Here is a 139684-nt window from a genome sequence, read left to right on the forward strand (position 1 = left end):
ATTAGCAGCCCAATAATACAGTTTAAAGTGAGGAAGGCCAAAGCCCCCCTCTATCTTGTACTTACATAAATGCTTCTTTGAAATTCTGGCTGCCTTGTTATCCCATAAAAATGGAGTTACTATTGAATCCAGTTTCTTAAAATAGCTTTGTGGTATGAAATTGGGTAGACATTGGAAGAGGTAAAGAAACCTGGGTAGGACAATCATTTTAATAGCGTTTATACGACCAACCAAAAATCTATATTTTGTTTAATTAAGCTCATATACTTTCATATCCCAATTCACTTTCAATAGCTGATCAAGGTCTCCTGTCACTACAATGCCAAGGCTTGTGAACTTGTCCATCACTGTTCTAAACGGAGTAGATTGCAGAAATTGCATATCCACAGGACGTGATATTGGCATCAACTCACTTTTTTGCCAGTTTATCTTATAGCCAGAGAAGGAGCCAAATGTGTTTATCAAGTTAAGTAAGGGTGGAATAGAAGTTTTAGGCTTGGACAAAAACAAAAGAACATCGTCAGCATATAGGGAAATTTTGTGCTGTGTGTCCTTTATTTTAACAGAAGCTATATCGGCACATGCCCGAATGCGAGTACCAAGGGGTTCCATGGCTACAGCGAAGAGAGCAGGCGAAATAGGGCACCCCTGTCGGCACCCCTTGAACAAGCGGAATGACTGCGACATTTCTTGGTTGGTTTCCACGGACGCCATTGGGTGTGCATAAATAATTCTTATCCAATTAATAAATTCCTTTCCGAACCCGAAGTGCTCCAAAACCGACATCATATACTTCCACTCAATCCAATCAAATGCCTTCTCTGCATCAAGAGCTATTACCACTGCCTCAGCCTTATGATCGTGATACATTACGTTGAAAAGGCGTCTCAAATTGAAGTGTATATGTCGGCCCGGGATTAAACCTGTCTGGTCAGGGTGTATCATGTCAGAAATGTATGTTTTCAATCGGTTTGCCAATAACTTTGTCAACCCCTTGTTTTCTATGGGGAGTAACGACACGGGGCGATAAGACGACATCTCCATGGAATCTCTATCTTTTTTCAACATCAGTGCTGTTGTAGCCTCAGACAGTGTTTGCGGGAGATTGGCACTTTCTTTGGATTGTTTAAACATTCGCAACATAAGTGGAGATAGACTGGCGCAGTACTTCTTATAGAATTCTATTACATATCCATCGGGCCCAGGGGCCTTGCTGTTTGGAAATTGTGCTATCGCTGAGTTAATTTCCTCTAAAGTTATCCCTGCATCGAGTGCAGCAGCTGCCCCTCTGTCTAGTTTAGGAAGTTCACATTCAGCGAGAAAGCGTTCCATAGTTTGTGGATCAGTAGCATCACATTTTGATTGGTATAGCTCTGAGTAAAACTGCGCAAAGCATTTATTAATATCCTGCGGATCTGTTACTATTTTACCCTTATTGTCTTTTATTTTGTGAATAGCTCTAGATGCCTGTACATGCCTTAGCTGTCTTGCTAATAATTTATGTGGTTTGTCACCCAGTTTAAAATAACTTTGTTGCGTTCTAGCCAGTAAAGAGCCCACCCGTTTCGAAAGGATGGTATATTGTATTCATATTTTAACTTTGTGATCTTCTCAAGGACTGTATACGAGGAATTCGTCCTAAAAACGTTCTCCTGTTCCCCTAACTCTCTTTCAATTTCTCTCAGCCTAGTATTGGCGCGTTTCTTCCTCTCTGATGTATAAGAAATAATGCAACCTCTAATCACAGCCTTTAGAGATTCCCAAAGGGTGGAGTCATCAACATCCCCCGTGTCGTTAGTTCCCGAGGAAAAAGGCAATCTGCTTCTTCAAATACTGACAAAAAGCCTCATCTTTCAGCAGGTATGCGTCTAAGCGTCACGGTCGCCCACCTGTCGATATGTTGTCAAATTTCAGCACCATGGACACATGAGAGTGGTCCGTAATTAAAATAGGGTGATAGGTATCCGACTCAGCTGCTGAAATTAGTTTGGAGTCCAACAAAAATAGTCAATTCTGGAATATGATTTATGAACTGATGAAAAGAAAGAATAATCCCTGTCTGTTGAGTGCGTCAGTCTCCAAATATCGACAATGTTAAGGTTTGTCATGTTAAGGTTTGTCATCAATGTATTTAGAGTCCCTTCCAACAATAACACTTGTATCTGAGATATTTGGTATGTCCTTAAATACCCATTGAAAAAATAATGGATCGAAGTTGGGTCCATGTAAATTGACTGGTTTCGAATTCAGTGTACCAGCCACAATAATATACTGACCATTAGGATCTGAAATTGAGGATGAGTAAACAAAAGGAATGTTTTTCCTTATCAGGATTGCTACCCCTCTCGCTTTTGCATCAATGTTAGACTGGTATATCTGACCGATCCAGCCGACTCGCAGCTTGGCCTGAGCGGAGCGTTTAATATGAGTTTCTTGAAGAAACACTATGTCAGCACCCAGTGATTTAAGATGAGAAAAAACCTTAGCTTGTTTCACCTCATGCCCTAAGCCATTACAGTTCCAGCTGACTATCTTTATTCCACCTGGTCTACTCTCTACTCTGTGGTCTACTCTGTGCTCTGTCACTATGTGGCATTTCTTATTTTAGAGCAAATTGTTGCTGTCATACAAAACTCAGAAGAAAAACGTCCCGCCGTGCGGGAGCTTGTCATGCCACCTGTACTAATAATAAACGTGAACATAAAACACAGACTCCATCCCCCTTCCCGTCCCTTTACTGAGTGACTTCCCCAAACAAAGCACTCCTTGGCTAACACACAACCTTAGGGTGTCTAGACATACAGCTTGAACTAACTCGTCTATAGATGCTCCGCATATACGCTAATATTAAATAACACTTAACACTTAACTCTCACGTTATTGGGTGAGTGGCGCTAAAACATGATGTGCCAAACAATGCTATATTAGCCACAACATCTCACCTATCATATAAGTCCCAATTTCTGATCTTCTAATCGAAAAGACATAGGCCGGAAATCCAAACACATTCCCGGCCTGTATTTGGTCATTTAGCCGACTGACACAGCCGTTCTGTATCCTCAGCCAGGGAGCTTGCTTGTCAAGAACAGTTCGGCCTCTTTTGGGTTGTCAAACGTACGTGTTAATCCTTTGACTGTCACCTTAAACCGGGCTGGGAAGAGGAATCCATATCGGTTGTTGGCCGCCCTGCATTTGTTGCGTACCTCATCATACTCTTTCCATTGGTTCCTCACCTCCAAGGTAAGATCTGGGTAGAAAGCCACCCTGGTTCCATTGAAGTTAAGGGGGAACTTTTGACTAGCCAGTTTGAGGATGAGATCCCTGGTCTGGGGATAGTGCAGCCGTACAATGAATGGCCTTGGTGCCCCGCCCTTGGACGGCTTCGTTGCCTGAGATCTGTGTGCGCGGTCGATCAGGATGGCCGTTTTGAAGTGTTCACTCCCTAGCAATGCCTGTATCAGCTCTGAGACAAATTCAGTGGGTTTCCCTTTCTCAGTGTCCTCCTGGATGCCACATATTCGGATGTTCTGGCGTCTTGAATGCGACTTGAGCATTTCCAGTCGGGCTTTCAGGGTTTTGTTGTCATTTTTGAATATTGCGCACTGTTTCTCTATGTCCTGTAGCCTGGCCTCGTGATTGACTGTCGTCTGCTCAATCTCATGGACCCTTCTCTGAGTTGCCTTCACAGTTTCGGCCAAAGTCCCAATACTCTTTGAGATAACAGCCAGCCTTGTGTCCACCTTCTTGCTTTGCGATTTTATGGCAGCCAGTATGTCACTTTGCATAGGCTCTGTGGGGATCTCTTGGAAGCTAGCCTCTTCAGCTAACTCCTCGTGGGTTGGCGACGTTGAAATTGGTTCGTTGTCTATCTCATTCAAATTATCTTGTTTAGAGCTCCCTTTTTTGGTGCCTTTTTTACCTTTGTCATATTTTTTTAAGTTATAGGTCATGAGAGGTTTGTTTCAAAATGGAGCGGAGCTCTAGCAAAACACGTCTACTCCATAGCACGCTCTCTAGCGCCCCCCTTTCACACACTGTTGCTGGTATTTTGGCCCATTCCTCCATGCAGATCTCCTCTAGAGCAGTGGTGTTTTGGGGCTGTTGCTGAGCAACACGAACTTTCAACTCCCTCCAAAGATTTTCTATGAGGTTGAGATCTGGTGACTGGCTAGGCCACTCCAGGATCTTGAAATGCTTCTTACGAAGCCTCTCCTTTGTTGCCCGGGCGGTGTGTTTGGGATCATTGTCATGCTGAAAGACCCAGCCACGTTTCATCTTCAATGCCCTTGCTGATGGAAGGAGGTTTTCACCCAAAATCTCACGATACATGGCCCCATTCATTATTTCCTTTACACGGATCAGTCGTCCTGGTCCCTTTGCAGAAAAACAGCCCCAAAGCATGATGTTTACACCCCCATGCTTCACAGTAGGTATGGTGTTCTTTGGATGCAACTCAGTATTCTTTGTCCTCCAAACACGACGAGTTGACTTTTTTTGGTTTCATCTGACCATATGACATTCTCCCAATCTTCTACTGGATCATCCAAATGCTCTCTAGCAAACTTCAGACGGGCCTGGACATGTGCTGGCTTAAGCAGGGGGACACGTCTGGCACTGCAGGATTTGAGTCCCTGGCGGCGTAGTGTGATACTGATGGTAGGCTTTATTACTTTGGTCCCAGCTCTCTGCAGGTCATTCACTAGGTCCCCCCGTGTGGTTCTGGGATTTTTGCTCACCGTTCTTGTGATCATTTTGACCCCACGGAGATCTTGAGTGGAGCCCCAGATCGAGGGAGGTTATCAGTGGTCTAGTATGTCATCCATTTCCTAATAATTGCTCCCACAGTTGATTCCTTCAAACCAAGCTTCTTACCTATTGCAGATTCAGTCTTCCCAGCCTGGTGCAGGTCTACAATGTTGTTTTTGGTGTCTTTTGACAACTCTTTGGTCTTGGCCATAGTGGAGTTTGGAGTGTGACTGTTTGAGGCTGTGGACAGGTGTATTTTATACTGATAATAAGTTCAAATAGGTGCCATTAATACAGGTAACGAGTGGAGGACAGAGGAGCCTCTTAAAAAAAGAAGTTACAGGTCCGTGAGAGCCAGAAATCTTGCTTGTTTGTAGGTGACCAGATACTTATTTTCCACCATAATTTGCAAATAAATTCATAAAAAATCCTACAATGTGATTTTCTGATTTTTTTTTCTCCTTTTGTCTGTCATAGTTGAAGTGTACCTATGATGAAAATTACAGGCCTCTCTCATCTTTTTAATTGGGAGAACTTGCACAATTGGTGGCTGACTAAATACTTTTTTTGCCCCACTGTATGTAATTCTGTGTGATTAGTTAGGTATTTAGTAAATACATAATTCAACCCAATTTTGTATTGCTGATTCAATTTGTTAGCCAGGGTTTGTGAAGATCAAATCAAATCAAATGTATTTATATAGCCCTTCGTACATCAGCTGATATCTCAAAGGGCTGTACAGAAACCCAGCCTAAAACCCAAAACAGCAAGCAATGCAGAAACCCACCCCAAAAAGCCCAAACAGCAAGCAATGCAGGTGTAGAAGCACGGTGGCTAGGAAAAACTCCCTAGAAAGGCCAAAACCTAGGAAGAAACCTAAAGAGGAACCAGGCTTTGTGGGGTGGCCAGTCCTCTTCTGGCTGTGCCGGGTGTCGTTTATAACAGAACACGGCCAAGCTGTTCAAATTTTCATAAATGACTAGCATGGTCAAATAATGATAATCACAGGCAGAACAGTTGAAACTGGAGCAGCAGTACAGCCAGGTGGACTGGGGACAGCAAGGAGTCATCATGCCAGGTAGTCCTGAGGCAAGGTCCAAGGGCTCATGTCCTCCGAGAGAGAGAAAGAACGAGAGAAAGAGAGAATTAGAGAGAGCATACTTAAATTCACACAGGACACCGGATAGGACAGGAGAAGTACTCCAGATATAACAAACTGACTCTAGCCCCCCGACACATAAACTACTGCAGCATAAATACTGGAGGCTGAGACAGGAGCGGTCAGGAGACACTGTGGCCCCATCCGACGATACCCCAGGACAGGTCCAAACAGGAAGGATATAACCCCACCCACGTTGCCAAAGCACAGCCCCCACACCACTAGAGGGATATCTTCAACCACCAACTTACCATCCTGAGACAAGGCCGAGTATAGCCCACAAAGATCTCCACCACGGCACAACCCAAGGAGGGGCGCCAACCCAGACAGGAAGATCACATCAGTGACTCAACCCACTCAAGTGATGCACCCCTCATAGGGATGGCATGAAAGAGCACCAGTAAGCCAGTGACTCAGCACCTGTAATAGGGTTAGAGGCAGAGAATCCCAGTGGAAAGAGGGGAACCGGCCAGTTAGAGACAGCAAGGTCGGTTCGTTACTCCAGAGCCTTTCCGTTCACCTTCACACTCCTGGGCCAGACTACACTCAATCATATGACCTACTGAAGAGATGAGTCTTCGGTAAAGACATAAAGGTTGAGACCGAGTTTTCGTCTCTCACATGGGTAGGCAGACCATTCCATAAAAAATGGAGCTCTATAGGAGAAAGCCCTGCCTCCAGCTGTTTGCTTAGAAATTCTAGGGACAATTAGGAGGCCTGCGTCTTGTCACCTTAGCGTACGTGTAGGTATGTATGGAAGGACCAAATCAGAGAGATAGGTAGGAGCAAGCCCATGTAATGCTTTGTGGGTAGCAGTAAAACCTTGAAATCAGCCCTTGCCTTGACAGGAAGCCAGTGTAGGGAGGCTAGCACTGGAGTAATGTGATCCAATTTTTTGGTTGAGGTCAGGATTCTAGCAGCCGTATTTAGCACTAACCTAAGTTTATTTAGTGCTTTATCCGGGTAGTCGGAAAGTAGAGCATTGCAGTAGTCTAACCTAGAACTAACAAAAGCATAAATTTTTCTGTATCATTTTTGGACAGAAAGTTTCTGATTTTTGCAATGTTACGTAAATGGAAAAAAGCTGTCCTTGAAACAGTCTTGATATGTTCGTCAAAAGAGAGATCAGGGTCCAGAGTAACGCCGAGGTCCTTCACAGTTTTATTTGAGACGACTGTACATCCATTAAGATTAATTGTCAGATTCAACAGAAGATCTCTTTGTTTCTTGGGACCAAGATCAAGCATCTCTGTTTTGTCCGAGTTTAAAAGTAGAAAGTTTGCAGCCATCCACTTCCTTATATCTGAAAGACAGGCTTCTAGCGAGGGCAATTTGGGGCTTCACCATGTTTCATTGAAATGTACAGCTGTGTGTCATCCGCATAGCAGTGAAAGTTAACAGTAAGTTTTCAAATGACATCCCCAAGAGGGTGGTCCTACAACGGAACCTTGAGGAACACCGAAATTTACCGTTGATTTGTCAGAGGACAAACCATTCACAGATACAAACTGATATCTTTCCGACAGATAAGATCTAAACCAGGCCTGAACTTGTCCGTGTAGACCAATTTGGATTTCCAATCTCTACAAAAGAATGTGGTGATCGATGGTATCAAAAGCAGCACTCAGGTCTAGGAGCACAAGGACAGATGCAGAGCCTCGGTCTGATGCCATTAAAATGTAATTTACCACCTTCACAGGTGCAGTCACAGTGCTATGATGGGGTCTAAAACCAGACTGAAGCATTTCGTATACATTGTTTGTCTTCAGGAAGGCAGTGAGTTGTTGCGCAACAGCCTTTTCTAAAACGTTTGAGAGGAATGGAAGATTCGATATAGGCCGATAGTTTTTTATATTTTCTGGATCAAGGTAAGGCTTTTTCAAGAGAGGCTTACTGCCACTTTCAGTGAGTTTGGTACACATTCGGTGGATAGAGAGCCGTTTATTATGTTCAACATAGGAGGGCCAAACACAGGAAGCAGCTCTTTCAGTAGTTTAGTTGGAATAGGGTCTAGTATGCAGCTTGAAGTTTTAGAGGCCATGATTATTTTCATCATTGTGTGTCAAGAGATATAGTACTAAAACACTTGAGTGTCTCTCTTGATCCTAGGTCCTGGCAGAGTTGTGCAGACTCAGGACAACTGAGTTCTGAAGGAATATGGAGATCTAAAGAGGAGTCTGTAATTTGCTTTCTAATAATCATGATCTTTTCCTCAAAGAAGTTCATGAATTTATTACTGCTGAAGTGAAAGCCATCCTCTCTTGGGGAATGCTGCTTTTTAGTTAGCTTTAAGACAGTATCAAAAAGGAATTTCGGATTGTTCTTATTTTCCTTAATTAAGTTGAAAAAAAAAATAGGATGATCGAGCAGCAGTAAGGTTTCTTCAATACTGCACGGTACTGTCTTTCCAAACTAGTCGGAAGACTTCCAGTTTGGTGTGACGCTATTTACGTTCCAATTTTCTGGAAGCTTGCTTCAGAGCTCGGATATTTTCTGTATACCAGGGAGCTAGTTTCTTATGAGAAATGTTTTTAGTTTTTAGGGGTGCAACTGCATCTAGGGTATTGCGCAAGGTTAAATTGAGTTCCTCAGTTAGGTGGTTAACTGATTTTTGTACTCTGACGTCCTAGGGTAGACAGAGGGAGTCTGGAAGGACATCAAGGAATGCTTGTGTTGTCTGTGAATTTATAGCACAACTTTTGATGTTCCTTGGTTGGGGTCTGAGCAGATTATTTGTTGCAATTGCAAAAGTAATAATAGTGCAGGATTATGAGGAAAAACATTAAGATCCACAACATTTATTCCATGGGACAAAACTAGGTCCAGAGTATGACTGTGACAGTGAGTGGGTCCAGAGACATGTTGGACAAAACCCACTGAGTCGATGATGGCTCCGAAAGCCTTTTGGAGTGGGTCTGTGAACTTTTCCATGTGAATACTAAAGTCACCAAAATTAGAATATTATCTGCTATGACTACGAGGTCCGATAGGAATTCAGGGAACTCAATGAGGAACGCTGTATATGGCCCAGGAGGCCTGTAAACAGTAGCTATAAAAAGTGATTGAGTAGGCTGCATAGATTTCATGACTAGAAGGTCAAAAGACAAAAACGTCTTTTTTTATTTTGTAAATTTAAATTTGCTATTGTAAATGTTAGCAACACCTCCGCCTTTACGAGATGCACAGGGGATATGGTCACTGGTGTAGCCAGGAGGTGTGGCCTCATTTAACACAGTAAATTCATCAGGCTTAAGCCATGTTTCAGTCAGGCCAATCACATCAAGATTATGATCAGTGATTACTTCATTGACTATAATTGCCTTTGAAGTAAGGGATCTAACATTAAGTTGATTATTTTAGAAATGTGAGGTATCACGATCTCTTTCAATGATGACAGGAATGGAGGAGGTCTTTATCCTAGTGAGATTGCTAAGGCGAACACCACCATGTTTAGTTTTGCCCAACCTAGGTCGAGGCACAGACACGGTCTCAATGGGGATAGCTGAGCTGATGACACTGACTGTACTAGTGGCAGACTCCACTATTGCTGGCAGGCTGGCTAACAGCCTGCTGCCTGGCTTGCACCCTATTTCATTGTGGAGCTAGAGGAGTTAGAGCCCTGTCTATGTTGGTGGATAAGATGAGAGCACCCCTCTAGCTAGGATGGAGTCCGTCACTCCTCAGCAGGTCAGGCTTGGTCCTGTTTGTGGGTGAGTCCCAGAAAGACGGCCAATTATCTACAAATTCTATCTTTTGGGAGGGGCAGAAAATAGTTTTCAACCAGCGATTGAGTTGTGAGACTGCTGTAGAGCTCATCACTCCCCTTAACTGGGAGGGGGCCAGAGACAATTACTCGATGCCGACACATCTTTCTAGCTGATTTACACACTGAAGCTATATTGCTCTTGGTGATCTCTGACTGTTTCATCCTAACATTGTTGGTGCCGACGTGGATAACAATATCTCTATACTCTACACTTGTCATTGGTCCATTGGCTCTCAGACCAACTGACGGCTTCTAGGTTAATCAGACTATCCAATGGGCAAAGACTTAAAAAACATGTTCTTGACAAAGGTATTCCACATAACATTGGTATTTATCTATATTATCAGGAAAGGAAGGTGACTTTCTTTAGTGCAGAAGACGGTTCACTCATCTGTACTCTACTCATTCAACACTGTATTCTACACGTAAAAACTTCTCCACAGATACGGTTCTTATGCAACTTGTTGTTAAAATATTTACAGAGCTTAACAACAATGGATACGCTCTAGGCATCTTTTTAGATTTATCCAAAGCGTTTAACACAGTTGATCATTAAAAATGACTTTCTAAATTGCATTATTATGGTTTTCATGATTATACATATAATTGATTATATTGTTATGTTTATGAGAGAGAACAATATATTTTTTCAAACTGCTGTGCATCTACCAGAGCCAAGTTATCATGTGGTGTGCCACAGGGTTGGACAATGTGACCTTTGTAATTCATAATCTATATCATTGGTCTTGCTGTTGTGTCTTTTAACGTACTTCATTTTCTTTTCTGATGATTCCAATTTGATATTTTATCACACAATAATCTTTATTCACAAATTAATGAAGCCAACTCAGGCATGGACACATTTTCCGAATGGTTCAAGATAAACAAATGATCTTTAAATGTAAAAAAAGATCCAACTTTATTGTAGTCACTAATAAGAATAAGAAATATTGAAGAAAAAAAGGGAAAAAAAGAGCCAGAATCTCAATTGGTGGGAATTGAATAGAACAAGTTACAACCACTAGATTCTTCTGAGTTCCAATTGATGAAAAGTCATATGGGAAAGATCATATTGAATTGGTCTGTAGCAGTGTTGAAATATGTTGGTATCATCAGAAAGACTAGTGGTTTGATTCATTAGGCTTGCTTCCTAACTCTATACTATAGTTTAATTTACTCATATCTCATTTACATAATTGATCACATTCCCTGTCTGTCAACAGCTTATCGTGGTATAAAGCTATGTGAATAATTTTCAATTAAGTAATATCAAGAAATGTGGATTAATTTGTATGATCCTTTGCTGTCATCAAACCAGGCATCAACATTGTGTTCCATATTCTTTATTACTGTATTATACATTTTTATTTCAGTAGTTTATTGTTTGTGACATTAAACAAGCATTTGATTTGTGAAGCTGTTGATTTGTGAAAAATACAATATCTTATTGGTATGTGGATGTAGATCTATAGATCTATTGACGACTAGGATTGAGATAAACAACTACATTCTCCTGGCTTTTATGTAGTTGTTTAATAATCATCCCATCTCAAAAAATGTATATCTTTACAATGACCAACAATGCAAGCTAGTTAGCCAGAGACTGGACACAATATATTCACCCTGTGAAGCCTATCCAGTGTAACATCTAGTGTGTCCATATTATCATTACATATATTTCTAACAACATGTTAGTTCAATCCGTCTGGAATATAAAGTCATTCTATGATTTGAACATGACAAAACATTAATTTGACAAATGAATTTGACAAAATGGAATACATTAGTCGATACATCATTATAGCAAATTATATTGTCTCACTTTACAGTAATGAGTATATACAGAATCAAAACAGTTACGTCTAAAACATTAGAAATAATACAGCTATAAAAAAGCTATAAAAAAGGGAAAACCGTTACATCTCTCATCGCTCAGATCAGTGTGGGATAGAAGAAGGAAAAGATTAAAGTAACTCAATCTTCACAAAGTTGATAATTGATAAAGCTAAATAATTGCTCAAACAATGGAAGATAATCCGCATTGCACTCTATGCATCAGCTGTTTTCCCCATCGTCAAAAAAACCCACAGATAGTTTTGGGGTATTAGAGTACTAATAAAACCACAGACAGTTGTGGGGTTTTAGACTACTAATGAAATTGGTGAGCTGTGGAGTAATAGAGTACTAATAAAACCACAGGCAGTAGTAACCAAATATTAAACAAACAATGCTATGGCCTGACAGGATCACTTCTCAGCTTGAAGGGTTATATCTTGTGAGATTTTAAGTTCCTTTTTACAATCAAACAAAGGACCAAAGAATGGATAGAGTTTCTTGGTAAATGTTGCGGTGAAGGAGTGGATGTGGCATCTCTTCTCAACATTGAAAAATACTATATTTCCCCCCTCATAGTCCACTAACACCCCCAGCTTCAAAGGTTTCAGTTCAATGGGAAGGACTTTCGAAGACTGTTCAACTTCTTTCAATACTCCATTATCCAAACGTATGCTCCAGTAGCCATTCTTTGGAATCATTTGGATGTCTGAACCTCTGTTCTCTGGGTCCTGGGCGACTCCAACACTCCACTGAGTCTTCTCCCCCAGGTCAACTTCCCAGTAATGTCTACCTGTATCATATCCCTTCACTCCCAAGACGCAACGTATTTCCTCAAACCTCTTCTCAGTTCTGCTTTCTTTCCGTAGGTCTCCAAACTTAACACACTTGTTTTTGTCAGATACTGTGAGTCTGGGGTGTGCAGTGTCAGGGTCCAGAGTCACATCTACTTTAAACAAGTATATTTTTAATTTCATGCATATTCATACATATTTCATTGTTCAAAGCAGTTCTGACACCTTGACTTTTGAAGTTTGTGTGTGTGTGTGTGTGTGTGTGTGTGTGTGTGTGTGTGTGTGTGTGTGTGTGTGTGTGTGTGTGTGTGTGTGTGTGTGTGTGTGTGTGTGTGTGTGTGTGTGTGTGAATATTAAATTAGTCCTAAAAGTTGAAAGATATTACCTGCATGATGATGCAACATTAAGGTCCAAACTGTTTGGAAAAAGATAAATGATGGTTTTATATATACAGTACCAGTCAAAAGTTTGGACACGCCTACTCATTGAAGGGTTTTTCTTCATTTGTATTATTTTCTACATTGTAGAATAGTGAAGATATCAAAAAATTGAAATAACACATACTGTATGGAATCATGCAGTAACGAAAAAAGTGTTAATCAAAACAAAATATATTTCATATTTGAGATTCTTGAAAGTAGCCACTATTTGCCTTGATAACAGCTCTGCACAATCTTGGCATTCTTTCAACCAGCTTCATGAGGTAGTCACGTGGAATGCATTTCAATTAACAGGTGTGCTTTGAATTTCTTTCCTTCTTAATGCGTTTGAGCCTATCAATTGTGTTGTGACAAGGTAGAGTTGGTATACAGAAGTAAAATACCAAGTCCATGTTATGGCAAGAACAACCCAAATAAGCAAAGAGAAACAAGAGTCCATCATTACTTTAAGACATGAAGGTCAGTCAATCCGGAAAGTCGCAATAACCATCATGCTCAATGATAAAACTCTCTCATGAGGACCGAAACAGGAAAAGAAGACCCAGAGTTACCTCTGCTGCAGAGGATAAGTTCATTAGCATTGCCTCAGAAAGAGGCAATTAACTGCACCTCAGATTGCAACCCAATTAAATGCTTCACAGAGTTCAAGTAACAGACACATCTCAAAATGTACTGTTTAGAAGAGACTGTGTGAATTAGGCCTTTATGATTGAATTTTGGTAAAGAAACCACTACTAAGAATAAATAAGAAGAAAAGACGGGCCAAAAAACACAAGCAATGGACAATAGACTAGTGGAAATCTGTCCTTTTGTCTGAGTCCAAATTTGAGATTTTTGGTTCGAACTGCCGTGTCTTTGTGAGACGCAGAGCAGGTGAATGCTTGATCTCTAAATGTGTTGTTCCCACCATGAAGCATGGAGGAGGAGGTGTGATGGTGTGGGGGTGCTTTGCTGGTGACAGTGTCAGTGATTTATTTAGAATTAAAGGCACACTTATCCAGCATGGCTACCACAGCATTCTGCAGCGATACACCTTCCCATCTGGTTTGTGCTTAGTGGGACTATCACTTGTTTTTCACCACGACAATGATCCAAACCACACCTCCAGTCTGTGTAAGGGCTATTTTACCAAGAAGGAGAGTGATGAAGCACTGCATTAGATGGCCTGGCCTCCATAATCACCCAAACTCAAGCCAATTGAGATGGTTTTGAATGTTTTGGACTGCAGAGTGAAGGAAAATAAGTCAACAAGTGCTCAGCATATGTGGGAACTCCTTCAAGACAGTTCGAAAAGCATTCCAGGTGAAGCTGGTTGAGAGAATGGCAAGAGCGTGCAAAGCTGTCATCAATGCACAAGGTGGCTACTTTGAAGAATTGAACACTTTTTCGGTTACTACATGATTCCATATGTGTTATTCCATAGTTTTGATGTAATCACTATTATTCTACAATACAGAAAATAGACAAAAATAAAGAAAAACCCTTGAATGAGTATGTGTCCAAATGTTTGACTGCTACTGTGTATAAATTCTATGTTAATATGACCATGTAAGTGCCTTAAGCTGTCTACCTGTATTAAGGGTTCTTATTTGTTGACATGTGTTATTACAGTTATTTAGTATGTACTTTTCCCTCCATTGAATGCTAATTGTCAAAAGATTCCTATTTTGTTCTGTACTTTGTGTTTTCTTGCAATACATTTTTTATGTGTTTTTTTTGTTTTATATGTATGAAAGGAGCATAATGTTACCTGCATCCGGAATCTTTCCAGTTATTTCTGTGTGGATGAAAAATGACTGACATCACATACACTTGTTAACACTTGTTAAATCATGAATCAGATTTTAAATGTATAAACAACATAGTGATTAATCAACTATAAATAGCACATGAAGCATACCCATTAACTTGTCCTTTTCATTGAGTTTTGCAAGACACTGGACTTTCTCTGTACAAAGGAGCAACATTGTCAATCAAAGTTTTGCAAAGATTGGGAAAACTTCAGTTTCTATATTTACAGTGATTGACATACCGTTTTCTGTCTCTTTTAACTTTGTCTTCACGTCATCTGTAATGATGAATAAAGAACAAATACAATTGTTTGGAGGAGTTGAGTAGATATACACTATACCAAAATTGAATTATCAAAATTGTAAAAATGTTTTACTTTAACCAAAACATTTGAGTATTTAAATATGATCTTACTCATCGGCTTCAGCTTTTCCTGAAGAGCTGGAGGGAATATTATGTTCTCATAATTACACACATTTGTGCCAAATATCACATTGTATGATGTTATTTCAAGGACATGTGACATGCTCTCCCCTTTTTAAACATAAATCATGTCAAGTCAGTGTAGTCTACACCCATTTTACCTGTTATGTTTTTATTTTGCTGCCTTTAAATTAAATCTAAACATTTAGTTTTAAAAAAACAGCTGTGAATCATTTTCATTAAGATTCTACAAATTTTGCACAATATTGCTCAAGCTCATAAAATTTGGTCGGTAATCATTGATGGACAGCGATATTTAAACTTTTGTCTCTGATTTAAGTCAGGACTGTAACTAGAGCACTCAGGAACACTCAAAATTGTCCCGTAGAAAAAAAATTAAACCCTATCCCAGGGTTAGGCTTTCAGAAGACTGAGGTGGGTTTTCCACTAACTTTTTTCCTGAGCTTTGCTCCTTTCATATTTCCGTTGATTCTAACAAACTCCTTAGTCCTTGCCGGTGACAAGCATACCAATAACATTATGCTGCTACCACAATACTTGAAAATACGAAGGGATCAACAACATTGCATTCTCTCCACATTACTGGCCTGTATGACAAAGTGAAAAGAATGATGCCTGTGTTAAAAAATCCAATGCAAATCCTCCGTTCAGTTCGCAACAAGGCTGTTAAGAAATACTGCAAGACAAAACTAGAGGGTTGGGTCATATCCAATACAACACGAGTGAAACCTTGTCTATTTTCAGGTATTGTGGTGGCAGCATCATGTTATGGGTATGCTTGTCATCGGCAGGGACTGGGGAGTTTGTCAGGATCAAAATAATTATAAAAGGAGCAAATCACACGTAAAAACTTAGAGGAAACCACCCCTCAGTCTTCGGAAAACCTAAGCCTGGAGTTTTCTTTTTCAGCGAGACAATTACATTTTTTAATGCCAAAGAAACACTAGAATGTCTTTCCAAGAATTGTTTGAGTGTTCCTGAGCGGTCAAGTCTCAGTCCTGACTTACATTTGCTTGAAAATCGAAGAAAAGGTTTGAATATTGACATCCAGCAATGATTCCTAATCTAATTTAATGAGCAATTTTGAAAATGATTCACAGCTGTAATGGCTGTTAAAGGTGCTTCCACCAAGTATTAACTCAGGGGGTTGGAGACATATCCAATTATGATACTTCATTTTGTTTTCTTAATTTGGAAAATGTTCTATAACTTTCTTCCACTTCAAAATCTGGAGTAGGTTGTGTAGATTTGAAGGAAAAACAATCAACGTGATCCTTTTTAGATTTAATTTGCAGGCAACAAATGTGAAAAAGTTTAACAGGGTGTAGATTTTTTATGGCCACTGTAAATAAAATGAGAGACAAACCTCTTCTCTGGTGGAGGACATAGAGCATAGATGCAGTGATGCACACCAGTGCCAAAAAAACAGGAATAATAAATGCAGATATGTAAACCCGGTCAGGCATACTGCTGCGGTAGAACTCTTCTGTAACAAGATGGCCTAAGGTCAGTTTAGGGTACCGCTACAGTACAATTTCCTAAATTTACAAGGTTCAACATATGTACTGTAGTGTAACATTACCCAGAATAATGGTCAATACTAGGTTGTGATCGAGTTTTGGCTAGAAAAATGTGTTTATGGTTTCAAGAGATTAAAGCTGATGGTCCCTAGTTTGGGAATCATGACTCATTCTCTGTTTTATACTTGCCGGTTTCTACAGATGTAGTTAGATACGTCAATCCAAGTTTGTAAAATGTTTTCAGAAAACAAAAGTGGTATAATGCTGAGAACTCCACGTCCTACGACCCCAGGACTAGGACACAGATTTACCTGCAGTCCACAACAATGACATTAATATTTCTCATTCATTTGGGATTGTGGCATATACCTAAATGTACATGACAGATGGCTCGGAACAATTGAAATGAGACCACGTTTGAGGTCTGATGATGTCTGACAAACCTTAATGTTGGAGTGATATATCACTTTAACATCTGACTGAAGAGCAACTCTTTCCAGACCCAGTTTTTATTAGGGTATGGCTCTAATTCCACTTGGCCCTACAAAAAACAAAGAGACAACTCTGTGCACAACAGTGTGTTTAGAGTGTGTCTAGTGTGTCTAGAACCCTAGTGTCACGTTCGTTATGAGGATCTGACCAAGGCGCGTACATTCTGGTATGCGTACATTCTTATTTATTTAAAGAATGAACACTGAACAAACTAACAAAACGAAACGTGAAGCTATACACACAAGTGCTGACAGGCAACTGCACATAGACAAGATCCAACAAACACCAACGGGAAATGGCTAGCTAAATATGATCCCCAATCAGAGACAACGATAAACAGCTGTCTCTGATTGGGAACCATATCAAGACTACATAGAATAACAAAAACACCTAGACCTACAAAACCCTAGACATACAAAAACACTAGACAATAGAAAAACCCTAGACAATACAAAAAGTAGCGTACCCACCCTAGTCACACCCTGACCTAACCAAAATATAAAGAAAACAGAGATATCTCAGGTCAGGGCGTGAAAACCTAGTTAAGGTTTGCATTTTTTACACTTGTTGTTGGCTACTTGGGCCTACATCGCAGTTCCTAAACTCACCAGTCATCTGCTGTAATGCTGATTCTAGAATGGTTCCCTTGCCCTTTGACATCACCGCACATGTGACCCCCTCAAGTTGGTCCATCCTTATTCTCATGTGACTGGTTATGGAGTACAGGATACCCCCCTCTTTCTGTTTGGGTCTCTCTGTCTCTGCTGAGGTGATCTCCTTCCCACTGCTGTCCGTCCACAGCATGTGAGGCTCTGGGTACCAGTTCTCTGAGCTGCAGCTGAGCTGGATGAAAACTCTGTGGTGCTTCCTCATGGAGATCCTGGGGACACTGCCCTGCTCTGTTCACAAAGGAAGGAAGTTTATAAATCAGGAAGATATTCCAAAACTGATTTTATGTGGCTCTGTCAAGGACAGTCTCGATTTAAATTTTTGATTTCATTTCACCTTTATTTAACCAGGTAGGCTAGTTGAGAACAAGTTCTCATTTGCAACTGTGACCTGGCCAAGACAAAGCATAGCAAATTGACAAATACAACAACACAGAATTACACATGGAATAAACAAAACAGAGTCAATAATATAGTAGAAAAAAATAAAACAAAAAGTCCATATACAGTGAGTGCAAATGAGGTAAGATAAGGGAGTTAAGGCCATAAATAGTTCATGGTGGCAAAGTAATTACAATATAGCAATTAAACACTGGTGTGATAGATGTGCAGAAGATGAATGTGCAAGTAGAGATACTGGGGTGCAAAGGAGCAAAATAAATTAAATAAATACAGTATGGGGATGAGGTAGATAGATGGGCTGTTTACAGATGGGCTATGTACAGGTGCTGTGATCTGTGAGCTGCTCTGTCAGCTGACACTTAAAGCTAGTGAGGAAGATAGGAGTCTCTAGCTTCAGTGATTTTTGCAGTTCGCTCCAGTCATTGGCAGCAGAGAACTGGAAGGAAAGGCGACCAAAGGAGGAATTGGCTTTGGGGGTGAACAGTGAGATATACCTGCTGGAGCGTGTGCTACGAGTGGGTGCTGCTATGGGACCAGTGAGCTGAGATAAGGCGTGGCTTTACCTAGCAGAGACTTGTAGATAACCTGTAACCAGTGGGTTTGGCGACGAGTATGAAGAGAGGGCCAAACAACGAGAGCATACAGGTCGCAGTGGTGGGTAGTGTATCGGGCTTTGGTGACAAAATGGATGGCACTGTGATAGACTGCATCCAATTTGTTGAGTAGAGTGTTAGAGGCTATTTTATAGATGACATCGCCGAAGTCGAGGATCGGTAGGATAGTCAGTTTTACGAGGTTATGTTTGGCAGCATGAGTGAAGGATGCTTTGTTGTGATATAGGAAGCCGATTCTAGATTTAATTTTGGATTGGAGATGCTTATTATGAGTCGGGAAGGAGAGTTTACAGTCTAACCAGACACCTAGGTATTTGTAGTTGTCCACGCATTCTAAGTCAGAACCATCCAGAGTAGTGATGCTGGATGGGCGGGGAGGTGAGAAGCGTGATTGATTGAATAACATGCATTTCACTTGCATTTAAGAGCAGTTGGAGGCCACGGAAAGAGAGTTGTATGGCATTGAAGCTCGTTTGGAGGTTAGTTAACACACTGTCCAAAGAGGGGCCAGAAGTATACAGAATGGTGTTGTCTGCATAGAGGTGGATCAGAGAATCACCAGCAGCAAGTGCAACATTATTGATGTATACAGATAAGAGAGTTGGCCCGAGAATTGAACCCTGTGGCACCCCCATAGAGACTGCCAGAGGTCCGGACAACAGGCCCTCCGATTTGACACACTGAACTCTATCAGAAAAGTAGTTGGTAAACTAGGTGAGGCAATCATTTGAGAAACCAAGGCTGTCGAGTCTGCCAATAAGAATGTTGTGATTGACAGAGTCGAAAGCCTTGGCCAGGTCAATGAATACGGCTGCACAGTAATGTCTCATATTGATGGTGGTTATGATGTCGTTTAGGACCTTGAGCGTGGCTGAGGTGCACCCATGACCAGCTCTGAAACCAGATTGCATAGCGGAGAAGCTACGGTGGGATTCGAAATGGTCGGTAATCTGTTTGTTAACTTGGCTTTCGAAGACCTTAGAAAGACAGGGTAGGATAGATATAGGTCTGTAGCAGTTTGGGTCTAGAGTGTCACCCCCTTTGAAGAGGGGGATGACCACGGCAGCTTTCCAATCTTTGGGAATCTCAGACGATACGAAATAGAAGTTCAACAGGCTAGTAATAGGGGTTGCAACAATTTCGGCAGATCATTTTAGAAAGAGAGGGTCCAGATTGTCTAGCCCGGCTGATTTGTAGGGTTCCAGATTTTGCAGCTCTTTCAGAACATCAGCTATCTGGATTTGGGTGAAGGAGAAATGGTGGGGGCTTTTGCGGGTTGCTGTGGAGGGTGCCGGGCAGTTGACGGGGGTAGGGGTAGCGAGGTGGAAAGCATGGCCAGCAGTAGAGAAATGCTTATTGAAATTTTCAATTATAGTGGATTTATCGGTGGTGACAGTGTTTCCTAGCTTCAGAGCAGTGGGCAGCTGGGAGGAGGTGTTCTTATTCTCCGTGGACTTTACAGTGTCCCAGAACTTTTTTGAGTTTGTACTACACGATGCAAATTTCTGTTTGAAAAAGCTAGCCTTAGCTTTCCTAACTGCCTGTGTATATTTGTTCCAAACTTCCCTGAGAAGTTGCACATCACGGGGGCTATGCGATGCTAATGCAGAATGCCACAGGATGATTTTGTGCTGGTCAAGGGCAGACAGGTCTGGAGTGAACCAAGGACTACGTATATTCCTAGTTCTAAATGTTTTGAATGGGGCATGCTTATTTAAGATGGTGAGGAAGGCACTTTTAAAGAATAACGAGGCATCCTCTACTGACGGGATGAGGTCAATGTCATTCCAGGATACCCCGGCCAGGTCGATTAGAAATGCCTGCTCACAGAAGTGTTTTAGGGAGCGTTTGACAATGATGAGGGGCGTTCGTTTGGTTGCAGACCCATTACAGATGCAGGCAATGAGGCAGTGATCTCTGAGATCTTGATTGAAAACAGCAGTGGTGTATTTGGGGATGAGTTAGTTAGGATGATATCTATGAGGGTGCCCATGTTTATGGATTTGGGGTGGTACCTGGTAGGTCCATTGATAATTTGTGTGAGATTGAGGGCATCAGGTTTAGATTGTAGGATGGCCGGGGTGTTAAGCATGTCCCAGTTTAGGTCACCAGGTAGCACGAGCTCAGAAGATAGATGGGGCAATCAATTCACATATGGTGTCGAGGGCACAGCTGGGGGCAGAGGGTGTTGCAAGCGGCAACAGTGAGAGACGTGTTTCTGGAAAGGTTTATTTTTAGAAGAAGAAGCTTGAATTGTTTGGGTACGGACTTGGATAGTAATACAGAACTCTGCAGGCTATCTCTGCAGTAGATTGTAACACAGCCCAGTTTGGCAGTTCTATGTTGCCAGAAAATGTTATAGTTAGGGATGGAGATTTCAGGGGTTTTGGTGGTTTTCCTAAACCAGGATTCAGACACAGCTAAGATGTCTGGGTTGGCAGAGTGTGCTAAAGCAGTGAGTAAAACAAACTTAGGGAGTAGGCTTCTAATGTTAACATGCATGAAACCAAGGCTTTTATGGTTACAGAAGTCAACAAATGAGAGCATCTGAGAAGTGGGAGTGGAGCTAGGCCCTGCAGGACCTGGATTAACCTCTATATCGACAGAGGAACAGACGAAAGTGATGTGAGTACTTGGCAGGTAAACATAGGCATTGAGTAATGATGAGAGATATAGTCTCTAGAGACGTTTAAACCAGGTGATGTGATCGCATATGTAGGAGGAGGAACAACATGGTTGGTTAAGGCATATTGAGCAGGGCTAGAGGCTCTACAGTGAAATAAGACAGTAATCACTAACCAGGACAGTAATGGACGAGGCATATTGATATTAGAGAGAGGCATGCGTAGCCAAGTGAACATATCGGTCCAGTGAGTGGTTGGGCTGGCTGGGGACACGGCGATTCAGACAGTTAGCAGGTTGGTGCTAACAAGCTAGCAGTTAGTAGTCCTGGGCTAACAAGCTAGCAGTTAGCAGACCGGGTTAGCAAGCTAGCAGTCAGCAGACCGGGGCTAACAAGTTAGCAGAATGGCTTTTGGGGGATGTCGCGATGGAGGTAAATCTATTTTTGCCTCTTCGTGCGGTGACGTCGATAGACCAGTCGTGGATTAGTAAGGTTCCAAATAGCTCTAGGTAGCTAGCAGGCCACGGTTAGCAGAATTAGCCTTCAGCGGACATCGCGACTAAGGGTCCTGTTGGAATCCTCAGGCAGATTATGTCGGTATTCCAGTCGTAGAGGATCGGCGGGGTTCCGTGCCCCGTACCGGCAGTAGAAGGGGTCCGGATATTGTAGCCCAGGAGTGGGCTTCGGTGTTAGCCCAGGAGCCCAAGCCGGGCTAGCTTCAGGCTAATTGGCGCTTGCTCCGCTAGCCAGGATTAGTCACCTGGAATTGCGGTTAGCTAGTTGCGAAGACCCAGATGAAAATGTTCAGAGATGGAGGTAGGAATCCGGGGATATGGAGAGAAAAAAATAGGTCCGTTATGCTCTGGTTTGAGTCACGAACTGGCGAGAGCTTTCGGAGCTAAAGGTCAGCTGATGACCGCTAGCAGTGGTTTGCTGACTGATAGCTGGTAGGTAGTTAGCTGGCTAGCTTCAGTTGAGGGATTCCAGATCCGAAGTAAATAGAAATACTTTTGGAAAAAAAACAGATCCACTCCACATTGGGTGAGGCGTGTTACAGGAGAGTATTTAGAAGTTGAGGTTTAGGAAAATACTTTTAAAAGATATGTGAAGAAAAATATATAAGGGACACGACAGGACAAAGACGTGTGCCTGCTATGCCATCTTGGATTAATAGATTAATCGATCAGAAGGGTATCAATAGAAAAACCAGATGGTTCCATCATAACTTCTGATTACTGACTAGATTTGATCATCTACTGTTGGCTTCTCTTCTTCAGCATTTTGAAATCAGATCTGTTTAACCAATTCTGTCTAACTTTAGTAATACTTTATTTTGCGGTTGAACTTGACATTGACACCATTGATAATTGGACACTTGTTAGGGTCTTGATAAGATTCTCTTACTTGTAACTTGTAGCACAACGGCTGGTTCCTGGATCCAATCCAAGCGGCTGGCCTGACATTTGTAGCGTCCCTTATCTGACACCTTGACATTCTTCAACAGCAGCGATAAGTTGCCTCTTTCCAGCTCATGGGTGAGTAGACTCACTCTGCCCTTATAGCCCTCCCCCTCTTCCCCCGTTCTGCTCTTATACAAATACAAGGGGTTAGTGAAGTCTCCCTCCTTAAACCACCTGATATCCATGTCAACAGCACTACTTTGAGGAGAGAGATTACAGGGAAGGATGATGTCATCCCCAGCAGAGGCCACTACAGGGTCAGGAGGGACTATGAGGCTGAGGTCTGGAGGGAGAGAAGAGGAGAGGAGAAGGTGTTACAGAAGGTGTTAAGTATGGCATGTGAAGGTCACAAAGTTAAGAGCAGCTCATATTGAGCACAAAGACAGTAACATCTTCACAGTTCCCTTTTACCAGTGCTAAACCAGCAGTGCCCAAAACATAATTGGATTCATTGATAAAGATGAGCAAAAAGACTGTATAAAATAATAATACAAATACTTATCTACAGTCATTTTTCCACAAAGCAGAAAACGCAAACCAGATTTTAAAGTTTGTAATTTCCACTTTGAAGTTTCAGACTTGATTAAGTCCTAACAAAACATGTATCAATCCCTAAAACATTTTTAAATATAATCCACATGGTATAGTAATTCACATTTCCTTTTGCTGCAGGATTTGTCTGCTGTAGCAAACTGGCTCTAAATAAGATCCTAAATATATATATTGTATGCAAAAAAAGGTTATACTAATACATTTTCTCAAAGAAAGAGTAAGTAATACATACAGTATTTTACTATATGACATGTAAGTCGCTCTGGATAAGAGCGTCTGCTAAATGACTTAAATGTAATGTAAATGAAAATAACAGTCTTTGGCAAGTGAAAATCTATAATAAATTGTTGATGGAATTTAACCAAATGATGTGTGTAGTTTTAGTCAGGGAAATTGTAATAAATGGGTAGTTTTAGTCAGAATTAGGGTAAAACAATAAGTATGTATAATATATGTAATATATGTCTTTATAGTATCTTAAACACAGACTGTCTTAGCAGAATTCGGTGCCGACCTGGCTAGGAATTGGTCAGAGCTATTGATTGTTAGTTATTATCATTGGGATAAAAAATTCTCGCGACACAAAGTCTACACAAGGTTCTAATGTTTATTCTACATAAAGCTTTCTTTAAATGTCTCTGCACTGTTCTGTCGAAGACCAAACTCACTGCTTGTGTAAGTTGCAAAAGACCTCTATTTTTGTGTGATATTTCCAAAGCACTGGTTCCAATCCAAGTGCCAATGCCGTTTAGCAAACTCCAGGCAGTGCTATGGTTAGATGACATACAAATAGAGCTCTTTGGTAACGTACAAATCACCATTTATATGCAGAAAATACCTCATCCTTAATGTGAAATATTGTGGTGCATCTTTGAAGTTATGTGGCTATTTTGCTTCCAGTGCTCATGGGGTCCATGTTAAGATCAACGTCATCTTTAACTTTATCAAGTACCAGGACATTTTTGCCAAAAACCTGGTTGTCTCTGCCAGGGATCTGAAACTTGGCCGCAAGTGGATCTTCTAGCAAGACAATAACCCCAAGCACATATCAAATCTACAAAAAAAATGTTATTTGACCACAAAATGAACATTTTGCAATGGCCATCCCAGTTTCCGGACATGAACCCCATTGGTTTGAATTGAAGAGAGCAGTCCATAAGCGCAAACAAATGATCCTTTACAACATAACCACATGAATTTTACATGTCAACATGTGATCTCATGTGATTTAATGTGACGTTACTATGGTAACATGTGACAAAATGTGAGGTAGCCTAGTGGTCAGTTTTGTGCTAGTAAACGAAGGGTTGCTAGATCGAATCCCCGAGCTGACAAGGTAAAACATCTCTCGTTCTGCCCCTGAACAAGGCAGTTAACCCACTGTTCATAGGCTGTCATTGTAAAGAAGAATTTGATCTTAACTTACTTGCCTAGTTAAACAGAGGTTAAATAACATGAAACTACAAATGACAGCACATGTAACAATGTGATCTTGTGAAATAAATGTGATACCATGAAAATACACGTGACAAATGTTTGGCACATGTGAAAACACAGGTGTCAAATATTTTGTTTTTAAAAGGCATACAGTATTTGACATTCATTTGATTGAATCACTTCCAGGTTTATTCCAGGGACTTCCCCCAGATGGTTTTCAGGGCGTCCTTAGAGCATTGTGTCATGGTCCACTGGAGGTTTTGTCTAGGTGCGATGAAAATACATTAAATCTAAAACAAGTTACTATATCTTTACAGCTACGTTAAGGTGTTAATGGACATTAAGCTGCAGTATGCTGATTACTTGGGACAACCTCGCTTGGGACTGACAACCTCTTGGTTGACAACTACCTGAAATTCCTGCTGTGCCACCAGGTCTGTGGACATAAAAAAGATTGGCTATGCATATATTGCAAAGAATACATTTTTGAACTTTGCCTAAAGTGCTGTATATACTAACTTGAAGGTGTTATTTCTATACAATTACATCATGCTTCAGTCTTCTGATTTAAATTATCATAAAACAAATATTGCATTATTTTGTACTGTGACAACACTTATATGGGATTTGAACTTGTAATCTCTTGATCACTAACAACCTGAAATATTTGATTACATGTCCTGCTACACCACCAGGTCTACGAGCCTGAAAGAGACAAGAGCTACAGACTTAGTGGCAAGAAAACAGGTCTGGACTTTGATAAAAGCTGCCCAGAAGCAAGTTAATAATTGTCAAATTATTGCAACCAACATCACATCAATAGAAAACTAGCAGTGCTCAAGGACACTTGACATAGAGGATACATGAATGCATAAGCAATTTGAACTTGCAACCTATTGGTTGAGTGCATCAATGTCTCTGCATTGCCACCACATCCATACTCCTTGTTTGGAATATGTATTAACACTCTCTGAAAGAACAAGTGCATGGTTAGGGTACAGTGTTGTTCCCTGGGGTACAAACAACTCATAGGTAAACTTCACAGGTACACATATGAACTCACATTTTAGTTTATTTTTTATTTATCCGTTATTTTACCAGGTAAGTTGACTGAGAACACGTTCTCATTTGCAATGACCTAGGGAATAGTTACAGGGGAGAGGAGGGGGATGAATGAGCCAATTGTAAACTGGGGATTATTAGGTGACCGTGATGGTTTGAGGGCCAGATTGGGAATTTAGCCAGGACACCGGGGTTAACACCCCTACGATAAGTGCCATGGGATCTTTAATGACCTCAGAGAGTCAGGACACCCGTTTAACATCCCATCCGAAAGACGGCACCCTACACAGGGCAGTGTCCCCAATACACAGGGCAGTGTCCCCAATTAAACATGGTACAGTTCGGTACATTGTAGGTATAATTGGACATTTTTCCACCCAATATTTTAAATGTAAGATGCAACCATCACTGTGCTTTGATAGATGGGGCAATGTACTGTAATGTGGGGATCATTTGCATATTTGGGGGCATGGTCAAATATATGTGTATTTGTGGCAACCGTGTTGTAGCAGTTAAGTGTTTGATGGTTGTGCCAATGCCACTTGAGCACCTTCTTTAAAATAGTCTGTTCTGCAAAGTATGTTGGAGAATGTGTCTGTAATGTATTGCACTGTAAAGAGTTTAGTGTGCATTTTCCAGTAATGTCATGGCAACATGTAGTCAACTTGCAGTCCTTGCCAGTAACCTACTGTGCCTTCACTGACTCTTCTGTTGACAACATGGGTGTCACTTGCTGATTGGCAGCAATCCGTAGCAGTGGCAGCCTATCAGAAGATTGCAGGTGTAGCTTGTTGTGGGCGTGGCTTTCAGTTATGTATTTTTGGTGTCCCATAAGAGGGAATGTCATTCCAGTTTATGTTGTCTTTTTAGTCTTCTTAAACATTAAGCCTTTACAATATTGGTTTAGAAGTGTTGATAAAGGTTTATATAAGTGAATGTGATGTGAAATAGCCATACAATATTTCATTTATAGCTAGTCACCATGTCATTGTTACTGTGAATTGTACAATAACTCACTTGCAGCAAGTTAACAGTAGGTTAACAGCTATGTTTGTGATACCAGAGCTCTGGAACATGTGTCGAAATCGCTAGGCAGTTTATTTTGAAGCAGCGTGCCGAAGGTTGTATCTCTTTATCAGAACCACATGATCAGTGCAAAGCTTTGTTTTGTTGATCAACCACCTGATTGGTTTGGTATTGGTTTTGTTAGAAGACAAAAAGGCTTCACTGAGCACGTGCTATGGCGTGTGCAACATCATCTATAGTAATTTGGCTATTCTAAATTATTTTCACCAGCAGATCCCACTAGTGTACATCAAAGCCTTGTGTAATGACCCTATTTTCAACACAATTGGCTGGAAATTCTCGAAGCTTCATTTCCACATCACTATTTAAAAGTAAGTTATTAAAAATGTAACTTCAACTTTCTGTGAATCAGCTGCCAAAATGCTACTGGGAACATACTGCAATCTCTTAAAAGTACAATTCTTGCTGTCACACCCTGATCAGTTACACCTGTCCTCGTTATTGTCTCCACCCCCTCCAGGTGTCACTTGTTTTCTCCAGTGTATTTATCCCTGTGTTTCCTGTCTCTCTGTGCTAGTTCGTCTTATATGTTTCCAAGTCAACCAGCAGTTTTCCCGTTCTATTACTTTTTGCTATCTCCTTTTTCTAGTCCTCCCGGTTTTGACCCTTGCCTGTTTCTGGACTCTGTACCCGCCTGCCTGACCATTCTGCCTGCCTTGACCACGAGACTGTCTGCCACTCTGTACCTCCTGGACTCTGATCTGGTTTTGACCTTTAGCCTGTCCACGACCATTCTCTTGCCTACCCCTTTGGATTAATAAACATTGTAAGACTCCAACCATCTGCCTCCTGTGTCTGCATTTGGGTCTCACCTTGTGCCGTGATACTTGCTTGACAGAACTGACAATGTCAAAAGATGTGCCACATAATGATAAACAATTTAAACTGGTACAACATTTCCACTAATGGTTGGATCAAATACAACATATTTTAGAACATGCCCCCACATATGCTAATGAGTCCCTGACTGCACAATGTCCCCAAAGTGCAGTAATGAGTACACCTTACATTGAATATATTGGGTACATTGTTTACCATTATATTAGATTATCCGCACATGTACCATAAAAGATACCAACCAGTACCATGTTTGTTCCTATGTGCACCTCTGTAGGTACTTTTTGTACTGTAACAACATTGTACTATAACCATACTTTTATTTTTGAGATTCAGATTCAGTGTTTAATAGTCACATGTACAGGGTTGCAGGTGTGATTGCAGGGTACAGTGAAATTATTAGGTGCCAAACTGCAACATCGGGACATTTTAAAAATGGTAATAAAAAAAAACAATACACATAGAAATTGCACTATATTCATAATAATAAAAGTTAATATGTTAGCAAGCTACCAATTTACCAAGCACCGCTTAGACATTAACGCACACCAGATCGAAAGTTAATATCCCGAAAGTATTTATGCACTTAAAGTCAAGTGTCCCTGTTGGTGTTGTCAAATAATTGCACTATTTTTGACTTGAATCTGTGCAACTCTTAGCAGTGCAGAAATGTATTCTTGACAATAAATATGAGGCCAATTTCAGTCATGGCCACAGACCTGGTGGCGCAGCAGGAAATTCAGTTTGCTGGAAATCCCAGTACTTCCATGGCCTGCATACTCACCAGACATGTCAGCCATTGAGCATGTTTGTGATGCTCTGGATTGATGTGAACAACAGCGTGTTCCAGTTCCAGCCAATATCCAGCTACTTCACACAGCCATTGAGGAGGAGTTGGGCAACATTCTACAGGCCACAATCAACAGCCTGATCAACTCTATGTGAAGGAGATGTGTAACGCTTTATGAGGCACATGGTGGTCATACCAAATACTGACTTGTTTTTTGATCCATGCCCCTGCCTTTTCTTAAAGGTATATGTAACCAACAGATGCATATCTGTCTTTCCAGTCATGTGAAATCCATAGACTAGGGCCTAATTAATTTTTTTCAATTGACTGATTTTCTTACATGAACTGTAACTCAGTAAAACTTTTGAAATTGTTACATGTTGCGTTTATATTTTTGTTCAGTGTCGTTGTGGCACCCGGAGGTCCACTACAGAGGACATTTCTTGATAAGCTCTTACTCTTCCTTATCTATTATTTATTGTGAAAAAACATATTACAGTCCTGACAACTCACTTAACTACTCCTGAGATATTCATTTACTAGAAACAATTTGAATATCAAACTAACTAAAAATTATAATTAATATTTACACACACTTATTTTCAAATGTCCATAAAATGTGTTAATTTTGAAGGCAGCCATTTCTTTAAGAACCAGGAAGATAAAGTTGTCAAGTTCACACCCCCACACATGTGATATCATTGAAAAACCCACATTGTCCTCCCAAATGGACAACAGGACATAATACAGTGGTTTGTGTGGTCTCAGAGATACGGACCAAGAACTGATGTCTACTCGAGAGAACAAAAATGCATTGATGGGTCTCAGCAGGCTAATGAGGGTTTTCTGTATAATATTCTAACGTTGGTGGGGCATATTACTCCGTTTCAATGTTACTCCTGTATCACTATGATAAATTTAATAGTTTTCCTCATGTGTATTTTTAACAAAGCTGACTATCACTTTGAAGTCCAAAGTGTATGAATACAGGTGAAATCAATTATGAATACAGACATGGTGGTGTAGCAGGAAGATTGGAATGACTGTGAACCAAACGCTTTTGAGTTAAAATCTCAGGTGAGGACAAAATGTATATTTACTGTATAAATAAAAATATACACAATTTGAGTCAAATACACGAGGTGAAATTATGTGTTTTTTCTCTAAGGGACATCAAGGATCTGGAAAGATCATGGTTGGAGGAATGGTCGAAGATTCTTCTATATCTGTTCTCCAATCTCATAGAACATCTTACAAAAAGGCTTGTGGTGTTATCCTCACAAGGGGAGGGTGCCTGGGTTTTGGAGACAGAGGATCCAATCATTTTGACCCCTATCTTCTTGATAGGGGTCAGAACAACCTCAATTCATTGGGATATGGACTCTGCAAGGTGTCGAAAGCATTCCACAGGGATGCTGGCCAATGTTGAATCCAGTGCTTCCCACAGTTGTATCAAGTTTGCTGGATGTCCTTTGTGTGGTGGACCATTCTTGATACACACAGGAAACTGTTGCGCTTGAAAAACCCAGCAGAGTTGCAGTTCTTGACACAAACCACCTACTACCATAGCCTGTTCAAATGCACTTAAATCTTTTGACTTGCCCATTCGCACTCTGAATGGCACACACACAAACCATTTCTCAATGGTTTAAAAATCCTTCTTTAACCTGTCTCCTCTCCTTCATCCACACTGATTGAAGTGGATTTAACTTATGACATCAATAAGGGATCATAGCTTTCACCTGGATTCATCTGGTCAGTCTATGTTTTAATGTTTTGTACACTCAGTGCTTTATGATTTAAACATTAAGCACACAATATAGCTCAGTATTTGTATGATTTATTTTAGAGTCTTTTTTGTTCATCTTTATTAAGGGATGCAATCATTCTGTACCCCATTGGAGGCTTTTTCTTCAATCAAAAAGTTATTTTTGGCCATATCAAAGAAATTCAGATAACTTCATATTTTTTTTGTTTTCAAATTTGTAATGTCACTATATATTTTGCATACATGGCCCTCGTTGGAATTTAACCCACAACTCTGGCATTGCAAGCACCATGTTCTATCAACTGAGCCACATGGGACCACAAAACATCACAATCAATGCAAACCCTAAACTGAGCTTCACTTTCAAGCATTATGTAAAGATTTTTTTTTAAATCCAATTTACAAATCAACAACAGACATAATATTCTGTTGTGTATGTTGTCAGAAACAGCAAAATAATTTGATTTATTTTCAATGGTTTACCCCAAGTTCACCTTTGCATAATAATCAGAACTTTTCAGTATGTTGCACTTAGCACCATTGTCATCCTTGACCATTAAAACATAGGTGAAGACATCACCTTTTATTAGTTCACTTCAGCAGATATAAAGGAAGATAAATTGTCAGGTGATGGCGGAATAGCAAAATGGCTGCCACAGGAGGTGTTTTGTCACCCTTTCTGAAAATTCTCAGGGCCCCAAACTTTACAAGTGTACCAAGATTCATGCTTTTATGAAAAAGTTAACATTGTTTTTACATATGCCTGGACTGATACAGTATATGCTTGTAATATGTATTACCTGCAACAGATGAAGTGGCATCGAAGACGACGAGGAAAGTTAGCAAACAGACTTTTTGAATCAAAGGTTCCATTACGCGTCTGTCAGGGAAACAAACCATGTTCTGTTAATCATTGCATTTGCCAAGTCATAACATAATATATCCAGTAGCATTAAAGCATTGGTTTGTTTTTAATTCGCAGTCCCATCTGAGTAATGTTTGCTGACAAAAAATAAGTAATAATTCAAATATTGTGTTTACATTTATGACAGTTGAAGCACAGAAACAAACAGAAGTGAAGCAATGTGTTTTAGTTCAATGCCAAGACGAAAGGTATGGTCAAAATATACAATGGAAATATGTAACGGGACATAAAAAATCCACCTTTACATTTTCATTATACACGCCAACTTTTTTTGAAAAAGAAAATACCTATTAATAAAATGTTTTAGCCATTATTTCACTAGAGCCTCTTACCTGACTGCTGGTCCTAGGAAAGTATACCGGAGTGTCAGTTGTAGATATAAGAACACTTTCATTTTCCATCAATGACTGTATTACACACCCACTTGGACATTTAGGAGGGAAAACACATTTCAAAAGATAGAATATAGTATGGTTTTCACTTACTGTGAAAGCTGTCTTAACATGTACATATGTATTAATATTCTTTAGATGAATTTATCAGGTATGTTAAAGTATAACGTCTGCATACTGTAGCTCCCAGATGTATGGTACACAAGCCCCCTCTACAGGCTGCTGTAGGGGTAATGTGAGAGCAGTTCATGGTCAGTTTCTCTAATACACCAGTTTGTTACAATATGTGGTTATCCTGCTGTGAATGTTATAATTGTTAGTTAAACATGAAGCCAGGTTAAAATGTATTTTGACAATTAATCTAGTGTCTGTTAGTGGAATATTTTATTATGTATATTTTTTAATTCCAACAAGCCAAAGTATATATAGGTGGTTATTTATCATTAAACTCATTGTCATAAATTGCTCGAGAGAAAACAAAACGTTTTTCATAATATATACAGTACCAGTAAAAAGTTTGGACACACCTAATCATTCTAGGATTCTATTCTTTATTTTTACTATTTTCTACGTTCTAGAATAATAGTGAAGACATCCAAACTTTGAAATAACACATATGGAATCATATAGTAAGCAACAACAAAAAACTTGAATGAGTTGGGCGTGTCCAAGCTTTTGACTGGTTCTGTGTATATACACTGAACAATAATATAAACACAACATTCAACAATTTGAAATAATTTATTGTTACAGTTCTTATAAGGAAGTCACTCAATTGAAATAAATTAACAAGGCCTTAAGCTATGGATTTCATATGGCTGGGAAAACAGATATGCATCTGTTGGTCACAAACACCAACAACAATAAAACAGTAGGGACGTGGATCAGAAAACCAGTCAGTAACTGGTGTGAACACCATTTGCGTCATGCAGCACAACACAACACATTCGCATCTCCTTCAAGTTGATCAGGCAGTTGATTGTGGCCTGTGGAATGTTTTCCCATTTCTCTTCAATGGCTGTGCAAAGTTGCTGTATATATCCTCGGGGACTGGAAAACACTGTCGTACACGTCGATCCAGAGCATCCCAAACATGCTCCAATCTGTGATATGTCTGTTGAGTATGCAGGCCGTGGAAGAACTGGGACATTTTCAGCTTTCAGGAATTGTGTACAAATCCTTCCAATATGGGGCTGTGCATTATCATGCTGAAACATGAGGTGATGGCGGCGGATGAATGGCATGATAAATGGACCTCAGAATCTCGTCTCGGTATCTCTGTGCACTCAAATTGCTATCAATAAAATGCAATTGTGTTTGTTGTCCGTAGCTTATGGCTGCCCATTCCAAAACCCCACCGCCACCATGGGGCACGCACACACACAATGCCATACATGCTGTCTGCCATCTGTCCGGGGTTCATCAGTGAAGGGAACACTTCTCCATCGTGCCAGTGGCCGTAGAATGTGAGTATTTGCCCACTGAAGGCAGTTACGATGCCGAACTGCAGTCAGGTGAAGACCCTGGTGAGGATGACGAGTATGCAAATAAGTTTGCCAATTGCACGTTCCCTCCAAATTGGGACAATTGTGGCATTGTGTTGTGTGACAAAACTGCACATTTTACCGCGGCCTTTTATTGTCCCCAGCACAAGGTGCAACTGTGTAATGATCATGCTTTTTAATCAGCTTCTTGATATGCCACACCTGTCAGGTGGATGGATTATCTTGGTAAAGGAGAAATGCTCACCAACAGGGATATAAACAAATGTGTGCACAAAATTTGAGAGCAATAAGCTTTGTGAATATCTAACATTTCTGGCATATTTTATTTCAGCTCATTAAACATGGGACCAACGCTTTACATGTTACGTTTATATTTTTGTTCAGTATATGTACAACTATATACAGTTGATGCCAAATATATTAGTACTATATTAGCATTTCTCTTAAATAATTCCCTGTTTCTTCTAAAAAACTATTTATGTGTAAATTGAAATATACATTTGGTCTTCAGAAATAATTATTGGATTTTTAGCATTTCAGAACCAATTGAGGTTTTTGAAACTTAAGTTTATAATTTTTATTTATAATAGGAAAATTATTAACCCCCAAGACTCCACACAGATTTTGGCCAAGATAACTGCTGACAAACACTTCTTGTAGCCATCAAGGAGCTTGCAGCATCCTTCTACTGGACATTTGGATCACTCTTCAGCCACAAACTGCTCCAATTCTGCAATGTTTAAGGATTGCTCTCAACCATCTGCTGTTTTCAGATCTTATCATAGGTTTTTTAGATTGGATTCAACTGCGACCATTCCAGAACAGATGGTTACAAGAAGCATTTGTCACCAGTTATCTCAGGTGAGGGCTGTGCAACCAAGTATAACATGATGACCACACCACCCACGTTGCTTGTGCGAGCGTTGCAAAATAAATGTACACACGTTATTCACTAATTTCATCCAAACTGCTTGCGCTCGTCAAGAGCGTCTACATAGCCAGGCGCTAACGCAGAACATGGTTTTATTTTTAATGCATGATGCTCTGCAAGCCCCGCCTCTCTCATCTGCTCATTGGTTTTTATGCGCATATACCCACGTGGGTGATCGAAAGATGAACTGAGGTCCCTACTCCAGTCCAGTTGGTGGCCGTAATGAACCTTAACATTGGTTGCCAACCGCCATTTAAAATCTACAGAGGAAGAAGACTGAAGGAGGATAGATTACTAGAAACAAACTACTTTTCCCTTTTTATCTGTGGATTAATTGTTGGGGTAGAGAAAAAATTATTTTGTGTGACTCAAAATGGCTGAAAATTTAAATATTACAGTTAATGTTCTGTTGGTAGGATAATCATAATCGTAGGTCATCAATTTTATTTTCCAATGATTGCATGTTAGCCAGTAGAATGGATGACAGTGGGAAATTATTCACTCGCCTATGGATTCTCAGAGGCAGCCTGACCGTTTTTATTTTCTTGATGCAAATGACAGGGATTTGGGCATGTTCCCAGGAAAGCTTCTTCCAGTTCGTGGTGAGTAATTGTTGTTCTGATGCCCAGAAGTTATTTTCGATCATAACAGATGGTAGCAGAAACATTATACACACAGTAAGTAAAAAAATAAGTTATAAACAACGCAAAAAAACTAACAAAGTTAGTAGGTTAGGCGCATGTAAAATGTCAGCCATCCTCTGATAGGCGCCAGTAGAGCTCTGAGACAGGATTGTGCCTCGGCACAGATCTGGAGAAGGTTACCAAAACATTCTGCATTATTGAAGGTCCCCAAGAAAACAGTGGCCTCCATTTTTAAATGGAATAAGTGTGGAAGCACCAAGACTTCCTAGAGCTGGCCTCCCTGCCAAACTGAGCAATCGGGGGAGAAGGGCCTTCGTCAGGGAGGTGACCAAGAACCTGTTGGTTACTCTAATAGAGATCCAGAGTTCCTCTGTGGAGACTGGAGAACCTTCCAGAAGAACAACCATCTCTGCAACACTCCACCAATCAGCCCTTTATAGTAGAGTGGCCAGACGGAAGCGACTCCTCAGTAAGGCACGACAGCCCACTTGGAATTTGCCAAAAGGCACCTAAAGGGCAATGACCATGAAAAACAAGATTCTCTGGTCTGATGAAACCAATATTAAACTCTTTCGCCTGAATGCCAAGCGTCACGCCTGGAGGAAACCTGATACCTTTCCTACGTTGAAGCACGGTGGTGGCAGCATCATGCTGTGGGGATGGTTTTCAGCTGCAGGGACTGGAGCTGAAACGATGGAAGGGAAATATGAACAGGGAAAAGTACAGAGATTCTTGATGACAACCTGCTCCAGAGAGCTCAGGACCTCAGACTGGGGCGAAGGTTCATCTTCCAACAGGACAACAACCCTAAGCACACAGCCAAGACAATGGAGGAGTGGCTTCGGGACAAGTCTATGAATGTCCTTGAGTGGCCCAGCCAGAGCCCGGACTTAAACCAGATTGAACATCTCTGGAGAGACCTGAAAATAGCTGTGCAGCGATGTTCCCCTCCAAAGCTGGTAGAGCTTGGAAGGATCTGAATAGCGAAAAGCACTTTTATTAGTAAATGTGATCTAGCAGTATGAACCATGTATGCTGTCTACATTGCTTATAATTGATTTAAGTCAACATCTAAGTATTGTTATTTTTATGGCAGTATTGTTTTTAAAAACCCAATAATGTTGTGGGTCCATCAGACCTGCGAACATTGGGTGAATAACAAAAACATTACCACCACACGTTAAAAACTGAAAAATTGTCTCCACCAACAAGAGTGGTGTGAACAGTTTGTGTCATGGACGAATGGGTCCTGAGGTGTTTTTTTTACTATGCCAAAAAATGAAAATATCCATCTTGAGCTTTGCAACATGGGACATTTGTGTGACTGGACCGCTGACGTAGTACCACACAGCTTTAGATTAATAATACAGTATCCGGATAGCTCGCTTTTGGTTAAACAGTAACTAGCTGAAATGAAGGGATTACTTATCTCCAGCTTTTGGTTGACCACTTCATATGACCACTTCCTAGCATTAAGCAAAAGTATAAGATATCAGAGGATGAAGTGATTAAACTCTGTATGTGAAAACAGGTTGTATCTCTCCCAAACTGAAATGTATAAAAATTCAACACTATAAATCAGGTCATGAAAACATTAGCACAACTGCTCGCTGTATGGTGTTTGGGTCATTGTGGACTTTGTGCACAGCTATAATGGTGCTGTCAATCAGTTAACTGCTATTAATGATTACCTCCTGAATCTGAGTAGATTCCATTCCGAGGGCACATTCATGAACGAGACACTCGTATCAGAGAGAACCAAGGTAAAGCCTTTTTGATTATTATTACTGAACATGACAATTTTTTATAACAAATCCCTTGAAATATCAAATCAAATTGTATTACTCACATGCGCCGAATACAACAGGTGTAGACCTCACAGTGAAATGCTTACTTACGAGCCCCTAACCAACAATGCACTTTAAAAAAAAATATGAATAAGAATAAGAAATAAAAGTAACAAGTAATGAAAGAGTAGCAGTAAAATAACAATAGCGAGACTATATACAGGGGGGTACCAGTTCAGAGTCAATGTGTGGGGGCACCAGTTAGTTGAGGTAATATGTAGGGTGAGTTATTAAAGTGACTATGCCTAGATGATGACAATAGAGAGTAGCAGCGGTGTAAAAGGGGGGGAGGGGGGGTCAATGCAAATGGTCTGGGTGGCCATTTGATTAGATTTTCAGGAATCTCATGGCTAGGGGGTAGTAGCTGTTTCGAAGCCTCTTGGACCGAGACTTGGCGCTCCGGTACCGCTTGCCGTGCGGTAGCAGAGAGAACAGTCCTTGACTTAGGGCTGGGCGAAATTGCCAAAATTTCATATCATGGTATTTTAAGAATTTCTCACTGTATTTGACGGTATTTTATGTTTTTGATTAATAAAAGTTCTAAATTTGCTTCATGAGTAGTGTGTGACCCTAGGGTGGCAACACATAAACTCAGCAAAACAAGAAACGTCCCTTTTTCAGGACCCTGTCTTTCAAATTTAATTAATAAAATTCCAAATAATTTAACAGATCTTCATTGTAAAGGGTTTAAACACTCTTTCCCATGCGTGTTCAATGAACCATAAACAAATAATGAACATGCACCTGAGCAACGGTCGTTAAGACACTAACAGCTTACAGACGGTAGGCAATTAAGGTCACAGTTCTGAAAACTAAGGACACTAGAGGCCTTTCTACTGACTCTGAAAAACACCAAAAGAAAGATGCCCAGAGTCCCTGCTTATCTGTGTGAACGTGCCTTAGGCATGCTGCAAGGAGGCATGAGGACTACAAATGTGGCCAGGGCAAAAAATTGCAATGTCCGTACTTTGAGACTCCTAAGACAGCACTACAGGGAGACAGGACGGACAGCTGATCCTCCTCACAGTGGCAGAGCAAGTGTAACAACACCTGCTCAGGATCGGTGCATCCGAACATCACACCTGCGGGACAGGTACAGGATGGCAACAACAACTGCCCGAGTTAGACCAGGAACGCACAATCCCTCCATTAGTGCTGATAGAGGCTGGACTGAGGGTTTGTAGGCCTGTTGTAAGGCAGGTCCTCACCAGACATCACCGGCAACAACGTCACCTATGGGCATAAACCCATTGTCGCTTGACCAGACAGGACTGGAAAAAAGTGCTCTCCTCTGACGAGCCGCGGTTTTGTCTCACCAGGGGGATGGTCGGATTCGTGTTTATCGTCAAAGAAATGAGCGTTACACTGAGGCCTATGGAGCGGGATCGATTTCGAGTCGGAGGGTCATCATGGTCTGGAGCGGTGTGTTACAGCATTATCGGACTGAGCTTGTTGTCAATGCAGGCAGTCTCAATGCTGTTCATTACAGGGAAGACATCCTCCCCCCTCATATGGTACCCTTCCTGCAGGCACATTCTGACATGACCCTCCAGCATGACAAAGCCACTAGCCATACTGCTCGTTCTGTGCAAGATTTCCTGCAAGACAAGATTGTCAGTGAAGATATGCATTTAGTTTTACTTGCATTTAAGAGCAGTTGGAGACCACGGAAGGAGAGTTGTATGGCATTGAAGCTCGTCTGGAGGTTAGTTAACACACTGTCCAAAGAAGGGCCAGAGTTATACAGAATAGTGTCGTCTGCATAGAGGTGGATCGAATAATCACCAGCAGCAAGAGCGACATCATTGATGTATACAGAGAAGAGAGTTGGCCCGAGAATTGAACCCTGTGGCACCCCCATAGAGGTCCGGATAACAGGCCCTCCGATTTGACACACTGAACTCTATAAGAGAAATAGTTGGTGAACCAGGCGAGGCTATCATTTGAGAAACCAAGGCTTTTGAATCTGCCAATAAGACTGTTGTGATTGACAGAGTCGAAAGCCTTTGCCAGGTTGATGAATACGGCTGCACAGTAATGTCTCCTATCGATGGCGGTTATGATATCGTTTAGGACCTTGAGCGTGGCTGAGGTTCACCCATGACCAGCTCTGAAACCAGATTGCATAGCGGAGAAGGTCAGGTGGGATTCAAAATGGTCTGTAATCTTTTTGTTAACTTGGCTTTCGAAGCTGTTAGAAAGGCAGGGTAGAATAGATATAGGTCTGTAGCAGTTTGGGTCTAGAGTATCTCCCCCTTTGAAGAGGGGGATTACCGCGGCAGCTTTCCAATCTGTGGGAATCTCAGATGATACAAAAGAGAGGTTGAATATGCTAGCAATAGGGGTTGCAACAATTTCGGCAGATCATTTTAGAAAGACAGGGTTCAGATTTTCTAGCCCGGCTGATTTGTAGGGGTCCAGATTTTGCAGCTGATGCTGACTGTTTATGTCTCAGTTGTTGAATCTTGTTATGTTCATACAAATATTTGCACATGTTAAAATAAACGCAGTTGACAGTGAGAGGATGTTTATTTTTTTGCTGAGTAAATTTTCAAAATGATTTCAATGGGTCATTCGCCATTCGGATTGTTTTATATGGTTCGATTCAACTTCGACCTAAAATAATTTCTTGCATTTCCATCAATTTCTGCATTTCCTGCAATCATTTGAGATCATCTCCACACTGCCACGATATGGGCAAAAATACTAGGCCTTTTTTTAACCAAATCTTGCAATTGCGATTTAGATCAAAACACTGGCAGTTAACTGGTGAACTTTTGGAATCATGGAAATAGAATGTTTATTATAATTCTGTAATTAGAATATAAATGTGGGCACTTTGAATACAGTGTTGTTTGACATGACAACGAATGAAAATGCCATGGATGAGTTATTGTGACACAGTGAAACATTAGTTAATTTCCTGTGCTCTTTAGTTACACATGTGTTTATTTCTTAACACTAAATCATTATATCACTATATCGAAAATATTTTATACCAATTCATTCAGTTATTATCTAAACCATTTGTGCCAAATATTGCTCACGTTTGTAAGCATTATGGCGATTGCCTTAATTCCACAATTTCATCTCTCTGCCCTTGGGTTTGAAACTACAGTACTATATCTCAGAATAGCATACAGAGTTTCCTGCAATGATACTTTCTTCTCAATGTTTTATGGTCAGCATTACCTTCAGTACAATCTGTGTTTCAGGGATTTTATTACAATGATTATCTTGTCTTTTCACCTGAACAGATGCAAAGAATGTGCCTTCAGAAAGTTTTTCACAACCCTTGACCTTTTACACATTCTGTTGTGTTACAAAGTGGGATTAAAGTGTATTTAAGTCTCTAACAGCCTTTTCACACCTGGATTGTACAATACTTGCCCATTATTTAAAAAATTCTTCAAGCTCTGTCAAGTTGGTTGTTGATCATTGCTAGAAAGCCATAGATTTTGAAGCTGATTTAAGACAAAACTGTAACTAAGCCACTCAGGAACATTCAATGTCATCTTGGTAAATAACTCCAGTGTATATTTGGCCGTATCTTTTAGGTTACTGTTCTGCTGAAAGGTGAATTAGTTTCCCAGTGTCTGGTGGAAAGCAGACTGAAACAGATTTGTGTCCTGTTTTCGGTTTCTATTTATCCTAAAAAAGTCCATAGTGCTTGCTGATAAAAAACATACCCATAACAGCCACCACCTTGCTTGACAATATGAATGGTGGTGCTTCATGATGTGTTGTGCTGGATTTGCTCCTAACATAACGCTTTTGTATTCAGGACAAAAAGTGAATTTCTTTGACACATATTTTGCAGTGTTACTTAACACTAGGAGCAGCGCAATTCCATAACTACTAGAACGGTTATGACGGTCATCATGACCGTTACATTTTCAGATCTGTAAATATTCGATAATAAATAATAAATGGTTAAATTGACCATGGCTCTGTGTGAGTTCCTCATGGGAAAAGGCTACAGGTGATGATCAGCAATAGCCATTTGGGAAAAATATCCTTTCTTCTGTTAAATTCCATTATATTTTTACTGTAAAATATGTGTGTTAACTATGGTAGGGCAGGGACTGTGATGCTAAATTAACAAGTTGATTACATTGGCATGGTGCAGCTACTAAGCGCAGATAATTGCAACTCAAAACATGCTATTCTGTTCTTTTTAAATAAATAGTCTTGGATCTTGTTTATGTCCTTCCTAAACAAAATATGAATGGTTTTCTTTGTGATTGTGTATATTAACACTGGAAAGACAGAGAGCATCATAATGTAGCAAAATTATTCGAAATGTTTAAGTGCTCTGCCATTTTTAAAGTCATGTCCCCCTTATCCTTGACCTCCCCCAAATACACTAGATACACCTGCTTGACGAACATCTCATTCCAAATTGATGGGCATTCATATGGAGTTGGTCCCCCCTTTGCTGCTATAACAGCCTCCACTCTTCTGGGAAGCCTTTCCACTAGATGTTGGAACATTGCTGTGGGGACTTGCTTCCATTCAGCCACGAGCATTAGTGAGGTCAGGCACTGATGTTGGGTAATTAGACCTGGCTCATAGTCTGTCTTCCAATTCATCACAAAGGTGTTCCATGGGGTTGAGGTCAGGGCTCTGTGCAGGCCAGTCAAGTTCTTCCACACCAATCAACAAACCATTTCTGTATTGATCTAGCTTTGTGCACTAGGGCATTGTCATGCTGAAACAGGAAAGAGCCTTCCCCAAACTGTTGCCACAAAGTTGGAAGCAAAGAATCACATAGAATGTAATTCTATGCTGTAGCGTTAAGATTTCCCTTCACTGGAACTAAGGAGCACAAACCATGAAAAAATAGCCCCAGACAATTATTCCTCCTCCACCAAACTTTACAAATGGTACTATGCAGTCAGGCAGGAGAGTTCTCTTGGCATCCGACAAAAACCCAGATGATTCATCACACCAGAGAACGCGTTTCCACTGCTACAGAGTCCAAAGGCGGCAAGCTTTACACCACTCCAGCCGACACTTGGCATTGCGCATGGTGATCATAGGCTTGTGTGTGGCTGCTCGGCCATGGAAACCCATTTCATGAAGCTCCCGACAAACAGTTATTGTGCTGATGTTGCTTCCAGAGGCAGTTTGGAACTCGGTAGTGAGTGTTGCAACCGAGGACAGACAATTTTTACACGCTATACGTTCAGCACTCATTGGTACCGTTCTGTGAGCTTATGTGGCCTACCACTTCACGGCTGAGCCGTTGTTGCTCCTAGACGTTTCCAATTCACAGCACTTACAGTTGACCGGGGCAGCTCTAGCAGGGTAGAAATTTGACAAACTGACTTTTTGGAAAGGTGGCATCCTATGATGGTGCCATGTTGAAAGTCACTGAGCTCTTCAGTACGGGCCATTCTACTGGCAATGTTTGTCTATGGAGATTGCATGGCTGTGTGCTTGATTTTTCTTTTACACCTGTCAGCAACAGGTGTGGCTGAAATAGCCGAATCCACTAATTTGAAGGGGTGTCCACATAACTTTGTGTATATGTAGTGTTTGTCTATTTATTAACACACTGCCGTTGTCAGAATCTTAATATCACGACAGAACTGGAGATATAACCAGTTTTAGGAGGGCATGTCATTTTTTAAATGGTTTTCCCTGTTAAGCACATTTTTGGTCAAACCTATTTAAGCTTGCCATAAAAAAAGGGGTTGAATACTTTTGTTCTTATTTTCTATTAATTTCCCCAAAATTCTACAAACAAAATTCCACTTTGACATTCTTGGGTACTGTGTGTAGATAAATTTGACAAAATCTAAATGTAATACATTTTAAATTCAGGCTTTAACAACAAAATGTGAAAAAAATAAACTGGGTGTGAACACCTTCTGAAGGCACTGTATGTCTCTAATTAGAGCAAAACTTGTAGTTGTTTTGCCTTAGCTAATTCTAACAGCAACCTTTTTTGTAATTTGTCCTACTGCTTGCTGAATTTAGCAGTATCTCTCCTCACTTCTTCCCTGTGTTTTTATCCACAGAAGAATAATACAGTACACAGCTGTTTCTGAACTTGGTCCCCATCTACAGTCAGCTATAATGGGTAAATGCGCTGCACAGATTAAACTGTACACTCTTAAAATAAAAAAAGCCAATTAGGGAGGGAGATATATTTTGGGGTTATACATTTTAGTCCCAACAATGATATAGTCCCAAAATGTTGTTTATGTCAGCAATCAAGTTTAAGAAATGTAACTTTCAAAATACAGAAATCTATCCCATATGATGTATTTTCCAGATGTCTGTGTTTAGAAAGTTACATATCTTGAAAACGATTGCTGACATATAAAACATTTTGGGACTATATCAACAATGGACTAATGAAATAAATACTAAAAGATAGTTTTGGGTGGAGTTTTCCTTTTAATAATGTAAAAAAAGAAATGTATAACACAAAAATATATCTCCCACCCTAATTAATATCATTAATAAACTATTACTAATATACTCATGTATGAAGAAAAAGATGCACACATTTTGAACTAAAGAAAGTACATACTGTATATCCCTTCATCAGATCACGATTACACAGCAATTTCTTCCTTGTACAGGTGGCTGTTGCAGTAGAAGACCTGTTGAAGACGACACAGGTACATTAAGTTGATTGTATTTGCTGCATTACAATCATAATGGTGGATTTAATAATTGTCTAGTTCAAAAGAGCAAAGGAATATCTTTGGACATTTGGTCATAACTATGTGATTTGAACAACACGTTGTACAGGAGCAGACATCCAAAATAACTATAGTGAACATTTTTTTACTTCAAAAGTAGAGAATCCCCATGTACATTTAAAATATGATTTCTAGGATTTAAGTATTTCAGATGAAAACTGTTTTATCAAATTATGAAGAAGTCTTTTTTTTTACATGAATCATATAACACCGCAGTTATTAAACAGCCAAAGGCGTCTACCACATCACCCCGTAAGCAAGGTACTGTAAGGAATGTAAACTACACACTCATACATGTGACGATAAGACATACATTTAAATCAAGATATACCATACAGTAAGTACAGCATAATAGGAATACCTGTTATTTACTGTGTATTTCCAGGTTAATATATTTGAATTATTTTTGATTCACTTGTAGATGCATCAGTGCAGACCATGGAGCAGTCAACCGGTAATGGCTCTTTTTCTTATACAGTATGCTCATCAGGATGATAGTTTGAATGAAATGTGAGCTTTGCTATTGCACTTCTCTGTTTTCAATTTCTTACATTTTTTTCAGATGAGAAGTTACATGAAGGTACTAAGCTATTTACTATCATTTTACTATTAATATACTAATACTAGTAATATTTTGTCACGTTTTCTAATCAACAGTCAAAAGTTTTTGACACACCTACTCCAGGGTGATTATTTATTTTTACTATTTTCTACATTGTAATATATTAGTGAAGACATCTAAACTATGAAATAGCACACATGGAATAATGTAGTAACCCAAAAAGTGTTAAACCAGTCAAAATACATGTTAGATTTGAGATTCTTCAAAGTAGCCACACTTTGCCTTGATGACAGCTTTGCACACTCTTGGCATTCTCTCAACCGGGATCATGAGGTAGTCACCTGGAATGCATTTCAATCAACAGGTGTGCCTTGTTAAAAGTTAATTTGTCGAATTTTTGTTCTTCTTATTGCGTTTGAGCAAAACATTATTTATTTTTTTTACCTTTATTTTACTAGGCAAGTCAGTTAAGAACAAATTCTTATTTTCAATGACAGCCTAGGAAGAGTGGGTTAACTGCCTGTTCAGGGGCAGAACGACAGATTTGTACCTTGTCAGCTTGGTGGGCTTGAACTTGCAACCTTCCGGTTATCAGTCCAATGCTCTAAACACTAGGCTACCCTGCCGCCCCAAAATCAGTTGAGTTGTGAAAGGTAGGAGTGGTATACAGAAGATAGCCCTATTTGGTCAAAGACCAAGTCCATATTATGGCAAGAACAGCTCAAATAAGCATAGACTAATGACAGTCCATCATTACTTTAAGACATGAAGGTCAGTCAATCCGGAAAATTTCAAAAATGTTCAAAGTTTCTTCAAGTGCAGTTGCCAAAAACCGTCAGGCGCTAACATAAAACGGTCTATCATGAGGACTGCCACAGGAAAAGAAGACACAGAGTTACCTCTGCTGCAGAAGATAACTCAGTTAACTACAACTGCCACGCAGCCCAAATAAATGCCTCACAGAGTTCAAGTAACAGACAAATCAAAACATCACCTGTTCAGATGAGACTGTATGAATCAGGCCTTCGTGGTCAATTTTCTGCAAAGAAATCACTACTAAAGGACACCAATAAGAATAAGAGACTTGCTTGGGCCAAGAAACACGAGCAATGAACATAGATTTTTGGTTCCAACCAGCATGTCTTTCTTTGTGAGATGCAGAGCAGGTGAACGGATGATCTCCGCATGTGTGGTTCCCACCGTGAAGCATGGAGGAGGAGGTGTGGGGGTGCTTTTCTGATGACACTGTCAGTGATTCATTTAGAATTCAAGGTACACTTAACCAGCATGGCTACCACAGCATTCTGCAGCGATTTGCTATCCCATCTATTTTGCACTTTCTGGGACTATCATTTGTTTTTCAACAGGACAATGAACCAAAACACACCACCAGTTTGTGTAAGGATTATTTGACCAAGGAGAGTGATGGAGTTACCTGGCCTCCACAATCACCTGACCTCAATCGATTGAGATGGGTAGGGATGAGTTGGACCGCAGAGTGATTAAAAAGTAGCCAACAAGTGCTCAGAATATGTAGGAACTCCTTCAAGACTGGTGAAAAAGAATTCCATGTGAAGCTGCTTGAGAGAATGGCAAAAGTGTGCAAAGCTGTCCTCAAGGCAAAGGGTGGCTACTTTGAAGAATCTCAAATATACAATATCTTTTGATTTGTTTAATACTTTTTTGGTTACTACATGATTCCATATGTGTTGTTTCATAGTTTAGATGTCTTCACTATTCTACAATGTAGAACATAGTACAAATAAAGAAAAACCCTTGAATGAGTAGGTGTGTTGAAACTTTTGACAGGTACTCTATATTTTCAGTTGGTCACATGGATATACTGCCATTACAGACAAAAATATATCTCCCCATCCCAAGATGCCTAAGGCAGTTTCAAAGAAAGATGAGGCTAAATGAAGGTTACTTAACCATGCTGATATCAATAGGAAATAATAATTTTGTCACAGGACACTTCAATTAAGAACATCTTGAATAAGCAACAGTCAACCAGAAATGAATCTGTTTCAAGTACAGTTTACAAAATAAATAACAGTACTAGAATAAGAGTGAATTGTGAGATGTATTACTTTTCTAATGTATTTTTATTATGTTCTAATTGTATTGTATTTTAAACTCCTTGATTGTTTCTTCCACATCCGTAAATACCAACCATTAGTCTGTGTGATTAACGGGGGCTGAGACAAGGGTAGGTCCCGAAGGGGCTTGGCGGTTGAAAATCGGAGACTCTCACAAACATGCACATGTAACATGTTTTGCTCTATGACCTCACAAGCTACACAATAATTGTTAGAAGGTAAGGGGTTGTTCTACAGTGAACATCATAGGAAAGGACATAGGACATAGTGTCTATAACACTGAAGTAAGCTCACATAGTTTCTGTCACAAACTTCAAACTCTACACAGTTGTCACTGACTAGTTGGATATCCATTTCCTTGTGAGCAAACCATTTCTGTACATACATTTCTGTACATATAACATTCATATACATTTATTTGATCAGGTTGTTGTTTTGGCTGACCTTTTTTTATTATTGACATTTGTCAATACAACTCATGAGTGCAACTGTTTATGTCAAATTGTTTTGTGTTCTATTTGTAGCCCTGGTTGTCATGAAAAGTAAATGGTAAAACACTTAATCGTGAGACTAAATATAAGTGTTGGACATTAATATAAATGAAAGTCAGATAAAGGAAATTGACGATTTTTGCTGCGGCCTTGGGACTGATAGGGTTAACAAATCACAGTACTATAATAAGACTGAAACATGTTAAACCTGTCTGTTTCCTTTTCTTTTCTAGAGGCGCGCTCACATGAAGGTAATCAGCTTTAATCATATTCGGTCTGTCTATGTCGAAATATTCAACCCTGCTGTGGAAAAGTATTTCCCCTGTTCTGAGTTTCTCTATTTTTGCAAATTATTTACACTGAATATTATCAGATCTTATCAGATCTATCAGAACCAAAATGATGTTGTGCACAATATAAATTAATGGTAAATTATGTATTTTGTCATTTTTGGAGTCACTTTTATTGCAAATAACAGTCAAATATGAATTGAAACATATCTACATGAATGTGGATGCTACCATTAGGGAAAATCCTGAATGAATCTTGAATAATGTTGAGTGAGAAAGTTACAGAGGGTCAAATATCATACCTCCAAGACATGCTAACCTCCCCTGTTATTGGTAATGATGAGAGGTTAGCATAGGGAAAGACATTTTAAGCTGCCATGCCCTTATTAGTATGCCCTTATTAGTCCCATGAGACAGCTTCCTAGCAATCTGTATCTCATCTAACTTGTTATTTAAGAGTGCAGTTTTTTTTTCAAATCATCACTGTATATCTGGTAAATGGTAAATTTCATGAAAATAACTGTGTGTATAAATGTATATACATGTATTTCCCTGATACTCATTTTGCCAAATAACTGTGTGTATATATATGTATATACTTGTATTTCCCTGATACTCATTTTGCCAAATAAATGCTCAGCCTGATGATGATACAAATGTAAATATAGTTACATAAACAGCGTTGATTGGTGGATAGGATCGTTTAGACTCAGAGCCTACCTCACTAGCCCCTTCAAAGTAGGAGGATACATTATGCAAATTAAAGATGATAAGAATCAGAACAGATCGTGATGTCATGCTGTAGGACAAAAACTCCATCCTACCTGAACTGGCTGAAATTCCAGGCTCTTACACTAAAATGGCATTATCATAATTTTCGCAATTTCGGAGTCTTATTTTGACTTCATAGTGTGGAAATATTATTAACAAAACAGGAGAATCACGTTTTTGACAGCACTGCCCCATTAAAGGTATAATGTTTGAATAAGAAAACATTGGATTAAGGCCTACTATATGGCTAGTAAGACATACTCAGGGCCTTATTAGCTACTCATATACACACTTATGAACCACAAATCAGTTGCTAATATGTGTACCTTAAAATGAAGTCTTACCAAATATGACATAATTGGTTGACTCTTTTTTTGTTATTATCAGTGGATGTTGTTCTAGATGGAGAAACAGCTCACTCTCAGCTGAAGATATCACGCAATGGGAAAGTTGTGGAGTGGGTGACACAAAAAGGAGAACCACAGGCAGAGATTGACAAGAATGACATTGCCAAGCATTTTGATGAAGACCCCTACGTGTTGGGCAGTATGGGCCGGGCTATGAGGGCCTACTGGGAGGTGTGTGTAAAGGAGAACAAGGACTGGGTACTTGGTGTTACTAGGGCAACAGCTAACAGGAAAGGACAGTTGGTTCTCAGCCCTGACAATGGCTTCTGGGCAGTCAGGATCTCCAATGGCGAAAACCTTAAAACATTCATGGGTGATGATGTCCTTATTAAAGAAAGAATTCCACACCGAGTGGGTATCTATGTGGATTATCAGGAAAGGAAGGTGACTTTCTACAATGCAGAAGACGGCTCACTCATCTACTCATTTACCAACGGACCAAGTTATGAGGATGATGTCCGCCCACTTTTCTCACCCTGGAAGTATGAAAAACAGCCCATCACAATTTTGTCAATTTAAACTAAAAACTGGAAATAATGTAAAATATGAAAGGACCCCCTCTACACCTGTCAGTAGGATACTTTATTGTGATAGAAAGCTTAACTTGGCTGAGTGGTCTTACAGTAATAATGGTCAAAATACAATTATTGAATGTGAATAATTGTCACTTCAGTAATATTTAGGCATATGCTTGAAATTGTCGAAAATGTATGATATTTTTTTCCTTAAATTTACTTTACATTCTTCAACTTTGTTGAATGTAAAACAGCTATTTCAGTTGTATTTTTCTCAAACCACACGGATATTAGAAGAGAAATCATGCATAATGCACCTGGTAATGTTATGCCTCCTTTCATACACATATATACTGTACACTGTATTGATTTGTGAAAAACAAAATATTGCTTTTAAGACTTGTATGTGTATCAGTTTATACCTTGCGATCATGAGGATCAATCAGTTTGTTAGATTAGGAAGGTTTGTAATCAGCCATTGGTCAGCACAAGCATCAGAGGCCTTCGTAAAGACTGCTATTCTGGGAACTCATAAATAAAATGTTTGCACCCACAGATTTGATTGTAAATTGCACATATAACATCTACAGGAACATGTGATTTATAAATCGTGAACTTGAAATGAAAATATGGAATTTACATAAATGCTGCAATAAATTTTGGGATTTATAAATTAAACATGTTTTTTTGTGATGAACACACATTTTAATACATGTAAAAACAAATAATAATTAGCAAATGAGGCCTTTGGGCCTTTAAACCAATATCCGCTAACATACAAGTACTTTTCATGACACATTTTTATTAAAATGCCTTTTATTATTGTCACAAAACTGTTTACATTTTTACAGATTTTGTAAAAATGTGAGTGAAAAGCTTTTAAACAGAATATTACACATACAGTGAGTGAGTCAATTATTCTATATTGTCATACATATTGTAATTAAAACAACTACGACTTTACATTTAAATAGATTAACACAGTGTACAAAACATTAAGAACACCTGCTCTTTCCATGACACAGACTGACCAGGTGAATCCAGGTGAAGCTATAATCCCTTATTGATGTCACCTGTTATACCAGTTTAGATGAAAGCGGGAGACAATGCTTAAAAATCCTTCTTTAACCTAAGACAATTAAGACATGGATTGTGTATGTGTTCCATTCAGATGGTGAATGGGCAAGACAAAAAACTGAGGTGTATTTGAACGGGGTATGGTAGAAGGTACCAGGCGCACCGGCTTGAACTTTTCATGTTAAACTACATTTTAGGATTTACATTTTCATCTTACATTTAAGTGTCTATAATATACTTTGGGTTCTAAATACCTTTCTGTTTTCACTGACTTTGTCATCTTCCATTATTTACACTAACAGTTCTTGGAGGTTGAGGGTTTGTCTCTTTTTACCACAGGTGAGATTTTGAGTTCCTCTTCACAATCAAACAAAGGACCAAAGAATGGATAGAGTTTCTCCGTAAACATGCCATAGAAGGAGTGTATGTGGCATTTCTTCTCCACATTGAAAAATGTTATCTGTCCCCCTTCATAGTCCATGAAAACTCCCAGCTTCTCAGGTGTCAGTTCAATGGGAAGGAAAGTGGAAGCCTGTTCAACTGTTTTCAGTTTTTTGTCTTTGTAACATATGCTCCAGAAGCCAGTATCTGGATACATTTGGATGTTGTCTCTCTTCTCAGTTTCCTGAGCGATCCCAACACTCCACTGGCTCTTCTTCCCCAGGTCAACCTCCCAGTAATGTGTACCTTTGTCATATCCTTCCATTCCCAAGACACACGTATTTTGATTAAACCTCATTTTAGTTACTTTGCATTTTCCTTCTAAATTCTCAGTGGCCTCTTCTTTGCATACTTCCTCAACCTTCAGAGTACCTTCTTTGATTTGTCCTTTTTTCATCATCCTGTTAAATAATCCAGTTGTTTTCTTGTCTTTGTCTTTTCCTGAAACATTTAACATACTATTTTCTGTAGGTTTTCCTTCAAAATGCCCCGTGTCGTCTTTGTTTTCTTCTTTAAACTTCATGCTGCTGCTTCCTTTGCCTTTTTCTTTGAAATTCTCACAATCCTTTTTTTCGTTTAATTCTCCAAATTTGAGAGATTTGTTATCATCAAAAAAAGATAGTCTGAGATGTGCAGTGTCAGGATCGAAAGTCACATCCACTGAAAATATTTTTGTGTTATTTTTTTTTCATGTTAAAAAGAATTCCGATACATTTCACACAAAATATGAATCCAATAACATTAGTACATTTCAAAATGTTATATTTGTTCCATAATGAATTAACATGACTATTGAAAAAAACAATACAATATAATCTTATTTGTGGTAGGAAATGTGATCATATGTCAAATTGAAACATAAAATGATATAGATGTGTGTGCCTGCACATTATATTAGTGTCATATTTCATGACACATAGGAAATATAAAAGTGTTCATAATTACCTGCATGATCAACCATCAAGCTCCAAACTATGTAAGGGAATAAGAAAAGGAATTGATGGAAGTATATATACAAAAATATTGGGACAGTGACACATTTTTTGGTTGTTTTAGCTCTGTAATCCAACCCTTTGGATTTGAAATGATATAATGACAATGAGGTTATGAGAGTCATTGTGGATACACTTTTATTGTAAATAAATAGAAAATATTTCTAAAAACGTAGGTTTTGGTTGTGTTTCAGATCATTTTGTGCCCAATAGAAATGAATACTAAAAAATGAATTGAAACATTTTGGAGTCACTTTTATAAGAATACATTGTGCTTCTATACATTTCTACATTAATGTGGATGCTACCAGGATTACAGATAATCCTGATACAATCATGAATAATGATGGGTGAGAACATTACCCCCAAGACATGCTAACATTAGCATGTCTTTGGGATATGATATGTGACCCTCTGTAACTTTCTTACTCATCATTACTAACAATTCATTCAGGATATTCCCTAATCATGGTAGCATGTAGAGGTGTATATAAGCACATTTTATTCTTATTTGTAATAAAAGTGACTCCAAAATTACACAATACATTATTTACCATACATATCTATTGGGCACAAAATAATCTGAAATATAACCAAACTAATTGAAAATGTATCCAACAAGTTTGTAGATTCGCAAGCTTGATGTAGTCATTGCGTTCTAGGAATATGGGACCGAATACTAAACATTCGACTACTTTATTCATAAGAATCTTTATGGATGTCAATAATAATTGTCAATAATTTTGACCCCTTACCTTTTTGACAATAAATAATAATAATTACTTTTTCAACAAAATATATTCCCTGAGAAATAGTATCTGTATAAAATAATATAATTTCTGTATTTTTCTTTAACATTCTATAAAAATGTCAAATACTGAGTTGTGTTGTGTACAGTTTTTATTGCTCATCACTATCAAGGGTGTCAATAATTGCAGACCCCGCTAAGAAGTAATATTTTCTGCTCACACATTCTCATTTCGACACCAAACTCACCACTGGTACATGTGGCCAAAGAGCTCAATTTTCATCCATGAATTGTAAAAGTGTCACGCCCTGGTCGTAATAATTTGTGTTTGTCTTCATTTATTTGGTCAGGCCAGGGTGTGACATGGGTTTTTTGTGGTGTGTTTTTTCTTGGGGTTTTGTGGGGTGTTGGTGTGTGGCTTAGTGGGGTTATCTAGCAAAGTCTATGGCTGTCTGGAGTGGTTCTCAATCAGAGGCAGGTGTTTATCGTTGTCTCTGATTGGGAACCATATTTAGGCAGCCATATTCTTTGAGTATTTCGTGGGTGATTGTTTCTGTGTCTGTGTTTGTTGTCACCAGATAGGCTGTATAGGTTTTTCACGGTCCGTTTGTTGTTTTTGTATTGTTCGTTTTCATCGTCATTAAACATGTCTCAAAAATACCACGCTGCATTTTGGTCCGACTCTCTTCCACCAGACGAAAGCCGTTACATAAAGCCTGAAGTTTTGGCACTTCGCTAAACTACATTGACATTTGGATTGGAACCGGTGCATTGTTCAGATTACATCAAAACAGAGCTATATGGCCACACACACCTGTGATGGGTTTGGTGACGAAATGAGAATACATGACCAGAAAATAACCCCATAACTACTATAAAATATGGTTGATCATTGATGTTATGGGGTTATTTTGTTCCAATGGTCTTGGGGTCCAAGTTAAGGTGCAACGGCATCATGAAATATATCAAGAACCAGGACATTTTAGCAAGAAACCCGGTTGCCTCTGCCAGAAGGCTGACACTCGGCCGCAAGTGGACCTTTCAGCAAGACGATGAACCCAAGCACACGACAATGTCAGTCTCCGGACTTGAAACCCATTGAAAACCAATGGTTTGAATTGAAGAGGGAGGTCCAGACGAACGATATCAAATATCTGGAAGGTTTTTGCATGGAGATCCCTCCCAATGTGTTTTCCAACTAAAAAAAAACAAACATTTTAGAAATAGTCTCAGTGTCATAATCTTCGCAAGGTTTAGGTATTGAAACATATTGAAAAAAGGAGTGCAAATAATTTTGACATCTACCTTTTGAAAAAAAGAGTAGTTCTTAAACAAAATCTCTTTCTCTGAGCAATAGTATTAGTATAAAATAATATAATTTCCAATTTATTTGAACATACAACATAGCTCAGTATTTGAATTATTTATTTTATCGAGTCATTGTTGCTCATCTTTATCAAGGGTGTCAATAATTCGGTACCACATTGTATATATGAAAAAGAAACAGAATGGATTATATGCTTAGATGACAAATCACTTGAAGTTTGTGCAGCATTAATGTGAAAGAAGCCGATAGTTACCAGAGTCTGGGATTGTTTCAGTAATTCCTGTGGAAACACAAAATCATGTTACTGTATCAATTCACTTTTAATACTTGTGAAATAAATAATGTTCCATCAACTGTAAAACACATAATACGTACCCATTAACTTATCCTTATAAGTGAGTTCCTCTGTCTTTTTGATGAGCTCTGTAATATGCAGTAGAGGAAAGTTGTTATTTTGGTTTGAATTAAAACAGTTTGAAATTATTCATTTTAAGGAAATACTGTATAATATTGAAGATAAATATTGCATACCTTGATCCATAGCTTTTAATTTTGTATTCATATCGTCTATTGTAAAAAAATATATATTAACATATACTTGTAAATGAGTTCTATATACAGCATATTACTTGATATTTTAATTCCTTTTTGACAATTGCTTTTTATTTATTTATAAAGAATGAAACTTGAGATGTTAGTGTCTTCAAAAGTGTTACAAAACTCAGTTAATGCATCTTTCAGTATCTGTACTTACCCAAAGGCTTCAGTCTTTCTCGAACAACTGGAGGTGAAAATATAATATCATCATCATTGCACAAAGTACTTGCACAACAATATTGCATGCAACAATGAAAGTATATGGAATTTAATTCCAATAACAATGTTGTATCACAGAACCTACTAATAAACATGGTGATCTATAATTATAACCTGATATCATATTTAAACAACAAGTGAGACCGACCTCTTCTCTGATGGATTAAGGAGAGCACAGATGCTGTGATACACAGCAGTCCCAAAAACACAGGAATCATAAATGCAGAGATATACACCCTGTCAGGCAGACTGCTCATGTAGAATTCCTCTGTAACACAAGCAGGGTTAAAGATTAGATTAGACTATCATTGCAATACATTAGTCCTGCAAATTATATAAGGTTCAACATTCCACATTTTTCCAAATGTTACCTAATCATACTCCAACCTAATCTTTGTCTTATATAAGCCGTACCTTGAGTCTGAACTTTACACATTATTAACATGATGAACAAACATCCCCTAGACCACTTGTTAAAGGCATTGGTCTATAACAGGGATGTGCAACTGTGATGAGGGTGGGGGCCACAAAGAAACAGAACTGATCATTTTGCCATCGGGTGGAGGCAAATGTTTGCAATTTTTTATGATCAATAGACCCCACGCCAATCAATAATTCAACTATGCTTACTACAAGTTTAGATAGCTGGTTACTAGACTAATTTACCAATAAATAATAAAATAGATGACATGGGATAATTGAGTGACTGCTGATGCACAAACAAGTTTATACATTTCACCTCCAGTATTTTATTATTCTATCTCTAAACAGTAAGTTGAGATTTTTTGGAGGTGGTCAAATTGGTCCAACAGAAGGGGGGCTGCCAGTTGTCCATTCCTGGTCTACAGTATATTCCAGTTCCTAAACTCACCAGTCATCTGCAGTTTAGACTCCATCTTGGTTCCCTGGTTCTGTGAAATCACCATACATGTGACCCCCTCCAGTTGGTCCATCCCTATTCTCATGTGACTGGTTATAGAGTACAGGACGCCCCCCTCCTTCTGTTTGGGTCTCTCTGTCTCTGCTGAGGTGATCTCCTTCCCACTGCTGTCCGTCCACAGCATGTGAGGCTCTGGGTACCAGTTCTCTGAGCTGCAGCTGAGCTGGATGAACACTCTGTGGTGCTTCCTCATGGAGATCCTGGGGACACTGCCCTGCTCTGTAAAGAAACAGGTGAAAGAATAGTTTTACACTATTGTAAAATCTAAAATACTCTACATTCTGTTGATCTGCTTTGATGATTCTGCACTAGACAGGAATGGATTAAAATGATCCTCTTACTGAATGAGTTCTTATTTACGTACGTTTAACCTGTAGTACAACAGGCCGTTCCTGAATCCAGTCCATGTAGCTGGCATGGCATTTGTAGATTCCCCTTTCAGAAGCCATGACATTATTCAGCAGCAGTGATATATTGCCTTTCTCCAACTCCTGAGTGAACACACTCACTCTACCCTCATAGCCTTTCCCCTCTGTTACCTTTCCACCCAAATACAGGTACAGGGGGCTAGCGAATTCTCCTTCCTTAAACCACCTGATTTCCATGTCAACAGCACTGGTTTGAGGAGACAGGTGACAGGGAAGGATGACCTCATGACCAGCAGAGGTAACTACAGGGTCAGGAGGGACAACAAGCTGCTTATCTGAGTGGAGAGACGAGAAAGTGTTGCAATATCAGTCTGAAGGACACAAACATAAGAGCGGCTCATATCAAGACATTTGCACATGTATCAAGACATTTACACAAAGTTTCAACAAACGTGTATATCATACTACTGTATATACCACTAATACCAAAGAAATAGACATCTACATGTTTTACAAAACTATAAGCCTACTTAATAGAAAGCCGTGATGAATACAACATGACACAAATGTTTGAGCGATTCAAGAATTTGCAAGGCATTGTGCTACGCAAGGAAAATCTGATTGATCTACCGTACATATAATAATATTTTGTTGTTTTTTAAGATGTAAGGTGATTTTTAGATCCGCAATGCAGTCAATCTCGAACATACGTTTATTATACTTAAGTTGTAGGTGTAGGTAAATGTTAACATGGTCAAAATATTACTTGTAATTGTAATTACCTGCAACAGATGAACAGGCATTAAAGAGGATGAGGAATGTTAACAAACAGACTTGCTGAATCAAAGGTCCCATGATGCACCTGACAGGGAACATAAATCCAGGTCCCGTTAAACGCACAGTTCATTAATCTACAAAAACAAATGTGAAGATTTTTTTAAATCACATGATACCATGAACTTACTTGGTATCACACATTTTCGGGGAGGATATTTAAAATTAATTGTGCATTGACATCCATGTGTGAAAACACAGCAATTCATATACATTTGATTTCTCACAAAAAAAAAATTATTCTGACGACAGAAAGGGAACTGAGGAAGAAGGAAATATGCCAAAGTCAAAGTGAGGACGTTGGATAAATCACAACACAAGACTCGTGATGGTCTTTTTGTCCAGAGGGAGTGGGCACTCCGAACCAAGCGCCTTGGGACAGGAACTCCTGAGCAGGGTGCCAGGAGTTATAACTGGGTGGCATTAAGTGTTGAGGAGCAATTGAAATGGAAGATTCCTGGTGTATGTGTTGCCCAACGTTTGGTGCGAAGCAGACCTGGTGGAGAGCGTGGTGACAGGGAAGACTGCCTGTCCTGATGAGTTTTTACCCGACAAAGTTAAGTTAGGATGTGCCAGTTATCCCGTGAGAGCTTATGTCCCGAACCCATTACGTTGTTATAGGTATGCCGGCAGTTGGATGTGTCTGGTGAGAGAATGGCAGGTTGAGGTTGCCAGGGTCAGAGTAGCACAGAAGGTGTCACGCTGAGGCAGTGGTAGCGGATGATGGGTACAGGGTACTGAGAGGATACCGATGAGTAGGCCAATGGGGAGTGATAGGAATAATATGTGCATCAGTGAGGTGGGAGTCTTAGCATCCATAGCCATGGTTATCAACTCTACTGCAGAAATGGAACGTTAGTTATAGAAAGTAGAGGTTGTGGTGGCAGCTGCAGGGAAGTCCTTGGGATTGCGAGGTTTTACTGCAGAAGTGTTGCAGCGAGTGATGAGTGGTAGTGTTCCGTCCTCCCAGGCCTGGTGTAGGATTATATAGGGGAATAGGATTGTGGGTTTTTAATGATGTAGGGTTAGTTGACATGGTAGTTTTTTTCCTGTTCCCATTTTGTATCACAGAGTATAATGAATATATACTGTATACTCCAGTCTAGTTGGTGGTGGCAATGCAACATATATTGGATGCCAACCGGCATTAATCCTCACCAAAGAAGAAGAAATGTATTACAGACCAAAACAAGGATGTGGTGAATACAAAAATGGTTGAATATAGTAGGTCTAAAAAGTCCTGTTGCAACAGATGACAAGACTAGCATATCTAAATGTATTATTTCTATATCTACACATTTTTCTAAGTGTTTTTTTTCATCAGAAATGATATCTTATGAGTACCTTTATGTGTGTGTAACATATTACTGTTCTTAGATTTTTTATTGATAGATTTTAGATGTGTATGATTCATTTTCTTTTTCTTTTTCAGAATTCTGTATATCCATTGTTTAGCTGGATTGGAATGATTGTAACAAATATATATATATATATATATATATATATGACTGTGAAATGAGGTTCTCATCTATTTATTTTAAGAGGAATGCACCTACTGTTAGTTGCTCTGGATAAAATGTTAAATGCAAATGGTTTACATACCGTACAGATATCATATTAGTGTATGAATACTTTTATTTAAATAATGTCACAAATGTATAATTTGTACAGTTCATATAAAATGTTTTGTTATTTGTTAAAATTGTTATTTATTTTTTACTATTTTCTACATTGTAGAATAACAGTGAAGACGTCAAAACCATGAAAAAACACACGTGGAATCATGCAGTAACCAAAAAAGCGTTAAACAAATTAAATATATTTTAAATTTGAGGTTCTTCAAAGTAGCCACCCTTGACAGCTTTGCACACTCCCTTGAATAATTAGGTGGGTCTTATCTTTTGACGGATACTGTATAGCATTTTTATAACATGATGTTTTGTCTCTCTGGAATGAAACCATTAAGTGATCGATTTTAAAGAAAAACATGTCAGTCATTGAACAACCCCATGCCATGATTAGATAGTGAAAAAACACCACACCAAATCTCTTTCATAATTTTTTGAAACAATAAAAGTGAATTTACCAACATTTCTGAAAATGGATATATAGCGTTATGGAATGAAACTCATCATATGCATTAATAAATGAATGGATAGAAATTGTTACCTGAACGCTGCCACAGCAAGTTTAAAATGGAGAGTCTGTTGAAGATAAGTTAAACTCTTTCCTTTTCTCCGTAGAGCATTTTATTACCATTATTAATGTTTAACCATCAATGGACTTTGGATATCCTTGAGCAATTAATGTGTCGGGAGCTTCCAACGTTGAGCTGAAATGGGGAATCATAGAGAAAACAACAACAGGTTAAATCGAAACTAAGGTTCAAGCAGTCCGGTGGGATTTAAAGTTAGAATACTATGCATAGACCACAATAAACACTAACTTGTATATTAAGTTAACTTTTGCATAACTTCAATTCCAAATATATGGTTTAGAGGCTCCCTCTGGAGGAGTCTGAAGAGTGAAGGTATGAGCAGTCATTTTTTATTTATTTAACCTTTATTTAACTAGGCAAGTCAGTTAATTAAGAACACATTCTTATTTACAACAATGGCCTAGGAACAGTGGGTTAACTTCCTTGTTCAGGGGCAAAACAACAGATTTTTACCTTGTCAGCTCTTTTTACCTTGCAACGTTTCAGTTACTGGCCCAACTCTCTAACCACCAGGCTCCCTGCCGCCCCAATCATGATTAAACAGATCTTCAAAACACTATTTTGCATAGTGCCACTGTAATGTAGGTACTTTATAAGTAAGAGCGAGGAGGGGGAGGACAAAGGGCTATGAAGATGGCTCCATGAACTACCCTTGAGTAATGAACATTCATATTGCAACGTACAGCCTAACCTATGGATTGTGCACCCATGAAATGGGGTATCAACCTACTTAGTGACACACACAGAACACAACTGTGTAGAGTTTACACAAATATTATCTTCTTAGCTCTTATCGCAAGACTTTGACTGTGGGAAATCAGCTCACCATGAAGCCTGCTATGCGTATTCAACATACATCTTGGACTGTACAGCCTAAGTCAGAAATTGTGCACCCATGACATGGTATCAGCATTTCAGTGACACACACGAGAACACAACTAACATTCATATTGTAGTCTGGCATCCCAGACATCACATAATATACTCATATTCTAGAATGAACGGTTAAGAGGCTCCCTCTGGAGGCTGATTCAGTCTAAAGACTAAGTTACACATTAACCCTGATATTTGGAATTACAGTTAAGTAGTTCAGTGTGAATGAGCTCACCGAGGTTGATTCTTGTTGAAAAAAAAATGTTTGATTCTAGTTTCAGTAGGTTTCAGTGGGTAGTACCAGGGTTGTGGTTTCAAGTCCACATTCAAAAGTCCACATTCAAAGTTTACAAAAGATGATAACACAAGATTACAACAAATGACTGTTATTCATCATGCTACTCATACTGTTAAAAAGTCACTTCTGAGTCTGAGTAATATTCTTCATCTCTAAACAAGAATAGGATGCTCGTATCAGGACAACTGAGTTACATCCTTATGCAAAATTAAACCAAATACTCATTTCAAATCTCATGTCTATTCTACATCAACAAAATAAGTGTTTTTCAGCAGGCACTCTTATGAGGTGGGGTTAACGGGGAGACTCTGTGATATAATAGACAGCCAAGTGGTAAATTGAATTTTGTTATAAAGAAAGGACTAATCTTTTTGCTAATGCACTTCACAAACAAAATGACTCTACTAGCTGTAAATGCTTGGCTGGGAAATTTGCCTACTAGTTTATCAAGCAAGGTATTTTTGAATACAACTTTTCAAATATATATAACCAGATACATAACCAGCAGTCAGTCTATGGTCTAGCTACCGGTATACTCAGCAACACTGCACTGGGGACTAATGAACTCCAACCACCTATTCAACACAATAGTCCTTCAGCAGGGCATGCAAACCATAGATGGTCAATCCATATTGGGATTTTCAGTCTCAAATGGTTGTGATCTTTGAAATGCTTTGGGAGCGAAGAAACAACAGAGCCCCATTCATTGAAGGTAAGCAAACTGGGCAGAGATGCAAAATAAGAGTTAGACAATGATTCTGTAAACTCTACATAGTTGTGTTCTCTGACTGGCACTGGAATGCTGATACCCCATGTCATGAGTGCACAATCTCTAGCTCAGGCTGTACAGTCCAAGATGTATGTTGAATACCCACAATAGGCTTTATAGTCAAAGTCCTGCAATAAGAGCTAAGATGCTAATATTTGTGTAAACTCTACACATTTGTGTTCTGTGTCACTGAGTAGGCTGATAATCCATTTCATGGGTGCACGATCCATACCTGAAGATGTTCAGTGTACGTTTGTCCCCAATGCAATTCTAAATGCGATTACATTCACAGTTTGAAATTAACTAATTATTGCATTTTGTTTAACTTATATAACACCCCGATCTTGGTAATCATTATCTAGTTCAAATATGGCATGATTCCACTATATGTATCCATTTGAATTACTTTCAATGGGGGACTTTAATTTTGAAAGCGAACCACAAATTCCAATATTGTGGCTAGTCCTTGTTGTATCCAACTTCACACAGGTGTGCATGGCAGAGATGTTGACAAATGTCCAACACATGGCCGCAGTTGCACTGTTGATCAGCACACATTTGGATTAAAATATCAAGAAGACAGGAGAAGGAGTGTAACGGAATGTGTTATGCATGTTAAAAACTGATGAGCTTTTCTAATGATAGAGTAGCAACCCGTATTATCGGCGTATTCAACAGCATTTAAGACATATATTACCTTCAACACTGTTGTGATCAAGCCATCAATGTTTTGTGATTATTGGTGTTGTAAAAATGTTAGCTAATGTGTTAGAAATTAGCATGTTTAACATTTCAGTGGAAATACTACGACTAGCAGATTTTTGATAAACGGTTTAGCAAAAGAATATGTCCAGTATTATTGGCCACCTTACTGTTTTGTTCAATTACAAGATATATCCGTTTACTTTTGATACAAAAATAGTGACCAACTTCGTATCCGAAGTGTTTACTAGATAGTTGGCTAGCCTTCCGATAAAACAAAACATGACTTGTGTGAAATCCACTAGCTACATTTAGGAGGTAAAAAGTTTGATTTTAAATGATGTGTGGTCTGTCGTACAGTCAAATGTTTAAATATACAGCGTATCCCCAAAAAATGGAAAACTCTCAAAACCTAACGTACATAAATTACAATGAAAATCGGTGGTCAGCTAATTAGCTAGAAGGTTGTCTGTAGTTGCAAAACTTACCTTAATTTTCCGGTCCATTTAAATGTTGAGCTCGAAGTGATATAATCCTCTAACCTGTAGAGTGTCCTAAATTAGGGGTGTCCGATGTTGGGGAAAAATAGCTAGCAAGAATGCATTTGCACACTGCAGTCAATGCACAACAGACAGATGCACTGTTTGTTTATTTGTAACGTTGGCTAGCAATTTTTCTCAGCAGTTTGAGATGTGTCATACCGTAGCTTGGACTATGGAGTAGCTAGCTAGATAGTGTTTCAAAATACCATTGTAAGCATTGTAAGGTGACAATTTGAATAAGTTTGATGTTGGTTTTGAACTGATTTACATTCGCTAGCTAGCCATGTTTTGTGGGAAACTGTAGGACTGGCATTTGAAATTGAGCTAGTTATAAATATTTTGCTTCTGTGTTGAGGTCAGATGTTGTTGGGCTATAGCAAATAGCTGAAGTAATTTGTGTAAAAACCACCCATAATCAAATATAGCTACCTTTATTTTCCTGTTCATTAGCTAGAGGTGTGGTTAAGGTTACGTTTAAAATCAGATGTTATGAAGAACAATTCCAGAACTAGGCGTTACCGTGTTAGCCACGTGGGCGATAGCGTGGAGCTTTCCTGTCAGGCAGCTTCTAGCGATACCTTTCAAAGTAACCAGGAAGACTACGGTTACGGATGACATCACAGGCCACGATAACAGGCTGGGGAGTACACGCAGAAACTCTTCAGCCAAGAGGACCTGCAATATGTGTGCAATATGTATAATGCATGTGGCTGTACGAGACAATGTATGTATTATGTTGAATGTATTTTGTTTACAGCAGTACTCTGCCTCTAAGACAATTTCCCCTCTGGGACATTAAAATGAATCCTATCCTACTTCTTGTAGGACGTGTTGATGTAAACCGTGTACACAGCAAGCGGCCTAGCGCTGATACTCTTGTTACGGTTGTACGTGCCCTGGTGGGTCCACAGGCTGGTGCCATGGCCTTTGCAGATCTGCTGGATGTCAAGGTCATGTTTCTGGTACTGGTTCTTCCGCAGAGGCAGTTTCTCTTCAGGTGTAGTGTGTTTCAGGGTAATGATCCCAACTTCTCAAACAATATATTTAACACAAGTTACAGTTAGCTCACTATCACTGAGCTAGCCTAGCAATCTTAGTCCAGATGTTAATGTTGCACTTACTGTTATTAATCCATGTAGTTTCTCTGTTTTCCTCAAATATAGGGTAGCCTAGTGGTTAGACCGTTGGACTAGTAACCGGAATGTTGCAAGTTCAAATCCCTGAACTGACAAGCTACAAATCTGTCTTCCTGCCCCTGAACAGGCAGTTAACCCACTGTTCCTAGGCCACCATTGAAAATAAGAATCTGTTCTTAACTGACTTGTCTAGTTAAATAAAGGTAAAAAAAATAAATAAACAATATATAATGTAAACTCACCCCATTCTGTGCAAATGTGTGCAACTGCAACATTCAAATGAGGCTACAAAGAAAACTAATGGGACTGTAGCGATTGTGTTGACTTCAAAATCGGGGGTGTGAACTAGGTTTCTATTCAAGAGTTGATCGGCATGGTAATGGCTTTATAGTATGGGAGAAAAGTTGAAAAAAACGGACCCTCTGTTACATCGTGATGTGTCATGTCATAATGTACAGCACGCATAAAGCAACTATTTCTGTTATGCAATCTCTCTCCACTTGGTGTAGCACTTCTCTCATTTTTTAAAAACAAGAAATGGACAGTAAGGGGGGTTACCTTGTCATTTTTTGCGTCATCATTGCATGCGATCATCATTCCCAAAGCCGCCGTTTACTTATCACCGCCCTAAAAACCTGATTCAAATTCGACACAAACCTTCAAATAGGTATGTAATGACACATTATATAAACTCTTTATTGTGTTTTATTTACATTTTAGAGGCGATAAGGTGATAAGTTGGACAGATCGAGTGAAAAAAAGCTATTTTCCCACACATCATCTCTCCTTCTCACTATCACACATTAGTTTCGCTACCCCACCCACCATTTTTAAAAAGACCCGACGGGGCTCATTGCCTGCTTGAATTGCAGAACCGGGCAGCGTTTAGGTCATGTAATTGATTCTGTTGGAAAGGGGAGAAATTGTGCTTTACAATGGTATTGACATAACATTTGATCTGGAAGTATTACTTTTTTGGGGTGCTAAAATAAGGGCAATTGTACGGACCAAGGCGATGTAAGAGTTTACGTTACTTGTAGTCTTTTATCTATAAGCTATGTAGTCAGTCGGGTACCTTCTCCACTCATGCCGGGAATTGGTGTTGAAGGACAAAGTTGTTGTAACTGTTGTTGTTGTGGCACGTCCTCTGACATGGTCGGCGGTTGTAGGGAGGCTGAGCGATGCTGATTGTTTTGTTGCTGTCATTTGTTGTTCTGGTCACTGCTGCATGAGCTCTCCTTGAGTGACGTGAGTGATAGCCAAAAGAAGGATTGCAGTGAGACGAGTGATGTTCATTCTGTCTGCTTTGACCAGAGAGAGAGAAAGAGAGAGAAGGAAGGAAGGAAATAGTTAGATCATGTAAATATAAGTTACCCTTCTCACCCCCCCCCCCCCTTAAATGATTTAGATGCACTATTGTAAAGTGGCTGTTCCACTGGATGTCAGAAGGTGAATTCACCAATTTGTAAGTCGCTCTGGATAAGAGCGTCTGCTAAATGACTTAAATGTAAATGTAAATGTAAATGAAAGCATGTTAAACTGTAATAGGCCTACATCAGGTTTGGGGTCAATTCAAATTTTAGGTTATTTTGATTTGAAATACTTTTGAAATGAATTGTTTCTACTTTTTAGTTTATTGAGAAGTCATTTGAAAATAGTTGCCCTTTTTTCACATTTTCGAATTGCAATTTAAGTTTGCTTCCTAAATTGACTGCCGTCAATTCTGATTGACCCCAATCTGGCCTCACTGCGGAATCCTTACACATTCCCTTCCTCCCAAAAGTTTGACCTGGAGTTGTTCTGTCTGATGCCGATTCTCGTTATCTTGCTCAAAATCCATTTGAGCACACGGAAGGGCCTTCTATATATTAGTGGGAAAACACTGACACCACCTGGGAGAATTCGTACACTAAAATGTTATGGGATGATCCTAAAACTGATGTGTGAATTATTGTCAATGTCATCTTTTCCTGTACTTGTTTGCATTATACAACCAATATGTTGGCTTACTGCTACTAGTAACTATATAGTACAATTGTCTCCTGGGGCTCTATTCAATCTGTATCATTGAAGCGTTACAGATTGCGTGATAGCTTTTTAAAAGTAATTTCCGATTGAGCTGACATATGTAGTGTTCACCGTGAATGCAATCTCCGCTAACGTGGGAACATTGTTTTTAAATTGTAATCACGTAACTCTCGCTATATGGACTGAATAAAGCCCTTAGTTGCATAAAACTAGGTCTACCAGCAGCAATGGTTTTAAATTGTATAGCTAGGCTTATTAATTTCTCGTAAGCTATTTATTTATGCAACTCTCGCATCTTATGTTTGTGTATTTATGACATAACACAGTTAAGAATTCACAAGTATAGCTACAGTATACTGATTATACATTACATTATATGAGTATAGTTACACTATACTGATTACACATGGGTTTACAGTGGGGCAAAAAAGTATTTAGTCAGCCACCAATTGTGCAAGTTCTCCCACTTAAAAAGATGAGAGGCCTGTAATTTTAATGATAGGTACACTTCAACTATGACAGACAAAATGAGAAAAAATATCCAGAAAATCATATTGTAGGATTTTTAATGAATTCTTTTGCAAATTATGTCGGAAAATAAGTATTTGGTCAATAACAAAAGTGTATCTCCATACTTTGTTATATACCCTTTGTTGGCAATGACAGAGGTCAAAAGTTTTCTGTAAGTCTTCACAAGGTTTTCACACACTGTTGCTGGTATTTTGGCCCATTCCTCTAGAGCAGTGATGTTTTGGGGCTGTTGCTGGGCAAAACGGACTTTCAACTCCCTCCAAAGGTTTTCTATGGGGTTGAGATCTGGAGACTGGCTAGGCCAATCCAGGACCTTGAAATGCTTCTTACGAAGCCACTCCTTCGTTGCCTGGGCGGTGTGTTTGGGATCATAGTCATGCTGAAAGACCCAGCCACGTTTCATCTTCAATGCCCTTGCTGATGGAAGGAGGTTTTCACTCAAAATATCATGATACATGGCCCCATTCATTCTTTCCTTTACACGGATCAGTCGTCCTAGTCCCTTTGCAGAAAAACAGCCCCAAAGCATGATGTTTCCACCCCCATGCTTCACAGTAGGTATGGTGTTCTTTGGATGCAACTCAGCATTCTTTGTCCTCCAAACACGACGAGTTGAGTTTTTACCAAAAAGTTATATTTTGGTTTCAACTGACCATATGACATTCTCCCAATCTTCTTCTGGATCATCCAAATGCTCTGTGTTACTGATGGTACTTTTAGGCTTTGTTACTTTGGTCCCAGCTCTCTGCAGGTCATTCACTAGGTCCCCCCGTGTGGTTCTGGGATTTTTGCTCACCGTTCCATTTTGACCCCACAGGGTGAGATCTTGCGTGGAGCCCAAGATCGAGGGAGATTATCAGTGGTCTTGTATGTCTTCCATTTCCTAATAATTGCTCCCACAGTTGATTTCTTCAAACCAAGCTGCTTACCTATTGCAGATTCAGTCTTCCCAGCCTGGTGCAGGTCTACAATTTTGTTTCTGGTGTCCTTTGACAGCTCTTTGATCTTGGCCATAGTGGAGTTTGGAGTGTGACTGTCTGAGGTTGTGGACAGGTGTCTTTTATACTGATAACAAGTTCAAACAGGTGCCATTAATACAGGTAACGAGTGGAGGACAGAGGAGCCTCTTAAAGAAGAAGTTACAGGTCTGTGAGAGCCAGAAATCTTGCTTGTTTGTTGGTGACCAAATACTTATTTTCCACCATAATTTACAAATTGAATTCATTAAAAATCATACAATGTGATTTTCTGGATTTCTTTTCTCATTTTCTCTGTCATAGTTGTACCTATGATGAAAATTACAGGCCTCTCTCATATTTTTAAGTGGGAGAACTTACACAATTGGTGGCTGACTAAGTACTTTTTTGCCCCACTGTAGTTGGTAAACCAGGCTAGGCAATCATTTGAGAAACCAAAGCTGTCGAGTCTGCCAATAAGAATGTTGTGATTGACAAGGTCGAAAGCCTTGGCCAGGTCGATCAATATGGCTGCACAGTAATGTCTCTTATCGATGGCGATTATGATGTTGTTTAGAATCCTGAGCATTGCTGAGGTACACCCATGACCAACTCTGAAACCAGATTGCATAGTGGAGAAGGTATGGTGGGATTCTAAATGGTCATAATCTGTTTGTTAACTTGGCTTTTGACGACCTTAGAAAGACAGGGTAGGGTAGATATAGGTCTGTAGCAGTTTGGGTCTAGAGTGTCACCCCCTTTGAAGAGAGGGATGACCGCGGCAGCTTTCCAATCTTTGGGAATCTCAGATCATACAAAAGAGAGGTTGAACAGGCTAGTAATAGGGGTTGCAATAATCTTGGCAGATCATTTTAGAAAGAGAGGGTCCAGATTGTCTAGCCAGGCTGATTTGTAGGGGTCCAGATTTTGAAGCTCTTTCAGAACATCAGCTATCTGGATTTGGGTAAAGGAGAAATGGTGGGGGCTTTGGCGGGTTGCTGTGGAGGGTGCCGGGCAGTTGACCGGGGTAGGGGTAGCCATGTGGGAAGCATGGCCAGCCGTAGAGAAATGCTTATTGAAATTCTCAATTATAGTGGATTTATCAGTGGTGACAGTGTTTCCTAGCCTCAGTGCAGTGGGCAGCTGGGAGGAGGTGCCCTTATTCTCCATGGACATTACAGCGTCCCAGACCTTTTTTAAGTTAGTACGACAGGATGCAAATTTCTGTTTGAAAAAGCTTGCCTTAGCTTTTCTAACTGCCTGTGTATATTTGTTCCTAACTTTCCTGAAAAGTTGCATATCACTGGGGATATTAGATGCTAATGCAGAACGCCACAGGATGTTTTTGTGCTGGTGAAGGGCAGACAGGTCTGGCATGAACCAAGGACTATATCTATTCCTAGTTCTACATTTTTTGAGAGGGGCATGCTTATTTAAGATGGTGAGGAAGGCACTTTTAAAGAATAGCCAGGCATCATCTACTGACGGGATGAGGTCAATGTCATTCCAGGATACCCCGGCCAGGTCGATTAGAAAGGCCTGCTCACAGAAGTGTTTCAGTGAGCATTTGACCGTGATGAGGGTTGGTCGTTTGGTCGCAGACCCATCACGGATGCAGGCAATGAGGCAGTGATCGCTGAGATCTTGATTGAAAACAGCAGAGGTGTATTTGGAGGGTGAGTTAGTTAGGATGACATCTATGAGGGTGCCCGTGTTTACTGATTTGGGGTGGTACCTGGTGGCTTCATTGATCATTTGTGTGAGATTGAGGGCATCAAGCTTAGATTGTAGGATGGCCGGGGTGTTAAGCATGTCCCAGTTTAGGTCACCTAGTAGAACGAGCTCAGAAGATAGATGGGGGGAAATCAATTCACATATGGTATCGAGGGCACAGCTGGGGGCAGAGGGCGGTCTATAGCAAGCGGCAATTTGTAAGTCGCTCTGGATAAGAGCGTCTGCTAAATGACTTAAATGTAAATGTAAATGTAAGCGGCACCAGTGAGTGACTTGTTCCTGGAAAGGTGAATTTTTAGAAGTAGAAGCTGAAATTGTTTGGGTACATACTTAGAGAGTAATACAGAACTCTGCAGGCTTTCTTTGCAGTAGATTGCAACACCACCCCCTTTGGCAGTTCTATCTTGGCGGAAAACATTATAGTTAGCGATGGAGATTTCACGGTTTGTGGTGGTTTTCCTAAGCCAGGATTCAGACACGGCTAAGACATCTGGGTTGGCAGAGTATGCTAAAGCAGTGAGTAAAACAAACTTAGGGAGTAAGCTTCTAATCTTAACATGCATGAAACCAAGGCTTTTACAGTTACAGAAGTCAACAAATGAGAGCACTTGGGGGGTGGGAGTGGAGCTAGGCACTGCACGACCTGGATTAACCTCCACATCACCAGAGGAACAGAGGAGAAGTAGGATAAGGGTGCGGCTAAACGCTATACGAACTGGCCGTCTGGCACGTTTGGAACAGAAAGTGAAAGGGGCAGGTTTCTGGGCAAGATAGCATAGATTCAAGGCATAGTGTACAGACAAAGGTAAGGTAGGATGTGAGATCGAGAAGAAAAAGAAACGCACACCTATTTAGGCGAGGTGCTGGCTAGCGGAATAAAAGAGAGCCACACACTCTAGGAGCTCAGATGCAAAAATTTAGTAAAATGTTTGCATCTGAGCTCCTAGAGTGTGTGGCTCTCTTTCATTTTCAAGGTAGGATCTGAGTACATTGGAGGTAAACCTTGGCATTGAGTAATGATGAGAGAGATATAGTCTCTAGAGATGTTTAAACCAGGTGATGTCATTGCATATGTAGGAGGTGGAACAACATGATTGGTTAAGGCATATTGAGCAGGGCTAGAGGCTCTACAGTGAAATAAGACAGTAATTCCTAACCAGGACAGTAATGGATGAGGCATATTGATATTAGAGAGATTCAGACAGTTAGCAGGCCGATGCTAACAAGCAAACAGCTAGTAGACCAGGGCAAGCTAGCAGTTAGCAGGCCAGGTTAGCAAGCAAGCAGTTAACAGGGGCTAGCAGTTACAGACCGGGCAGCCAAGCTAGCTGTTAGCAGACCGGGTTAGCAAACAAGCAGTTAGCAGGGGCTAGCAGTTACCAGACCGGGCAGGCAAGCTAGCAATTAGCAGACCGGGCAGGCAATCTAGCAGTTAGCAGACCGGGTTAGCAAGCAAGCAGATAGCAGGGGCTAGAACGTTAGCCTTTGGGGGATGTCGCGATGGCGGTAAGTCTGTTTTTGCCTCTTCGTGCGGTGACATCGATAGACCAGTCGTGGAATTAGTAGGGTTTCAAGTAGCTCTAGGTAGCTCGCAGGCCTAGCTGGTTAGCAGAATGGGCCTTCAGCGGGCGTCGCGCCTGAGGGGCCTGTTCGAGTCCTCGGGCAGATTATGTTGGTATTCCAGTCATAGGGGATCTGCGGGGTTCCATGCCCCATACCGGCTGTAGAAGCTGTCCGGATATTGTAGCCCAGGATTCTGCTACGGTGGTAGCACAGGAGCCCTGGCCGGGCTAGCTTCAAACTAACTGGTGCTTGCTCTGGGATGGAATCGCTAGCCAGGAGTAGTCATCCGGGATTGCGGTTAGCTAGTTGTGAAGATCCAGATGAAAATGTTCAGTTTGCGGTAGGGATCCGGGGGTAAAAATAATAGGTCCATTATGCTCTGGTTAGAGTCACGTTGTTCGAACTGGCGAGAGCTTTCCGAGCTGAAGGTTAGCTGATGACCGCTGGCAATGGTTTGCTGACTGATAGCTGGTAGTTAGCTGGCTAGATTCAGTTGAGGGATTCCAGATCCGAAGTAAATATAAATACTTTAGAAAAAAAAGCAGATCGACGCCACATTGGGTGAGGCGGGTTGCAGTAGAATATTTAGATGTTGAGGTTTAGCTAAATATTTTAAAAGATATTTCGAAGAAAAAGATGTAAATGCATATTTACAAGGGACACAACAGGACATAGACATCTGACTGCTACGCCATCTTGGAATTTCAGGAATTTTGATGATACAGTGGTAGCAATACATAATATCTGTTGCCGTTTATATTCAGAACCACGTTCCTATAAAGCTTAGAGAGGATCTCATATTAAATACTGTTGAAGAAATGTCTTCAGTGTCACGAATATTACCGAGGGTGACTCCCCTTCTGGTTCGGGTGGCGCTCGGCGCTCGTCGTCGCTGGTCTACTAGTTGCCACCGATCCATTGTTCTGTGTTCGTTTGGTTTTGTCTAATTGGTTTCACCTGTTTCTTGTTTGGTTGTTAGGGTAGGGATTTTTAAGTTAGTTCAGCCCGCTTCTGTTTGTGCGGGCTTGTTCATCTGTATGTGTTAGAGTGGTTGTGTTTTTGTATTTTTCGGATTTTTTCGCTGTCCTGTACTTTCTTCACGTGTTGTTCGCCTGTTTTTGTTCGTGTGATTTTCTGGACATTAAAGCGTGTTTTTCCCGTATCCTTGCTCTCTGCGCCTGACTCCACACCTATTCACTCATTTACCGTTACAGAAGCCCGCACCACATTATGGAGCAGCGGCGGGGTGCCAGGGATTCCTGCTTCAATTAAACCTCTACCTGGCCACCATTCGGCCGGCTCCCTCAGACGAGGATAGCGTGAATGTCCTCATCACCTGCCTTATGGGCAGAGCCCTGGAGTGGGCCAATGCTGTTTGGAACGGGCCCGACTCAGCGAAGGGCAACTACCCGGAGTTCACCCGACGTTTCCGGGCTGTATTCGATCATCCTCCGGAAGGCCGAGCGGCGGGTGAGAGATTGTTCCATCTAAGGCAGGGGACGAGGAGCGCGCAGGACTTCGCGCTGGATTTCCGGACCTTGGCCGCTGGAGCAGGGTGGAATGACAGGGCCCTGATAGACCAGTACCGGTGTAGCCTGAGAGAGGACGTCCGCAGGGAGCTGGCCTGTCTGGATACTACACTCAGCCTGGATGAACTGATAGACCTGTTGATCCGGTTAGACCATCTGCTAGCTGCTCGCGGACGTTCTGAAGGGGTCCTGTTCGTTCCACCTCCTGACCCTCCCGCTCCTAACCCGATGGAGCTATGAGGGACCGCGTCTAGGGAGATCGGAGGAGGAGGCTCCTCCTGTACCAGTTGTGGCCGGAGAGGGCACACTTCCGGTCGGTGCTGGAGGAGTTCATCTAGGAGTCGAGAGGGCAGGCAGAACACTCCTCGGTCACCCCGGGTGAGTAAGCACCACACTCTCCCAGAGTTTCCTGTTGGTCACATGTTTGTATGAATTTGTTTCCTCAAATTTTTTCCCTCTCTCCAGCATAAGGCGCTAGTAGATTCAGGCGCAGCTGGGAACTTTATAGATCGCGGACTCGCTCAGAGGTTGAGGATTCCGTTAGTAAAAGTAGACCCCCTTTTTCCCGTGCACTCTTTAGATAGTCGACCATTAGGGTCAGGGCTGGTCAGGGAAGCCACAATTCCTTTGGAGATGATTACGCAGGGGAATCATAAGGAGCGAATTAGTCTGTTCCTTATCGATTCACCTGCGTTTCCGGTGGTGCTGGGGATTCCCTGGCTGGCTATTCACAATCCGACGATTTTGTGGAAACAGGGAACTCTCAAGGGGTGGTCTGATGAGTGTTCAGGCAGGTTTGTAGGGGTTTCCATCGGTGCGACAACGGTGGAGAGTCCAGACCAGGTTTCCACCGTGCGCATTCCCGCTGAGTATGCCGATTTGGCTATCGCTTTCAGTAAAAAGAAAGCGACCCAATTACCACCCCATCGACAGGGGGATTGCGTGATAAACCTCCAGGTAAACGCTGCACTTCCCAGGAGTCATATGTATCCTTTATCCCAAGAGGAGACGTTGGCTATGGAAACATATATCACTGAGGCTCTGGGACAGGGATATATTCGGGCCTCCATGTCACCCGTATCCTCGAGTTTCTTTTTTGTGAAGAAAAAGGATGGTGGTTTGCGTCCGTGTATTGATTATCGAGGTCTAAAATCCATCACGCTGGGTTTTAGTTGCTCTCATTGCTACGGCAGTGGAGTCATTTCACGGAGCGCAGTTCTTCACGAAACTAGACCTCAGGAGTGCGTATAATCTGGTGCGTATTCAGGGGGGAGATGAGTAGAAAACTGCATTTAGCACTACATCTGGCCATTATGAGTACCACGTCATGCCATACGGGTTAAAGAATGCTCCAGCTATCTTTCAATCTTTTGTGGATGAGATTCTCAGAGACCTGCACGGACAGGGTGTGATAGTGTACATTGACGATATTTTGATCTACTCCGCTACACGCACAGCACATGTGTCTTTGGTGCGCAAGGTTCTTGAACGACTGCTGGAGCATGACCTGTATGTGAAGGCGGAGAAATGTGAGTTTTACAAACAAGCCGTTTCCTTCCTGGGTTATCACATTTCCAGCTCGGGGGTGGTAATGGAGGGTGACCGCGTCAAGGCCGTGCGTAATTGGCCGACTACAACCACGGTAAAGGAGGTGCAGCAGTTCTTAGGGTTTGCCAATTACTACCGAAGGTTTATCCAGGGTTTTGGTCAAGTAGCAGCTCCTATCACATCACTGCTGAAGGGGGGGCCGGTGCGTTTGCAGTGATCAGCAGAGGCGGACATAGCTTTCCGTAGGTTGAAGGCGCTGTTCACTGAGGCGCCGGTGTTGGCGCATCCGGACCCTTCATTGGCGTTCATAGTAGAGGTGGATGCATCCGAAGCTGGGGTTGGAGCGGTGCTCTCACGGCGCTCTGGTGTGCCACCAAAGCTCCGCCCCTGTGCTTTTTTTTCGAAGAAGCTCGGGCCAGCGGAGCGGAATTATGATGTGGGGGACAGGGAGTTGTTGGCTATGGTTAAAGCCCTGAAGGTGTGGAGACACTGGCTTGAGGGGGCTAAGCACCCTTTCCGTAACTCCGTAACCTGGAGTATATCCGATCAGCTAGGAGACTGAATCCTCGTCAGGCAAGGTGGGCCATGTATTTCACCAGATTTCGTTTTACTATCTCGTATCGACCAGGTTCCCTCAACACTAAGGCCGACGCGCTGTCCCGACTCTATGACAGCGAGGACCGGTCCATCGATCCTACTCCCATCATTCCGGCGGCTAAGCTGGTGGCACCAGTAGTATGGGAGGTGGACGCGGACATCGAGCGGGTGCTAAGGGAGGAACCTGCGCCTCCACAATGTCCGGAGGGTCGTAGGTACGTGCCGCTCGCTGTTCGTGATCAATTGATTCGATGGGCTCATAGTCTACCCTCGTCGGGTCACCCAGGTATTTCTAGGATAGTGCAAAGTCTTAGGAGGAAGTACTGGTGGCCCACCTTGGTGAGGGATGTACGATTCTATGTCTCCTCCTGTTCGGTGTGCGCCCAGAGTAAGGCCCCTAGGCACCTGCCACGAGGGAAATTACAACCCCTCCCCGTTCCACAACGGCCGTGGACCCATCTATCGGTGGATTTTCTTACTGACCTTCCCCCCTCTCAGGGGAACACTACGATCCTGGTCGTTGTGGATCGGTTCTCTAAGTCCTGCCGTCTTATTCCATTGCCCGGTCTCCCTACGGCCCTGCAGACTGCGGAAGCCCTTTTCACCCATGTATTCCGGCATTATATAGTTTCTGATCGGGGTCCCCAGTTTACCTCCCGTGTGTGGAGGGCATTTATGGAACGTCTGGGGGTCTCGGTCAGCCTGACCTCAGGGTATCACCCGGAGAGTAATGGGCAGGTGGAGAGAGTGAACCAGGAGGTGGGTAGGTTTCTGCGGTCGTATTGCCAGGACCGGCCAGGGGAGTGGGCGAGATACATCCCCTGGGCAGAAATGGCCCAGAACTCACTAAGCCACATGTCACCATTTGAGTGTGTGTTTGAGTGTGTGTTGGGGTACCAGCCGGTCCTGGCACCATGGCATCAGAGCCAGACTGAGGCTCCTGCGGTGGAGGAGTGGGTGCAGCGCTCTAAGGAGACCTGGAGGGCCGTCCAGGAATCATTACGCCAAGCGAGTGGACGGCAGAAGAAGAGCGCTGACCGTCACCGCAGTGAGGCCCCCATGTTTGCACCAGGAGACAGGGTCTGGCTCTCGACCCGAAACCTGCCCCTCCGCTTGCCCTGCCGGAAGCTGGGTCCGCAGTGTGTAGGGGCATTTAAAGTCCTGAGAAGAATAAACAAGGTTTGTTATTGATTATTACTTCCTTCGTATTATCGTATTAACCCCTCGTTTCATGTGTCTCTTCTCAGGCCGGTGGTAGCTGGTCCCATGCAGGAAGGTGAGGTACCGGAGGTCCCTCCGCCCCCTCTAGACATCTAGGGGTCCCCGGCGTACACGATACGAGCTATTCTGGACTCGAGACGCCGGGTGAGGGGCTTGCAGTACCTCGTTTACTGGGAGGGGTACGGTCCGGAGGAGAGGTGCTGGGTCCCGGTGGGAGATATTCTGGATCCATCTATGTTGAGAGAATTCCATCACCTCCATCCGGATCGGCCGGCACCTCGACCCCTGGGTCGTCCCCGAGGCCGGCGTCGGCGCGCTGCAGGAGCTGCGCGTCAGGGGTGGGGTACTGTCACGAATATTACAGAGGGTGACTACCCTTCTGGTTAGGGTGGTGCTCGGCGCTTGTCGTCGCCGGTCTACTAGTTGCCACCGATCCATTGTTCTGTGTTCGTTTGGTTTTGTCTAATTGGTTTCACCTGTTTCTTGTTTGGTTGTTAGGGTAGGGATATTTAAGTTAGTTCAGCCCGCTTCTGTTTGTGCGGGCTTGTTCATCTGTATGTGTTAGAGTGGTTGTGTTTTTGTATTTTTCGTTTTTTTTTGCTGTCCTGTACTTTCTTCACATGTGTTGTTCGCCTGTTTTTGTTCGTGTGATTTTCTGGACATTAAAGCGTGTTTTTCCCATATCCTTGCTCTCTGCGCCTGACTCCACACCTATTCACTCATTTACCGTTACATTCAGGTTCATCTGCCTCACCTAAGCCCATTCTGGTGGGAAGCTGCTATAGACCACCAATGTCTAGCAGACAGTCTCTGGATAACGTGTGAAATACTTGATAATGTATGTGATATCAACAGAGAGGTATATTTTCTGAGTTATTTCAATATTTACTGGCTTTCATCAAGCTGCCCACTCAAGAAAAAGCTTCAAACTTTAACTAGAGCTTGTAACCTTGTCCAGGTTATCAGTCAACCTACCAGGGTAGTTACAGGAATAAAATCAACATGTATTGATCTCATCTTTACCAATGCTGTATAAATTTGCTTTAAAACAGTATCAAAATCCATTGAATGCAGTGATCACAATATAGCAGCCATAGATAGGAAAACCAAAGTTCCAAAGGCTGGTCTAAGAATAAAAGTTAACACAATAGGGATTCCTATGTTTTTTATGTAAATAATGTTTGTTGGTCTGTGGTGTGTAATGAGGAGGAACCAGACGCTGCACTTGACACATTTCTGAAAATTGCTTATTCCAGTTACAATTAAGCATGCACCCATTAGTGAGTTTGGAAGAAGTGAACAAATTATTAGAAAGTGTTTGCCCTTAGGCCTGGAGGGAAGCAAAAGTACTTCTGCTACCCAAGAATAGGAAAGCCCCCTTTACTGGCTCAAGTAGCTGACCAATCAGCTTGTTACCAACCCTTAGTAAACTTTTGAAAAAAATTGTGTTTGACCGGATACAATGCTATTTTACTTTCAGATTTTCAACATGCTTATAGGGAAGGACATTCAACAAGCACGGCACTTACATAAATGCCTGATGATTGGCTGAGAGAAATGTATGATAAAGATATTGTGGGGGCTGTTTTGTTAGACTTCAGTGCAGCCTTTGGCATTATCCATCATAGTCTGCTGTGGATAAAGAGCTACCTGCCCAACAGAACTCAGATGGTGTTCTTTAATGTAAGCCTGTCCAACATAATCCAGGTAGAATAAGGAATTCAAGAGCAGCTGTCTAGGAGCCTTACTTTTTTCAATCTTTACTAATGACATGCCACTAGCGTTGAGTGTAGCCTGTGTGTCTATTTCACAGCGAGTAAAATGACTGCAACACTTAACAAAGAGCTGCAGCTAGTTTTAGAAATGATGGCAAGGAATATGTTAGTCCTAAATACTTCTAAAACTGAACACATTTTATTTGGGACAAATCACTCACTAAACCCTATACCTAAACTAAATCTTGTAGTAAATAATGTGGAAATTGAGCAAGTTAAGGTGATGAATTTTTGGACTGTAAACTGTCATGTTCAAAACATGTTGACACAACAGTAGCTAAGACGGGGAGGAATCTGTCCATAATAAAGCTCTGCTCTGCCTTTTTAACAACACTATCAACAAGGCATGTACTACAAGCTCTGGACTACTGTTTAGTCGTGTGGTCAGGTACCACAAAGAGGGACCTCGAAAAATTACAATTGGCTCAGAACAGGGCAGCACGGCTGGCCCTTAAATGCACACGGAGAGCTAATATTAATAATATGCATGTACATGGCTCAAAGAGGAGAGATTGACTTCATCACTACTTGTTTTTGAATGAAGTGTTGACAGGCTGAATGCACCAAGGTGTCTGTTTAAACTACTAGCACACACGACAAAATATTGCGCTTAAAAATGGGCACGTCTTTTTATCCAAAAATGAAATACTGCCCCTAGAGTTCCAAGAGGTTAAACTACTAGCACACAGCTCGGACACCCATGCATACCCCACAAGACATGCCACCAAAGGTCTCTTCACAATCACCATGTCAAGAACATACTACGGGAGGCTCACAGTACTACTTCGAGCCATGGATGCATGTAACCATTCCACATCAGGTAACTGATGTAAGTAGTAGAATCAGATTTAAAAAACAGATACAAATACACCTTATGGAACAGCAGAGATTGTGAAGAGACACACAGACAGATGATAAGACAAGCACTCTACACAAATGTACTCATGGATGTTGTATTGTAAATATGTGATAGCAGAGTAGTGGCCTGAGGGAACACACTAAATGTATTGGGTAAAGTGTTATGAAATGTAATGTCATGTAATATTTAAAGTATTGTGGCAAAGAAGGGGGTCGAGTGATAAATGGCAGATATGTGAGAGCAGAACTAATAAACGGGCTCTGCCCGATCACTAAAATGGCCACCCCGGTCAGAACTACAGATCACAAAATGGCCGACCGCCAAAACTACAAGACCCAGAAGCAAGGGAAACCCTCAGAAGGTGGAGCCAACCCACAGATAAAGGGTAAAAAAAACAGGAAGAGGAGAAGAGAGGGCTGGAAGGATCTATGAACAATAGAGAAAAAGACAATAGAGATTGGCTGGATTTACCGTGTATGAGCTGGACTGTTTTGGACTTACCTGTTGGCGTTTGGACCTGGACCTACCGAGAACCCGATTCGTGTACCGAACCCTGCTATCCTTGACCTCGCCTACGGCCTGGGTGGACCAGGACGGAGAAACAAACACACAGGTACTGTCCTGATCGAAAGAACTCTCATTCTTGGGTGATTTGGTGACAGTTTACCACTTAGTTTGTGACAAACACTCCTAACCTTGAAGAGGTTTGCCACAGTATATATAACTTAAAGTTTCTGGACCCCAGGAAGAGTAGCTGCTGCCTTGGTAGCAGCTAATGGGGATCTTTAATACAAATACAAATAGCCTACTTCATGTGGTTGAAATACTATCAGCTTTTATGATGAAGACAGCACCTCTACAGTTGGTGTCAAACTGAGCATTGTATTCTCTTAATTAAATAAATCACATTTCTCCACTCCTGTTCCCAAGTCCAAATTCTGCCTACATTTGATGTATCATTTTCATTGATTTATACATTTTTTAATAAGGCTATGTGAGAGGTTATAGACATACAGTCAGTGTCCAGATTTCAGTTTCCATGTAACCCATCTAGACAGTGGTGGGCGTGTGGAAGGAGTGGGAGTGTCAAAAGGAAAGTGGTGGGCGTGTGGAAGGAGTGGGAGTGTCAAAAGGAAAGTGGTGGGCGTGTGGAAGGAGTGGGAGTGTCAAAAGCGCTCTGCTATAGGTTAGACTGTTTTGTTTGAGATGTTTTTTTCTCGTTTCTTACCATGCAACTACGCTACATTAAGCTACCATACTGCGAAAGTTCGCACTTCTGTTTGTAAGACAGAATTTTGAATCTGTCGTATTTCACTGTTAGTTCTACACAAATAATTGTGCATTTTCAGTTATAAAAGTATTGATGATTTCCCTACAATCCATGTTGAACGAACAAATTGTCTGTGTACATTTATAAAATTGTACCGGCATTTCCTGTTTCCATCAGCCTGATTTTTCCTGTGTCAGGTAATTCATCCACATGAAATGGTTGGATGGAAACCTGGTTATTGACTGATATAAGAAGAGGAAATCTGCACTAACACATTTCTAAATTGCACCTTGGGCATTCTACTACTACAACTATCAAAAGTAGGTTGAAAGTATATCTATATATGTACACACTGTACACACACCTACATACATTTACACTGTGCATCGAATGTGTTTGATCAGTCTAAACAACGATACCTCGAGAATTTGGACTTCTGTTTTTACGACAGAGGCTGCAGCTAAACAAAGCTGGAGAGCGGAGTTAACATTGTTTTTCCAACTTATAGAAGATGGACTTACGGAATTTCTTCTTAAGAAAAAACTAGATGTAGGAGTAAGTAAATAGATGTTGTGTGTGTTTGCAAAACAATTGCAAATGCACTGATATTATTCTGCATCTACAAAGTGTCGTGGCAGAATCAGAAACCTTTAGGTAACATTTATAAATAAGATGTTTTATTCATTTTCATGAGCAAAGTTACTTGGGCCCAGAGAGGGGAGAGGTCGGGTTAGTCTTATCTGTGAATGTGTCTGTAAACTATTCCTAAACCATGTGAAGGGATGGTGTGATTAATGGGGAACCAGTTAGGTGGCTCCACAATGTCTGTGTGCCAGTCACTTCTCTCTGTAAGCTTGTCCAGGAGGGGGTGTATTTGATATATGCCATTGGATGAAGTAATATCTGGGTCCTAAGTGGTACCAAGAACGAGATAAGAGCTTCGTTTAGGAGACCAAACTGAACGATAATTTATAGCCAATGCTGTCTAGCTATGTGATACTCCTCTCTGAAGTAAAGTCTTTCTTTGTATAATGTTCTTAAGATCTGTTATTTGTTATGTCGACTAGGGGGGTGGATCTTTGCTGTAAAGGATCTCAGTTGTCATTATGTTGACACTCTCAGAGAATTCATTTATAGACACTGAATTGATCTGAGAGTCACAGGGTTGTGATGAAGCTCATATAATCAAAGATGGACTTTATGATAACTCTGACTTGTGTGTGTTTTGCTCTCTCATAATTTGGTAATACAGGAAATTTCCACGACAATAGAGAGACACAGGCCAGACAGAGCTGCATACAGGAGAACACACAGAAAGAGAGCAAGAACACATGTATTGTGGTTGTAGGTTAAAACCAGTTAAATGTAATCAAAAGGGTAATCTACATAATCCGCAGAAGTAATTATTAGGCCATAAACAATAACTAGTAATGCTGTAAATTCCAAGAAAGGTTACACATCACCTTTCTGGTCAAAATAGTAAAAAAAAAAACTGCTGAGGTGTAGTCACAACTGAGGACACAAGCTGAAGTACACAGTACGCCGGACGCTTTATCTGGACATGATTCTACAGGACCTCCACCAGCCGAAGCTAAGTAGTAACATTAACATTACCAACAACACTTCTAATTGCAGTTGCTGAACTCATAATATACAGAAGAATGATCGCCTTACGGTGAGGATAGCCGTGCTGCAAGTCTAGCTTCAGACACAATTGTTAGGCGAGGGTAATTTAAGTGTAGGAAAGGATGAAACAGCATCTGTGCCACCAATAAGTACAGATAGTAGTATAAATCCCCTCGCACAGTCCCCGCAGCCGGACAATATTCTCATGGCTTCTGGAGGGAATGGCTGTCGGAATGCTCAACCGGTGTCGCTCATTCAGCTGGCAGAAATTTTCAACCGGTTCTCCCCATTAAGCAATGAGTCGGAGTCAGAGGCCGAGCCTTCTCTGGTCTCTACTCCACCCATTACGGGGTCTGAGACGCCGAAGCCTCCCACCAGTAGCTCTGACAATTTGAAAACCCTTGTCATTGGCGACTCCATTACCGCAGTATTAGACTTAAAAATAATCATCCTGCGATCATACACTGTTTACCAGGGAGCAGGGCTACCGACATTAAGGCTTAACTGAAGATGGTACTGGATAAGGCTAAAACTGGTGAGTGTAGAGAGTATAGGGACATTGTTATCCATGTCGGCACCAAAGATGTTAGATGAAACAGTCAGAGGTTCTGACCTGGTTAGATCTTATCTGTCGGAAAGATATCAATTTGTCTCTGTGGATGGTTTGTGGTCTGATAAATCTACTGTAAATGTTGGTGTTCCTGAAGGTTCCATTTGAGGACCACTATTGTTTTCACTGTGTATTTTACCTCTTGATGTCGTCATTCGGAAACATAATGTTAACTTTCCATAAACATGGTGAAGCCCAAAAATTGCCCTCCCTGGAAGCCTGTGTTTCAGACATAAGGAAGTGGATGGTGGAAAATGTAAACTCGGACAAAACAGAGATGCTAGTTCTAGGTCCGCAGATCGAATTATAAGCAAAAAGTACGGTTATAAACGGAACCAGAACCACGCAGTGACCGACATCAACATGAAGGGGGGGGATCAAATATTGTACATGGTTTATGAAAACATTGCAACAAAATAATGATAAAAACACTTTTCCCCAAAAAAACTTATTAATAGGGAATTACTTTCATTTTTTATGTTAATAGATAAAAAATGTTTTTTATCGTAGCAGTAACTACGCAATTAACCAAACATCATATTCGATGGGTTTACTGACCACAATCACTGCTAGCTCCCCATATCCTTCATCACAGTCTCACATAAAATTGTTTCTTACATTTTAGACATTAACATATTTCACTGTTAGTGTGAAACTAATACAGGCTTTGCTGAAGGTGTGGACAGAAGGAGTAGTAACTGGGTCAGTGAACACATAAAGCTGGATATTATACTTTACATAAAGACAGCTCACCCTAAACTGATGATAGAAGATGGGAAAACAGAATGCTGGATAGATGAAGCACCACAGAGACTGTATCACTTTTATATCGTTTTTTCTTCATGAAAATCCGTTCTTGAAGGACCTACTGGGAGGTGTGTGTCTTAGGAGGCTAGTTGGAGGAGATATAGGAGGACAGGCCATTATACTGGACTCCCGAGTGGTGAAGTCGTCTAAAGCACTGCATGTCAGTGCCTGAGGCATCACTAGACACCCTTGTTTGAATCCAGGCTGTATCACAACCGGCCGTGATTGGCCCAGTGTCGTCCGGGTTTGGCCGGTGTAGGCTGTCATTGTAAATAAGAATTTGTTCTTACTGACTTGCCTAGTTAAATAAAGGTTACACACACATATTGACTGGAATTGAATCAATGGAACGGCGTCAAACACATCAGGAGCTACAGGAGGACGGGCTCATTGCAATGGCGGGAATAGAATCAATGGAACGGAGTCAAACACATCAGGAGCTGCAGGAGGACGGGCTCATTGCAATGGCGGGAATAGAATCAATGGAACGGAGTCAAACACATCAGGAGCTGCAGGAGGACGGGCTCATTGCAATGGCGGGAATAGAACCAATGGAACGGAGTCAAACACATCAGGAGCTGCAGGAGGACGGGCTCATTGCAATGGCGGGAATAGAATCAATGGAACGGAGTCAAACATGTTTGATACCGTTCTATTGATACCATTTCCGCCATTACAATGAGCCTGTCCTCCTATAGCTCCTCCCACCAGCCTCCTCTGGTGAGTATGAAGGAGAATGAAAGACTGGGCACTTGATGTTACCATGTGTAACAGCTAACAGGAACGGACAGTTGGTTCTCAGCTCTGCCAATGGCTTCTGGGTAATTGGTCTGTCCAACGGGGACAGGCTTGAAGTCATGGACGAAGAAGAGCATGTCCTTTTGTGGGAGCAAATATAACACATAGACAAATGCATAAGATGTATAGAATAGCTGAACACTAAAAACAGAACACATGAAGAGAAGGACACATAGGTGACAGGATAGCTGGACATACCAAGGCCAGAGGGATATACAAAGGAGGGGGTCAGTCAAATGACTAACTGATGACCAATAGACAAAGTTCGCATATTTTTAGGATGTAGAGATGCAGAAGGAATGACAGAGAAGACACATAGTATGTTGCTCTGAGATAAAGACACACATACAAAGGAACATATTGAGCTAAGTGTAGAGCCAAAGCATAGGGCTGTAAAATAGAGGAATGTATAGTATTTTTAGTATAGCTGGACACGCTAGAAACTGAGGAGACACATAGTCTGCTGATCCTAGATAATACACAAACAAAAGAATGCATTTAGCTAAGTGCAGGAACAAAGCAAGGGTCTTGTCATCATTATAATCTGACGGAAAGCAGGTATGAGCATTATTGAGCTGAACAAGCAGGATGCACGGATTGAAATGTAACTTCATTTGCATGTGGGATGGGCTCATATGCAATATGTCGATAAATACTGGAGCCAGGGCTCTGGAAAAGGTGTGTGTTCCGCGGGGCACTCCGGCTTGCTATACTTTTGTATTAAAGCCTGATTGATTTCACAAGTTCTGGTATGCGTTGTATTTGATCCGATTTTCCACAACATAATTGGCGAGCTTGGCCAGGAGGGTCAGGTACTGAAAAACGTTCTTGGCTGGCGCAGGATCTTTGGAGCAATCTGGCAAAACAAGGGTGGCCGCCCGACTATAAACAAGGTAAGCAAAGTTCTTACAAATAGTTGAAATGTTTGCTTAAGATTGCTTCAAAAATCCTGCCTCAAGCAAGGGGGATGTCAAGTAGGTCTCTCTCTAAAATTTCCTAAAAACTATAGAAACGAAAGAACTTTTGAATTCAATGAATTGCATGCATGTGTGTAAACTTGGGAATTGTATAGCAAATACGAATGTGCATGCATGTCTAGTGAGTAAGTAGGCGGGGGCTGTGAACTTCGCTGGTGTCAGGTGTGTTATTCGGCATGTTGGGGCTGGGGTTGGGCGCAGGGCTACAGCTACCTGCTTATAAGGTTTGAATAAAATAAGTAGTTATAGAAATCCTGCGATACCGCTTCAAAATATTTAGCTGAAGGACTGTATGGGTAGGCTACTTTATTGATAAGTAGATAGGGAAATATTTGTGGCTACCGCTCTATGAAAGAGGTCTGAAACGGACAGATATTTAGAAACACAGGAAGAACGCTAGCCTGATTGTGCGACGTTCAACTGAAAAAGGAAATCCTGCGATACCGCTTCAAAATATTTACCAGAAGGTCTGAATGGGTAGGATACTTTATTGATAAGTAATCCTGTGATACCGCTTTGAAATATTTAGCTGAAGGACTGAATGGGTAGGCTACTTTATTGATAAGTAGATAGGGAAATATTCGTGGCTACCGCTCTTTGAAAGAGGTCTGAAACGGACGGATATTTAGAAACACAGGAAGAACGCTAGCCTGACTGCGACGTTCAACTGAAAAAGGAAATCCTGCGATACCGCTTCAAAATATTTAGCTGAAGGACTGTATGGGTAGGCTACTTTATTGATAAGTAGATAGGGAAATATTCGTGGCTACCGCTCTATGAAAGAGGTCTGAAACGGACGGATATTTGGAACACAGGAAGAACGCATGCCTGATTGTGCAACGTTAAGTTTAAACTGTATGTTGTTTTTAGGTAAAAATAAAAGGATTGAATGAATGAATGAATGAAAATAAACGAATGAATGAGAAGAATGCTGTAATATAATTCTGTGTGAGCATAGAACCGTAGACAGGTTGGGTGTGTTTAGACAGAACGTCCAGGAGAGGGAGTACTCAGCCCTCCGGGGACAGAGTAGAAAGTTAAAGAAGGGTGTTTTTGACTTCTTCTGATTGGCCAAAAGTGATCCTCTATCACAGTTGAATAGTGATCCCTGTCAAAGTTTAACTACGATAAGGTAGAGGAACAAAAGTAAGGAACATCAAAATAAAATAAGTTATAAGCAAGGATAAAAACACAGTGATATTTGAGGTGCTGTAATAGAATAAGACATTAAGGTTTTTGTAGTATTCAGTAATACAGTTGTAGACATTATAGAGTAGGTTTTAATGGGAGGTATTAAGTGAAAGTTAATTAACATTCCATTATCAGAAATACATTACGATGGGGGACAGATATGATTATGCTTGCCCTTGCAAACGTGCGAGTGCTTTACAAAGCTATAGAAAATATCTGAGCGTAAGAAGTTGCAGAAGTGGAGATAACAAGTAAGGGGGAAATGAGTGTAAGATGACACTGGAATGCAGTAGCAGAGAATGCCGATATACAGGACTTTGCGCCCTTTTCAAAAGAACAACAACTAATCGTTTTGAGGTTAGTCAGAATGGAATTTTCACCAAGCGGTGTATAGTATCTGATCGGTCAATAAGTGGTTCATAGAGAGTACAGTTTATATGTGATAAAATACATACTAGATTACGTTTTACCGAACTTCTAGTAAGGTACCGATGTGATTTACAAATAGCCCCACTTGGAATCATTTTGCACGGAAAAAACAGTTTCAGTGGCGATAAAATACGTGGAGAAGTTGGTATTAGCGTCAAAAGACGGAAAATAAACGTATATGAGAAATCGCAAACGTGGTAAAATTAGTTAGAAGAAAAGCAAATTGTAATACGGGTAAATGCCGATAACCGACCGGGAAGAAACTATGCGTTCTGTGCATGGCTAAAACTTTTATCGCATGCTCAGGAAAAGTAAGGGGATTTTAGTATATGTAATATCATTAGTTTGTTGGATTAAAAGGTAGCATTGTGAATGTAAACGAAATATACATTTATTTTCCAGAAAAAAAGGGCTACATTTTCTCTGGTCAAAATGTCATTGGAGACCGTGGTACTGAGGAACACAGTTAGAGATATTCGGCCGCTTTTAAAAAAGTCTTAGTATCTGGATAAGGCTATAACTGGAGTTCTGGATAAGTGAAGCCAGCTCATGTGTATTCTTGGCCGATATGCGAGAGTGGATTTCCTTTGGAAGGGTTTTTGTTCAGTTCAGTTTCAAATTGGGTAAATGTTTTTGAAAATGTATTTAAGTTGTTTCTAAAGAAAAGAGAGTGGAAACATTTTAATGGTGTCAAATGCCCTGAACCCTAAGAATTTCCCGTGAAGACTGATCAACAGGTGGGAGTTAATTATAAAATGATTGAGAAACACCAGTCTCTATTCAAAGTGTACCATCACTTTGAAATTCTATTATTTCTTGAATTGGCTAGTTATTCAAATTGGTTTATTTTAATTTTAACATGGGTTCATAGGAGAAATTATCAGTTCCCTGGGGTTATGGTCTTTGGGTAAATGTGCTAAAGAAAAACAAGGGTCAGATACACAGGGAGCGAGATTAATGAGAATCCTAACTGAGGGAAAAGTTTGAGCGTTTAAATTGGGGCTATTTTCTGTTGTACAGATGCCGGATTAACAACTACAGATAACTGGAAAATAGGTCTATTTGCGGAGAATCTCAGTCAGGGCCATAGCATTGCTGGTATAGTGGTGAGCGTAGCAAACTGCGATCAAGGGTTCGGTTCCCAGCCGAGGCTTTAACTAAAAATTATATATATCTGAGTTCTTGGTGGTAATTAAACTATTAGTTTTGCAGAGAAAGTTAGTCACTAGTATTGGTATAAGATATAATCTAAACGTATTAAATCGTTTGTTTGGTTCAAATTGAAAGACTAATTCATTCAACTTAAAATAAGGGTGAAGCGATGTCTGTTCACTAAATTATCTGTTGAGAATAATATATAGGGAATAGAGTCATAATTAAAATGCTAAATCAAAGACGAGACAGTAATTTAAATCAAATGAATTCTGAATAATAACGGGGAAACAATTACGATAGATTTGTGCTCATCGAAATGTTCTTATAAATTTAGCGAATTGGGAGATGAGAAATGTTGATTGATGTTGTGAACTCTAATTCAGGATTCAACAGATGTGATAAATTAGGATTGGTTCATCGAACCCGAAATACTGTTGCTGTAGACAGCCAACAATTCATTGAAAATCGTTGCAAATTGAGTCGAGGTTGAGCGCTTGTTGATGACATCACTCGCGAGGCTTTCGGCGCCACGGAAATGATGTCGTGACTGGGGGTAACGGAGAAAATTGTTAGTGTCTTTTAGAAGGAAAATGCGTTACATTTTTATTAAATATCTGGGATTATAATCTTGGGGAGAATGAGGCCATAAACGACCAAATTGGAAAAGGCCTGGAAGTTTTGATTAATCATTAAGGTTTGCAAATATATACACATAAAACATTTGTTAGGACTATTTGTTTTGGTGCAAAGGTATTTTAAAGAGGCACGCTCAAATATGGAATTTTATGAGTTATTATTTTATGAGTTTTAAATTACACAAGTCAATTTTGATTTTAAGGATAAAGGGTTCTTTAATATGTCTAATGTAGTATAGAACTTGACTATAAAAGGGTGAGTTGACTTATTGACCTTATCATGACTGTCTTCTGAGATCTGATCAGCCTCAGGGGAGAGTCATTGGTATAATGAATGTCATATTGAGTTACTAGGTAACTAGTTTTAAGGTAAAATTCATTATAATGGAGTTTTGGTTAGGGGTTTGGAATTATTGTTTGAATCACTGAAGAGAAAGTGTTTCAGGATTCTGATTTACAATATTAGCTGTGAAGGTTTTGAATGGGCTATTAATGATTTGGTATTGTAACAGAGGGAAAAAAAATCCTATTTACCATTGAGAATAAATAGGGGAAGATGAGATATATTAAGCCAATAGGGCAGGGAATTACATAGAAAAATAAGTTTCAGTTCTTAGGGGTGATAAATTACTGTAGATAAAGTATTCCACACTTTGCAACATATATTAAATTCATGTTATTGTCAGATAGAATACTGAGGGTCCCTGAAGGAAAGAGCTTGTTAGTGTAGGAAGGATTTTGATACGATTAGCATTTGTTTTGAATTTGTTTTGATTATTAGGAGTTTTTTAAATAGTATTAAATTTAACAGGAATATAGGACATCTGTGGTGATTTAGGATTATTGTTAGGATTAAGATATGATTAGATTAGATTAGAAATGTAAGGACTTGAGAGAGTGCCACACATAGACATGTTTTTTCTAAAATCAATGATTTTAGATAAAGTCAAACAGTTAGAAGCTTAGTGGTATTTGAGAGATATGAGAGAAAAGGGTTATCTGTAAAAACATATATTTAAGAAAATATATAAGTAGCACAGATAGTTCTTAAAGTAGATAAGAAACTTGACAGAGTATTGGTACAGGATTGACATGAATGGATGCCCAAGGGAGAATTGGACATGTGGAAAATTAAAGGGGCTCCTACATGATGAAGTCAGACATAAGGATAATTTACTAATCTTACCTAAGTCATTGCTTAAGAGTAGGCAAGGTTGTTACCTGGGCAGAGCCAGGTAACAAAGGGGGGATGGGTAAATGGTGTTCTAGGATAGGATGTGACCTACGGGATGATTAACTGATAAAAAAAATAATAATAAAAAATATTAGCTAATAATAAGATAGAACAAGTGAGAAACTGTTTGTTAACCAAACCTGTATGTCCAAGATTTTATGCACTACAGGTGAATTACAGGTGAAGTCACTCAATCCAGTCCCTGAGGCCTGTTGGGGGGACCATACCAAGGACTTCTGGTGACAGCTAGCAGAAAGAATTACCCGGATTCATATCACACTGCGGGAGAGTAGGACACATTGACACATCAAACAATAACAGAGTTCGAGAGGAGAACTGGAATTAACAGAATTCTGGGGGCCATCTCTCGAATGAAAAATACCTTACCTGTCCTTTCCTCACTGTTCTTGTTCATAGAAGTGAAAATGTGTCTGACTCTTGCTAATGATGTGTTTTCTGGAAGAGGGTGGGGCTTTATAGGTGAGCTGTCCATCCTGTGCTGTAGGATTGGAGATCTTATTGCTGCACCATGAACCCGAGAAGGCCAGAGGGTAATATTGACATAGTTAAACAATGAGAAATTAGTATTAACCAAACATAAGAGATCACTTGATCTGGATAAATAGGTAGGTGAGAGAGAGAGGTAGGGGAGAAAGAGAGAGAGAGGGGTATTTAAGTATGTATCACACTATGGAAGGAAATTAGGAGTAGTGACTTATGTGTTATGGGTTAGAAAAACTGTAACTACATTGGGGGCTCATATGAAGGTTATGGTAACAAAGGGGGTTGTTATTTCTAGAAACAATGTATATTGATAGACAAGATAATTCACAGAAAAGGAAGGACAGTTGGTCTTGTAAAAATATAGGGACAATTCTAAAAGTAAATAGAACATTACACACACCTAGATTATGGTAAAAGTAATAAGTAGAGCATTTTTGAACACTAGAGCAAAGCCAAGCTTAGGACTTAGTTTTGTTAGGATTGGATGTTCTTCCAACTGGAAGACACTTGACTGATTATTCTTACAGCAGGTGTTGTAGGGACCATAATTTGGCTATCATTATGAATATTTTTGTGGCAATAGGCCAGGTATTTGAGACAGAATGTTTACATAACAGAATGTTTACATAGGGCTGTTATTTAAAAATTAAGATTTAGGGATCCTGCTATAAGAAGAAAGTCTGTTGTCAGGAAATAACCCATGTGTTAGTGTGTATGTCCCCAGGAAAAGACAGCACATAAGACGCCAGATGGAAGGGCATGGGCTGAATTCTGGAGACTGAGTGTACGTCAAGATACACCAGGCTGGGGATATACCACTGCAGGTGCTGTAAGAAGTAAAGATCGTCATGTCTCTCTTTGATGGGTGCATAAGTTTCACAAGAAGTAAGGTCCAGCTGAATAATGGGTGAGCTTGAAAACACCATGACATAGGACGTGAAACAAAAACAAAAGAGAGAGAGAGAGAGAGAGCGAGAGACTAGATTCCACTGTAAACATACTGGGTTGAGTTTGGGGGTTATTTGTTTTATTTGATAATGTATCATGTGAAGAAGGATAGATGTTAGGGTAGTTGTACTCTAAACCACATGTTGTAGGCTCGATGTGAAAGCCCATTCAGTATTGAATTACTTCAAGAAGAAATAATGTTGATTAAGGTTATGCACATGCTTATCAGTTGAAATAAAGCAGATGGGGAACTAAGTCAAAAATGACATGATTTGGGAACACCTCTCAGAACCTGCGGCCGAAAGGGGAAGACTGGATAAAAGCACGAGGAAGCTAATTAGGGCTTCCATTTTTGTGGAGTCCAGCAGAAAAGTATTCTGGAGGCATAGAGTCAGGTGAAGAGAGAGTGGGAATTGTCCTAGGCTTAGATTTCAGTATTCATGAATACAGTCATGCATAACACATAACATTGTCAATACTGTTATGTTTTGTCCTTTGTTTTCCAAGTGTTATGTTTAGGAAACCAGATTGGAGAAGGGTTCGCCAGCTTCAGCTGGAATGTCAGTTTGTGTGATGAGTGATGGAAGTAAGAGAATGTATGGTGTAGTCATAGAACAGAGGCCATAAGTCTCTAAGTCTGAATGCCCCACTGAAAGAAGGTAGAAACCTGAACCAGGACGAGAGGTTCCACATCTGATGATCCAAGGGGACCAGAAGGATCTCTCCCAGTGATAACATACCTTAAGGGAACATTTCGACATTTTCTGTATGGTTAGTGAAAAAGTCCATATTTCAAATGTACCGTCCCTTACTAGACGTCCGAAAACATTTTTAAAATTCGGGGATGGCGTCGGGCCGAGCGGCAGGGCCAGACCTACCGGGAAGTCATCAAATGAACTTTATCGGACATTCGGTTTTCGTTTTATAAAATGATCAAATTTTGGTCATTTTTCCGCTATGCCGGAAAATCCCACAAGAGGGCATAAGCAATCATACTGCAATTTGACAAAACATCACGAATCACGACGGGCCATATCTCGAAAACTGAAAATATTTCGAAGCCGAAACTTGGTGAGCATAGGTTTGGCATAATGGGCAGTTGGCCCCGAACAAGATGGCGTCTAGGCCTCAACGGTTTTTGAGTTATGGCCATTTTTCTGGGATTAAAGGTCCAAAATGAAAATAGAGAAATGATTTTTTCACTTCACGTCAAAGTCAAGGAGCCTCCGGTGTCAATAAAAAAAAAATCAGCCATTTGGCTATCGTCATTTAAGAGAAATCGTACAATGACAGATTTGTGATGTTCAAATATAGGTGTTTTTTTTCAACAGTTACAGATCCAGTTGCAGGGTGTTCATACGAATATTTTTAAAGTGTGCTGCGGAGCTCTGCGAGATTTCTGTGATTTTCTATTATTTTCTGAAATAACACACACTCACTAAACCCTCCGTAAATAACTCAGTTCTTAACGTAAAGACTTAAAACTCAGGATTCTGTAAAGGCATACCCCAATGAGGATATGAGTTTATTTATAGCTTCCTGTACCAACAGGAAGTGCCTTAAATGGTGTCATAGTGGCTGTAACCAAGGGTTAAAACGGTCAGATCTTTTCAAAACTTCATATGTGTGATTAGGCAACCCTCCTGAACTGTAAAATCAGTCATTTCTCCCAACAGATGTCAAAGAAAAGCTCTCACACACACACACAGCAAGGATGGAGTGACAAAGCGTGGTGTTTAAAGACACAGAGAGCAGGCAATGGCATAAACATAATCCCAAGGCCGTGCCGAGTTCAACGAGATATCCCGCTTGACCGTAGCTCGCTCGGTCTAAGCGCAGCGACCATGAGAAAAGTGGGCCCAATATGAAGCCTGCACCAGAACGTCATTTGATTTTGGGTGACAGCGGCGGAACCGTTAGGTTTAGAAGGACAATTCAAACACAGGACTGTTCCTAAGGTCCTTCCGATCTGTGCAAGCCTAACCTTGACCGTGTGACATTAACCCTTCACGGTTAAAAGAAGGTGTTTACATAAAAACAGTTTGCATTGACTTCTCTCCCCATAGGAATACATTGCCTGCTCCCCTAAATTCAACCTGGAGCCTATATGGGTTATGAATGCCTTATGAACCTGTCTTCGGTACTAGTCCATCAGGCCACTATAAGGTCTACCTGTGTCGATTCTAGGCTTCCTGGGCCAACCGGAAGTGTTTAAAATCACCCTAAAAGTGTATATCCATACCCTGCCTGCAATTTGATGGACATAGTGCATTGAACCCTGTGTAAATCAGTCAATTCTTAACGTAAAGACTTAAAACTCAGGATTCTGTAAAAGCATAGCCCAATGAGGATATGTCTTGACTTATAGCTTCCTGTGTCAACCGGAAGTGCCATAATTGGTGTCACAGGGGCTGTTTGGAAGGGTTAAAAAAATCAGATCTGTCCAAAACTTCATATGTGTGATTAGGCAACACCCATGAACTGTAAATCAGTCATTTTTCCCATAAAAATTCAAAGGAAAACTAAATCACACAGATACACAACTTGGATGGAGGGACTTATTGGGGTGCGTAGAGACTGACACTGCCTCCAATAGTTAGCTTTGTTTGAGCTAAAAAAGAACCGTCAGACCTAGAGTTCCGAAACTTTAGAAACCTGTTCTAGACCTCAGGTCGATAGTGCGTGGTGAGTTAGGTGGCTCTAGAAGGTTCTCGGACCGAGAAACAGCCTCGTACATTTGCAAGGACTTCAATTCATTTTGACCATTACAAAAATGGCGACATTTAGAAAAGTCTCAGAGACACAAGACTAGGTGCATTGAAACCGGCTCGGCCCATAGAGATGGACCCCAACGTTTCTGTCCGATAGCTCATTCAAGGACCCCGTAGCAAGTAATTGAAAAAAGTGGATTTTCAGCACCAATTAGGGTTTTACTCGGGCACCGAATGACCTATTGAGCCGAAATTCGGGGTCGCCTCACATAGGCCTACACATAATGTCCGAATTGGACCCGCAGCTAGAACGTAACTATGTGTTTTTTGTTTTTATTATGTTTTCATCTAAAGGCGCTGTGAATTATGGGCCTGCTCTGACATATGTGATAGTTGGCTTCTAAATGAGTTGGAAAAAGTGGGTTTGGTGTCAATTGGTATCAGTTTGGTGTCAGAATGACATCTAATTGACTGATGGACACTGACTTGCTAGTTGACTTTTGTGCATTTGCAACATGTTTAACCTCTTACATGAGCCTGAGGCTTTAGTCACGATCCCGGATCCGGGATGGGGAGTTTCAAGAAGTTAACCTCTTGAAACTCCCCATCCCGGATCCGGATCGTGACTAAAGCCTCAGGCTCATTAGCATAACGCAACGTTAACGATTTCTGAAAATCGCAAATAAAATTAAAATAATGCGTTTGCTCTCAAGCTTAGCCTTTTCTTAACAACACTGTCATCTCAGATTTTCAAAATATGCTTTTGAACCATAGAAATTGACTAATTTGTGTAAGAGTATGCAAAGCTAGCATAGCATTTTGTGTAGCATGTAGCACGCAACATTTTCACAAAAGCCAGATAACCAAATAAATAAAATCATTAACTTTGAAGAGCTTCGGATGTTTTCAATGAGGAGACTCTCAGTTACATAGCAAATGTGCAGTTTTTCAAAAAAATATTATTTGTGTAGGACAAATCGCTCCGTTTTGTTCACGTTTGGCTATGAAAAAACCCTGTATACAGTTATAGCCTGAAGCTCATTAGCATAATGTAACGTTAACGATTTCTGAAAATCGCAAATAAAATGAAAATATTGCATCTGCTCTCAAGCTTAGCCTTTTCTTAACAACACTGTCATCTCAGATTTTCAAAATATGCTTTTGAACCATAGAAATTGACTAATTTGTGTAAGAGTATGCAAAGCTAGCAATGCATTTTGAATAACATGTAGCATGCAACATTTTCACAAAAACCAGATAACCAAATAAATAAAATCATTTACCTTTGAAGAGCTTCTGATGTTTTCAATGAGGAGACTCTCAGTTACACACCAAATGCGCAGTGTTTCCTGAAAGCGTCTGTGTGTAGGAGAAATCGTTCCGTTTTCTACATTGCGCCTGGCTACTGAAACGAACCGAAAATGCAGTCACCTACAACGTAAAACTTTTTCCGGATTAACTACATAATATCGACCGAAACATGGCAAACGTTGTTTGGAATCAGTCCTCAAGGTGTTTTTTCACATATCTCTTCATTGACATGCAGTTCGTGGAAGCTTGCTTTACTCTCTGTATTGTTTGGAAAAATACTGGCAGGTGACTTTTGCGCACCAATTTCGGCGCAGGACACCGGGCGGACACGTGGTAAATGTGGTCTCTTATGGTCAATCTTCCAATGATCTGCCTACAAATACGTCACAATGCTGCAGACACCTTGGGGAAACGACAGAAAGGGCAGACTCATTCCTCTTGCGTTCACAGCCATATAAGGAGATCATGACAAACAGAGCCTCAAAAATCCTTGTCATTTCCTGGATGCCATCTCATCTTGGTTTTGCCTGAAGCTCACGTTAAAGGGCACGCACAGAGAAGATCTTTGTATTTCTGGACACGTCAGAGTGTTTTCTTTCGAACAGTAGCAATTATATGCATAGTCGAGCATCTTTTTGTGACAAAATATCTTGTTTAAAACGGGAACGTTTTTCATCCAAAAATGAAATTGCGCCCCTAGAGTTCCAAGAAGTTAACTGACTGTGTTTTGTATCTTAAAAAGAGGAGGATCACATCAGCTTTCTATAGGCTAGGCCTACTATATTTATTTCTCAACTTTCTGTTACAGTTTCTGTTTTATTGAGTGTGTTTCCTTAGGTTACTGCTGGAGGGCACCCTTACCTTGTTTTCTAGTTTCCAGGTTACCCTGATTGTTTGTTATTGCCTTCACCTGTGTTTGATTGCCCCCCTCTGGTCACCTGGTTGCCTGGCTATTTAGGTTCCTCTGTTGGCCTGGATCCTTGCTTTGATCTTATTTTTAGTGCATTCTTGTGTGGTTGCCTTGTTTCTGTTAAGACTTTTAGTAAAGATCTGGATTTACCCTTACCTCTGCTTGCGGTGTTTCTCTGCGACTGGGTTCAAGTTCGTACAAGCATCATTGTAACACCTTCCTAATATTAAGCACGTTGCTTATATTTATAACAGGAGTATAGCCTACCTGATTGTTATGAAAATGAACCACGTGAAAAGCATCCTCCATTCGTTATTTAAGTGCATAGATGACATGTTTTTCCCGCTGCCCCTGTTTTGATACAGGTGCATGATAATGGTCCATTCTCAATCAAAACAAATGTCATACAAATATTATTTAGTATATGTAAAGATTTCATCAAGAATAGTCTGATGGGTGACAATATTAGCCTATTATATATTATCACTTGTGAATGATGCCCAGCATAAGAAACAATTACTTTTCATGCAACTTTTTCTAATCATAGTTGCACACCTCATGTAGTCTAGTCCATAGCTCCATATAAAGTTGCCAATTAACTTCTTAAATCTAAGCACATTAATCTGTATTACACAGGGTGTAAAGCCTAACAGACATACATAAGCAGCGTGTGAGTTTAAAGTTTGGGTAAGATAATTTTCACCAGAAAAATGCACCTTTATAATAACAGCATTACAAGCATAATTGCATTTGCGGTCACTTTTGATAAGTGTTTTCTGCTAATTATAGCCTACTACCATGTGCGCATTGCTGTACTTATGTGAAGAAATAGCCTAATAGCCTAACATTTTAAGCTAAAAGTTCTGATCTGTTGGGTCAGTCATATTGCGTAAAAAAGTTTGTTTGATGCTAGTGGTTGTATTAATTTGGGATCTATCACATCCCACAACTGGCCCAGACTAGGTTTGGAATATTTATTTATCGCATAGAACAAAATAGGTTGACTTTTGCACTATGGGGGATAGTAGATTGACATAGGCTAGTGCTTTTGCTGTTCGTTAGGCCTACTCATCATGTTGGCTGACGAAAAGTAAATGTGGACAGTTCTTCCAATAACTTAAATATGAACCTCGGAATTGGATAAGGACGCGCACAGTTGTGTCCCCCTTCACTTGTAGCCTGTGAGAAAGACTTGATCAAGTGATGGAGAGCCATGTGAGTGAGAGGTGATTCAGAGCGAACAGCACTCAGGAAGAAGGGCACAACGGCTACTGGCTGCAAAAGACATGACATTTTTTAGGATGCATTACGGCCACTAAAATTCTAGGCATCATCAAGTGCTTGTCAAACTGTGAATGAGTGACTGATGTAGTGTGTACAGCCTGCACCAAAAAACTAAGCAGAGCTCATGCCTTTTTTAAATGAACTAGTGTAGCCCACAGCCATTTGGCATAGCCAGATCAGGACCTAAAATAAGGACATATCAAAGTATGCTATTCTTTTCTTCTGAAATAGACTACATTTTCTTAAAATCATACTTCTTTAGACCTGTCTAAAATAAATAATGGATTTGTTGTGAATTTGTAGGCTATATTACATGGACTTATTAGACTTTTTCAAATGTTAACGTTCCAAAGGTCTGCACCAGTGACTTGTATGTGTGGAAGCCAGGAGATGCTAAATGTGTTTGTTAATTAACGGTCAACTACCTTGACACCGACAGTTATTTGCTTGACAATCATCGGCTGACAATTTTGTGACCGCCACAACCCTAACCCGACCCAACCCTAACTCTAGCTGTAGCCCTAATCCTAACCTGAAGTGAATGTATTTTACCTATAAGGCTGAGCAATGCGTGACATCACCCTGTTTTGGTGATGACCAGTGGGTCTGAGTTCTCCTCCCCATTCAGAAGATGTGGGCTGAGATATGGATATATTTCCCCAATAAAGGAATACCCAGTGAAAGAATGTATGTGAGCCTTAGCCTCCACATCATAAAAAGACACCAACCCCTCCTCATAATCCACAAACACCCCCACCTTCTGGGGCTTTTCGCTCAGTGACAACAGAAAAGGGGGGTCCCCCAAGGCTCCGTATTTGGCACCATTATAATTCACTATAGCCCAGTAACCGTTAGTAGGATTCACAGAGAGCTTCCCCTTCCTGTTGGCATCTCCTCTTGCTATTCCCAGATCCCAACCCGTCTTGTTCCCGACATCCACCTCCCAGTATGATCTCCCAGAGGTTAGCTTGTTGTGTCCTAGGACGCTGCCGAAGTGATCGAAGCGATGCGGACCGTCAGGGATGTCCTGTATCTTCCCTCCATCTCTCACTTCTTTCCCGTCCTCAGATAGAATCAGCTGTGTGTTTGCTGTGTCCGGGTCCAATGTCACATCAACTGAATCACATCATATATGGATGTTATTGTTATGAAAAGATATATGGGCATATATAAGGTGTATCAGTTGGCCTGAATGAGGTTAACATGTGGCCTACTACAAAATGAATGTGGTTGAGATGTACTCTAAAAAATGTGTATACTAATGTAGTTTTACACTGAAATAAAAACAATATACACCTGCAAACTTCAGGATCCTCTCAAGTTCTGTGGAAGAAATCACAGATTTGTGCTGTCAGGGTACTTGCAACATATCAAGCTAAACAGAAAAACACTGGAAAGTAGTCCTATAATATTTACAGTTGATGTCAGAATTTTACATACACTTATGTTGGAGTCATTAAAACTCGTTTTTCAACCACTCCACAAATTTCTTGTTAACAAACTATAGTTTTGGCAAGTTGGTTAGGACATCTACTCTGTGCATGACACAAGTAATTTAGCCAACAATTGTTTCCAGACAGATTATTTCACTTATTATTTACTGTATCACAATTCCAGTGGGTCAGAAGTTTACATACACTAAGTTGACTGTGCCTTTAACCTCTCTGGCCCACCCGACGCGCTTGCGTCCCACCTTGCCAACAATAAATGCAAATGCGCTACGCCAAATGCTAATAGCACTCGTTAAAACTCAAACGTTCATTAAAACTCACATGCAAGGTACTCAATTCAAGCTACACTCATTGTGAATCTAGCCAATGAGTCAGATTTGTAAAATGCTTTTCGGCAAAAGCATGAGAAGCTATTATCTGATAGCATGCAACACCCGGAAATACCATAAGGGGACGTAAACAAAGGAATTAGCGTAGCCGGCACTACACAAAACACAGAAATAAAATATAAAACATTCATTACCTTTGACAAGCTTCTTTGTTGGCACTCCTATATGTCCCATAAACATCACAATTGGGTCTTTTTTTCGATTAAATCGGTGCTTGTATACCCAAAATGTCCATTTATGAAGACCGTCAGATCCAGGAAAAACACCGTTTTTAAACGCAACGTTATTTTTTTAATTAAAAAAGTTGCCTATAAACTTTGACAAAACACTTCAAACTACTTCTGTAATCCAACTTTAGATATTAGTAAACGTTAATAAACGATCAAATTGATCACGGAGTGATCTGTATTCAATAGGCACAAGTTTGAAAAACGTAGCCAACTTTTCCGGTTCCATTTTTCACAGCTGTGGACCTGAAAACCGGATGTGGCTATTACTCAGATGACCAAGGATTTAGTAGAATCGAAATCACAACACTGGCGACATTGTGTGGAAGCTGTAGGAACTGTAATCTCACCCTTAAGTATTTTTCCTTCCAATAGACAATACATAGACTGGCGGATTGATTTTTTTCTCTGTCGATTTTGTGATCAGGTTTCCTTGCGATTTTGACCACGGAATTCGTTCTGTTATAGTCACAGACACCATTGAACCAGTTCTAGAAACTTCAGAGTGTTTTCTATGCACACATACTAATCATATGCATATACTATATTCTTGGCATGAGTAGCAGGACGTTGAAATGTTGCGTGATTTTTAACAGAATGTTGAAAAAAGTAGCCCGATCACTAAGAGGTTTTAAACAGCTTGGAAAATTCCAGAAAATGATGTCACGGCTTTACAATCTTCTGATAGGGTGATTGACATCATTCGAGCCAATTGGAGGTGTACCTGTGGATGTTTTTCAAGGCCTTGGTTCATTCTTGAGAGCAATTTCCAAATGCCTGAAGGAACCATGTTCATCTGCACAAACAATAGTACACAAGTATAAACACCATGGACCCAAGCAGCCGTCATACCGCTCAGGAAGGAGATCTGTTCTGTCTCCTACAGATGAATGTACTTCAGAGCAAAGGACCTTGTGAAGATGCTGGAGGAAACAGGTACAAAAGTATCTATATCCACAGTAAAATGAGTCCTACATCGACATAACCTGAAAGGCCGCTCAGCAAGGAAGAAGCCACTGCTCCAAAACCGCCATAAAAAAGCCAGACTATGGTTTGCAACTGCACATGAGGACAAAGATCATACTTTTTGGAGAAATGTCCTCTGGTCTGATGAAACAGAAATAGAACTGTTTGGCCATAATGACCATCGTTATGTTTGGAGGAAAAGGGGGGAGGCTTGCAAGCCGAATAACACCATTCCAACCGTGAAGCACAGGGGTGGCAGCACCATGTTGTGCACTCCACAAAATAGATGGCATCAATCAGGAAGTTAAAGCTTGGTCGCAAATGGTTCTTCCAAATGGACATTGACCCCAAGCATACTTCCAAAGTGGCAAAATGGCTTAAGGACAACAAAGTCAAGTTATTGGAGTGGCCATCACAAAGTCCTGATCTCAATCCTATAGAAAATATGTGGGCAGAACTGAAAAAGTGTGTCCGAGCAAGGAGGCCTACAAACCTGACTCTGTTACACCTGCTCTGTCAGGAGAAATCAGCCAAATTTCACCCAAATTATTGTGGGAAGCTTGTGGAAGGCTTCCCAAACGTTTGACCGAAGTTAAACGATTTAAAGGCAATGCTACCAAGTACTAATTGAGTGTATGTAAACTTCTGACCCACTGGGAATGTGATGAAAGAAATTAAAGCTGAAATAAATAATACTCTCTTCTATTATTCTGACATTTCACATTCTTTAAATAAAGTGGTGATCCTAACTGACCTAAGACAGGGGATTTTTACTATGATTAAATGTCAGGAATTGTGAAAAACTGAGTTTAAATGTACTTGGCTAAGGTGTATGTAAACTTCCGACTTCAACTGTATGCTTTTTAATACGATTTATATTGTCTCATTCCTTTACCAACTGAGGAGAGCTTCTCCAGCTCGTGCTTGATTCTCTCCATCATGGTCGACCAGCTGCTTCTCATGGTGCCAAAGGAGAGTGTAGTATCAATGGAGGCCTCAGTCCAGTCTCTGCCATCACCCAGCCCCGACAGGGATGGGAAAGTCTGGTGGCGAGACAGATGGAGGGACAATGGAAAGAAAGAGAGGGAGAAAGGAATCAATAGAGAGAAAGAGACACATTAACAGAGATAGATGACAAAGTTCATTGAACACTTGTTTTTCATTATACTGTATCATTTCTATGAAATTGAAATTCAACCATTAGACAGACAATAGACACTCCAGTCTAGTACAATCCATGTACTGTATTTCACACAATACTGGTACACAAACACATGCATCAACGAACATAGGATCAGCTTGCAGAATGTTCAGTGTGGTACCAGTGGAGATCATTTTTGGATCATATATTAAAAGGGCTATGTCAAAGTAAAATTACTCACCTGCAGGAAGTGAATGTGATCCTTGAGGTCAGCAACATCCTCCAATTGACCAATGGTTTCCTTCAGTTCTCTGATCTCTCTCTTCAGCTCCTGGGTGAGTTCTCCTGCCTCTCTCTCCACCTCATGCTGTCGCTCCTCCATGGGCCTGAGAGCATCTAGATGGGTCTCCTCTACAGTTGCGATCACTGCTTTGAACACAGAGTCAATCTCCCTCCTCTCTCTGTCCACGTGGGCCTAGAGGATGGATGGTGGACAACAACTCAATATTAACTCAATGTCTCTCTCCCGCCTGTGTTTTTGTCTCTGCCTGCCTCACTTTTCACTTTACCTTTCTCTCTGTGCTTGTCTCTGTCTGTGTTTCATGTCTCTTTTTCTCCTAGTCTATATGCAACAGGTCTCTCTTTCTCCCTGTCCCTGTCTATGTGCAACAGGTCTCTTTCTCATTGTCCCTGTCTATGTGCAACAGATCTCTCTTTCTCCCTGTCCCTGTCTATGTGCAAAAGATCTCTCTTTCTCTCTGTCTATGTGCAACAAGTCTCTCTTTCTCCCTGTCTATGTGCAACATGTCTCTCTTTCTCCCTGTCTATGTGCAACAAGTCTCTCTTTCTCCCTGTCTATGTGCAACAAGTCTCTCTTTCTCCCTGTCTATGTGCAACAAGTCTCTCTTTCTCCCTGTCTACGTGCAACAGGTCTCTCTTTCTCCCTGTCTATGTGCAACAGGTCTCTCTTTCTCCCTGTCTATGTGCAACAAGTCTCTCTTTCTCCCTGTCTATGTGCAACAAGTCTCTCTTTCTCCCTGTCTATGTGCAACAAGTCTCTCTTTCTCCCTGTCTACGTGCAACAGGTCTCTCTTTCTCCCTGTCTATGTGCAACAGGTCTCTCTTTCTCCCTGTCTATGTGCAACATGTCTCTCTTTCTCCCTGTCTATGTGCAACATGTCTCTCTTTCTCCCTGTCCCTGTCTATGTGCAAAAGATCTCTCTTTCTCCCTGTCTATGTGCAACATGTCTCTCTTTCTCCCTGTCTATGTGCAACATGTCTCTCTTTCTCCCTGTCCCTGTCTATGTGCAAAAGATCTCTCTTTCTCCCTGTCTATGTGCAACATGTCTCTCTTTCTCCCTGTCTATGTGCAACAAGTCTCTCTTTCTCCCTGTCTATGTGCAACTAGTCTCTCTTTCTCCCTGTCTACGTGCAACTAGTCTCTCTTTCTCCCTGTCTATGTGCAACAGGTCTCTCTTTCTCCCTGTCTATGTGCAACATGTCTCTCTTTCTCCCTGTCTATGTGCAACAGGTCTCTCTTTCTCCCTGTCTCATGATTAAATATGTCACTGTTAAGAGTCCTCCATCTCTGTGTTTGCAGGTAGACATGTAGTGACTCGCACTAGGCTCCCCTTATGGGTATAGTTCCTCATGTCTTTGTGCATACAGTCCAGATTATTTGTACTATCTTGGTTCCCTCTCTCTGTGCTTGTAACACTGTTTCATGTGTACTGTTACAGTCCTCCATCTGTCCTCCATCTAATACCTCACACTGACTTAACCAGGCCTCACCTTGCACTGCTCCACAGACACCCTGATCTCCTCCACCTTTCTCTCCCTCTCCAGGATTCTCTCCTGCATATCAGCCTTGGTGCTCCCCAGGTTACCCTAGGACATACAAACATGTACACACACACACAATGAAACTATCTCATAGTTTTGTGATAGGTTATTTTAAGTTTTCATCACTCAATACACACTCTCATTCAGACTCACTCAATACTACACACTTTTTAAACACAACAAAACATCTACAGAATTTATTGAACCAGTTGAATATATGACAGCATGAAACCCCATTGAAAATATGACACCTTCTTCCTGTCCCACTCCATTTCCACGGAGATGACCTCGTGACCCTCCTCCACGCAGAGGGCACAGACACAGCGCCCCTCTGCCCTGCTATACAGCTCCAAGGGACGACCGTGGGTCAGACACGCCCTCCCATCCAGGTCCTTCACAGGGGCCACCAGCCTGTTTATAAATTTAAACAGTACACTGTATTATCCATCTAAGTATGTGTTTTCTATGCAATTTTATTGTGAACTGTTAGCAAGAATCAATAAAGTCAAAGTAAACCAAGCCATTCAGGACATCCACAGGAGCCACCAACCTGTGGCCCTTCAGCCTGCCTGCTGAGGTGTGGGGGCCCAGGTGAGTCTCGCAATATGAGGCCAGACACACCAAACAGGACTTTTGGGCCTTGAGCTTCCTGTCAGTGCAGACGTCACAGGCCACCTCACCTGGAGCTCCAGAATACTCCCCTGGCTTCCTCTCCTGGGCCTTTTTCAACTCCTGAATGAGAGTACTGAGGATGATATTCACCTGTGGGTGATATTGTGCTTTGTTAATCAATTTGATGCTGTTACTGTTCATTATCTATCCCGTTGCCTCGTCACTTTATCCCTACATATATGTAAATATCTACCTCGTGCCCCAGCACATCGACTCTGTACTGGTACCAAGTGTAGATAGCTAAGTTATCATTACTCATTGTGTTTTTAATCCTTGTGTAATATCAGTTCTACTATTTCTAAATTTGTTCTCTCTGCATTGTTGGGAAGGGCCCATAAGTAAGCATTTCCCTGTTAGTATACAGCTCGGTTAGTCTACAAATCATTTGATTTGATTTTAGTACAATCATCCCGCCCCCCCAAACAACATGTTGATGTAGTGGGGAAAATGGCTGAGACAGGAAGTGTTATATTGACTTTATCTAGCATTCATTCACCTGTGGGTTCCTCCTCAGATGCTCCTTACAGACGGGGCATATGAGGTCATTGAAGTGGAGGTTGCATTCCAGGCAAGTCTGGCAGAAGGTGTGGCCACAGGGGGTGGTGACCGGGTCCTTAAACAGGCCCAGACAGATGGAGCAGTTGAGGTGCTGCTCAATCAGGACAGGGGTGTTGATGGAGATGGAGATTGCAGATGAGAAGGCCATGTCTGATATGGGATGTTAGAGATATCAGATTCAGTATTCCTCATTCATTAAACATACAGTGTGCAGTTGCTACATCTTTTTAAATGCCTCATGAGCTTAGTTCAACTGTAGTACTCCATCCGAACCCAAAATATAAGCTTGTTTTACTCCAATGTTTGGAAACAAACACTATGTATCCTCAAAACATTTTGATATAATGGATGGTGAGCCCTTGCATGGGCGGCAGGGTAGCCTAGTGGTTAGAGCGTTGGACTAGTAACTGGAAGGTTGCAAGTTAAAATCCCCGAGCTGACAAGGTACAAATCTGTCGTTCTGCCCCTGAACAGGCAGTTAACTCACTATTCCTAGGCCATCATTGAAAATAAGAATTTGTTCTTAACTGACTTGCCTAATAAAATAAATAACAATCCATTAGTCTGTCTATGAATTTAGGAGTGGTTACATTTCTCCAGCCCCATTCAATAACTTTTTACCGAAACAGGGATGGGAATCACACTTTGTTATTGTTTCAACTGCTGATTTCCCTTTTAAGAGACTAAAACGCATATTAGAGATGCATTGTTGGTGGTGCACAGTTTGGTTAATGCCCTAGCAGTACACAGCTGATTCAAATAATCAACGCTTTTTATTTGAATCAGATGTTTAGTGTTAGGGCAAAAACCAAAATGTGCACCCCATGAGGTCCCCAGGACCGAGTTTGGAAAACGCTGCTTTACAGAATAGTCACAACTTTGCTGTGTAACTGAGGCACTAAAATGAACAGTGTTTGGTCGCCCTCTTCTGGTACAGGAACGGTACAACACCATCCAGATATCTATGGAGGTATTTGCATCAGTCACATGAGATTTCACAGTGAGACATATAGCTATGCCCACATATGGTATGACCACTGACACACCCATGTAACGAGAGATGCCTATAAGACACTATGTGTATACCTACCTACTGTACCTACCTACTGACCTACCTGCCTACTGTACCTACCTACTGACCTACTGTACCTATATATCGTACTTACCTACTTTTGACTATTCCATGGATTAATGAATGAGGCTAATGTTGACTTGTTTTGATACAGAAATAATAATAAATGTAGTTTTACCATAGTCCTTCAAAGTATAATATGCCTATCAACAGTATTCCACCATGTCATAATGTATTAAATCTATTGTACCTGTACATGGTCAATAACAAACAATCAATAATACATGACAGTTGAACATCATTCCTTGACATCCTATATCAACACATCCTGACAGTAGCATAATGTACACATTAAAGTCTCTCTGTTTTTAGTATAAGAAAAAGAGTACAACCTTTCAGCTGATGCGATCTTCCTTTACTTTAGGCTCTTAGACTCCCTGTGTATCTCTATTTCTTTCTGTCTTTTCTGCCTTGAGTTTCGTTTCTGCAAACATAATAAATCCACACCCCTTTCCCTGAATCAGGTATTTCGACATCAGTACCAGTGTGGGCCTATGCAAACGTGTGTGTGTGTGTTTTATGCTTGAAAGTCAAACATCTTTCTTTGAGTGCAGATTTGTTACCAAAGTTTCACTTCTGTGACATTCTGTTAACGTTAATGATAAGCTGCAATATTTACACAAGACAAAGACAATCTGCTAACTGCACAATCACAAAATGGTGACAACCTTGTGTAAAACTTGATTGGTGGGTCATACTGTTTTCTGGCAAAGTTGAAAATAATTTAACATCTTCACATTTACTCTTGGCAAATTATAAGAAGCCATACATTTTAGTGGTGCACGGGTCAGCTGTTTGTTCACCCGCAATTGCTAATAACCCATCTGCAACAGCCTGACTACACGTAATAAAGTCAAAATCTGAGGCCCGCACACAACCCTAACCCACAAATATAGACAACGTGCTATAAGCTACAGTCAAACACGGCAGAAAGGGTTTTTGACAGGGGATGCAGGATTTATTTTTTGCTTGATTAAGATATGTTCCTGCTTATAATTTCGGACATTTTGGTAGGCTATTTGTTAGTCAACGTGTCTATAGTTAGATACATGTAGCTTCTCTTTTGTCATTACATGTTGCCATAGAAGACTAAATAAACCCCTGTGAAACAGAATAATATAATAGTTTGATAGAATGAATGCTTCAATCTATATAGTTAATATCAGTAAAGTTCTCTCTGTCCTCAAACATTTTTATTTTATGTACAAAATGTCCAAATGACACCAGTTTGACCGATGGTAAGGAAAAAGAAAGCTGTGAAAGTTAAGTTTCAGTTCTCAACTCCTTTAGCTGGACACCGCTCGGGTCTGATGGATGTTTCCTGCCTTGTCATCTGTCCCTATCCGACTGGCCTGTGCTACCTGGAACTTGCCTGCCAAGAAAGTCGTTTCCATCTGCTTCTCCTCCTCCATCTTATAGTAGAGAAGACAAAGAAGAGCAAGAGGATTGTTTCAATCAGCGCTGGTCCCATGTCACCAGTCGTGGAAACAGAAGACAGCGGAATGCTGCTAAGCGGACGGGAGTGTGGCGAGAGGTTCGGAGCAGATTGACATAAGTTATAGCTTCGCTGTACTGGCACCTGATCTACCTGTGCCTTTATAGTTGGTATTGCCTGTGTCTGCGAAGGTTGTGCTGATTTCAGCTACGCTGACTGCAGCAGCGGCTTTGTCGTGGAGTTTGGATCCTTTCCCTGAGAAATGTCTCGGTACCTGAGCAAAAACGTTGTGCTATCCATGAGCACGAGTATAAGAGTACAATGAGTATATACGAGTATAAGACATTAATAAGCTGCTCCCAAACATTTTAAACCTACATCAGGAATTTGAGTTTATGATAGTTCATGTGGGATTCAATAATATTATGAAGGGCAGCTCATCAACAGCTGAAGACGGATTTTAAAGAACTGATTGGGTCTCTGCTTGACACCAACAAACGCCCCATAATATCTGGCCCAGTTCCCTCCCCAAGGCATGTAACATTTCAGAAGACTTGTTGCCCTCCATATATAGCTACGAAACTATTGCAGCTCTGGTGGTGTAACATTTTATTGACAATTGTTATACCTTCTGGAAACAAAGCAAATGTTATAAGTAGGATGGGATACACCCAAATCATTTGGATTCCTGGATCCTTTCACAGCATTATAAGGCAACGTTGAGACAATGACTTATCAATGACCCAAGCCCAGCTCAGTTAATACCTACCATTGTGTCGCTGAGTTGTCATAATGCTTAAGCAAATGTACATTATCCCAGGGGTGTTGAAGGCATAATGTAAGTAACCTAATGTATGTCTCTCTAACTGCCCTGAATGCCTCTGCTGATCCTACAGCTAGAGTTATACAGTTAGAACTGAGGCGGTGTATCCTAGTAGAAAATGCAAAAAAATAGCCCACCTTACAATGTGTTTTTATTTAACCTTTATTTAACTAGTTAAGACAGTTAAGAACAAATTCTTGTTACAATGACAACCTACCCTGTCCTCCCCTAACCCAGACGATGCTGAGCCAATTGTTTGCCGCCCTATGGGATTCCCGATCACGGCCGGGTGTGATACAGCCCGGGATCAAACCAGGGTCTGTAGTGGCACCTCTAGCATTGAGATGCAGTGCCTTAGACCGCTGCGCCACTCGGGAGCAGGGTTTATGAAATCAATAATTTGCTAATAACAGATGACACTCATATTCTGACAGTCTCTGAAACTCATTTAATTACACCTTTGATGATACAGTGGTAGCAATAGATAATATCTACAGAAAAGACGGAAATGCCATAGGTGGAGGTGTTGCCGTTTATATTCAGAACCATATTCCTATAAAGCTTAGAGAGGATCTCATGTTAAATAGAACCATATTCCTATAAAGCTTAGAGAGGATCTCATGTTAAATACCGTTGAAGAAATGTCTTCAGGTTCATCTGCCTCACCTAAGCCCATTCTGGTGGGAAGCTGCTATAGACCACCAATGTCTAGCAGACAGTCTCTGTATAACGTGTGAAATACTTGATAATGTATGTGATATCAACAGAGAGGTATATTTCAATATTGACTGGCTTTCATCAAGCTGCCCACTCAAGAAAAAGCTTCAAACTGTAACTAGAGCTTGTAACCTTGTCCAGGTTATCAGTCAACCTACCAGGGTAGTTACAAACAGCACAGGAATAAAATCAACATGTATTGATCTCATCTTTACTAATGCTGTAGAAATTTGCTTTAAAACAGTTTCAAAATCCATTGCATGCAGTGATCACAATATAGCAGCCATAGATAGGAAAACCAAAGTTCCAAAGGCTGGTCTAAGAATAAAAGGTAACACAATAGGGATTCCTATGTTGTTGATGTAAATAATGTTTGTTGGTCTGTGGTGTGTAATGAGGAGCAACCAGACGCTGCACTTGACACAGTTCTGAAAATGGCTTATTCCAGTTACTATTAAGCATGCACCCATTAGTGAGTTTGGAAGAAGTTAACAAATTATTAGAAAGTGTTTGCCCTTAGGCCTGGAGGGAAGCAAAAGTACTTCTGCTACCCAAGAATAGGAAAGCCCCCTTTACTGGCTCAAATAGCTGACCAATCAGCTTGTTACCAACCCTTAGTAAACTTTTGGAAAAATTTGTGTTTGACCAGATACAATGCTATTTCACTTTCAGACTTTAGCACGCTTATAGGGAAGGACATTCAACAAGCATGGCACTTACATAAATGACTGATGATTGGCTGAGAGAAATGTATGATAAAAAGATTGTGGGGGCTGTTTTGTTAGACTTCAGTGCAACCTTTGACATGATCCATCATAGTCTGCTGTGGATAAAGAGTTACCTGCCCAACAGAACTCAGATGGTGTTCTTTAATGGAAGCCTCTCCAACATAATCCAGGTAGAATAAGGAATTCCCCAGAGCAGCTGTCTAGGAACCTTACTTTTTTCAATCTTTACTAATGACATGCCACTAGCATTGAGTGTAGCCTGTGTGTCTATTTCACAGTGAGTAAAATGACTGCAACACTTAAAAAAGAGCTGCAGCTAGTTTCAGAAATTATGGCAAAGAATAAGTTAGTCCTAAATATTTCTAAAACTGAACACATTTTATTTGGGACAAATCACTCACTAAACCCTAAACCTAAACTAAATCTTGTAGTAAATAATGTGGAAATTGAGCGAGTTAAGGTGACGAATTGTTGGACTGTAAACTGTCATGTTCAAAACAGGTTGATACAACAGTAGCTAAGATGGGGAGGAATCTGTCCATAATAAAGCTCTGCTCTGCCTTTTTAAGAACACTATCAACAAGGCAGGTACTACAAGCTCTGGACTACTGTTTTGTCGTGTGGTCAGGTGCCACAAAGAGGGACCTCGAAAAATTACAATTGGTTCAGAACAGGGCAGCACGGCTGGCCCTTAAATGCACACAGAGATAATATTAATAATATGCATGTACATGGCTCAAAGAGGAGAGATTGACTTCATCACTACTTGTTTTTGAAAGAAGTGTTGACAGGCTGAATGCACCAAGATGTCTGTTTAAACTACTAGCACACAGCTCGGACACCCATGCATACCCCACAAGACATGCCACCAAAGGTCTCTTCACAATCACCATGTCAAGAACATACTATGGGAGGCTAACAGTACTACTTAGAGCCATGGATGCATGTAACTATTCCACATCAGGTAACTGATGTAAGCAGTAGAATCAGATTTAAAAAACAGATACAAATACACCTTATGGAACAGCAGAGATTGTGAAGAGACACACAGACAGAGACACACATACAGATCATAAGACAAGCACTCTACACAAACGTACACATGGATGTTGAATTGTAAATATGTGATAGCGGAGTAGTGGCCTGAGGGAACACACTAAATGTATTGGGTAAAGTGTTAAGAAATGTAATGTCATGTAATATTTAAAGTATATATGACTGCCTTAAAGTTTATGGACCCCAGGAAGAGGAGCTGCTGCCTTGGTAGCAGCTAATGGGGATCTTTAATACAAATAGCCCACTTTATGTGGTTGAAATACCTTCAGCTTTTATGAGGAAGACAGCACCTCAACAGATGGTGTCAAACTGAGCATTGTTTTCTCTTAAGTTGCAGAAAGAAAGAAATCACATTTCTCCACTCCTGTTCCCAAGTCCAAATTTTGCCTGCATTTGGTGTATCATTTTCATTCAAGAAATGTTTTTTTCTGCAGGAGTTTTTAATAAGGCTATGTGAGAGGTTATACACGTACAGTCAGTGTCCATATTTCAGCTTCCATGTAACCCATCTAGACAGTAGGCTAGAGTTTTCTGGACTATCCATAGGCCTATTAGGAAGATGGCGCTGACAGACATGGCAGCTCTGCCCCTGAGCAACTTTGGAGGACTTTTTGGGTTGTTATTTCTTACATTTTTAGCCTGCAACGTGTTTTGTGTTATTACATACAGCCTGAAAGAATATGGATATAAGAGTGGCGGTAACTCACCAGCATTACAACCAGGTTATCATGAGGTGCATTGAGAGGCTAGTTAAGGATCATATCACTTCCACCTTTCCTGATTCCCTAGACCCACTTCAATTGGCTTACTGCCCCAATAGAGCCACAGACGATGCAATCACCATTGCACTGCACACTGCCCTATCCCGTCTGCACAAGAGGAAAATGTTTGTGTCTGATTGCTGTTCATTGACTATAGCTCAGCCTTCAACAGCATAGTACCCTCAAAGATCATCATTGAGCTCGGGGCTTTGGGTCTGAACCCCGATCGGTGCAACTGGATCCTGGACTTCCTGAGATGCCGCCCCCAGGTGGTGAAGGTGGGAAACAACACCTCCACTTCGCTGATCCTCAACACAGGGTCACCACAAGGTTGCGTGCTCAGTCCCCTCCTGTACTCCCTGTTCACCTATGACCCATGACGAGACAGCCTGAGGGCCCGGGCGGAGTGTTGCCAGGAAAATAACCTCTCCCTCAACGTCAACAAAACAAAGGAGCTGATTGTGAACTTCAGGAAACAGGGAGCACGCCCCTATCCACATCAACGGGACCGCAGTGGAGAAGATGGAGAGCTTCAAGTTCCTCGGCATACACATCAATGACAATCTGAAAAGGTTCACCCACAATGACAATGTGGTGAAGAAGGCGCAATCCAAAATGTAGATTCGAAAAATATTTATTTTGTCTTGATTTATAACACTCATAGTGTACATACAAACTAAACAGCCATTGATACAAAAGGCAACAGTGTCAACAATATTCGATTATTGTTGTGCAATATGCAAAATGTCTATAAAATGTGTTTTGACACTGTCAATAAAGATACATTAGACATAAATATTTATAGAATTTATAGAAAGTGAACCACATTATGATGCATTAGAGTGACTGGAAGGAAAACTATAAAACCTGATTTCTAGAGTGCTAGAGCCATACAATTAATATGGTTACTCTTTAGCTTTAGAGACGGCTTGCAGGAGTGATAGGTAGCGTGCTCTTGGGTCCTCCATGCAGGAAATGACCAATGCCTCTGACTTTTTGGCCTTGCTATACACGTAAAAGTAAGGGTAGAGTTTCTCAGTGAAAGACTGGTTTGTGAAAGAGTAGATGTGATATTTTTCATCCACGTCGTAGAAGGAGACCTGACCCCTCTCATAGTCCACATAGATCCCAATTGTTCTAGGCCTGGGGTTCAGATAAAGATTCTGAAGGGGGGAGGAATGAACCTTATAATCAAATCCATCTTTTCCCAGTGCAAAGAACCCATGCGCTGAGTTAATTTGGACCTTTTCCTTCCTGTTTACTGTTTCCTTGGCAACACCTACAACCCAGTCATTTCTTAGGCCCACCTGAACCTCCCAGTAATGGCGTTCAGAGTTGAAGCCTTTCTCTCCTAAAACCATGGGGTAGGTGTCGAACCTCTCTGGGTTGTCAGCTACGATCTGGGGTGTTTTAGAGTCTTTGATGCGTTTGCCACCATCAAACAGGCATATCCAACGACTTGCTGTGTTCGAGTCCAGGGTGACGTCCTCTGTGGAACAGAAAATTGACAGCAACCTTATTGAAATATATAGTGCTGCGAAAAAGTTTTTGCCTTTCTGATTCTCTATTTTTGCACATTTGTGATACTGAATGTTTTCAGTTCTTCAACATAAACCTAATATTAGATCAAGGGAACCTGAGTTTACAAATAACAAAGTTATGCAACACCGAATTCCACTGTGTGAAAAAATATTTGCACCCTTACTCTCAATAACTGGTTGTGTCACCACTGCAATGACTGCAACCAAATGCTTCCTGTCATTGTTGATCAGTATCTCACATTGCTATGTAAGAATTTTGGACCACTCTTCCATGCAGAACTGCTTTAACTCAGTGATATTTGCAGGTTTTCAATAATGAACTGCTTGTTTCAAGTCCTGCCACAGCATCCCAATTGGGATTAGGGCTGGACTTTCTAGTTTAGGTCATTCCATTGCGTTTTAACTAGTTGCGACGAGCAATCCCGTATCCGGGAGCGTAATCATAGCCTCAAACGCATTGGCATAACGCAACGGACATAAATACCCCTATAAACTTTTCCTATTCATGAAAATCGCAAATTAAATGAAATAAATATATTCAAACACAAGCTTAGCCTTTTGTTAATTAACCTCTTGAAACTCCCCATCCCGGATCCGGGATTGTGACTAAGCCTCAGGCTCATTAGCATAACGCAACGTTAACGATTTCTGAAAATCGCAAATAAAATTAAAATAATGCGTTTGCTCTCAAGCTTAGCCTTTTCTTAACAACACTGTCATCTCAGATTTTCAAAATATGCTTTTGAACCATAGAAATTGACTAATTTGTGTAAGAGTATGCAAAGCTAGCATAGCATTTTGTGTAGCATGTAGCACGCAACATTTTCACAAAAGCCAGATAACCAAATAAATAAAATCATTTACCTTTGAAGAGCTTCTGATGTTTTCAATGAGGAGACTCCCAGCCACATACCAGATGCGCAGTGTTTCCTGAAAGCGTCTGTGTGTAGGAGAAATCGTTCCGTTTTCTACATTGCGCCTGGCTACCGAAACGAACCGAAAATGCAGTCACCTACAACGTGAAACTTTTTCCGGATTAACTACATAATATCGACCGAAACATGGCAAACGTTGTTTGGAATCAATCCTCAAGGTGTTTTTTCACATATCTCTTCATTGACATGCAGTTCGTGGAAGCTTGCTTCTCTCTCTGTGCCCCATGGAAAAATACTGGCAGGTGACTTTTGCGCACCAATTTCGGCGCAGGACACCGGGCGGACACGTGGTAAATGTGGTCTCTTATGGTCAATCTTCCAATGATCTGCCTACAAATACGTCACAATGCTGCAGACACCTTGGGGAAACGACAGAAAGGGCAGACTCATTCCTCTTGCGTTCACAGCCATATAAGGAGATCATGAAAGACAGAGCCTCAAAAATCCTTGTCATTTCCTGGATGCCAAGTCATCTTGGTTTTGCCTGAAGCTCACGTTAAAGGGCACGCACAGAGAAGATATTTGTATTTCTGGACACGTCAGAGTGTTTTCTTTCGAACAGTAGCAATTATATGCATAGTCGAGCATCTTTTTGTGACAAAATATCTTGTTTAAAACGGGAACGTTTTTCTTCCAAAAATGAAATAGCGCCACCATAGGTGTAAGAGGTTAACAACACTGTCATCTCAAACATGCGTTACAGCCAACACTAGACAAGCATTTGTGTAAGTTTATCATGGCATAATGCAATGCTTGGCTTTGCTGGCAGCAGGCAACATTTTCACGAAAATAAGAAAAGCAACCAAATTAAATCATTTTCCTTTGAAGAACTTTAGATGCTTTCATTCAGCAGACTCCCAGTTAGGTAGCAAATGTTCCTTTTTTCCAAAAATATGATTTTTGTAGGTGAAAAAGCTCCCGTTTCTTCACCATGCTTGGCTGAGAAATCGACCGAAAAATGCTACAACTATAATGCCAAACTTTTTTCAAAATTAGCTACATAATATCGACAGAAACACGGCAAACGTTGTTTAGGACCCATCCTCAAGATGTTTTTAACAAATATAGTCGATAATATATCCGTCGAGGCAGTTGGTTTCTCATAAGAAGCGATTGGAAAAATGGCTACCTCAGTATTTTACGCAAGGTTTTCTGCGCGAGACACCATGTGACCACATGCCATATATGGTCCCTTACAGCCATTCTTCAATGGAAATGCCTAAGACGTCACAATGCTGTAGACACCTTGGGGAAAACGTGGAAAACGTAAGCTCATTCGTAGCTCATTCACAGCCATATAAGGAGTCATTGGCATGAGGCGGTTTAAAAAAATGCGGCACTTCCTGGTTGGATTTTTATCTGGGTTTCGCCTGTAACATCAGTTCTGTGGCACTCACAGACAATATCTTTGCAGTTTTGGAAACGTCAGCGTGTCTTATTTCCAAAGCTGTCAATTATATGCATAGTCAAGCATCTTTTCGTGACAGAATATCTTGTTTAAAACGGGAACATTTTTCATCCAAAAATTAAAATAGCGCCCCCTAAATCCAACAATGTTATGTAGACTTGATTGTGTGCTTTGGAAAATGGTCTTGCTGCATGAACCAGCTGTGCTTCAGCTTCAGCTCACAGACGGATGGTCTAATATTCTCTTGTTGAATTATCTGATACAGAGCAGAAATCATGACCTAACCCCAATTGAGATGTTGTGGCAGGACTTGAACTGAGCAGTTCATGCTTGAAAACCCACAAATGAGTTAAAGCATTTCTGCATAGAAGAGGGGCCACAATTCCTCCACAGTGATGTGAGAGACTGATCAACAACTACAGGAAGCATTTGGTTGGAGTCATTGCAGATAAAGGTGGCACAACCAGTTAGAGTGTAAGGGGGCAATTTATTTTTTACACGGGCATTGGGTGTTTTATAACTTTGTTAATGAAATAAATTAAATACGTATGTCATTGTTGTGTTATTTGTTCATTCAGGTTCCCTTTATCTAATATCAGATTTGGTTGAAGATCTCATAACATTCAGTGTCAAAAATATGCACGAGTCGAGAAAATTTGATAGAGGGAAAATACTTCATCATAGCACTGTATTCATTGTTAATGGCAATTACTGCTCTGATTTAAGTTTCATACTGCTTGTAGTTGAAGAATTTAGCATCTTACCTTTAAAACCCCTCATTCTCTTCAGTTCTGAAAAAATATGAAAATTATCCACTACTACTATCCTCCACTATATTTACATTCAGAAATATATATATTTTTTGTAATTTAACGTAAGCTTACCCAAGTCTGTTAGTGTTTTCAATTCTCTCTTGAATATCTCCACCAGATTGGACACGGCTCTCCTCACTGTCCCAACACACAGATCTGAGTACACACTGATCTCAGGAAAGTCCTTGGTGGATGGAGGGGCACATAGGGTCAGGTAAGTCTACAGTGAAGGAGATCAGAAAGCCAACAACATTAAGTTATACAGTGCCTTGCGAAAGTATTCGGCCCCCTTGAACTTTGCGACCTTTTGCCACATTTCAGGCTTCAAACATAAAGATATAAAACTGTATTTTTTTGTGAAGAATCAACAACAAGTGGGACACAATCATGAAGTGGAACGACATTTATTGGATATTTCAAACTTTTTTAACAAATCAAAAACTGAAAAATTGTGCGTGCAAAATTATTCAGGGGGCCAAATACTTTCGCAAGGCACTGTATACAGTATAGTAATCTTCTGACACATTGACATCAACCACTGAGAGTGATACTGGCCTGTAGAAAGTGGAGGTGATCCTCAGTGTGTGAGAGCTGCTCCAGCTCAGTGCTTCTCCTCTGTAACTCAGTGATTTCCTGCTCCAGGTCATTGACGAGCCCTTCAGCCCTTTTCTCTGCTGCAGTTTGCATCGCCTCCATCAACTGCTTTAGATTGGTTCGTCTTTCTTCAATCGAACGCGACAGATTGGTGAAGAGATTTTCACTGTCCTCAATATCTTTGTTTGTACTTTTCTGATGTAATGGAAATATGTTTACACACTATTTATTAACTGATTGAATTGTTATACCCATTTTCCCATTGATTACATTAACATTGTGTATTGGTGATATTTTTTATGATGACATTTCTAAAGACTTACCCTACTGAGCTCCACGGAGTGTTTGATTTCATCCACCCTTTTCTGTCTGACCTGGACCATCTTTTCAACCTCTACTTTAGCGGCTGCAAGCTCACCCTATAGACAGACAATATTGAAATAAATCAATTCTGTTTTTGCAGAAAAATACATGTTAACTGTGTGGTTTCAACAAATCTCACCTTCTGGTGTACTCCCATGTCTTCAATGGGCACAGTATCGTGAGACTTGTGGTCTGTCTCAGCACAAAACTGACACACACATGTCTGGTCGCTCCTACAGAACAGCTCCAGCAGCCTATCATGCTTCTTGCACATCCTGTCCTCCAGGTTCTCCACTGGGTCGATCAGCTTGTGTCTCTTCAGATTCACCACTCTTTGATGATGCTCCAGGTGAGTCTCACAGTAAGAGGTGAGACACACCACGCAGGACTTCAGGGCCTTGAGCTTTCTTGTAGAACAAACATCACAAGCAATCTCCCCAGGAGCAGCTAAGCATTCTGGTACATTAAGTCTTCTTCTCTTGATATGCACAGAGATCTCTTCTATCACAGAGTTGGTGGAGACCTCTGGTCTCACATAGAATTGTTTCTGACATTTTGGACAGTGGCATAATATCTCACTGTTATCCCAGTGTCCACTAATACAGGCTTTGCAGAAGGTGTGGCCACAAGGAGTGGTAACTGGATCAGTGAACACCTTCAGGCAGATAGAGCACAAGAACTGCTCTTCTGGTAGAAGGCTGCTGTCAACATTCAATGATGACATCTCTATGGGGGAAGATATGTTATTATTCTATTATTATGGCTCTTGAATCATCCATATACTTTGAGTCAATATACATTTAGTCCACTTGTAGCTACATCATCATTAATAAGACTGTTCTCCATCCTGTTGAGAGTGACTCACTGTACTTGCATGTAACCCAACACCTCTTGCCAATTAATTGAAACCTAAAGTTGAACATCACTTTCTTTCACTTCACTAAGCAAATGTAAAAAGTAAGAAAAAAAGCTACTACCTGTTTTGTCTTTTTTTAGCTAGATTTGTCCCGGCATACTTTTCAAACACAGACAGGAATCACCAGGACAGGAAAGAAAACTATCACACACACATACAGTACTCCAAGAAGATAAATGCTGTTCCTTTTAGAAGGGAGAAGGCTGAGCATTTGAAAAGGAGGAGCTACATTTCATAATTTCACTGAAAATGAAACTTAAAACTCTCACTGGAAACATTCACATGTGACTGTAACAACACGTGTGTAGGTGACAGGGAAGTCAGGTGCAGGAGAATCGAACTTGGTATAAATTGAGTCGTTTAATAAACTTAATTAACAAAACTCCAAAAACCAAAATACAACATAAATAAAAGTGGGTACAAGAACCCGTCGCGCACCAATACATAATACACGAACATAAAAACAAACAATCTCTGACAAGGACATGATGGGAAACAGTGGGTTAAATACACAACATGTAATTGATGGGATTGGAACCAGGTGTGAAGGAAGACAAGACAAAACCAATGGAAAATGAAAAATGGGTCAGGGATGGCTAAAAGATTGGTGATGTCGACCGCCGAACACCGCCTGAAGAGAGGGACCGACTTCGGCGGAAGTCATGACAGTACCGCCCCCTGACGCGTAGCTCCAGCAGCGCGTTGGCACTGACCTCGGGGACAACCCAGAGGGCGAGGTGCAGGGCAAACCAGATGGAGACGGTGGAAATCTCGCAGCATGGAAGGATCCAACACGTCCTCCACCGGAACCCAGCATCTCTCCTCCGGACCATACCCCTCCCAGTTCACGAGGTACTGAAGGCCCCTCGCCCGCTGTCTCGAATCCAGTATGGAATGAACGGAGTACGCCGGGGGCCCCTCGATGTCCAGAGGGGGCAGAGGAACCTCCTGTACCTCAGACTCCTGGAGATGCAGTTTTGGACCATTTTGAGGAGTTCACCCGCCGTTTCCGGGCAGTCTTCACCACCCACCCAAGGGCTGACTGACGGGTGAACTCCTCAAAATGGTCCAACAGTGCATCTCCCTCTCTCCACACGGCGTTGGCCCACTCCAGGGCTTTCCCGGTGAGGCACGAGACATGGGCGGACACCTTCTCGCGGTCTGATGGAGCGTGACCAGATAGAGGTTTAGTTGGAGGAGGAAACCCTGGCAGTAGGCAGCACTCCCATCATACTCCTGTGGCATGGAGAGACGGATCCCACTGGGTTTAGGCGGGAAAGGGGCGCTCAAGAGAGACCCCGGTTGTGCTGGTAGAGGCGCTGGAAGAACTCCCTGTCTCTCCCAGCGGTCCATAGTCTGGACAACGCGATCCATGGCAGCAGCCAGATGGTAAAGCTTTACCGCATGATCTTGGACGGTTCCGGGTTGGAGCGAGCGGTCGCATCTACACTTCGGTCCGCAGGTAGTATAACTTTTCATTACATTTCCATTACATTTCATTATAGTACAACGGTTTGATTTGTCTAATCTTAGCAATTTCTTCTTAGCTAGCTACATAGCCGTCTTTGTATCAAAGATAATTGCGTAATTATCGTATTTCGTCGTCCTAACGTAGTCTACACTGCTATCTGCCCAGCAGCTAGCTAACGTCTACCGTCTACTAGCACTGTAGAAACTATTACACTCAACTGAACGACTCGATTAATGTAGTGTTAGCTAGCTACATAGTTGTCTTTGCTGTCTTCGTATCCAAGATAATTGTGTAGTTTAGAGTGTGTAGACTTAGAGTGATTATCTTAATTTACCGAGGTTAGCTAGCCAGCTATTTGTCGTCCTTAACGTAGGAGATACTGCTAGCTAGTTAGCCAACAGTTAGCCAACGTCTACCGAATTAAACTTCAACAACCCGGTCAACATTCCGCTTCGCTCCACAGGTAGTATCACATTTTCATTTCACTTCATTACAGTACAACGGTTTGATTTGTTTGATCGTAGCTAGCTAGCTACATAGCCGTCTTTGTATCTAAGACAATTGTGTAGTCTAGAGCGATTTTCTAGGTTAGCTAGCCAGCTATTGTCGTTCTTTTAACGTAACGTAACGTAATCAACACTGCTAGCTAGCCAGCTAGCCCCCGAATAGCAGCACTGTAGAAACTATTACACTCGACGGAACGACTTGATTAGTGTAGTGTCAACAACGCAGCCACTGCCAGCTAGCCTACTCCAGCAGTACTGTATCATTTCAATCATTTTAGTCAATAAGATTCTTGCTACGTAAGCTTAACTTTCTGAACATTCGAGACGTGTAGTCCACTTGTCATTCCAATCTCCTTTGCATTAGCGTAGCCTCTTCTGTAGCCTGTCAACTATGTGTCTATCTATCCCTGTTCTCTCCTCTCTGCACAGACCATACAAACGCTCCACACCGCGTGGCCGCGGCCACCCTAATCTGGTGGTCCCAGCGCGCACGACCCACGTGGAGTTCCAGGTCTCCGGTAGCCTCTGGAACTGTCGATCTGCGGCCAACAAGGCAGAGTTCATCTCAGCCTATGCCTCCCTCCAGTCCCTCGACTTCTTGGCACTGACGGAAACATGGATCACCACAGATAACACTGCTACTCCTACTGCTCTCTCTTCGTCCGCCCACGTGTTCTCGCACACCCCGAGAGCTTCTGGTCAGCGGGGTGGTGGCACCGGGATCCTCATCTCTCCCAAGTGGTCATTCTCTCTTTCTCCCCTTACCCATCTGTCTATTGCCTCCTTTGAATTCCATGCTGTCACAGTTACCAGCCCTTTCAAGCTTAACATCCTTATCATTTATCGCCCTCCAGGTTCCCTCGGAGAGTTCATCAATGAGCTTGATGCCTTGATAAGCTCCTTTCCTGAGGACGGCTCACCTCTCACAGTCCTGGGCGACTTTAACCTCCCCATGTCTACCTTTAACTCATTCCTCTCTGCCTCCTTCTTTCCACTCCTCTCCTCTTTTGACCTCACCCTCTCACCTTCCCCCCCTACTCACAAGGCAGGCAATACGCTCGACCTCATCTTTACTAGATGCTGTTCTTCCACTAACCTCATTGCAACTCCCCTCCAAGACTCCGACCACTACCTTGTATCCTTTTCCCTCTCGCTCTCATCCAACACTTCCCACACTGCCCCTACTCGGATGGTATCGCGCCGTCCCAACCTTCGCTCTCTCTCCCCCGCTACTCTCTCCTCTTCCATCCTATCATCTCTTCCCTCTCCTCATACCTTCTCCAACCTATCTCCTGATTCTGCCTCCTCAACCCTCCTCTCTTCCCTTTCTGCATCCTTTGACTCTCTATGTCCCCTATCCACCAGGCCGGCTCGGTCCTCCCCTCCCGCTCCGTGGCTCGACGACTCATTGCGAGCTCACAGAACAGTGCTCCGGGCAGCCGAGCGGAAATGGAGGAAAACTCGCCTCCCTGCGGACCTGGCATCCTTTCACTCCCTCCTCTCTACATTTTCCTCCTCTGTCTCTGCTGCTAAAGCCACTTTCTACCACTCTAAATTCCAAGCATCTGCCTCTAACCCTAGGAAGCTCTTTGCCACCTTCTCCTCCCTCCTGAATCCTCCTCCCCCTCCCCCCCCTCCTCCCTCTCTGCAGATGACTTCGTCAACCATTTTGAAAAGAAGGTCGACGACATCCGATCCTCGTTTGCTAAGTCAAACGACACCGCTGGTTCTGCTCACACTGCCCTACCCTGTGCTCTGACCTCTTTCTCCCCTCTCTCTCCAGATGAAATCTCGCTTCTTGTGACGGCCGGCCGCCCAACAACCTGCCCGCTTGACCCTATCCCCTCCTCTCTTCTCCAGACCATTTCCGGAGACCTTCTCCCTTACCTCACCTCGCTCATCAACTCATCCCTGACCGCTGGCTACGTCCCTTCCGTCTTCAAGAGAGCGAGAGTTGCACCCCTTCTGAAAAAACCTACACTCGACCCCTCCGATGTCAACAACTACAGACCAGTATCCCTTCTTTCTTTTCTCTCCAAACTCTTGAACGTGCCGTCCTTGGCCAGCTCTACCGCTATCTCTCTCAGAATGACCTTCTTGATCCAAATCAGTCAGGTTTCAAGACTAGTCATTCAACTGAGACTGCTCTTCTCTGTATCACGGAGGCGCTCCGCACTGCTAAAGCTAACTCTCTCTCCTCTGCTCTCATCCTTCTAGACCTATCGGCTGCCTTCGATACTGTGAACCATCAGATCCTCCTCTCCACCCTCTCCGAGTTGGGCATCTCCGGCGCGGCCCACGCTTGGATTGCGTCCTACCTGACAGGTCGCTCCTACCAGGTGGCGTGGCGAGAATCTGTCTCCTCGCCACGCGCTCTCACCACTGGTGTCCCCCAGGGCTCTGTTCTAGGCCCTCTCCTATTCTCGCTATACACCAAGTCACTTGGCTCTGTCATAACCTCACATGGTCTCTCCTATCATTGCTATGCAGACGACACACAATTAATCTTCTCCTTTCCCCCTTCTGATGACCAGGTGGCGAATCGCATCTCTGCATGTCTGGCAGACATATCAGTGTGGATGACGGATCACCACCTCAAGCTGAACCTCGGCAAGACGGAGCTGCTCTTCCTCCCGGGGAAGGACTGCCCGTTCCATGATCTCGCCATCACGGTTGACAACTCCATTGTATCCTCCTCCCAGAGCGCTAAGAACCTTGGCGTGATCCTGGACAACACCCTGTCGTTCTCAACTAACATCAAGGCGGTGGCCCGTTCCTGTAGGTTCATGCTCTACAACATCCGCAGAGTACGACCCTGCCTCACACAGGAAGCGGCGCAAGTCCTAATCCAGGCACTTGTCATCTCCCGTCTCGATTACTGCAACTCGCTGTTGGCTGGGCTCCCTGCCTGTGCCATTAAACCCCTACAACTCATCCAGAACGCCGCAGCCCGTCTGGTGTTCAACATTCCCAAGTTCTCTCACGTCACCCCGCTCCTCCGCTCTCTCCACTGGCTTCCAGTTGAAGCTCGCATCCGCTACAAGACCATGGTGCTTGCCTACGGAGCTGTGAGGGGAACGGCACCGCAGTACCTCCAGGCTCTGATCAGGCCCTACACCCAAACAAGGGCACTGCGTTCATCCACCTCTGGCCTGCTCGCCTCCCTACCACTGAGGAAGTACAGTTCCCGCTCAGCCCAGTCAAAACTGTTCGCTGCTCTGGCCCCCAATGGTGGAACAAACTCCCTCACGACGCCAGGACAGCGGAGTCAATCACCACCTTCCGGAGACACCTGAAACCCCACCTCTTCAAGGAATACCTAGGATAGGATAAAGTAATCCTTCTCACCCCCCCCCCTTAAATGATTTAGATGCACTATTGTAAAGTGGCTGTTCCACTGGATGTCAGAAGGTGAATTCACCAATTTGTAAGTCGCTCTGGATAAGAGCGTCTGCTAAATGACTTAAATGTAAATGTTAAATGTGCTCCTCCACCTCCATGGCCGGGGTACCTTCTCCTGCTGACTCCATAGGTGGTCGGAGATTCTGTAACAACGTGTGTCTAGGTGGCAGTGAAGTCAGGCTCAGGAGAATCGAATTTTGTATAATTGGAGTTTGGTATAAAAGTGGGTACAAAAACCCATCGTGCACCAATACATAATACACAAACATTCAAACAAACAATCTCCGACAAGGACATGATGGGAAACAGACTGTTAAATACACAATCTGTAATTGATGGAATTGGAACCAGGTGTGAAGGAAGACAAGACAAAAATAATGGAAAATGAAAAATGGATCAGTGATGATTAGAAGATCAGTGACGTCGACCGCCGAACACCGCCCGAACAAGGAGAGTTACCGACTTCGGCAGAAGTCGTGACAATGATGGCCAAATTTTCAACTTGAGGTGTAGGTTTTTCATACTTTATGATAACAATCTTACACAACATGGAGAATAGATAAACATTCATATATTGTTGAAAATCTATGTACATGTTTTTACATAGTATGCAATACACATCTGAGAGAGTAGGTAGATTATGCAAATAGGCATTTAATGTTAAATGGCAAGGCAGAGAATAATAATGTAATAATCAGAGATACAATCAAGTCACGGCCACAGCAAGCCTGGGTGCAAATAATAGGTCACGCTGTTTGAGTTGTTCTTTCCTTGTTCAATGTCATCAATTGTACTATCCTCTCTTGCAAATCTTATGCATACAACAATGTTTCAAACATGTAAATACAACAGAATTTCACACACATATTTGATGACAACATAACAACTTTATGTATTCCTTCATTTTATAACTTTTACTGTTGTTTATGAAGAAACACATGCTATATAAACATGCTATAATATTATACTACATCAGAGGAAACTAGTGAGGTGTGACAAGTCATTTAATTGTGTGTAATATTGAGTACTATTGAGTAATAGTATCTAGCCTTTTATGTTGAGTATCTTCACTTTGCGGTATTAGCGAGTCTCCTCAAATGGTCTTGGTACATCTTTGTCCAATCGATGGAAATGACCAGCGACTCAGACTTCTTTTTCATGCTGTAGAGGTAAAAGTAAGGGTAAAGTTTCCCGGTGAAGGACAGGCCAAGGAATGAGTAGAGGTGTAAGTTCGCCAGCACATCATAAAAAGACACCTGCCCTTTCTCGTAATCAACATACACACCGACTCTTCTCGGTTTGGGGTTCAGATTGAGGGTGGTAGAGGGAGAAGAACCAGCCTCATACCCCAAGTATCCGCTCTTTGACAAAAGAATGAAGCCATGTTCGGGATTCTTTTTCACCGCCTTCTTCCGGTTGACGGCCCTCATGGCAATGCCGACCTCCCACCTCCCACTCACGCCCACCTGGACTTCCCAGTAATGGCGTCCAGAGTTGAATCCCTTCTCTCCTAAGACCGCTGAGTAGTAGTCAAACCTCTTTGGATTGTCAGACACCCTCTGGGCTGTTTTGGCGTACTTTATTTGCGTTCCGTCTTCAGAGAGCTGTAGCCAACGATTTGCAGTGTTGGGGTCCAGAGTGACTTCATCTGAGGAGCAGAGATATGGGCCAATATATCATTTAGATAACATTTACAAAACATATAGCACAATTATGGGCCATATCATGGTTGTTAATGACCATTAACTTCGTTATCATTCTCAAAGAAATTACAATTTATGTCACCTTTGAACTCTCGCATTCTTGTGAGTTCTGTAAGAAAATAGACAGCACATCATTAAACAATACAGACAGAATACAATAGGACAGATTTTTTTAAATGCTTCTTTAAAAGCTATTGGTCAAAATGAATCTTACCTATTTCTGTAAGAACTTTTAGTTCTCCTCTTATGTTTTCCTCAATTTGAGACAAGGATCTTCTCAAAGTCCCCACACACAGATCAGTGTGAACACTCACCCTGGACCATTTCTTAGTAGACGGAGGAGCGCGAAGGGACGGCAAACTCTACAACCCCCCAAAATGTATTCATTATCTCAGAAGTTCAGCGAGTTTTCACTTCATACATTTACAGTATATTGAGGATATAGATGAACCTAACCTATTGATGACAGAGAAGGACACTGACCTGTAGGAGGTGGAGGTGGTCCTCAGTGTGTGAGAGCTGCTCCAGCTCAGTGCTTCTCTTCTGTAGCTCAGTGATTTCCTGCTCCAACTGTTGGGTGAGCCCTTCAGCTCTCCTCTCCGCTGCTTTTTGCCTCTCCTCTATTACCTTGACAAGCTTCGTTCTCCTTTTTTTTATAGACTGTAACAGTTCAGTGAAAAGCTTTTCACTGTCCTCCACTTCTTTCTCAGTACTTTTCTAATGAAAAAAAATTGCATGTAGAGTTAATTACTTCAAAAGCAGAATATTTGGTTAATACTCTACTATAAACTGCTTGAATACAGAAGATACCTGCCTTCTGATCAATTGATTGAATAATATTCATTTTGGTTTAAAAAAAAATGTAAACACATTTTCCCACTGGCCAAATAAACATTATGGTAATCCAGTGTGGTAATGTTACATCTTCTATTTTTGTCAGAACTTACTTTGCTGAGCACCACTGAGCTTTTGATCTCCTCCAGCTTTGCATGTCTGTCCTGAATCATTTTCTGCACCTCTGCCTTAGTGGACACAAGCTCAGCCTGTGGAAAATCATATCAAGTATGCATGAAGGAAATTAATATGTTGTCGAAAAAGAATGATAGAAAAAAATTGAATTAAGGTCTTACCTTTTGTTTGACTCCCTCCTCTTCAATGGGTACAGTATTGTGACACTTGTGGTCAGTCTCAGTACACAAAACACACACACATGTCTGATCAGTCCTACAGAACAGCTCCAGGCCTCTTTCGTGCTTCTTACACATCCTGTCCTCCAGGTTCTCCACAGGGTCGATCAGCTTGTGTCTCTTCAGATTCACCACTCTCTGATGAGGCTCCAGGTGAATCTCACAGTAAGAAGTCAGACACACCAGGCAGGACTTCAGGGCCTTGAGCTTTATTGTGGAACAAACATCACAAGCCACCTCCCAAGGAGCAGCTAAGCATTCTGGTATATCAAGTTTTCTTCTCTTGATATGCACTGAGATCTCCTCTATCACAGAGTTGGTGGAGACCTCTGGTCTCACATAGAATCGTTTCTGACATTTTAGACACTGGCATATCTCACTGTTATCCCAGTGTCCCCTAATACAGGCTTTGCAGAAGGTGTGGCCACAAGGAGTGGTAACTGGATCAGTGAACACCTTCAGGCAGATAGAGCACAATAACTGCTCTTCTGGCAGAAGGCTGCTGTCAACATTCAATGATGACATCTCTATGGGGGAAGATATGTTATTATTCAATTATAATGGCTCTTGAATAATCAGATGATTTTTGTACCTTTAGCCCATATACTTTAGCACAGTATTGATGAGGTTCATAAGAAATTACTTCAGCTCAATTACAGTGAAAATACTGTAAACACAAGTAAATATGTAGAAAATGAAAGTACACGCACAACATTTTAAGCAGATAAAACTGAACTACACTGCAAGCAAAGGCTTGTACCTACATCATAAATAATAAGACTGGTCTCCACCCTGTCGAGTGACTCACTGTAAACACATGTAACCCAACACCTCCAGCCAATTAACCAAAACCTCAAGATGAAAAACATTAGTTTCTTTTACTTTTTCTAAGAAAGCAACAACCCGAAAATAACAAAATAAGTCCAAAGTAAAACCAAAAAAACATATGCCTACCTGTTTTGTGAAGAAAAAAGAAAAAAATGTCTATAGCACGATTTGTCTGGGCTCACTTCTCAAAATGCACCACAAGAATGACAATAGCGAAACACACATACTCACAAATGGCGCTGTATTATATTCCATTTATAAAGAGAGGAGGGTGAATGTTTGAGAGGGAGGAGCTAAGTGACATTATTTTGCTGAAAGTGAAACTTTAAACTAACACAAAACATTCCCATTTGAAACCTACATTTTCAGATTGAGTGTGTTCAAACTTTTCAAAATCTCACAAGACATGGACCAAAGACAAAAATACATTTATTGTTGAAAATCATTCATATTTTTTTCACAATGTAAGTTGAATATGTAAATAGGTGCTAAAGTGCAAGTTAGAGAACAGTACTGGCATCCTCAGATACATTCAAGGACCTGGGATGAAACCAATGTCTGTTAGATTCATCTTCTTTCAGATATTTAATCTAGACTTTCACGAACAGGAAATATGCTATAAAAAAACAAAGAAAAAAAAACAACCACTTTTCCTACCAAGATTGTATTTTAAGTTATTTTCTGGGATGTGAGAAACGTTGTCAATAAATCGTTGAATTGGGAGCGTTAACAGTGTGCAGGCCTTCTTGTTCTATAAAGGTATTTTCTGCTCAAAGAATTGTAGTCTTTCAGAGTTGTTCGTCATCGCTGCAGTCTTTCTCAACAAGGTTCAACTGACATGGGGGATAGGGGGGGGCTGGACACCACCAAAATAAATACCATTGTTATCACCATGAAACAAATATTAAATGTGAGCCCCTCGTAAAATCGTAAAAATATATTGACGTCTGGCAGTCACACCCAGGGCACTTTGAGCTACCCCTAAGAGTCTACAGCGCATTCGGAAAGTACTCAGACGCCTTCCCCTTTTCCACATATTACGTTACAGCCTTAGTCTAAAATGTAAAAAAAAAATAAAAATAATTAAAGGGTATATTTTTTTTGTTCTCAATCTACACACAATACCCCATAATGTCAAAGCAAAACAGGTTTTTAGACATTTTTGCAAATGTATTAAAAATAAAGAACAGAAATACCTTTACATAAGTATTCAGACTCATTGCTATGGGACTCGCAATTGAGGTCAGGTGCATCCTGTTTCCATTGATCATCCTTGAGATGTTTCTACAACGTGATTGGAGTCCAGCTGGGGTAAATTCAATGAATTGGACATGATTTGGAAAGGCACAGGCCTGTCTATATAAAGGTCCCACAGTTGACAGCGCATGTCAAATCAAAAACCAAAAAGTTGTGAGGTCCGAGGCAGGATTGTGTCAAAGCACAGACCTGGGGAAGGGTACCAAAACATTTTTGCAGCATTGTAGGTCCCCAAGAACACAGTGGTCTCCATCATTCTTAAATGGAAGAAGTTTGGAACCACCAAGACTCTTCCGAGAGCTGGCCACACGGCCAAACTGAGCAATCGAGGGAGAAGGGCCTTGGTCAAGGAGGTGACCAAGAACCCAGTGGTCACTGACAGAGCTCCAGTTTCTCTGTGGAGATGGGAGAATCTTCCAGAAGGACAACCATCTCTGCAGCACTCCACCAATTAGGCTTTTATGGTAGAGTGGCCAGACAGAAGCCAATCCTCTGTAAAAGGCACATGAAAGCCTCATTGGAGTTTGCCAAAAGGCACATAAAGGCTCTCAGATTATGAGAAACAAGATTCTCTGGTCTGATGAAACCAATATTGTGTTTCAGCAGCAGGGACTGGGAGGATTGAGGGAAAGATGAATGGAGCAAAGTACAGAGAGATCTGTGATGAAAACATGGTTCAGAGCGCTCATGACCTCCGACTGGGGCAAAGGTTAACCTTCCAAAGGGACATCAACCCTAAGTCCACAGCCAATGATAATGCAGGAGTGGCTTCAGGACAAGTCTCCCCGTGTCCTTGAGTGGCCCAGCCAGAGCCCGGACTTGAACCCAATCTAACATCTCTGGAGAGACCTGAAAATAGCTGTGCGGCAACGCTCCCCATCCAATCTGACAGAGCTTGAGATGATCTGCAGAGAAGAATGGGAGAAACTCCCCAAATACAGGTGTGCCAAGTGTAACAGTATAATTTTAAACCGTCCCCTCACCCATACCCAGGCGTGAACCAGGGACCTTCTGCACACATCAACAACAGTCACCCACAAAGCATCGTTACCCATCGCTCCACAAAAGCCACGGCCTTGCAGAGCAAGGGGAACTACTACTTCAAGGTCTCAGAGCAAGTGACGTAACCGATCTAAACGCTATTTAGCGCGCACCGCTAACTAAGCTAGCCGTTTCACATCCGTTACACAAGCTTGAGGCGTAATAATTAAGAAGACTTGAGGCTGTAATCGCTGCAAAAGTGCTTCAAAGTATTGAGTAACAGTCGGAATACTTATGAAAATGTGATATTTCAGCGTTTTTTATCTTTAATAGATTTGTAACATTTTCAATTTATTGGGGGGGGGGGGTTGTCATGAAAGGCTAGATTGATGTGTAGATTGATGAGGGGAAAAACATTTAACCATTTTGAAATAAAGCTGTAACGTAACAAAATGTCTAAATGCACTGTATTTATATACACACACACGGGCAAAAAAGTATGACAGTCAAAATACTTATTTTCCACCATAATTTGCAAATAAATTCATTAAAAATCCTACAATGTGATTTTCTAGATTTTCTTTCTCATTTTGTCTGTCATAGATGAAGTTTACATATGATGAAAATTACAGGCCTCATCTTTTTAAGTGGGAGCACAATTGGTGGCTGACTAAATACTTTTTTGCCCCACTGTAATTAGAACATGGTTTCCCTACCAAGATCATTTGTACATGTATTTTCTGCACACAGAATTGTAGTCTTTCAGAGTTCCAGTCTTTCAGAGTTGCAGTCTTTCTCAGCATTGCTTCATCTGAGTCTTCTCCTTGGCCGGACAGATTACCACGGTATCCGACTGTTTATCACAACAGTACAAATAAAAGGGAAACAACTTTTCCTTAAAGCTGTCCTCCATGAACGTATAGATATGACTCCTCTCCCTCACATTGTAAAATGACATTTGGCCCTCTTCACAGTCCACGTACACCCCGACCCTCTTCGGCTTGGGGTCAAGGGTCAGCGGTAACGGCGGGGTCGTGAAGGCCTTATTCTCCAGACCTTTCTTCATGGCCAGCGCCCAGTAGCCCTGGGAGGAGCTGATGGCGATCCGGCCCTTCCTGTTGACCGACGCCTTGGCCACGCCTAGGTACCAGTCATCTTTGTCTCCCACCTGAACCTCCTAGTAGTGCCGCCCGGTGCTGAAGCCCTTGCAGCCCAGGACGATGACCACGGTATCAAAACGCTCTGGGACGTCCGGAAGGTCCTGCCACGCTCCGAGGTGTCGTACCTTTCGACCGTCCTCTGAGAGCTGGAGCCACGGATTGGCTGTGTCCGGGTCAAGTGTCAGGTCGACTGAGAATGGGGAGGAGAAATGTGTGAGCTACAGTATGTAATGCAATGAAATTACATTGAAAGTACTGTAAAAACAACGGTTAGTCTCAATATACATTTTTCAGGAGAGACCTGGTAAAGGTGTTAGGGATGTGTGGAATATATAGGAATAGGATGCAATTGCACCTGCCCACTGTTCTTAGGTCAGTTTTGTGTAACTCCCCTAATGGTTGAGCTTAGTTTTCCAGGCAAGGTAAACTGATAATAGATCTGCTTCTACCCACAGCTTCAGTTGACCCTTTGCTATGCCCTGCCCCAGAACTTTGGGCCATTAACCGCAGCGGTCCAATGGATAGCAACTGTTGTCGAGTCCGACTACGGGTAAACAACTCCAAGATGTTTGTAGTCAACTCAAACTTCTGTGTTTGGAGTGGAAGGAGTTGGCACTCGCTCGACACCCAGAGCACACTGAAATGGCTGCGCATAAGTAGGCTAACACCCCACCTCGTTATTGCAGAATCCTACTGTGTGATTATGAGGTGCTATACAAAATCCACAGACATTTCAAATAGACCTATTGAGGGAACTGTAGTCTACTCTTCAGATGTTTAATTGGAAACTGAAATTAGTACACTGACTATGTCTAAGCTCTCACATGGCCTTAATATTAAAATATTAACTCCTGCAGAATTAAGCATTTCTTTCAAAGAACAGAAGTGGAGAAATATAATTTATTTATTTTCTTCAGTTTCTTGAGATAATGCAAATGCCGCTAGATACTGTCTTTAACCTCATCCATTTAAAAACAAAACATTTTTCAACCACATAAAATAATCTATTTCCTTACAACCGGTCAAACTGAATTCATATGGACATTTGACAGAAAACATTTTGATTTTAGTTTTTTGAATTTCCTCCCCGGTCCCTAAATGCCTTTGCTCCGCGAAAGAAGCAGAGATGACAGAGAAAGCATTTGTTCTTTTGATTTATTACATTATTCTGGTGAGCAAGGGTTTATTTAGTCTACTAGAACAGTGTTTACCACACTTGGGGGCCCCCCCGCAATATAATTTATAATGGCAAAAAAACTGCATCTGATTATAGACAAGTTGACTAACAAATAGCCTACCAAAATATCCTAAAATCATAAGCAGAAATGTAGACAATAACAAAATCCTGCTCCACAGGTTAAATCATTCTGAGATCTGACTGTAGCCTAGTGCATTTTCTATATTAGTGGGTTAGGGTCGGGTGTGGGCCTTTGATTTTCACTTTATCACATATAGTCACGGATGGGTTACTAGCAATTTCAGGCAGGTGCAGGTGAACAATCGGCTGACCGTGCACCACTCGTCGGAGAAGGTAAACTGATCCTCGGTCTGCATCTACAGAAAACTTCTATCAACAGCTTCAATTGTACCAGTTACAATATTGCTTGTGACTTAAGGACTAGAATTGTGGATAATTTCACAGGTACATCTATGGATCAGAGGGAAAATAAAAATGTTCACCTGAGTATTTTGGAATTCTCTTCAGCTCTGTAAAATAAAGAAATAATCAATATCAATGTATAATTTGCTATATAGAACATTGGGGGTAATGTTTCCTTGACACAGATTAAGCCTATTTCTGGACCGAAAAGCACAATCAATTGGGAAATCACCATTGAAAATTATTTAAATTTTAAGGTGAGACTGTGTCCTGGAACCCGCCCCTAAAGGTGTGGACCTCATGTACAGCGGAATCAGAAACCTACCAGTGTCCACCAGTTTCTCAATTTCTTTAGCCAGTGTTTCTTCCAGTTCTGACACTGCTCTTCTGATGATCCCAACACATGCTTCAGAGTGAACCCTGGTCCCAGACCAGTCCTTAGTGGCTGGAGGGCTGCACAGGGCTGGGAAAATCTACACCGAGAGATATGAAAAAAAAACGGTGAGTCAGTCTACCTATGCAATATGTTTGTGTGCCATATTTCTACAGTATCTAGACTCTAAAATGAGTGGACATTCTGATGATGCTTGGGTACCACGCAAATATATTCTGCTATGCATTGGCAATGAAAGGAATGTATGAAATAATTCCAACCTGTAGGAAGTGGATGTGGTCTTCTGTGCATGAGAGGTGTTCCAGGTCTTTATTCCTCCTCTGTAGCTCCGTGATCTCCCGCTCCAGATCCCCTATGAGGCCCTGGGACCTTCTTGTATTATTAAAGAGACAGGACACCATAGTGTTACCTTAAAATAAAAATCATTTTATTGGTGAAATAAACATTTAGCAGACAATATTGCGGGTGTAGCGAAATGCTTGTGTTCCTAGTTCCAACAGTGCAGTAGTATCTAACAATTCACAACAATACACACACATCTAAAAGTAAAAGAATGGAATGAAAATACAGTAGAGTACAGCCTATACATATTAAATGAGTAAAACAGTATGTAAACATTATTAAAGTGACTAGTGTTCCATTTAAAGTGACCAACGATTCTATGTATGTAGGGCAGCAGCCTCTAAGGTGCGTGGTTGAGTAACCGGGTGGTAGCCGGCTAGTGATATTAGCAGTCTGATGGCCTTAAGATAGAAGCTGTTTTTCAGTCTCTCGGTTCCAGCATCGATGCACCTGTACTGACATCGCCTTCTGGATGATAGCGGGGTGAGTGGCCGTGGCTCGGGTGGTTGACGTCCTTGATAATCTTTTTGGCCTTCCTGTACATTGGGTGCCGCAGGTATCTTGGAGGGCAGGCAGTGTGCCCCCGGTGATGCATTGAGTAGACTACAACACCCTCTGGAGAGACCTGTGGTTGCGGCCGGAGAAGTTGCAGTAGCAGGCTGTGATACAGCCTGACAGGATGATCTCAAATGTACATCTGTGAATGTTTTTGAGGGTCCTAGGGGCCAACCCATATTTCTTCAGCCTCCTGAGGTTGAAGAGGCGCTGTTGCGGCTTCTTCACCACACTGACTGTGTGGGTGGACCATTTCAGATTGTCAGTGATGTGTACGCCGAGAAACTTGAACAGCTCCTTCGTTTTATTGACGTTGAGGGAGAGGTTTTTTTCCTGGCACTACTAATACAGGGCCCTCACTTCCTCTCTGTAGGCTGTTTTATCATGGTTGTTAATCAGGCCTACTACTGTTGTGTTGTTTGCAAACGTGATGATTGAGTTTGAGATGTGCGTGGCCAAGCAGTCATGGGTGAACAGGGAATACAGGAGGGGGCTGAACACACAACCTTGTGGGGACACTGGTTTGAGGATCAGCGTAGTTGAGGTGTTGTTTCCTACCTTCACCACCTGGCGGCCTGTCGAAGTCCTGGACCCAGTTGCACAGGGCAGGCTTGAGACCCAGGGCCCCAAGCTTAATGATGAGCTTGGAGGGTACTATGATGTTGAAGGCTGAGCTATATTCAATGAACAGCATTCTTACACATGTATTCCTCTTGTCCAGATGGAATAGGGCAGTGTGCAGTGCAATGGAAATTGCATAATGTGTGGATCTATTGGGGTAGTACGCAAATTGAAGTGGGTCTAGGGTGTCACTGCACTATGTACAGAACAGGGTACCTTTTAACCAGGGCCCGTATTGTTAAAAGTAGTAGGGAATAGGGTACCATTTTGCTAGCAGCCAAATAACTCACTTTATTCAGTTCCACTGAGTGTTTGATCTCCTCTACCTTCTTCAGTCTGTCCTGGATCATCTGCTGTACAGCAATCTCTGTCTTCTTCACCTGAGCCTGATGTGGAAAACGGAGGTGAGAGATAATGCATCTTACAGCAGGCAGTCTATAGCCTGGTCCCAGATCTGCTTATACAACATGTTGACAATGACCAACAAGGACTTGGCATGATAGCGCAAGCAGACTGGAATTCAGGGTAGGCAACATATTCTCTTCCAATAAAATCGAGGGCCTCACAAATTGTAGTGTTTTGTTGGTATTTAACAAATACACTTGATCTCTTCTGAAAGTTACTTTCACAAGCACAATGGACATCACTGTATGTCAGTTTTATTAGTAGTGGACTATAAATGTCTGACATCTTCTGGCCATAATGTGATGCAACATCAGGTTTAGACTATACTCTTTTGCTTTCCATGCTATGTGCATCAGGCCTTGACATCAGAAGAGTTGCTATGTCTTCGAAAATTATAAACCAATTCAATTCATTCTCAACACGTTCATATACAGTATAGTGTTTGCACAGTATGGGGCAAATCCTAACTTTAAGTCTCTCACTGACATCAATGCATGACTAAGAGAAAATTGGATGTTTGGATTTAACCTCAAGTCTAGGGGGTTTCCTCTCACCTTTTTGTCAGACCACTACCTCTCCACAGGGACAGAATAGTGGGCTCTGTGGTCTGTCTCGATGCACAGCACACACACACACACACACGTCTGGTCCTTCTTACAGAAGAGCTCCAGGAGCCTCTCATGCTTCGGACACATTCTATCTTCCAGGTTAGCCACAGGCTCAATCAGCTTGTGCTTAGTGAAGCGGGTGTTGTGGTTCTTCATGTGTTCCTCGCAGTACGAGGTCAGACACACCTACGAATAATTCATAATAATAATCCAAATAAATTATTACAATTGTTAAGCACTTTTCAGAACAAACATCAACTTGAATAATTTTCATCATCAAAATATAACAGACAAAAAATGTATAAATTATATATTATCCAAAACACAACAAACAAATCTAATAAGAATCGTATATCACCAGGCAGGACTTGACAGCCTTCATGCGATCACCCATGCAGACATCACAAGAAACCACACCCCAGGGAGTGTGGGGTGGAGATGGCAGAGCAAGGGCTGGTGGTGTCTTTGGCTTTTCCTCTGGTTTTGAATCCATTAATTCCTCTGGTTCCTGGCTGGTCGTTCGCTGCAGCTGTAGCTTCTGCATCTTTTGATTCAGCCTCAGCTCCTGAAGAAGTTTCTGCTGCTTTTGAACCAGATCCTGCTGTTCATTCTCAGTTTCCTGCTCCATCTTTTTCTCCTCCTGCTCCTTTCTCTGTTCCTCCATCTTCTTTTGTAGCTCACGTTCCTCTTTCAGCTCCTGCTGTTGGAGACGCTCTGCATTAATAACCCTGATGTCCTTGAATTGCTCTGCAATTTCCCTCAGGACGGTGTTGATACTAATGTCGGGCCTCTTGAAGAAGGTCTTCTTGCACATGGGGCATTGGAACAGGGCGGTGGTCTTCCAGTAGTCTAGGATGCAGCAGCGGCAGAAGTTATGTCCACAGGGGATGGAGACAGGGTTGGTGAACACGTCCAGACAGATGGAACAATGGACCTGCTCCTCCGCCAGATTTCCATTATTTCCTGCAAGGTAAGCCATTGCTGGCAAGGAACACCATGCACTGTCACACTTTACAATGCAGTGTTCTGTGACATATTGACATTGGGAACGTTGTCCAACCTGTGATATCTGACCTGTGAGATGCAGTAACATCAGGTGTATTTTAAAACAAAAAGGTCTCCAGGAAGTATGGATGGATGTTACTATCGTCTCCAAAATCTACTTCTCGAACCAGGATATTGGATATTAATTTCTAGTGTTTCTTGAAGAATTACTATTATAACACTAACAACAAATGTGGTCCTCGCCACTTCTGATGACGAGCCAAGCGAGATCTGTTGATAAGCGTGTGGGCATTCATTACTTGAATTATCCCCCCATGTTAAATAGACTAGGTAAGAGTTGTTTGATTTGGAAAGCAGGTTGTCAGCATGTTAAAACCCACCTGCTCTGGCCCACCCGCTTTGGAATTTGGGCAACAAGCATTTATGAACACATGGACTACGTTCCAAATGGAACCATAATACCCTATGCAGTGCACTACTTTTGACTAGTGCCCACGTGGCTCTGGTCAAAAGTAGTGCACTATAAAGGGAATATGGTGCCATTTGGAATGCACACCATGGATAGAAGGTTGGCTATTCATATATCTGCTCTGTTCTGTGTCATAAACAACTTGGGTGCATCCGTATGAGCTCTTCTTCTTCCAGACGTGTGCACTTCTCTTCATGGATTTGAAAGATGACTGGTACCGGTATATCAATCCAATGGTTTTACATAAGTGAATGAGTGTTAACTTCTCGGGGAAAAATAGATTGTTATTATTATAACCACAAAGAGACTTTCTGGATCTTGTCAAGCCATTTAAGTCTCAGATATTTACAAATGGTTTGTTTTCATCTGCATCCTCCAATCCGCCTGTAGTACACAATCAAGATGTTTCAACAGCTTAGTACAAAAGCAAAAAGCTGAGATCAAGCCTCACATTAGCAACGATATTAAACTCTTTCCCATCGGTCCTGGTGGAATACAAACACAATCAAAAATACATTATAGAATCCCCTACACCTTTAGTGTATTCTTTCTAAAGCAGTTAAGGTATAGAGAAAACGTGCAGAGAGAGACAGACAGAGAAAAATAGAGATATGGGAACACTCACCAGAAGGGCAGCTGCTGTAGAGAACCACTGTAGACAGTGACTGCTCTGACCAACACTGACACTGTTGCCCCCAACAGCCCCACTCCCTCCACCTCTTCACCAATTCATACTTCCACGACCACTGTGCAGAAAGGGGAACAAGATTAACCCTTTATTAGGCCATGGCTTTTACCATTCTTTGCCCACAGTCCTAGGTCACTTTTTCATTGATTAACATTTAGAAGATACATACACTCAACACAACAATTAGTAACACATAGAATAGACATACCGGGATGGCGGGTAGCGTAGCAGTTAAGAGGGTTGGGCTAGTATCCGAAAGCTGGTTTGAATCCCCGAGCCGACTAGGTGAACCATCTGTCAATGTGCCCTTGAGCAAGTTACTTAACTCTAATTGTTGGGTAAGAGCATCTGCTAAGTTACTAAAATGTGAACGTCAAATTGTAATACGCTATGGAGGTTTGTGTTTTTTTTGTCGAGAACAAAACTTTAATTTTCAATTTAAAAAAAAATAATTGTTCTGAAAGCAACTTTTTTTCCGACATTTATGAAGTCATAGCGGACACCTACGAAGAAGGACTGTGTGATGCTGGGCCTGGGCGTTCTTCCGTCCAACTTTTACATAGCTCCTACGATTCAGTGTAGGTTCATAACATTCTCCTATATTACATACACCGTAGAATGATAAATCATAGGAGCAATTTTTATTCTCAAGCTAACCAAAAGCATTTAGCTATGAATGCCTGTTCTCGCCATTTTCAATTGAATTAATCAAACTTTCTTTTACAGCAACTCATACGCAGGCCATGTCCTATTTGCTTCATAGTCGATATGTAGTCATATTTCATGACAGTGTAACGGTTAGCTTTGTTTAAAGAAGGATGAAAGATCACTATGTCTGTCAGGGAATGCTATTCTGATGTCAGATGAAGAGTTAGTAAGGCAAGGACGCCCCATGCGGGCTTTATAATGGTCAAATATGTCTGAGCAATGGGCCATCGTGTACAATGGCTAAGAGTCTTTGCAGAGTGTAGATGGTGCAGCTATCATTGCCAGCTTCGTTGCATTGCTCGGCAAAAATACTCTGTTCCTGCTCCCGTCTCTCAATCCACATTGATACAAATCATAAATTGATACTGATAAGGTACTAAGACGTATGTTTTCAAAAAATCTAAGAAGTTAACTTTTTTATTCATAGACAAATGTTCGATGTATGAAATTGGAGAAGTTCCTCAACTGGTAATACATAAATAATGAAGGTTAATCATTTCACTTTTAATTCCAATGCTCTTTTTCAAGATACCAGTTGTAAGTACATTATTTTGTATACATACAGCATATTTCCAATCACCTAATGAACAACCACAATACCAGTCTGGTGTTAAGCTTTCTGTGCTGTGTTGACGTATCCTGAATATGACATCTGCTGCTTTAGATTATCACAATCTCAGTTATTGTTTTCATAACTACAAAAAAATAAAATAGCTTACTTTCAGAGTGTGAGCTGATCAAGGGGTCAAAAATTTAGATAATGCCAGATGTTCACTGTCGCAGAAACAGGCCATGGAAGCTTTGTTGGCAAAAGTGTCCATAACCAGAGGTAATTAAACTGTTCTTTTTCTCTCTACCTGTCTTGTACATGGAACCTGTCTAACATGCAGTTTGGAGGAATAAGGATACCTTTACCTGTCAAATTCTTTCCACGTTTTCTGTGTGGGATATGTGTTCCTACCTCATCTGCGGGCAGATCTGCAGCATTTCACAGAGAGTTGGAATAATCACCCTTTAAGTGAGAGGTGAACCTGACACCTCACCAGCTGTGGCATATCAAAATGCTCCAAACACCTGTGCACATTTGTTTTTGCCTTAGAACTACACAGCTGATTCAAATGATCAAGTCATCATCAAGCTTCAAGTGGTATTTATGTCTAATAATGACACCTGTCTGTTTTTCAGCATAAAGTACTCCGTGGACACCAGGTGAGACACCACACACACTCTCTCTCTCCTTCACTTCATCCCTATCCCCCTTCTCCCTAAATCCTCTAGGTTATATCAGCGGTGTTGGTTAACTCCTCCCGCGTCTGAACTGGCTGACACAGAGGGCACAGCATGATCATAGGTGAGAGGTCACTTGTTCGGGTCAACAGGAAGTGTTAAAATGACGCTTTACATTGAAATACAGATAGAGATGTAGTAGTCCCAGAGTTAATTATCCAGGGTCAGTTTTGCATTTCACCTCCTGATAATTATGACTGACCGTGTTAGAGTAAAAAAACACAAGGCTTAATCAAGCTCTCTCTCTATCCATCCATCTCTCGTCTGCTGGTATGTTTTGATGTGAGAGAGGAAGCCAGTCCTGTCATCACCACCTCACCCGATCTTAAGATAACCAGCCTTGGACCCCCAGTTGGCCCAAAGGTTAGGAGACACTGCTAGAGACATTGTAATTGTGATGAACAGAGAATATTAGGGTAGCACTGTAATCATAAATTGTCATTTTCTGTTCTTACCTCTTTCCCTTCTATACCGCTCTCACCGTTCATACATCTTCCTCATTTTATAATGCACACCATATGTGCATTGAAGTACAGATTTAACTTGTAATATATTACAATTATCAATTATAATGCATGTATTATTTATAACACCTAGATAATGAACTTCTTTCAATAAAGCGTTTCACATTCTCCACAGGTTGAAGTTGAGCATCTCATTCGAATACTATCCTGCGTCCTCAGATTAATGCAGATGAAGGGAGTTAGATATGCATATGAATTACAAATCAGCCTTAAATCATGTTTCAAGTCTACCGCATAGTTACAATATGTAACCATTGATGTCCCAGGAGCGGTAAACATTGTTTAAGTGTATAGTTGTAATACATACATGCAGACACAGGATCATTCAAAGAATGGAGTTTGATAAACCTGGTATTGGATGACTGAAAAATTGTGTCTCAGATTCATACCTGAACCACCTTTATTTACCAATGAGGAGTACATGATCAGTGAATATAATCAATGTACAGGCTACAATGTGGGGATCTCATGCGTGGTAATGACTTCAGTACATGTCTATAGGACTTGCATCCTTGGCACAATAAAGTTAGTCTATCAATAGGCTTCATTAATGCCATTCAGACTTGAAGCCCGATACAACAACTATGATAGCAGAGGTTCATAGGTTCTGAACTAATATTCATACCATACTAAGGTTTTAGGGTCCATAAACAGATTGGCTTCATACTGTAGCTAGCAACACATCCATAGGCATAGAGTTATTTTTATCCTCCACTACACAATTTGCAAGTAAATATTTAGCTATGTTACTTCAGCTGCATTGCACGGCAAGGCCATTCATGTTGCTGTAAATGCTTTAGCAAGCTAGATTCTTTACATTCGCTGTTTCCCAAGATGACAAGCCTGGTTTGCTAGTTCTCAGGAGTTCCTAAAACATTAAATAACCCCAGATAACTGACTAGCTAACATTTAGCCAGCTAGCTATCTTGATAAATAGCGATTTTCACAAATTATCTTTGAGCATATTTTTTGTCAATCGTTTGTCTCTACATTAACTAACATTTTCCTCAGTTCTATATTTTTTGCTTGACTCATGACGTTATAATTACTTACATTTGCTTCCACCTTAATGTTTTGTCAGCCATCTTTGCTGAAGAAAGTCACCATGGACGAGTGGCTCACTTCAAACTCAATGGAACCACTTGGAACCAAAATGCATGAGTGCTCTAACTCCCCCTTGTGGTGGTCTGGAGCAATGAAGCTGGTTACCTCTAAGTCCCCAACGGTGTAAGCTCACAAGGAGGAACCACTGTAATACTGCCATGCAGTATTGAGGGAGGGAGTCTACCAGAACAAAGAGCTTCTCCTAATCCCCAAAATGGAGAACTAAATATTCTATTTTTGAGAATGTGGGAATGGTCCGGGAACATTTAAGGGAAAGTAATGTAGAGTGTGTTTCATGGAGGACAGGAAACACACATAACCCTGTCTCTTATTGTGTAAATTTCCCTGCTGGGAAATCAAAATGTGTGAAACGTGTGATTAAATATTAAGCCATTTGTGAAAATATGTAGGACAAGAATACCGACAAACATTGAAGCATCTACTCTATGAGAACATTTCCGAACGTTGCTCTGAAGTATACATTCTAACCACCTACAACCACAAATGACAATGTGACTTCTGGGAACGTTAACTAGAGACTGATGAACTCTGCAGGACGATCGAGTATTCCAACAGAGAAGACCGACATACAGGCATAAATATATACATTGAATGTGCGGCCATTCATTGCAAAGGATTAGAATTTCAATGATTATAATTATCCCCACCCCTTTCCTTTGTCAACTAAGCAGTCATTTCAGCTTAACCCACTAGGGACTTTCAATCAGTGTTGGTAACCAAATTCTACTGTTTGTTATGCATTTCTGTGATTGGGGCGGCAGTGTACCCTAGTGGTTAGAGCATTGGACTAGTAACCGAAAGGTTGCAAGTTCAAATCCCCGAGCTGACAAGGTACAAAATCTGTCGTTCTGCCCCTGTACAGGCAGTTAACCCACTGTTCCTAGGCCGTCATTGAAAATAAGAATTTGTTCTTAACTGACTTGCCTAGTAAAATAAAAAAAATATTAAAAAAATTAGTTAGTAAATAAAGAATTAAGCCAAGTTGTTTATTGCTGATTCATTATGGAAACTTGGGTTCATGCAGATATTCAAGGGTTTGCGACGTTCAGTAATGAGAACTGATGACATAAAAGTAATAATTTATTAATTCTAAGAGTAATTGATCAGATATTTTAATATCTGAAGAGTTATATTCAGGAGATTAGAAACATTTTTCCGTGGTGCCCTGACTTCCCAGTTAATGTTTA

General features: G+C 41.1%; 6 protein-coding genes and 1 pseudogene across 9 annotated transcripts; 1 reads left to right on the forward strand and 6 right to left on the reverse strand.

Moving 5' to 3' along the window:
• Positions 1-10998: 10998 nt before the first annotated feature.
• On the reverse strand, positions 10999-31720 carry LOC135510380 (butyrophilin subfamily 2 member A1-like). The gene is made up of 11 exons (XM_064931254.1): positions 31542-31720; positions 31085-31164; positions 22697-23035; positions 17594-17884; positions 16340-16459; positions 14944-14970; positions 14771-14806; positions 14639-14686; positions 14489-14515; positions 12684-12713; positions 10999-12450 (listed from the first exon to the last, which is right to left on the reverse strand). Exons 1-11 carry the CDS (start codon positions 31601-31603, stop codon positions 11918-11920), a joined length of 1593 nt encoding a protein of 530 aa, XP_064787326.1. The 5' UTR covers positions 31604-31720; the 3' UTR covers positions 10999-11917.
• A 4654-nt stretch (positions 31721-36374) lies between these two features.
• LOC135510390 (butyrophilin subfamily 1 member A1-like) lies at positions 36375-49060 on the forward strand. Of its 2 annotated transcripts, XM_064931271.1 has the most exons (8): positions 36375-36444; positions 42555-42616; positions 43125-43163; positions 43464-43508; positions 43669-43701; positions 43810-43827; positions 46633-46650; positions 47848-49060. In XM_064931271.1, the coding sequence occupies exons 2-8, from the start codon at positions 42613-42615 to the stop codon at positions 48384-48386; spliced, it is 696 nt and encodes a 231-aa protein (XP_064787343.1). In that variant the 5' UTR covers positions 36375-36444; positions 42555-42612; the 3' UTR covers positions 48387-49060. The 2 variants fall into 2 exon arrangements, with proteins under 2 accessions (XP_064787343.1, XP_064787344.1); XM_064931272.1 differs by lacking the exon at positions 43464-43508.
• Positions 49061-49180: 120 nt separating this feature from the next.
• Positions 49181-58197, reverse strand: LOC135510376 (butyrophilin subfamily 1 member A1-like). 2 transcript variants are annotated; one of them, XM_064931245.1, is made up of 11 exons: positions 58095-58197; positions 55874-55953; positions 55088-55426; positions 54655-54942; positions 53932-54051; positions 53722-53748; positions 53499-53534; positions 53343-53390; positions 53221-53247; positions 50846-50872; positions 49181-50560 (listed from the first exon to the last, which is right to left on the reverse strand). In XM_064931245.1, the coding sequence occupies exons 2-11, from the start codon at positions 55944-55946 to the stop codon at positions 49755-49757; spliced, it is 1791 nt and encodes a 596-aa protein (XP_064787317.1). In that variant the 5' UTR covers positions 55947-55953; positions 58095-58197; the 3' UTR covers positions 49181-49754. The 2 variants fall into 2 exon arrangements, with proteins under 2 accessions (XP_064787317.1, XP_064787316.1); XM_064931244.1 differs by lacking the exon at positions 58095-58197 and having other exon boundaries at positions 55874-55976.
• A 35569-nt stretch (positions 58198-93766) lies between these two features.
• On the reverse strand, positions 93767-104003 carry LOC135510401 (E3 ubiquitin-protein ligase TRIM39-like). The gene is made up of 9 exons (XM_064931281.1): positions 103915-104003; positions 102389-102600; positions 101771-101982; positions 101472-101631; positions 101170-101265; positions 99620-99853; positions 99133-99280; positions 96501-96527; positions 93767-96320 (listed from the first exon to the last, which is right to left on the reverse strand). The coding sequence occupies exons 2-9, from the start codon at positions 102596-102598 to the stop codon at positions 95782-95784; spliced, it is 1626 nt and encodes a 541-aa protein (XP_064787353.1). The 5' UTR covers positions 102599-102600; positions 103915-104003; the 3' UTR covers positions 93767-95781.
• Positions 104004-109720: 5717 nt separating this feature from the next.
• On the reverse strand, positions 109721-115853 carry LOC135510403 (E3 ubiquitin-protein ligase TRIM41-like). Its single transcript, XM_064931282.1, has 7 exons — positions 115733-115853; positions 114895-115481; positions 114716-114811; positions 114354-114587; positions 113871-114018; positions 113751-113777; positions 109721-110591 (listed from the first exon to the last, which is right to left on the reverse strand). Exons 2-7 carry the CDS (start codon positions 115477-115479, stop codon positions 110008-110010), a joined length of 1674 nt encoding a protein of 557 aa, XP_064787354.1. The 5' UTR covers positions 115480-115481; positions 115733-115853; the 3' UTR covers positions 109721-110007.
• A 5825-nt stretch (positions 115854-121678) lies between these two features.
• Positions 121679-124990, reverse strand: LOC135510404 (zinc-binding protein A33-like). 2 transcript variants are annotated; one of them, XM_064931283.1, is made up of 7 exons: positions 124895-124990; positions 123884-124467; positions 123701-123796; positions 123237-123470; positions 122968-123115; positions 122836-122862; positions 121679-122698 (listed from the first exon to the last, which is right to left on the reverse strand). In XM_064931283.1, the coding sequence occupies exons 2-7, from the start codon at positions 124463-124465 to the stop codon at positions 122118-122120; spliced, it is 1668 nt and encodes a 555-aa protein (XP_064787355.1). In that variant the 5' UTR covers positions 124466-124467; positions 124895-124990; the 3' UTR covers positions 121679-122117. The 2 variants fall into 2 exon arrangements, with proteins under 2 accessions (XP_064787355.1, XP_064787356.1); XM_064931284.1 differs by having other exon boundaries at positions 123884-124990.
• Positions 124991-125245: 255 nt separating this feature from the next.
• LOC135511255 (nuclear factor 7, brain-like) lies at positions 125246-133807 on the reverse strand (annotated as a pseudogene).
• Between the last annotated feature and the right edge of the window lie 5877 nt (positions 133808-139684).

This window comes from Oncorhynchus masou, chromosome 23 (assembly GCF_036934945.1).
Source record: "Oncorhynchus masou masou isolate Uvic2021 chromosome 23, UVic_Omas_1.1, whole genome shotgun sequence".
Taxonomy (NCBI): domain Eukaryota; kingdom Metazoa; phylum Chordata; class Actinopteri; order Salmoniformes; family Salmonidae; genus Oncorhynchus; species Oncorhynchus masou.

Bases quoted from the DNA above. Each gene is read 5' to 3' on its own strand.
- LOC135510401 (XM_064931281.1), bottom strand. From the start codon at position 102,598: ATGGCCTTCTCATCTGCAATCTCCATCTCCATCAACACCCCTGTCCTG. The intron at 96,528-99,132 runs GTAAAGGAATGA...TTTCTTCCACAG, and splicing joins GGAGAAGCTCTCCTCAGTTG to AACTTGAGAGGATCCTGAAG. The intron at 96,321-96,500 runs GTGTATATTGTT...GATGTGATTCAG, and splicing joins GAGGATCCTGAAGTTTGCAG to TTGATGTGACATTGGACCCG.
- LOC135510380 (XM_064931254.1), bottom strand. From the start codon at position 31,603: ATGAAAGTGTTCTTATATCTACAACTGACACTCCGGTATACTTTCCTA. The intron at 14,687-14,770 runs GTATGTCAATCA...TCCTTTGTACAG, and splicing joins GTTAAAAGAGACAGAAAACG to AGAAAGTCCAGTGTCTTGCA. The intron at 12,451-12,683 runs GTAATATCTTTC...TGTTTAAAGTAG, and splicing joins AATGTTGCATCATCATGCAG to ATGTGACTCTGGACCCTGAC.
- LOC135510376 (XM_064931244.1), bottom strand. From the start codon at position 55,967: ATGTTCCCTGTCAGGTGCATCATGGGACCTTTGATTCAGCAAGTCTGT. The intron at 53,749-53,931 runs GTCGGTCTCACT...TTTCACCTCCAG, and splicing joins CTTAATCCATCAGAGAAGAG to TTGTTCGAGAAAGACTGAAG. The intron at 53,391-53,498 runs GTATGCAATATT...TGCATATTACAG, and splicing joins ATTAAAAGCTATGGATCAAG to AGCTCATCAAAAAGACAGAG.
- LOC135510404 (XM_064931283.1), bottom strand. From the start codon at position 124,465: ATGTCATCATTGAATGTTGACAGCAGCCTTCTGCCAGAAGAGCAGTTA. The intron at 123,116-123,236 runs GTCAGTGTCCTT...GGGGGGTTGTAG, and splicing joins ACCACCTCCACCTCCTACAG to AGTTTGCCGTCCCTTCGCGC. The intron at 122,863-122,967 runs GTAAGATTCATT...ATTTTCTTACAG, and splicing joins AAAAGTTCTTACAGAAATAG to AACTCACAAGAATGCGAGAG.
- LOC135510390 (XM_064931271.1), top strand. The intron at 43,164-43,463 runs GTACATTAAGTT...ATAACACCGCAG, and splicing joins ACCTGTTGAAGACGACACAG to TTATTAAACAGCCAAAGGCG. The intron at 43,509-43,668 runs GTACTGTAAGGA...ATTCACTTGTAG, and splicing joins CACATCACCCCGTAAGCAAG to ATGCATCAGTGCAGACCATG.
- LOC135510403 (XM_064931282.1), bottom strand. From the start codon at position 115,479: ATGTCATCATTGAATGTTGACAGCAGCCTTCTACCAGAAGAGCAGTTC. The intron at 114,588-114,715 runs GTAAGTCTTTAG...CCATTACATCAG, and splicing joins ACTCCGTGGAGCTCAGTAGG to AAAAGTACAAACAAAGATAT. The intron at 110,592-113,750 runs GTAAGATGCTAA...TCTGTTCCACAG, and splicing joins GAGAATGAGGGGTTTTAAAG to AGGACGTCACCCTGGACTCG.